Below are 124998 nucleotides of genomic sequence, written 5' to 3' on the forward strand. Positions count from 1 at the left end.
AATGCAGGCATAGAAGTCTGATCTGATTAAACCAGGCAGTTCTTAGAAACGATCATGATTACTGTTCATATCTTTGCTCATATCTAAGGAGAAGGGAGCAAGAGATGATCTGAGAAGTGAAGGATCATCATACTTTGTGTAGTTTTGCACCATCCAGCAAAGTTTATAGAGCTTTGCACCCACTGAAAATTGTTACTGTGCTTGAAATGGCATTAAGCTTGAGAAATGGTAGTAGAAATGGACCTCTGGAAGAGAATTTCTGATTTGCAGAAACAAAATTGACTCTGCATACTTTAAACTACAGTGAACAAAGTTGGAAATAATCAGAAACACATTTTTTGAGTATGTGGAAGGAAGTTAAACAGAATTCAGTTCTGTAATCAATTTGTGGACGCAAAATTCTTCTTTTTAAGTACATGTGTTCTGTACCCGGGTCTTGGGTATTTTGTTTAAAAATAAATAAAACAACCCAAAGTAAACTTTGTAAATCTGAAGTAATGTCCATTTTTCTTTAGCAAACCAGCAGTGCAATTTTTCTATGTTTGTGATTTTTCATCAGTGTGAAATGAATGCACTGTGTGAAGTCACTGAGTGAGGAGGTAAAGTGGTGAACGATGATATGTCCATCATTCAACTAAGTTCACCAGCAAGCCATTTTAATTAAGAGGCTCTCTCTCAGCTTCTCCTGTTTATGTACCATGGGAATAATAATTGAAAGGACTTTTTGTGAAGATTGTTGAGGTAATGCGTTTGAATATTCTAGGAACCACACTAAAGATGTATCTATCCCTCCCTCTTAATCTAGTAAAGGGGAAGTTGGTTGCAGTCCTTGACTTATGACCACAATTGGAAGAGGAACTACCATTGCTAAGCGAGGTGGTCGTTAAGTGAGTCACACCTGATTTTATGACCATTTTTTCCTTAGTTGTTAAGCAAATTCAGCTTTCTCCATTGACTTTGCTTTTAGAAACTGCCTGGGACGATCGCAAAGGCAATCACATGACCCAATGACAGTCATAACTATATGCTGATTGCCAAGTGCCTGAATTTTGATCACATGATCTTGAGAATTGAGTGATAACTTTAAGTACAGGGATTTGTCATTAGTCACTTCTTTCATCTTTCATCTTTCATCATAACTTCGAATGCAAACTAAGCAAATGTCTATACAGTAAGCTAAGAACCACCTGTATACAGAGACTTAGTAATAGTCCACTAGCAATTGGTAACTTTCATTGTTATGGGAAAGGTTAGCCCTGATGTCTCAGAATCATTGCTGGAGAAGGATAAAGTATTGGTTAACATTGGTTGGTTAACATTGACCGGCTCAAGGTTTTACGAGATTGGCAAAACGAGGACCCAGATTGTTGGGGGCAATATGCTGATTGTAAAGCACTGTGAAGTAGTATATAAGTCTAAATGCTATTGTTTTGGGGAACTAGTGGCTATCCAGAAGTTATTGAACAGTATCCTTCAATATTTATTACAGTAGATATGTTTTGGTGACACTTGGAAGGCAGCATATGTCATACAATTGTTAAGTGCTGTATGGTTAGCTGTAACCATGCCACTACCTTTTGCCAGTATAAGAGACATTGCATCATAGTGTCTAAGTTGGATTACAAATTAGAAAGTAGTTTAAAAACATGCTGCTTGGCTTTGGAGTATTTTGTGGCTGAGCTGTATAAATACAAAGCAACCATAGTTTAACCTAAAAGATTGTGCAATGACAATCTGTACGATTACTTTCCAGACAAGCATGTTATGGAAATCCGGTCCTTTGAATCAGTGAGCAAACCATGGATAAGTTCAGCATGAGTAAATATATTGTGCAAACTCAGCGATTGTTTTTCTCTTTGATAAAACTGCCTCCCAGGATGGCTATCAAAGAATGTCTGTAGGCTGAATGAGGAAAATATCTTTTTGTCCTTCATTTCAAACAGTAAAATATCTTTGAACAATCTCCAACAATTGGGAATCAAGCTTGCAAGTTAAACTATTACTTAAGATCAGTCCTCGTCTAGCAGATGAGTGTGGAGAAGCTAGTTTGATTTATATTAATAATCATACTGACAGAAATATGTATGCCTGTGTGTGGCCATGATTCCAGTATAATTATTCTAAAATAAGACAGTTGCTTTCGGCAAATGCTACTTTTTTTTCATCAAGCGTTCAGTTTTGTATTTTGTAGCTGCCCATTTTGTATTTTATAGCTGCCTTTCTTTTTTCCAGGAAGGCAGGCTGGAGGATCCTGTGTCATTCAAAAGCTAGCTGATATAATGACATGCCCTTCTAAAATAATAAACTGAGTCTGTGTGGTATAATGGGCTATGTCTTGAGCAACTTCAGAGAAAGCCAGGTTCTCTCATCCACCATCCTCAGGGATGGAAGTTCATCAGGTGACTTAGGATCAGAAACACTCTTAGCCCAAACGACCTCTTAGGCAGGGGTGAAATTCGACCAGTTGTATCTGGTTCAGGTGAACTGGTGGTGGCGGGAGGCTCCACCCAGCCACCGTACATCATCACATCCCATTTTTGACACTGCGCATGTGTGGAAGGTCCTGCGCATGTGCAGTGGTGGCGCTTATACTCACATTTGTGAAACTGTAGCGAAGAAAAGTTGATTTCACTCCTGCTGTTAGGGTTGTTACAAGGAAAAACAGTTGGTGCTTGAGCTGCATATATTGCCTTGAACTCCTGGAGGAAAGGCAGCATAGATACCTAATTAATCAATTAAATCTATTTAGTATGTATAGTGGCTCAGGTAAGAAAATCACCTGTAGGCTTCCCCCTCCAAAACTTTGTCCAGGATGTAGAAGGAAAACTCTTTGAGCACGGCTTTCTGATGAGATCTGCCATTTGACATATGGATTCCTCCTGCGCTCGACTATTTCGTTCTATTCTCCTTCTCCAACTTTCTGTCTATCAGTAATTTGCTAACATTTGAGGCTACTGAGCATATCTAGGCCTAATCTTTCTCTTCCCCATCTCTCCCCTCACCAAAAATTTGATCCTGTACATCTTGGGGTTTCACAGAACTTTTCTCCTCTGCAGGGGTAGTAACTTTTGCCTGCCAAGATATTCACTGTGGGGGGAACCACTGGTAATAGTATATGGAAATACAGAGAATCTGTTTCTCTCTGTGTGAGTGAGTGGGGGAGAATATTGGCAGTAATGCTTGGAGAAGATCTGTCTGTGTTTCCATCAGCCACGCTTCTCACGTGGATCTGTCTGCCTTGCACACCCTCCAGGACCCAGAGCCAAGAAGGGGCCTCCCCACTCTTCCTGCCAGTGTCTAGGTTTAAAGGGGAGGGGAATTGCCTCTTCCTGTCAGGGATATAAAACTCAAGCTTGGCTGACTGCAAGTCTGTATTTTCCTTCCCCTTTGCCAGAAAGTGGCAAAAGAGAGAGAGGTTTGCGTGTGCATTGGGCCTGGGGTAGTGGTGGAATTTGGGATCTTTGTGCCTCCACCTTTTTTTACAAAATAGTTTCTTTTGACTCATGTTTCAGTTAGGGGGGGAGGGAGAATCCCAGAAAGCAACCTGGTTCTTGACTTTGAACTTCTTTGTGGGAAGAGGACCACTTGCCTCTGTGTGTGTGTGTGTGTGTGTGTGTGTGTGTGTGTGTGTGTGGTGTGTGGTTTGGTGTGGTGGTGTGTATGTGGAGGGGAGGACTCTTGGGGAAAGGATATCCCTCCCCCCAGGGCACAACACCTGTTTTGCATGTAGAAGTGCTGGAGTATTGCCTTGCCTTCCAGTTAAACAATCTGAAATGGCGGACGGTTCCTTAACAGCTTTCTATATCAAGAACTGAGCTGCCTAATTGGGAACAGTAAAGTCTGCAACAGCCCAGTTCAGAGTTGACAAAATACATTCAGTCCCTGACTTAGCACCATTTGTTACTCATTGTTCGAAGTTTTTATAGCGGTACTGAAAAATGTATGACAGGTCCTAGCATTTACAACTATTGCAGCACTCCCACAGACATGTGATCAAAATTGGGGTCCTTGGCAATCGCCATTTATTTATGAAGGTTGCAGCATCCCTGGGTCTTGTGATTGCCATGTTGCATCTTTCCAGACAGCTTCTGGCAAGCAAAGTCAATACATTACAGTAGCAGAGTTGGAAGGGACCTTGGAGGTCTTCTAGTCCAACCCCCTGCCTAGGCAGGAAACCTTATACCGTTTCAGACAAATGACTATCCAACATCTTAAAGACTTCCAGTGTTGGGGCATTCACAACTTCTGGAGGCAAGCTGTTCCACTGATTACTGGTAATTGTTCTAACTGTCAGGAAATTCCTCCTCAGTTCTAAGTTGCTTCTCTCCTGGATGAGTTTCCACCCATTGCTTCCTGTACGGCTCTCAAGTGCTTTGGAGAATAGTTTGACTCCCTCTTTTTTGTGACAACCCCTGAGATATTGGAACACTGCTATCATACGCTGTCTCCCCTAGTCCTTCTTTTCATTAAACTAGACATACCCAATTCCTGCCACCGTTCTTCATATGTTTTAGTCTCCAGTCCCCTAATCATGTTTGTTGCTCTTCTCTGCACTCTTTCTAGAGTCTCCACAGCTTTTTACATCGTGATAACCAAAACTGAATGCGGTATTCCAAGTATGGCTTTACCAAGGCATTATAAAGTGGTATTAACACTTCACATAATCTTGATTCTATCCCTCTGTTTATGCAGCCTAGAACTGTATTGGCTTTTTTGACAGCTGCTGCACACTGCTGGCTCATATTTAAATGATTGTCCACTAGGATTCCAAGATCCCTCTCACAGTTGCTACTATTGAGCAAGATACCACCTATACAGTATCTGTGCATTTTGTTTTTCTTGCCTAAATGTAGAACCTTACCAGTGGTGGGTTTCAATTTTTTAAGAAACCCTATTCTGTGGGTGTGGCCTATTTTGTGGGCGTGGCTTGGCAGTCATATGACTGGGCAGGTATGGCCAACTTGACACTCATGCACACTCAGTCACATGACCACCACCCCCAAGCCATGTGGCAAAAAATTTTGGGACTCCTATGAAGGGGGGCGGGGAAGAGAGTGGAAAACCTCCCAAAAATAGACAACTGGAGGATTAAGGGCCGAAATTAGAGAGATTGGAGAAAGCAGGACAGAGAGGAATCCAGTAGAAAGCTATCACATGCTGGTGAAAAAACTTTGGGAGAACGGAGGAGGCAAGACAGAGGGGAATCCAGTATAAAACTTATCACACGTTGGGGAAATAACTTTGGGAGATTGGAGGAGGCAAGACAGAGGGGAATCCAGTATAAAACTTATCACACGTTGGGGAAATAACTTTGGGAGATTGGAGGAGGCAAGGCAGAGGGGAATCCAGGACAAAGTTATCACATGCTGGGGAAAGAACTTTGGGAGAACGGAGGAGTCATGTCGGAGAGGAATCCAGGAGAAAACTGCTGAGCTTGCCACTGCTGTCTGGTGGATTGTGCCGCTGGACCTCTCCATGCTTCTCCGTTCATCACCTCCACTCCCAGGTATGGGACTTGACATCGAATTGGGCTAGGATAGTACAGATGGGCGGGCGGGGGGGGGGGAGCGAGCGATGGAGCGGCTTCCAGAGAGGCAGGGGTGAGAGAGGAGCGACAGGGCCGGGGCAGGCGTTCCGGAAGTTACTTTCGGTCCACCGGTTGAACCTCCTCTCACTGGATCGGTAAATTTCACCATCCAGTTCTCCCAATCCAGTGCAAACCGGCAGAAACCCACCACTTAACCTGACTCTCTTCACCATTGAATTTCATTTTGTTAGATACTGCCCAATGCTCAAGTTTGTCAAGATCCTCCTGTATATTGAGCCTATCAATAGGATTCTCTTAATGACCTCACGTTCAGTAGCCGCATGATTCATGTAATAAATCCCAATTCTGGTTGTAAGTTGCAAATTCTCAGTTCCTTCATCAGAGGTTAAAACACAAGGACACCACTAAAACTGGAAGAAAACTTGTAACTGATGTTTAAGCCATGCCAAAAGTAGGTTATTCCTAGGCTGAATTAAAAACCTTTCTGTGCAGACATGGCTTAACCATTGGTCATACTGTTACCTACAATGTTTTTTAAGCACTGCCTGATGAAAAAGTTCTTGAAACTTGAAAGGTTGCTCATGCTTTCTGAACCTTGAGTTGGCTTAAGCACGCTAGTTAGTACAGATTCGATTGGTTTAATAATAAAATATTTCTTTATTACAGATTTTTTTCTCTTACGACCAGCATGACTACATTTGTTTCAGGAATATTACTGGGAATAGATTATTCACAAATAATCCAGTTACCTGAATTATTGGCTTGAATCCCCTAAATGCTGTTTTTATTTCTGTATATCCCTGATATGCTGCATATACCTGCCTGTAACTTCTGTAAGCCACAGTTAAGGAGTCTGTATTTATCTCTGATAGATTAAAGGACACTCAAACTGAATTTTAGTTCAACATTTCTTACTTTGAAAAGTGCTGGTATTGAAGAACTCCAGTCTCCTATGCAAGGGTGGACACCTGCATTTTGCAGCCTAAAACATAAAAATAATTGCACTTCCTTCTTTCACCAAATAGGGTGCTTAGTTACTCAAGAGTGATTCTATTATTTCTAAAAACATGGCAAAATAATAACAAGCGTTCCTTCCTCCCCTAAACAAAATAGTACATAACAAACATATTTAAATGAGCTGATTTTTTTTTAAAAAAATTCAAACCAGCTGCTTGAAGTTGCTCTCTTACTATTTCCTAATGGCAAAACTAGTTCTATTAGAGTAAAGGGTCCTTTAAATTTTTTGCAATTTCTTTAAACCCTTGCTGATGAATATTAGGTAAGGTTTTGAAATAATGGACATACAGAAAGGACTGCTGCTACATAATGACTCCATATGTACCCTTCCATTCACCACCAGGCAGTTTCACCAGATAGTGGTAAAATGTACAAAATAAGTCAAGATTAACAGTAGTTTTGCTTCCCTCTTTCAAAGGAGCTTTTGGAAGTGTGATTGCTACAGAAGACAACCACACATTTTCATGCCCTTAGTTTAATAAGATTTTCTTTGTCTAATTGTCATATCAAGGCCCAGCGTAATTTTGTAGATTTTGGAATGCTCAAGAACAAAGAAGCAACCAGGAATGACAATAAAATTATTTAATCTGGACACGGAAGCAAGGCAAGGATGCATAGTTCTTGTGATTTCCCTGCAGCGTCTTCCAGGATGAAATTTGAATTCAGGGTTATGCCTCTGAAAAAAATGATAGTGACTCTTTAGCAGGTACACTGGTAGGTTTAGGACACAATGGCTCTTGCTATTGCCCCCTCTACCCTCTCTCCCTCCCTCCTCCCTCCCTCCCTCCCTCTCTGTCTTCCCCCTCTCTCTCCTCCCCCCAATTTCCTTTGCTGGGTGGAGCTGCGGAAGGAATGAGCTCACAGCTGCTAATGTATTCCAGATGGAACCTCCGCTCTCCATACTCCTTGGCGCCTCTCCAACCGTTTTCATTCTTGCTGCCCCCTCATGCCCTCTGCTCTTTTTACACACTGCCGGTCTCTGTGCACATTGCCCTGAGCAATTTCCTGGCTGCCCCTTGTTCCTTTTGACACATCACTAGGGGGCAGTGGTCTTCCTCCAGGCATAAAATGTGATCAGTTGCTCATTGCTGCAGGTAACCATAACAACCTGGCTCTTCCCTTTAATTGGCTGAGCAAGGCAATGAAAGGACATCAAATAGAAAAGGTTGAAGGCAAGAGGTCCTAGTCCTAGGGCAGCATCACGAGGTATGAAGTATACAGAAAACCACAAAATTGCGAGGGACATTCCTTGCATTGGGGCAAGGAGGGGAACAGTTGCAATTCTTTGGGAGTAGATAAAGGAAACAGCATTTGTTTCATTGCATAGTTTCAGGGGGATTGGATGGGCTGGTTGGAAAGCTCTTAGAGGCTCATGCCCTTCCCTTGCATATTCTTTGTTTTTGCAGGAACCTGAGCCTGTGGAAGAATGTGTCCAGAGCACACTGGCTGCCTTGTACCCTCCTTTCGAAGCCACGGCCCCCACCCTCCTGAGTCAGGTCTTCGAAGTGCTGGAGAGGACGTACCAACACGATGCATTGCGCTACACCCTTGACTTCCTTGTTCCTGCCAAGCACATCTTGGCTCGCATCCAGAGTGAAGCCTGTGTGAGCTCCTGCTTTGGTTTGGCTCTCTGTTCGTCTGGAGTACTTCTGAACAGGAAATCTAGCTTGGCAGTGCTGGGCAATAGAGAAATAATCAATGCTGGTGCCAGAATCCCATAGTGGCTCTCTGTGTGAAAGTTAGCTAGGACATCGGTGGCCTTCCAAAGGGTGTTGAATTCCATCCCCCAACAATTCCCATAAGTGTTATCCAATAAATACCTGGAGGGCCACACCTTATCTAATCCAAATTTAAGTATAGGAAATTTTTCTTTAGTTCCTGGGTATTTTTTAAATTTTAATTCTGTGGATAATTGCTTGACTTATAGCCATAGTTGAGCCCAGAATTTTGTTTGTAAATTTTGGTCATAACTTGAGTCGCCATGAGACTAGACTTGATTTTATGATCATTTTTATGATGGTCAGTAAGTGAGCCATCATAGTTGTTCAGTGAATTGTGTGGTTGTAACTCCAAATCCAGCTGATCGAATGGGGGTGGGGATGTGATCCCATGCTGTAACTGGTTGTAAATGTGAGCCGGTTGCCAACTGCCCAAAATACAGTCACAAAACCAGGAGTAGTGTGGCAGTCATAACCTTCAGGAGTAACTTTTTTCGAATTTGTCATAGCTTGATAAATTACTGGTAGTAAGTCAAGGACTATTATATCACGTTCCCATATTTTCTTAACTCTTTCATAAATAAACTTATATGGCAAGCAAGCATTAGCAAAGTGGATTTGGGGTGGGATATATAGATGTAAAGGAGTGTCTTAAAAATGTTATTAGATTTCCCCCGCCCGCTACACACTCTTGCCCTCCTGTTATTTGGCAATTTTAGTTTTTGTGTAGAATTCTAAACAAGTTCTTTATCATGGTAAAATGCCAGAACTGAGTTAAGCTAGGAGATGCTTGTTGTTTCTACATGGTGGGAAGAAAAAAGAAGATATACTACCTATTAATGCAATATTGGTGTATTGCATACAGGAAGTCCTCGACTTACGACCACAATTGAGCCCAAAATTTCTGTTGCTAAGTGAGAAATTGTTTAAGTGAGTTTTGCCCCATTTTACAACTTTTCTTGCCACATTTGTTAAGTGAATCATCACTGCAGTTGTCAAATTAGTAACCCGGATGTTAAGTGAATCTGGCTTCCCCATTGACTTTGCTTATCAGAAGGTCCCAAAAGGTGATTCACATGACCCTGGGACACTGCAATTGTCATAAACATGAAGCAGTTGTCAACCATCCGAATGTAAAACACGTGACCCTGGGGATGCTGCAACGGTCATATAAGTGTGAAAAAAGATCATAAAAGTCACTTTTTTCAGTGCTGTTGTAGCTTTGAACAGTCACTAAATGAACTGTTCTAAGTCAAGGACTACCTGTATATAGTTTCCAGTATTCTGTATTTCTTGATATAACATTTAGCTGACTTCCCTTCTCTTCTCTCTTTCCTTCTTCCTCAGGCTCAGTATAGTGGCTTCGTCTTTTGTCATGAAGGTTGGCCCCTGTGCCTTCATGAAAAAGTCCTTGTCCAGCTTGGCTCTTTGCCGTGGCAACACTTGAGCCCCGGGGATTTCTACTTGCAAGTGGTGCCTCACCGGGAATGTGCTCCCCGCCTAGTCCTGAAATGCCTCTCGCTGGAGGGCCGTGGAGTGCAGGAATTGCCTGTGTCTCCTGACTCCTATCGATTTCTGTTCACTATTGAATGGCTTAATGGCATCAACAAAGAACGTAGAGTAGGGCGCCTGGAACGCTGCTTGCTGGCAGCTGGAGAAAAAGTGCTAAGCTTGCCCTGGGCTGAGCTGGTGTATCCTCAGTTTGTGCACAAAGATGGATTTATTGTGGGGCAGCACTGCCCTACGGATTTGACTCCCGAGATCCTGGGGGCAAGGAGTCCTGGTGACGGACGTCATTCTGGCGGAGAGAACCGGGAATCTGAGGGGGAGTACGTTCACCTCTTGGAGGTCAGTCCCACCTTGCATCAAGCACCCAGAATCCCACAACCTTGCACTGCCCAGATTCAGACAATGCCTGCTCGCAAGGGACATAGCAAAAATAGGAACCGGCGCCACCGAGCCTGGCTCCATCATAAGTCCGGCTGCGGGGAGAACTTTGCTTTGCGACAGGCTTGCAAAACTGAGGAGGCAGAGAAGTCTAGTCAAGAGAAGGGAAACCAGGATGAGAAGGTAGCTCAGCTGAGATCAAATCCTAGCCCAGCTTTAGACCCAGTCTTAGAAAGTCCCGGATCAGTTGGGAACTTGAACCCTAAACAACTGGAGGAAAACCTAGATCCCCTCGAAACAAAACCTTCACCCATTCTGAGCAGTAGTGATGCTGTTGCTGAAGACACAGTCCTGGGGAAAGAAGAATTTCTTGAGTCCGTTTACCAAGATCCAACTCCTCCTAAGGAAGAGAGCAAGGAAAGCCTGTCTCCAGCTTTAGCAACTCCAAAACGTACCACCAAGGGAAACCGGAGGAAAAAGAAAGGTGCTGGGAAAGGAGCTGGTGGTCGAGTTAAACAAGGGTCAGATTCTGCTAACCAAGAAACAGAAAGTTCTGATCTTAAAACAGGTGCTGAACAGGAGGAGGCCTTTACTGGTCCAGGAGAACAGGATTCTGGGACCGTTTATGTTAGTACCAGAGATCCAGACAGCATCAAAGTATCCTGTGTTGATATCACAGAATGCGATGATGCCCCAGAGTGCGATGACACCCAAGAGAAAGGTAGCATTGCAGGAAACCAAAGCTTTGAAACTGGAGTTGAAGGAGCCAACAATGCTGACTTGGCTGTCAGCACTGGAGACTGTATTGCTAGTGCTACAGAGCCAGAAGACAGCAAAGGAAAATGTACCATTGGTGACAATGAAGGCAGCTCTGGAGAAGGAAACACAGAAGACCCAAAACTTAATACTGAAGAGCCAAATGCTAAACCCAAGACTAGTGAACCAAGAATTGATACTGAGGAGGTGAGCGTCCAAGAAAAAGAAGTGGAGATTTATGAAGACCAGTGTATGGTGGAACAGCGTCTCGACAGCAAAGAACCAGGGCTTACTGACTTGCCTAGTAAGAATGAATTAGCAAGTGTTGATAGGAAAGAAGAGACCATAGACATAGCAGCTGATCAGGGTCCTGGGGAAATACAAAATTCTCTTTTACCCACAGTGGCTCGTCTTGGGGAATCTGTAAACTGGAATCTTCTTCAATCAGGAGTTTTTGCTCTGACAGGTAAGTCATCAAGTGATAATCATCTGGAGATGTTGAATTTGATTTGTTTTTCCCTTCTAATCTTCAAAAAGAAGTAGTAGAAAATTTAATCTCTAATGTGGCAATCCCTGATCTGGATGTCTCAATTGTTGGATTACTCTTCCAAAAGAGTATTCCCTAGCCAGTGATCTGATTGGGAATTCTGAAAATTTTAAATTCAATACATCTGGAGAGTTCCAGATTGATGAATGTTTCTCTAGTGCTTTAATGGTTATCCACAACTGTATGGCAGAATAAGTTAAACTGGAACCTGAGGCTTGTTTATCAGTTTCCCTTGACATTATGGCATTCAGATATTCAGGACTGCACCTAACATTCATCAAACCAACATTGTGTGTGTGACTAACTTAGGGAATGATAGGATCTGTGATTGACACATCCAAATTGGTGACTATTGAAAGGAGTTCCACTAGCAGCACCTGTAAGGGGATCCAAAGCAGCAAGATCGCAGGCAAAGAAAGCCGAGGTGGCGCAGTGGTTAGAGTGCAGTACTGCAGGCTACTTCAGCTGACTGCTAGTTCTGCAGTTCGGCTGTTCAAATCTCACCGGCTCAGGGTTGACTCAGCCTTCCATCCTTCTGAGGTGGGTAAAATGAGGACCCAGACTGGGGGCGATATGCTGACTCTGTAAACTGCTTAGAGAGGGCTGAAAGCCCTATGAAGCGGTATATAAGTCTAACTGCTATTGCTAAAGGATTGTTTGGCAAGCCCTGATCTCTCACGCAGATTCAGATATGTGGATTTTGCATCATGGCACTTTTCGTCTACTATCTTATGATTTTCACATCTCTCAGTTCCACAAGTTAGTTAGTTAACTAGCTAATTTGCCTAAAGCTAGTCAGTTTTAGGAAAATCAGTAGTGTATGCAGTGCTTTGGATTCAGAGGATAGATGCTTCAGAGTGTGTGGGACACTAAGCAGTTCCCTTCTAATGGATGATACTTTTTGATCAGGGCTGTCAAACTCAATTTCGCATCAGGGTTGTGTTTGACCCTGCGGGGACAACGACAATGACTGTGTGTGTGTGTGTGTGTGTGTGTGTGTGTGTGGCTGGTGTGAGTGTAGCCAGCTCAACATCACTCATGTCAGGGGCGCTTATGGTGGCCTGAGTGCTCTGCAAGTGAAAATGGGCTTACAAGCTCAGTTTTTGGCTGTGATGGTCTCCTGCAACTCTGCCAGTGAAAATGGAGCTCGGGAGAGCTATATAGTGTTTTCAGGGCAGCCCTGTGGGCCAGATCAAAACACCCTGCAGGTCAGATCTGGCCTGTGGGCCTTGGGTTTGACACCCCTGGTCTAGATCATCTCTACTCTAAATAGCACAGCATCATTCTGCATTTGCTGTTTAGAAAGTATTAATGCCTCTCCCTAACTAGTATCTGCACATTTTTCATTATTTTTTTGCCCGCTTTGATTTCAAAATACTGAAGTTGGAACAGTTTTTGTCCCCAACATGCTTATTTTCTAGGACTTTTCAAGGCAAAGCAGCCCTCTGCTGTCTCTGCTCCTCTGTTCCATTACATAGGGTTGAAGAAGATGTTACAATTAAGGAACATTGACCAACTGGAGTAAAGTTAATGGGATAACTTCATAAGATAATGGGTAAAGACAATGGAGAGATTTTAGATGCCATTAATCATAAATGGTTTGTTTTGGGGGACAGAGCACAAAATGGCACTGCAAGAAATATTTTTTGCTGATATTAATGAAGACTGATGTGTAAATGCATTATTCAGTTTTAGTTCCTATCAGTGGAGTTTGTGGAGGATATTGTGAGCTGTGACTCCAAACAGCATGACCAGAAGTGAAGTATACTGGAGTTATAGTTCAGGTGCATCATACGGAGGGTAACTACTTCTGTAATGGTGCAATCAACCATTTGCATTTTCCATTGTGAGCAGTAAAATAACTTGGGGCAATCCGGGTTGCAATTCCAGCAACATGACCTAACCAGAAAATTATATATATATATATAGTTTATGCAACTATATATTTTTATGTATAGTTTATATAAACTTTATGAATTGTGTACTTAGCTCAGCTAACCATGGCTTCAGATTGCAGCCCAAAACTTTCCTGTGAATATCAACATTGAGTCTCTGCAGGCTCTTCCAACAAGCTTGTCCTTTAACCAGCATTTATGCCATCTTACTAAGCATCACGAGGACTGAGTGAGGCAAGCCTGGGTCCTCGCCACATCACAACAGTCTGCGGAAACCACTCTCTTGCCTCAAGCCACCAAACACAACCCAGAATGACACCAGTGCTTGATCATGTTACTGAAGGCCTCTGGCTTTCAAAACAAGAGGCAGGCCTCCCCGAGGGGATACTACATGGAAAGTGTAAACAAAGAGAGATTTGGAAATAAAGGGAAAATAAATAAGAGAATGAAGAAAAGTTGAAAAGGAAGCAGCAGGGTGGTAAATCCATTTCCAAAAAAAAAAAAAAAAAAAAGCCAATTAATGTCACCTACTAGAATCCTTCAGTTTTATGAACATCACCCATAAAACCTGGATATACATGCAGTCCTCATGTAAACAAAAGGAATCAAGGTCAGAATTTCCATCACTAAGTGACAGAATCATAAATTGTAACAACATGACTAGCTGCTTGGCAGTGGAAATTCTAGCACTTCCGGTTTGTATCATTAAGCAAATGATTAAGTTGTTAAGTGACAGTGTTAAAAATTTTCTAAATTCTTGCTGGCATCCCCATTGACGCTGCTTGTAACACTTTGGCAAAGAATATTGCAAATGTGAGCAGGTAACCATGGGGACACTGCAGCTGGCATAAATATGAGGACTGGTTGCATCAACCACTCATTCAACACTGTTGTGAGTTCAGATGTGGTTGTTAAAAGAAGATAATCTGTAGTAACATCCAGTATGATGTTCCTAGAAGATCTACGAGCAGAGATGAGCAGATAAGTCATTCCTGTTCCTTGCTCTCTGGATCAACTTGCCAGAGAGGCCATGCTTTTTAAACAAGGAGATTCTGATAGCCATTATTTTCTGCAGAATTTTCCAGGTCTTTCCATCCTTTCCATTTTGGTCTGGGAGATGCCGTAGCAATACTAAAAACAGCCAAGTTGGAACAAACTATTGCTTGATTTGGTTCAGTGTTCTGTGCCAGTGTTCCAGTCATTTGGATGACTTGTTAGTGGAATGACACTCCTTCAAAAGTTGTGGATGCTCCATCATTGGAGATTTTTAAGAGACTAGACAGCCACTTGTCTGGAATGATATAAGCTCTACTGCTTCAGCAGATGGTTGGACTAGAAGACTTCCAAGGTCCCTTCCAACTCTGTCATTCTGTTAAGTGATTAGGTCAGGCCCTGCTTGAGTGACCACTTATGAATCAATGCAAAAGGGGAACTATTCAGTACTTGCATAGGTGGATATGTATAGCTATTTGTATAGAACCAGATTTAGAACAAGCTACAGTTTATATAGATATATCACATCTTAATGTACCACAATATAGACATTAAGTGATCTATGCTTTATATTTCTTATGTCTAGAAACCAGGGGTTAAATGCTACCGGTTTAGGCCGGTTCACCTGAACCAGTAGTAAAAAATGCTTAACAGCTCTACTGCACAATGGTAGGAACTGTTTTTAAAACTTTTTTTTTTAGCATTTGGGGTCCATTTTTACTCCCAAGAGACTTCCTGATGCCTGCTAGGCCAAAAATGGGGGAGGGGATGGGCGGTGCTGCAAAAGAAAGGAAGAGAAAAAAAGAAAAAGAAAGAAAGAGGGATGGGGAAAAAAGGAGGGAAGGGAGAAAGAAAGAAAAAAGAAAAAAGAAAAAAGAAAGGGAGGGAAAAAGAAGAGGGAGGAAGTACCACAAACCTGGCACTAGACACAGCTTCACAGGATACCTTGAAAGAGCACAGCAATCCGGAGCTGGAAAGCACCTGGAGGTCATCTAGTTCAACCCCCTCACAGGACATTGTGAGTTTCTGTCTTTTGATCCCCCAGTCACATGACTACATAGCCACACCCATCCAATCACATGACCTCCACCAAGCCACGCCCACAGAACCGGTAGGAAAATTTTTAGGTTTCACCACTGCTAGAAACCAACAATTGATACTAGCTAAATCTTAATCTCTTGTCTGCATGCTTTTTCACACAGATCTTTCTGATAGAACAGTGTTTTGGTGTCTTCTGGATGTATTTGGGATATCTCCCCTAGAATATCCTTTGCAATTGAAGGACACCTGTTTGGTAATGGTTCATTTAGATGATAGTGATGATTAGATAAATGGAAGATCTAAATTAGAAATCATAGTTAACAGTAATCCTCAGAATCTGCTATTCAAAAGAATAGCACATAATGGAGATGACATTTAGTTACAATGATTATAACCCCCGATTGACCTGTTTTCCATAATATCCTTTAAGAACCTTCTAAATTGGAGAGGGAAATGCCATTTCCTTTCAACTGAAGTGTTTGAGACATTTGGGATTAGATCCAAAGGTTGATTTCCTCTGACAAAAGGATCTTTTCTATCAGTGGAAGACTCTTTCCATTGGAGGAAGGAACCTTTGAATATAATCCTTGGATTCCCCTGTGAATGTATCTCTTTTTTTGCTCCCTATGAAATACTGCAGTCATTGAAAAGGGTTGATGCATACTGTTTATGCAGATTACGGGCAAACAATCTGTTGCTTTTCAGTTATTTTAGAATTTAGTTCCCATTTGTTGTAACTTATATGTTCATTTGCAAAAGGATTGTGTGTGGTTGCTTCTTCCAGCATAGGGTAATTTCAGCACAGACCAAAGGAAAAAAGATAGCATGGAACTCCAGTGGCACCTGAAACTACTGAGGCATTATTAAAAAGAAACCTGTAAAATTCATCACACAAGCCGAAAAGAGCTATCCTATTTCTAAATCACAGCTCTGATATCAAATTAGAAATGACATCTGTGAACATATCTCAAATGTGCTTTTTTAAAAGGCAACTAGACTGTATTTTTCTTTGAGGAAGATGTTTCACTTCTCATCCAAGAATCTTTTTTCATTCCGATTGAATGGTGGAGAATGGATTTATATTCCTTGCAATCATCTGGTCATTGACACTCTTTCTGAGAGTTGTTGAAACCTCTTGGAGGTTTTATCTGTGCCCCAAATGGCCTCAACAACTCTAAAATAATACTGACCAGATGACTGCAAGGAATATAAATCCTTCCATTCTCCACCATTTAGTCAGAACTGAAGAAGCTGATTGGATGAGATGTACCTTGAGGAAGAAAAAAACCCCAGTCCAGTTGCATTTTGAAAAAGCACCTTTGAGACAACGATGACCCGGATAACTGGGAATCTCCATATATATCTTTGTATATAGTGTAGATTTCTATGCTGTAGAGGTCATTGTATTTAGTAGCATATGTGCTGATTTGCTTGCAAGCCTGAAATTGTGCAATCAAAATTTAGGCTTAGGTAGTACCAAAGCACATACAGTGGGGCAAAAAAGTATTTAGTCAGCCACCAGTTGTGCAAGTTCTCCCACTTAAAAAGATGAGAGAAGCCTGTAATTGACATCATATGTAGACCTCAACTATGAGAGACAAAAGGAGAAAACAAATCCAGACAATCACATTGCCTGATTTGGAAAGAATTTATTTGCAAATTATGGTGGAAAATAAGTATTTGGTCAATATCAAAAGTTCATGTCAATATTTTGTTATATATCCTTTGTTGGCAATGACAGGTCAAACATTGTTTGTAAGTGCTCACAAGTTTGGCACACACTGTTGCTGGTATGTTGGCCCATTCCTCCATGCAGATCTCCTCTAGACAGTGATGTTTTGGGGCTGTCGCTGGGCAACACGGACTTTCAACTCCCTCCAAAGGTTTTCTATGGGGTTGAGATCTGGAGACTGGCTAGGTCACTCCAGGACCTTGAAATGCTTCTTACGAAGCCACTCCTTCATTTCCCGGGCGGTGTGTTTGGGATCATTGTCCTGCTGAAAGACCCAGCCATGTTTTATCTTCAATGCCCTTGCTGATGGAAAGAGGTTTGCAATCAAAATCTCACGATACATGGCCCCATTCATTCTTTCCTGAACAAGGATCAGTCGTCCTGGTCCCTTTGCAGAGAAACAGCCCCAAAGCATGATGTTGCTGCCCCCGTGCTTCACAGTAGGTATTCTTTGGATGCAACTCAGCATTCTCTCTCCTCCAAACACGACGAGTTGTGTTTCTACCAAACAGTTCTACTTTGGTTTCATCTGACCATATGACATTCTCCCAATCCTCTTCTGGATCATCCAAATGCTCTCTAGCAAACTTCAGACAGGCCCGGACATGTACTGGCTTAAGCAGGGGGACACATCTGGCACTGCAGGATCTGACTCCCTGGTGGCGTAGTGTGATACTGATGGTAGCCTTTGTTACGTTGGTCCCAGCTTTCTGCAGGTCATTCACTAGGTCACCCTGTGTGGTTCTGGGATTGTTGCTCACCATTCTTGTGAACATTTTGACTCTAAGGGGTGAGATCTTGTGTGGAGCCCCAGACGGAGGGAGATTATCAGTGGTCTTGTATGTCTTCCATTTTCTAATTATTGCTCCCACAGTTGATTTCTTCACACCAAGCTGCTTGCCTATTGCAGATTCAGTCTTCCCAGCCTGGTGCAGATCTACAATTTTGTTTCTGGTGTCCTTCCACAGCTTTTAGGTCTTCACCATAGTGCAGTTTGGAGTGTGACTGTTTGAGGTTGTGAACAGCTGTCTTTTATACTGCTAACAAATTCAAACAGGTGCCATTAATACAGGTAATGAGTGGAGGACAGAGGAGCCTCTTAAAGAAGAAGTTACAGGTCTGTGAGAGGCAGAAATCCTGCTTGTTTGTAGGTGACCAAATACTTATTTTCCACCATAATTTGCAAATAAATTCTTTCCAAATCAGACAATGTGATTGTCTGGATTTGTTTTTCCTTTTGTCTCTCATAGTTGAGGTCTACCCATGATGTCAATTTCAGGCATCTCTCATCTTTTTAAGTGGGAGAACTTGCACAATTGGTGGCTGACTAAATACTTTTTTTGCCCCACTGTATGCCTGTAAATGTGAAGATTTTTCACAGTGCAGGTATCTATCTTTAGTTGTCATCAGAATCCCAACCTGTGAGGAGGGTAGTGAACTTTTCTGCTACTTACATGGATAATTCCATATTTTAGACTGATCACAATATGCTTATCCTGAATGTCAGATTAACCCACAAAATCATGAATCATAAAACATGTAAACGTAATAGGCTGCACAACATGCCTAGCTATGACATTTTGTTCAGGTTAATACTAATTAAACTTTTTGAAAGATAGAGATGCCTTTGAGTTAAGCTTGATTTGTGGTGACTACATGAACATACAACATTTTCTTAGCAATAGTATAGAACTGCTTTTGCTTTCTTCCTGAATGTTTTCTATTTATCTTTGTCTTTGCCTACAGCCCTGCAATGCCCACCCATTTATAAATATATGAAAAGTGCATATCCAAGTCTTTATTTAACCTGGTTAAGAATTCATATTTAATCATGGCTAGCTGAACTGAGATTACATTTATCTAATTGGTTTCTGTTGAGATGAAGTCTATATGTCAACAGAAGGTGAAGTTGATGTCAACTGTGGTGGAATGTCAGTTTTCTGTCTTTTTTTGCAATGAAGAAAAGAATTGCTCTTGTTAAATCTGAATGCTTTTAGAAAGTTTATGAGATTAAAGGACGCATGCAGGCCTGAAGGGGGTAGAAAAGAAGAAGAAATGATGTGCCTTGTCAACAGCCTTAATTTTAATCAAATGATCATGATATCATCACAATCCAATTACAAATGACAAGAATAGCACATAAACAATACTTGCAAGTAATCTTTCCAGATAACCACTCTTTCCTGTTCCTCCCCCCCCCCCCAATCCTACACAAACATGTCTATAAACAGATTTGTGTTTTTAATCATTGAATCTGCTGACTTGGAATGATAGAAACTGATCCATCACAATGGGAAAATACCGTTTGGGATAAAACTGCAGTCTTACAGCAGTTAATGGGAAGATGTCCTTCATCTTATCCTCTCGCCTTTAACTCATCTTCCCACAAAAACTTGGTAACAAAAATTTCATCTTTATTGTTCAGCTATGTTAGCATAAAATGGGATTCTGATTCAGGCTATTTCTGCTTTCTAGCAAGTTTCTCTCTTGCCCACCCCTTCTTTATCCCTGATTGTTTCTCTCATTCTCCTGAAACTTTTGGATTTCACAATTTGCTATCGGTAGGAGGAGGAGATGGGGAATTTTTCCTCTGTAAATGACCTTATGTTAACTTCTCCCAGACTCCAAATGTATGTATTTTGTATTTGCTGCAACATGATATGTTGTAGGAAATGGAATACTGGATCTGTGGGGGAAGTTACAGCGTTTTTCCAGCAACATACAATTTGGAAGATGAAGCAGTTGTTTTTTTTAATGGAGAAAATGAGCTCAGATGTTCTTCCTGTAGAACACACACTTATAGACACACATGCAGACACAATCTATTTTGGTCTGATAGGTTGGTGTAGCTTATGAACTCCAGTGGTCTGTCCTCAGAACTGTCTTCCACATCTGCTTTGTATCTGCGTAAATAAAGATCCCAACTTCTGTTTCTTCTTGAAAGTAATTGCATTTCAACTTTCCATACGCTTATAAAATGCTGGTGCTGCAATTAGTATTGACTTCGTAAGGAAAACCAAGGGTTTTTATTATTCATGTAATATATCCTTAATACATAGTCTTAAGACAGATGTACAGTAGTCCTGAGGTTGGGAATTACAGCCCAATGTCAGTGTCATGGGTTATTTACATCGATCATATTCCATGTCACAAAGCTTGGAAGTCACTCTGTTTCACTTTTCCAGCCAAGGCAGGGGAAAACAAATCAAGATAAATTTTAAATTATGAAAATTGCATAAATGCTCAAGTGAAATTCATTTTTTTTTTACTTTGGAGAGTTCAGCCATGTTGTTAATGGAGTATGATAGATATGCACTTTTTATAATATGGTAACCCAAGTCATATAAATAAATGGTCATGTGGTGCTGTTCCATTTGGTGTGCAGTTCTTTTTGTGGTTTGCAGCAATCTGATGCACCCAGCAAAGACTATTTGTGGAGAATTGGAAAAAATCCTACAAGTGGTTTAAATCTTATAAAGCACTAGAGATCATAATTCATCCAGTGTGGTTGGTAGGAATGTGGTTCTTTCCATGCACTCCTTTGTTGAAATTCTGAATATCTGGGAGTGGTCATGTGAATGGCTGCTGAATTCAGACTGTTTTGGCCCTAACTATGAGGTTTAGTAACCGGGAAGCCAACTCATATTTTGTGTTTACTGCAGTGGATGCCAGAAGCATTGCAATTTGGGATAAAGTTATGACTTAAAGCTTATATTTTCCTTCTGTTTCTCTCCACACTAGGAGGAATAGACAAGGCTGGCCATTCCTTGCTAACCATAGTGCCCCAGCCTCTTCAGGATGAGTTGCCTCCAGGACAAGAGGATCTGGTTAATACCTTAAGATACATGCACTCACTTCTCAGGTAACAAAAATTTCCTGACAAGACAAAAGGAGATAACAGCATCAAGGAACCACTGCTGGGATGCTGCTGTCAGTCTTTCTCCAGAATTGTTCTTCCTGAGTCTCAGTGACAGTGACTGTATTGCAGTCTGGATTCATTACCTTCTCTTGTCATCATTACCAATGTCAGAGTTTAGAGACGAAAGTAGTTCAAGCCACACATATCACTGACAAGATGCTCACAATATACTTCGATCTGCTTCTGCTATGTTCTAGCATTTGTTAAGCCAGAGATGATAGCATGATAAATGAGGAATGCCCAGATATATAGAGTAAGAGGCTGCTGCCGTATGTTACCTTGTCTTAAGGCTTTTAGCTATAATTTGTAAATAAGTGATATACTTAGGCCCTTGCTTAGTCAGAATGCTGTTTCCCTTGTCACAGGCAACAAAGTTAACTAGTTTATTAAAGAAAGTTGTCTTGCCAAAATCAGCTAAAAATCCACTAGGTCAGTCCAACTGATGCAATGGCTGTACTATATATCAAATTGCCTTCAGATGAAGCAGTCAAGGCTCCCTTCCAAAAGATTGAAGTAATTCATTGAGGCAGGTGAAAAATTCAGGAAATTCTTCTCATAAAATCAGAACTGTCAGGAAACTGCCATGGGAAGCCATTAAGAATCCAATTAGCTTAAAAGCATTTTGTTTGCAAAGGATGGTTGTTTTGACCCCAAATACTAAAAATGCCTTTGAGCTTTCTTATTTGGAAGAGGTTATTCATAAGCTAGTAGAATATAGCAGTTATGAAAATGAGCTAAATCTTCTGTATAGGTTGCCACACAATCGTTGATTAAAATAAACTGGAGTTTTAATTTTGATTTATGTGTTTCTTAGCAGATTATGTTGCATAATATAATATAGTATAATAGGCAGTCATTTAATTTTTCAAATAAATAACAGAATTATTAATATCCACAGTATAGATACAGTAATACTCAAGATTATATAATAATAGTCAATAATATTCAAGGTTATTTTAAATTTAGGGAGTATATTGGCTACCATATTTGTTACTGGAGTGAAAATTCTGATTTGTTAAGATTTACCCATATTCGTTATATTTATTATCACTCTTACTATAATCTATATCCAATTGTTGATTTTGTACTTTGTAACAGGTTTGATAATTACACACTCCCTATTTAGCGACTACCTCAATTAGAAGCCATTTTCAAATAGAATGGTAAGGTAAAGGTTCCCCTCGCAACTGTGTGCTAGTCGTTCCTGACTCTAGGGAGCGGTGCTCATCTCTGTTTCAAAGCTGAAGAGTCAGCGCTGTCCGAAGACGTCTCCATGGTCATGTGGCTGGCATGACTAAATGCCAGAGGCTCATGGAACATTGTTACCTTCCCACAAAAGGTGGTCCCTATTTTTCTACTTGCATTTTTACATGCTTTTGAACTGCTAGGTTGGCAAAAGCTGGGACAAGTAACGGGAGTCACTCCATTACGTGGCACTAGGGATTCGAACCGTTGAACTGCTGACCTTTCTGATCGACAAGCTCAGCCTCTTAGCCACTGAGCCACCGTGTTCCACCATTCTGACCATTGCATGCATTTATGATAAAAATCTATACACCTGACAAAACTTTACCAAGCGAGAATCAATCTCAATCTCTTCTCCCTCCCTCTCCCCCCTCTCTCATACAAAAGCTCTTAGAAATGCCTCCAGACAAATCATTTTGCCCAATTTTCCTATGATTTGGCCTTTTTGATAAGTGTTATGTTAAGTCAAACTGGCAAACGTGATGCTGAAAAGAAAGCAACTCTACTTGTGTTTTTTTTCACCTGTGTTCCAGGCAAGAACTAAAGATTCTTGGGCTGACAGTGCTGTTGGACTTAAGCCATGTGGATGACTGGGCCTTCCAGGCCCCCGTATTGCTGCCAGCTTTAAGAGCATTCCAGGTATCATCCTGACTCAGCTGCCTTTCTCTTCTCCCTATAGTTCTAATTGGGGATGATGGGAAATGCAACCCAGTGCATATGAATGATACCAAAGTTGGGAAAGTGAACCTATAGTTTTTTCCTTTGGCCCTCAGTAAGCAGCCTGAGGGTCTATTTACCATTTTAATAAAATAGTACATTTGTTAAGTTCAAAATATGAACTTAAATAGCAGGTTTTTATGCTCCTGAATGTTATTTATGTCACTAAATAACACTCAGGCGGAATGGGATATAAATTGTATGCATTAATGTGATTTTGATATGATTTATACCATCAACAAAACGGTGGTAGCCGGAAAAAAAAACCCAAAACTTTCATTGTTTTATAATGGAAACCATGCTAAACCTTAGATCAGCAGTCCCCAACCTTTGCAGCTTGGCAGCCCGGCTGGGTGGGGAGAGGAGAACTGAACTTACACGAGTGTGGGCCAGAAAAATATATTGGAGAACAAGGTACCATCTCATGCCTCACTTTCTGGCTCTGTAGAACAGAATTCCCTCCCATTTGCTTCTGACTGTTGTATGCAACTTTTATGAGCCTGTGAAGCAAAACCTTTTATTATTTAGGAGACTACACCAACTCCCATCAGTCAGCTGCTGGTGATATTACCATCTGATGATCGTTTTGTACCGCATGAAGAAGAATTGACCCTAGAACCTGCTGTGGTAAGAACTCTGGGCTTCTACTGAAAACTATTTCCTGGAGGAATGTTTGCTGAAGAAGAAGGGAGAATATGGACAGGGGAAGATATCTAGGTCATGGTTAGAGGCATTTTGATCAGGGGTCCTGATCAAAATCAAGATGGCAGTCACAACTAAGTGACTGAAACTTTACTCCTTTTTGTACATGTATCAATGTCCTATGGGATGGTCATTTGATAACACTGGGTGGGGTTACACATTTTACATAACTGTGGTGTGGTTTGATTGGATTTTAGTTTAGAGTTTGGTAAAAACAGTGGCTAAAGGTTTACTACAGCAGTCCCCAACCTTTCTGGCTTTGCGGATTAGTGGTTGCGGCAGAAGGGAAAGAGGATGGTTCCGCCTGAGCGGTGGACAAGTGCGCGCGTGTATGTAGCTGCGTTTGCACAAGTGACAAGTGCCCACTGCTCACGCAAATGGAACTTTGTGCACTTCCCCCCCCCCCGCGCTTGTGTAAGTGGAACCACATGCAATTGTGCACTCGCCTGCCACTTGTATAACCTGGTTCCGAATGGGCCATGTCCTGGTACCGGATCATGGCCCAAGGGTTGGGTACCCCTGGTTTAACATGTTGTGCAATCCAGCTAACTGTAGCTTTTTCAATAATTCTGGTTAATGCATGCTTTGCCATGGTGAGAATCTACATGTTAACTGGAGGCAAGTCCACTATAGAAAAACTGGACTGCTAAAGAAACTTACAAACTCTTGGCCATCTGAAATGCAATTTACTGTTTATTTAACTCTACCTTTCTATCCAGTCGAGACATTTAGTCAATAATGCCTTTATCTGATAATGAAGAAAAAGCTGTACAATGTATTATTTTCTGCTTTAGGGCTGGTAAGTTTTGGGCTGAAATTGCACTGAAACCTAATGATACAGGAAGGAGGTAGCTTATGATTATGTGATTACATAAACCTCTGGGCATTCTCTAGACTGAAGTGTATGAGTTGGATCATTAACCAAATTTAGCTTATAGGGTCCCTGTGTATAATTTATTTAACATATTTCTAGATCAAATCAATGGATTGATAGAGCTGTGTATCTACTCCCTTAAATAATTTGGAGGATATAGCAAAAAATGTATGCATGCAAATAATATTAAGAGTTAATGGTGAGGAGGAAATAAGTATTGTTTCTATTATGCAAGTTGTTGCATGAAGAAAAAATACACTTTTCCCCGGACAAAATAAACATTTTATTGTGTATTTTTGTCCTTCAAATATTATGATGTTACTAACTATTTCTAACATCACTTTAGGTCTAGCCTTGACCTAGGGTTCATGGCTGAGGTAAGGAAGAGTGATGACAAGATATTGGATATTATTGAAAAGGAATTTGGGAACTCTCTGTATCTGATTCAGTCTCCTTATCCTGCAGGAAATCCGGCTTCTTTTGCTGCATGAACTTCCACATTATGTGGCCTTGGATCAGTTGACACCAGCGCTAGGTGGGACTCTGGGCTACTCACCACCCAAATGGGTTAGAGAACATCAGGTATGGGGAAAATAGTAATGAGTGGACCTTATATTGACGTAAAGAATTGTTCCAAGAACTAAAGCAGCCTCTCTCATTTCCTGCAAGAAGCTTTCCTGCCTTTTTCCTTCAAGAATATGTAGTTAATGTTTCCGTCTTCCATATATAGCTTTTATATATTATAGATGCTTTAAATTTCAGCACATATCTTACCATCCACTTCAGATGTAGTTCTAACTTGGACGTTCTTATGTTAGTTCTTTATTAAAATATATTGTAACTCTCTGCTTCCATAAAACAATTGGCCCTTCCCTCCTCCCATCTCTGTATCTAACCAGGCTCTTGAAGAACTACAAGATCTCTGTTGTGGTGTTCTCCAGACTGTGTGTGAAGCCAGTGACCACCTCAACGCAGTGGGAACAGCGTCAAGTCAGGAGGTAAACCCATGTGATATGTATACAGAAGCTATGAGGTTATGCAATTGAATTATGCAATGAGAAGTAGCCTCTCCTCTTGCTAGTACTTGGAATAGAGTTGCAGCAGTAGTCAACATAGGATGCCAGTTTTCACTCTTGCTTCTCTGAGTAATCTCCCAGTTGAGGGAGTTCATTAGATACCAAGAGTGAAAATAAGTGCTAGTGGACTGAGTCAGTTGCTCTAAACTAATATACATTTAAAAAGCAGACAAAAAGCACCTCCCAGGACCAAAATATTTACCAACACTCTAAATAGCTTATGGGATATTCAGAAATTCAAAGAAAACAATACTATTTTAAAATTTACTGAAATATCATTAAATCAATCCTGAGCAGTTTTCACATGAGACCACTAATATTTCCCAAAATGTTGCTCCAAATGGTATGAGATTTCTGACATTTTATGCGCATGGATATATTTAGAAGCAGCCTAAGGTAGATTCTTCTGTTTTCTTCTCCAATGTACAGTACGAAAATGTGTAATGGAAGGTTGTTTTAATTCTCTTTACAGCGACACAATAATTAAGTATCTGAATAGTTGGCTTTTAAACAAAGACACTTTAGCAGGAGTTTGGGTTATCATTTGAAATCAGCAATATGTGTAATTGTGGCTATGTTTTTCACTAAAAGTAGCAAAAGTAAAAAATGAAAAATGAGAAACCATACAAGTACTCATTTTAATGATACACAATAAGTTGTATGGATCTGCTTATGGCTTTATGATAAATACCAATAGAAGAGAATACAGGTAAATCAGGGTTGAATTGTCCGGGGCCTTGGGGCTTTCTGAGCTTGGATCTTTTCTTTTTCTGTTTTCATTACCAAACTAGGTAACATCAGTGCTAGTAGGGAGTAGGGTTTGCTCTTACAAAATCATAAATATACAGTATCATAAATTCTTGGTCTCGCAACTGGACTCATATTACTTTAAAGCAAATCATGCTGAAATAGTAAACCTTATTTCTGAATAAAATTGTGCTGTAGCCTATTATAAATCATCTACATTCAATTGTGCTGCCAGACATGAGATCGTAGGACAACTGCTCTTGGGTCTCACACATATACTCCTTAGAGGAGCGGTTCCCAACTTTTCTGGCACCAGGGACAAGTTTCATGGAAGACAATTTTTCCATAGATGGGAAGGGGGAATGGTTTCATCTGCAACCTAAATCCGGCACATGAGCAGATGAAGCTTTGCTTTCTCACTTGCTTCTTGCACGACCCGGTTCCTAACAGGCCATGGACTAGTACTGGTCTACTGCCTGGGGATTCCTGCATTAGAGAACACTTTTCTTTTGATCATTTTATCCTTCCTTTTTTCCCCCCTTCTTCCCATTTTATCTTATTATCCAATTCGTCTTCTTATCAGACTGGTGAATGATATACTGTCTGTGTTGCAGATAACTTACTTGTCACATCCTATCAGTCTGACTACTCACATGATAGTTTGCAGTGAGCATCCAAAACTGGACAGAGTAGATAATTGAATCATTCCTAATAATCTTGCACATACTTCATTTATTCTGCATTGAATCCCAATAAAAATCTGATGACTCTAAAGAAGCTCCATCTGCCCCACCAGGAAAAAAAATCTTTCTAAGATCTTCTGTAGCTACTCCCTGTAGAACAGAAGTCTTCATACTTGGCAACTTTAAGACTTATGGGCTCCAATTCCCAGAATTCTTCAGCCAGCAGCTGGCTGGAGAATTCTGGAAGTTGAGGTCCACAAGTCTTAAAGTTGCCAAGGTTGAAGACCTCTGCTGTAGAGCCTCACCAATATATTTCCACATTCATAAGTTCAAACCAGTTCTCACAGAAGTAGTAGGAGAGTTGCTGAGCTCTACCCCTTTAGACCGCAAGATTTATTTATTCCAGTGCTTATTTATTGTACCTCACCTTTATTATTTTTACAAATAACCTTTATTATTTTTACAAATGAGTTGGGTTGGGCTGAGAGAATGAGTGGCCTAAGGTCACCAGGCTGGCTTTTATGGTTAAGGATCATGCGGTACATTCCTTAAAGAAACAGAATAAAGATGTCTGGCATATAAAATTGTAGTCTTCCAGGTTTCTTAAAGAAAGGACTATTTTTATTAACAGTGAAGAGGCAGTCAGTACTAAGAACCACATTTTCAATTGGAAGTGGTACAAGCCAACTAATGTTTGCCATCTCAGTGAAAAATAAGTACTCATAAGAACTAGGTCATTCATTGGAAATATTTTTCCAAGTGGAATTTGTATTGATGTCCGCTGTTCCCTGTGACCAAAAGAAACAAGATAAATAATACAACTATGGCAAATTCATTAATTTTTAAAGCATAGAATGTACAAAACAGTGGGTTTCTTTTACGGAGGCTTGTTAATTTTCAGTCTTTGTGGGAGAACCCTTCTCATTTTGTTGGCCCTCTATATTACCCTTTGCTGTGTTATCATCTGTACCTTTTTATCTTTGTAGGAACTGTCAACTCAAATCGCCTTGCACCAGGACACTATGCAGAAATTGCTTTCAGAGCCTCGTTTACTGGAGCTCCAGCGCCGGGGAGGCTCCTTGCTGGCACGGCTACCTCCATCGGGACCTTGCAGGTGAGGACCAGTTTGAGAAAATAATACAGGTTGTTCTCGACGTACAACAGTTCATTTAGTGACCGTTTTAAGTTACAATGGCATTGAAAAAAGTGACTTATGATCATTTTTCACACTTAACGACTATTGCAGCACCCCCATGGTCATGTGATCAAAACTAGGATGCTTGGCAACTGGTTCATATTTATGACCATTGCAGTGGCCCAGGTTCATGTGATCAGCTTTTGTGACCTTCTGACAAGCAAAGTCAATGGCGAAGCCAGATTCACTTAACAACAATGTTCCTAAGTTAACAGTTGTTATAATTCACTTAACAACCATGGCAAGAAAAGTCACAAATGGGGCAAAACTCACTTTACAAATTTTTCACTTAGCAGCATAAATGTTGGGTTCAACTGTGGTTGTAAGTCAAGGACTACTTACTTGTACAATAATAGTGCAGATGCTCTTTGCTTCCTTTTCTAAAACATTCCACATTCCTTTTGGTTATCTAAGGTATATAAAATTACCTGTGGATGAAAAATCCCAAGAACTCTTTAAGTACTCTTCACTGTTCTACAGTGAGCTCTCCTGTGCAGTGAATTTGTAAAATAAAGTGACATCAAGAGGTGTTTGTATTTGCTACTTTATTTATGGGTTGGAATAGCAGTTTGACAACTTGCCATAATGAAAACAATTTTTGGTTACATGGGTATAGCCACCATAGTAAGTCAGCTGAAGTACTAATTATATTTTATTTGAATATTTTTCCATCTACGTCTCTGTTGTGGGATATACTTTGCCTTTTGTTTCTTATCTTAATAGGGCAGTTACAGAAATTCTTTTCCTATGAAAAACAAGAATTGTTTTTCAAAGTCCATTAAGAAGGTATTATAAACATTAGCAGATGACTGCAGTTTGTTCCTAAAGCATAAGAAGGGAGGTGGAGAGGCAACATTTGCCTTGTTTTAAGCCTTCAGAAAAAAACCCTACTACATAACACCCTTGTAAGCACCTCAGCACTCTAGCCTAGAAATATATTGAATTTCCAGCCAATTCCCTATTCTCGGCCTTTGTTCTTCATAGATAATGAAGAATTATTTAGATAACTCTTGCTGGATGTTTATCTGAATGCTTTTCTAAAAACATTCTTCTCACATTTGCCCTTTAAAACCCAAGCAGTGGGCAGTTGGCGTCCCTCCACCCAATTGTTTGTGACTTAGGATACATTGGAGAGTCTGGTGAGAACTGCTGGGAATTGTAATTCATCAGCATTTGGAAATTAATTCATTATGTCCAAGTGGGTCCTGTCTGGGATTAATTTGTTCCTTCTGAGCAAATGCTTTTTTAAAATGTGTTGCCCCAAAGTAATATTTTCCCCATCTTGTAGTAATCAAGCTGTGGATGCCACAAGGCTCTATCAAGAGGTAGATGAAGCCCTTCATGGACTTGTCCAACTCAGCAACCGGTGTCTTGAGTTATTGCAGCAGGAGAAAAAAAACCTACAGGTAATTAAGATTTGTTTCTCTGGGACGAGTTGGCTATACTGAATGTAATTGAACAAAGGAAATAATTAGGCCTAAAGTTTGTATCCACTATAGGAGCTTTAAAAAAAATGAACCTAGGCAGTTATTCTCCCCGAATGGAAAGGAAAAATTCTAGGATCAAAGCTTTCCTTTCCTTATTTTTTAAAAATCTTGCTAATACACTCATGAGCAGTCAAGGCTTATGACTTCTTCAAATCCTGAGACTTCTTGCTAGGGATTTTGAATGAGATGAATGGCTGTGGAGACTATCACCTCAAAAGCCTACCGTATGTTTCGGAGTATAAGATGCACATTTCCCCCCCTCTAAGAGGGTAAAAATTTGGGTGTGTCTTATACACTGAATGTAGCCCCACTCACTCACTGGCCTCAACTCTTTGGCCTCTGCCTCCCAGCAATTTGCCTCATTGCAGCAAATGAGAGCTTGCAAGGCTGCAATAAGCTATAGTAATCTCAGCAGCCTGAAAAAGCTGATGATCGGGAGAAATTGAAAGTGGAAATTGCTGGGAGGCAGAGGCAGACTTTTTTTCTTGTGCTAATCAGGCTGTTTGCTGCAAGGAGGTAAGTCTATAACTATAAATGCCTATAGAATCTTCAAATTATTAGACTTATTTTTTAAAGACTGCTTTATTATTGTTCTAGACAGCTTAACAAAATGAAGCTTTTTAAAACAAATGCTTGATCTGAAGAGGCCCAGTGCCATTGTATTTTCTTTTAAATAACAGAGAATAACTATACTTCCTGAAAACACTTCAATTTTAACAGCATCTGTACAAGTATAGTCTGATATGTAACACTACAAAGTGTATATTGTCTGTACTGTTTGCTGTTTGTTGCAAGGAGGCAAATTACTGAGAGGCAGAAGCAGATATTTTTCCCTTGTTTTCCTCCCCAAAAGCTAGGTGCGCCTTATACTTCGGAGTGTCTTGGAGCGTCTTATACTCTGAAAAATACGGTAATTTTCTTTAGACTTGAGATGAGTGAGAGGTTAAAGTGGCTCTAAGGAGTTGGGAGTTAGCTGACTGGGGAAAAATGTTATGAAGGAGTTAGTGAGTGAGGATAGGTTTTCCCAGTGATGGCAGAAATTCCACAGTGATAGAATGAATTCAGCCTTCCTCAAAAGCTGAAAAAAAGTTTAAATCAGCCTTTCGTAGTTCCAGCCATTGCTAACTATCCTGGAAGATCCAGACCATAAAGCTGGAAGGCTCCTGGTTCAAGGGAGGACATCTTACATATTTCAGTGGATTAGTAAATTAGCTAAAAGAAACAGTGAAGGCAATATCTGGGATTGACCATGGTTCTTTTTTCCTCTAATCTCTCTTTCTCCATAGGTTCAGCAGGAAGGCAAAACATGCCTTCTGTCTAGTGACAGCAGTGTAGAAAAGAAGAGAGGGGGTCAGAGACCAGCTGAGGGACTAGCTGAAGGAACATCCTTGGAGAAAAAACTGTTACAATACCCTAGATCTTCAGGGAAGTCACAGGTCACGCCCAAAGACAGTTCTGTTCCCCGAGCCCGTGCATGCAGCATCAGTGCTTCTTCTTCACCTAAGCATGGCTTGTTGCTTGGGGCCAAGTTTGGTTCCTCTTGCAGTTTAACTTCTCTCTTCCAGCCACTTACTAGCCCCAAGGGCTCCCCACGTTGTTCTCCTGGCCGAAGCAATGCCCTAGACAGCAGGAAGAAAAGCCAGGGTCCTCTCAGCACTTCTAAAACACCTGCATCTCCAGCTAATAACCTGGCATTACGAGCCTTGAGTGATCCAGGTCGCCCTAGCGTGCATATACGTGGTCTGGAAGTAAGCAGCCGGGAACTGGCAGACAGGAGCTGTTCTCCCCGTGAACATGTGTTGTTGGGACGCAGCAGAACTCATGTTGCTGAAGCACCATGGGGGGCCACACCTCGCATGGAAAGAAGGCGTTGCCTTGGGTGAGTAAGAATGCAACAGAATTTGTGAGTATCTTTTGCTTAGTTGTTCCACAACAGAATGGTAGGATTAAAAAGTTGCTGATTGCCTAGCGGCTTCATTTAAAAAAAAATTTTTTTTAGAAGGTTTGATTCAAGATATTCCGGTACCAGAACAGAAACTTTAAATGGCTTCTTCCCTTCAGGACCTCTTCTTTGTCACATCAGAGGGTAGTATAATAATGGCTTTTAAGCTTCAGGGAGCAAGACTTTGAATATTAGGGAATTCTCAGAAAATAAGAGCAATTCCACAGCAGAACCAATTACCTACAGAGCTTCCTTGTGCTGGATGTTCAGACATAAGCTTGATGAATATTTGTCGGGGTGGTTTTACTTGGATTCCTGCACTGAGCACTGGAGTTGTCCTTGGTGGGCTAAATGGTTCTTTCCATCTCAATATGAACATTGCTTAGATTTGTGTTAGTAAGGCTTCAGGTATTGTATTCAGCTCTGGGCACCACATTAAGAAACAGATATACTGGAACACATTCAGATAAGAGCAATGAGGTTGTTCGGGGAATTCAAATAAAGTGTTAAGAAAAGACATTGAAGGAATTGGAAATGTTTAGCCTTGAGAAGTATGAGGGGGAAGAATAGGATAGTATGAAAGAATAACTTGAAAGGATTATCATACCAAAGAAAATTTAAGACTTATTCTCCATCAGTCTTGAATGCAGGATACCAAATAATGAATTCAACTCATAAGGCAGATTCCAATTGAATGTTAAAAAAAAAAACACTACCTAATAGAGCAGAAACAATTGCCCAGAAAAAATGTGAATTCTCTTTCACTAAATATATTCAAGCAAAGGCTAGACAACTCTCTTTCAGAGAGGGTTAAAATTATATTCTAGCATTAAGTAGGGAGTTGGATTTCATGACCTAAGTGATTTCTTGCACTTTGGTTACTCTGTCATTTACATGGAACCTAGTCCTCTAAAAAATTATCCTCTAAAATGTTCATTGTCATAGATTCGGTTATTAATACATCTTTTTGTGGAAGCTTGCTCTGCAAAGTTGATACTGAGCTGTCCTTGAGAGAGAATATAAGCTATCCTTCATTCTGCCAACTCTGAGGTGACCAAAATCTATTGTCAATAGTTAATCAGCTACCACATTGGTCAGCCCCATCATAACGTAATAAACATTTTACAGTACTATCCTTTATACTATTTCCTGGTCTTCTTGTATGTTCCTATTCTGCATTATGATTGTACATGTTTAGAAAAGTATTGCTGAAAGCAGCACTTCTCTGCTATTCTTTTAAGCAAAATTGCATTTTAGATTTCTGCACAAACCTAAAAAAAAGTATGCTGCTATCTTAAGGAGCTAGCTAATTGCTAATCTGAAAACAGCTACATCTTTTCCCCATCCTGGCACAGATATTTAAAAAATGATGAGTTGCTTTAATGAATAGCAGTGAGATATTATACTCGTGCAAGATTTGAAGTCTCTTCTCTGCTTTATTATATATATGCTTTCATTACATCCCAGTGCAATCAAATGCATTTTAAATTTTGCGTAGTGCTTGGAGAAACACTGTACGGATTACCATGTGACAGGTGATACAGTACATAAGTATTTTAAATATATAAAACAACCTGGAGGCACTTTGAACCAGAATCACACCAATTAAAATGAAATTATATGTTTATAGATCTGCAGCATGGTTCAAAACATTGATTGCACAATGTTTTTTTTTGGGGGGGAGCAGTCTGTGACAGAAGCAGCTGATAATCCTTGCACTGATGTTCTGTTGCCAGATGTAGCATTCCTCGCTTAACAGATTTGGCTGTCACCAGATGGTTCAAGTATGGCTAAGTGACTTTGAATGTGACCATTCCTTCTTCTTTCTCCTCAGGGTCCAACAACAGCTTTTGGTTGAGCTTCTGGAGTGCGAGCGGGAATATGTGGGTGCCCTTACCCAGCCCTTCTCTCTGTCTCAGGAGCTTGGGGGACATGCTTGGACAGCTGAGTTAAGATGCCTGGGCAGTGCTCTCCGGGCCACACGGGACCGGCTGCTGGCCTTCCATTCCAGCTGCCTCCTGAGCGAGTTGGAGGGATGCATGAGCCACCCGTCACGCGCTGGCAGCTGCTTCCTGCGCCATGTGAGTGCTTCCTTTCCTCAGCTGCTACTCCACCTGCTGCATGCTGGGACCCATTTCCTGTGTCAGAATTCCACCCCCTTCTTTCCTTCCTTTCTCACCCATCTACTGGCAAAGCTTCCTTAACCACATGACCATCTCTTAGTTCTGAAATGCTTTTTAAAAAATGTTCTGGCATATGTGAAGTAGCAGTGAAGCAGAGATTTCCTCTGAGCATATAGAGTTGCCTTTTCTCACCATTAGAAACTAAGAGTCTTTCAGTGATGCCAAAGTTTAGGGAAGAGAGCATAGCTTCCCAATAGCTTTTGTGTATAGGGCCACATCTTTTAAAAAATCAACAATATTTATTTATATCCCCCTTTTGTATAGGAGCTGAAAATGGGGAATATAGCATTGCCGCCTCCTATTTTTCCCACAACAACTGGTGGTAGGTTGGATTGAGGAGAATGGTAGCTCAGGTGGATCTGGTGCCAGTGAATCATCCTGGCTTTTAAAATGTCCATACATAAATCTTTAATAACGGGTAAAATCTCCTTTGAGTAGAGCATGACTCCCAACAGTCCTTGACTTACAACCATTAATTTAGTGATCGTTTGAAGTTATAATAGCACTAAAAAAAAGTGGCTTATGACAGTTTTTCACATGACCATTGCAACATCCCCATGGTCATACGATAAAAATTTGGATGCTTGGCAACTGCTTCATATTTATAATGGTTGCACTATATCCAGAGGGAGCTGCTAGGATAAATTATCTCAAACTGATGAAAAGTAAACAATCTCAGTCTTCAATACAGCAGCAGGATAGCCAGCCACTGTTCCTGGAGATATATCAGTCTGGTTCCAAGTAAATGCAGGGCCGTCCATCTTTGAAAAGCTAAGTAAAAGCCCCCTCCCTTTTTTTTTTTTTTTTTTTTAAAGGGGTTTTATCTTCATTTTTTAAAGGATATTCAGAAAGCACAATAATGGCCAAACTGCCTTTCTTTCTAGTTAATTGTTTGGGAAAGTCTCTCTTGATTCAGAGTGTTGCCCTTCTGCTTTCTCAGAATTATACTTTGCCTTAGTTCTCGTGTTCTCCATGTTCTTTGTTTAATTGTTCTACTACAGGAAACCTTCACCTACATGCCTGTTATAAAGTTTTTGCTTCTCTCCATTAATAAAAAGACCTCTTTTTTTCAAAGAGCCTATCATTTTATTAAAATGTTTTCTCCTGTGCCTTTAAAAGTCTGATAATACAAATTATCAAGCCAAGCTTTAATTAGCATGGAAATAAATTTATAAGGAATGTTAATTTCATAATTAGTGCATGGAATTCAAAAGCAGCAAGGCTGAGAGAAAGATGGTAGTCCTTGTTTTGAGCTTTCTCAGGGATAACATTTGTCCTGTTATAAAGAATGGGAGGAAGAAAGGAAAAAATAAGCATATGTTGTCCCCCAAGCTAGAGAGATGATTTTGCTCTGTTCCAATAGCTAATTTTCCTGCAATTTGCCTAACTGTTGCTCCACTGATGAATGAGAGAGTCTCTGTCCCCCTGTCTCTCTCTCTTTCCTACCTTCAGAGAGAAGAGCTGCAACTGTATGCAATCTATGCCAAAGATCACCACAAGTTCCAGGCTGCCCTGGCTTTGCTTCGGAGCACTGGCAAGGTAAATGAGCTGCGGCCACGTGGCAGACAGATGGAATTTCCCTTTTTATTTTTTTAAGGCCGGATGAATCGCTCAACTGCTAAAGAAACTGCTTCTGTTCATAAGAGGCCCTTTTTACTCATTAGATCAGGTGTCCTTGAAGTTGGCATATTTATAGTTGCATTGAGAATTTGATGATGCACAGCCTGCTGGCCATCTCCCCCCCCCCCCCCAAAAGCTTGACTTTGAGACATTTGTATAGTTTCATTCACTGTAGAGATCTGGATGACGAGATTTCCAGGAAACGATGGTATAACAGGTAACACCCAAGTGGTTTGTTTCCAGTGTTTCATTCTAGCCTTCTGCTTTTATCCTCTCTTTCCTGCAGAAAGGTCTGATGGAGCCACGTGAGGATGGACAGATAGCACACACTTTGCAGGTGCCTCTGGAGCAACTGGAGCGGTACCGGCGCTTCCTAGGTGAACTTCTACATGAATGTGAGCTCGAGCAGGGGCCTGACCGCCAAACCCTACAGGAGGCCCAGCAACTGCTGGAGTCACAGGAGCAGCGAGGCAGAGACCTGCTGGCCATAGAGCAGATCCGAGGCTGCGAGGTGAGCACATGGGTGCTTCCATCACATAGTGCTGCATTTTTCCTGCTGCTTACTGTGCATGTGTCATTTCCTCCTATGCTACTTGTCTAAACCCACCAGTTTAATCTTTCCTGACACTTGCAAAGTTCTGTGCTGTTGCTAAACTCTTGATCTTGGATTTTGCAAAGCTCTAAATGCTTAATAGTAAACACAAAAATCCTGGTGGGCAAATTGGGGGAACTGACACTCTCCTCACTCTTCTGAGACGGAATGGCAACCGTAGTTTCACGTGTGTTCCTGCTCCTTTGCAGATGAGACTGTCAGAACAAGGGACATTGCTTCAGCGTGGTGAACTCATTCTGTTGTCTGGACGCCGTAAATGCCAGCGGCATGTTTTCCTATTTGAACAGTTGCTACTCTTTACCAAATGCAAAGGAGCTGAGGGTGGCTATGTCTGCAAACAGGCCTTGCAGGTAAGTAAAGTGATTATATTGAATAATATTTTCCCAGGCTTTAGGGATAGAAGTACAATTTGGGGCTATTTTGATCCACACTGATGAAATTGTTATCTGGAATGAAATGGCTTTAATTATCCTTTCCATAAATAAACATAATTGTCAGACTTGCTCATGACAAATAGCTGAAATCCACTGCAAATGCAGTGTGGGGAAAAAGGATTGGGGAGAAAAATAAAAAGCGGGGGGAAGAAAGGGTCTGATTAAGTCACCAATAGCTCAGCTGACAAGAGGGAATAAAATTACAATTCTTGATGAAAGATCTTTCCAACCAGAAAACTCCCTTTTTTCCAGGATCACCTGTCTCAGGTTTGTATGTAGACTTACTTCCTGTTTCAGATGCTGCCACAATGTTTACTCAGAGACCTGGTTCATTATATTGCAGTGAGCAATGTGTTTAATAATGATTTACTGAATAAGTTATAACTGATTGAAGCTGCAGAATAGTTAAATAAAAGTCAAACTACATTGCGTCCGACTATGAACTGTGTACACTGCCACATTTTCTATGGTTTCCTCTGTCTTCATATAGACTGCTTCCATGGGATTGACAGAGAGTGTTGGTTCTAGTGGGTTACGTTTTGAGCTTTGGTTCGGAAGGGGATCATCCCGACAGGCCTATACATTGCAAGCGGCCTCTGCTGAAGTCAAGCATCAGTGGACAAATATTATAGCCCAACTCCTCTGGAGACAAGGTATGAGCATGCCTAACTGAGGAGGGTCAGCTAAATAGGGGAATGTTTTGCTGGGAGGGAGGGTTCTGGTTCTTAAAATCTTTTTTCTTGAAAGAAAAGAAAGTGATAAAAAGTTGCATAAAATCTATGTCAAAGATTAACAATAATTTTATTTTGAAAGACAATCAATGCAGTTTTCTAGTATCATTACCCCCGTAAGTTTAAAGAACTAGATCTGTCAGACAAAACAAGTGCTACTTTGTGTGATCAAGTGAGTTTGAAACAAAGGTACACTTTTGATGATGTCATTTGATTTCCAGCATCATGATGACTGGGGTTTCTAGATAGGCCTAATCTTGATACATTCCCTTTGTTTTGTTTTTGAAGGAGTGGGAGTTGCATGTGTATGGATGGGGCCTTACATTCCAGGCAGTTGGCTGCTTCAGAACTGATAAGATAAAAAAGCAGTAACAAGCAAACTGGAACAGACAGTGCAGTGATGCATTAATTCTAAGTAAATGTAGCCATTGCCTTTACTATACACAAAAAAATTGCAGGGAAGAGAAGAGTGGAAATAGATCTGCAAACAGTGAAAACTGGTGGATCAATCTCAGAACATTTTTCTCTGTAACCAGAAAGCAAAGAATGGACCAAAAAAAATATATTCCCCCCCGCCTTATTTGGCCCACATGAGTTTAAAATGGAGAAAGGCCACAAAAATGTGGTTGAAATAACATTTTCTGTTAATGAGATGGGAACAAACACTAGAGGGAGAGGTCTTCTCAAGGACAGGGGTACTGAATCAAAATGCCTTGGATGTTTGTCTCTTTTTTTTTCTCCCTCCTCTCACTCTCTTCAGCTGCCCAGCCAAGTGTCTCAATGAGCTTGTCCTCCTGCCCTTCTCAGCGCTTAGCTCCTCTGGGCCTTGGCCCTGGTCCCCCTCCTGGTTTATCACTCCCTGGCCACTTTGAGGAAGAGGAATGGGACTTAGATGTCAAGCCCATCCCGAGAGGTAGCATCACTATTCTTCTATCAACCCTCTCAAGAGACTAGTAGTTGCTTCTACTGGTGCTTAACTATGTTCTGTGTTCCTCTCAGCTCACACCTCTGGGTCAGAGGGAACCTCCCCAAGCCACCATGAACCACTTAGGCAGGGGAGAAGTTCACTGCCTGGCAGCAGCTCTGCTTTAGGACAACATCAGTCGGTGAGTTTATTCAGTGTTGAAATGTTTTTTGGTGATAGGATTTGTAATTTGAGTTCTTTCATTAATTTGATACTTTTTCTTGACTGTATTATTTCAGGCTATATGTGGGGAAAGGGAAATTGTGCTAGACTGGCATTCTACTTGAATTAACTTTTGCTTTCAAAAACATACAGAGGGAGGGTCTCAACCTAGACATCTCATTATTATAATCAAGATCCCTTGGAAGTGACCCCACCTCATTCCCTGGGGAGAAGTGGTTACGGCCTGAAATACTGTGAATCAGAGAAATTATTAGCAGTTGAATCTGTTGATTATAGAAATCATTATTAAGAATGTGACTTGCCCCGAATGAAAGGGTGCCCCCAAGTCTTTTCACCTACCATTGCCATTTCTGTCCCATCACAAAGTTGTGAAAGACCATCTTTCAGCTATTGGTACCCTTCTGGCTATTTTAAGAGTTATGTGTTTTGTGTTCCAAATAGTATGATTCAGCTATCCCACCCCTTCCTCTCCAGGGTTCATTAGGTCATCCCTGAAGGCTTTTGTTTTTTTTCTTTATTTGCCAGAGCTTTGGCATTGCTGACGAACCAGTGACCCCACTCTGAGGTTGGGGCGGCCAGGTACAGCCACCTGCCAAACTTTTCTGCCTTTGTGCAACCTCCCACTCCGTTCCTGTATCTGCTCCCTGCCATCCCCATTTCCCTGAAGCTGCAACACATAATATTCCCAAGAGCCTTTCTTTCAGTCTATATTACAGGGATACTTCAGGATGTCTGCTTCATCCCTGTTAAATGAGTGATTCTGTGTCCAGGTGCTCTTCCTTTTGTGTTCCACCGTCCCATAGCTTCTCTGTCCTGTGTGCCACTGCCATGCAGTTGTCTTTATATCACTATTGCTGTTTAAAATTCCTCTAATATCTATGCAGCTGGCTAACATAATGGCTAACAGTGTGAGCTGAGTTTTCTAGCCCTCCGTCTGGATAATGAAATACCAACCAATCTTGCAGAGTTGTTGTAACATAGTGAACAACTTGATGCCTTCCAGTACTGCAAGTTTCATCATCTCTTGCTGATGCTGATTGGAGCTGATGAGAGTAGAAATGGAACACATTTGCAGGAGATCAAGTTAGAAAGCAACCAAGCTGAAATGCTATGGATACTAAAAAAAAAGTGCTACAAAGTGCTGCTTTCTAATTGCATGTTGGTTAGTGCTATGTATTATTTAATGCATAATGGTACTAAGAATTAAACTCATATTAAATTTCATAAGGTCAGAATGGATTTTAAAGATTCAAATATAAAGTAGAGATGTGCAGATTGAAAACTTGAAAGGGAAGAATAGGTGTTCAACAGACATATTTAAATTTTGTGATGAATTTCTAGAGTCTGATTTGCTTTTTCTTTTTAGCGTTGGGTGTGGAGCCTGCATCGGAAACTCTTCTCGCCAGGAAGTCATGGACGGCAAGATTCAGTTCCTAGGGATTCTGGGAACAGGACAGTTTGAGATCATTGCAGCAACTTGGGGATTGGGACACAAATGGATGGTCATATTCAACAATATTGTGACTTGCTCCTACGCATTTCCTGATGGCTCTTCAACCACTCCACAGAAGCATCTAGATCGGTCATATTCCACGGTGGGATTTCCATGTCCTGCCTGATTACTACTCATTGAGTGCCTTTTTTGCCATTTTCTTGGATTGTGAAGCTCAACTAGGAAACTTCCAGGTTCACCCAAATTAAAAGTTACTGGGAAAGAGGGAAGTTGGTGGGTTGAATCATCTTCTATTGAGGATCAAATATGGTAATACCCAGTGTATATGAATCTGTGCATTTATTGGTTACCCTATCTCCAGTCTTAACCTTTAGTCTTAAAATTGATTGGTATTTTCTCTCTTCACTGGGTGTTGAAAGAATCTAGGCTGCAGTTGTTAGGCAACTACAATATCAATTTCCTGAACTTTCTCCAAGATAATTCTAGAATAAAAGGAAGAACGAGGGCATCTGGGCTACATAGAAGGGTATGTGATTGCCGTATAAAAAACTACTCCCTTCTAAAATAGGATCAGTTATCTTTAGGTGAGTTACTCAAGATCAGAAGAGTAATAACAGTATAAGAATGATGTACAGTATGCACAATGCCATATATTCTCTCAAGATAACAATTTCTCTGGGATTGTGCCACTTTAGAATGCAAAGAAGATGCTTGTCAATTTGTATTGGGATGTTGAGTTTTTTGTTTTGCATCTTATTTTGTAGAGTAATCGGCATGGCAAGGAGAGTTAAAATATGTTAGATATCTATTTTATGTTTGTTAATATTTCTATGCAGGGAGTTTTGATGAAGAGCTCTTGGTTAAAACTATACCCCTACATTCTTGCAGTTTGAAGAAACATGAGAATCATTGTTTCATGATTACCCTGAGCATAAGGAAGAGATCCTTGAACTGCAAACATACATCTTCAATTTTCAAAATTATTTTTGAGATGATTAAATAATATAACCAACATGGCTTGTTTAAGGAACAAGATTTGTACAAAACCAATTTCCATGTGAAAATCTATTGCAGTGTGAGTGAAAATATCAAAGACTGGGGAAGAGGGATGGTTGCTTTTCCCTGTAGCATAAAGTTGACTTGTTTGGTTTTTTTATATGCAGTTTACTATAATTCTGATTGGGGGAAGTAATCTATAAAGAAGTACAAATGGTGCTATATTTAGAATTGAACAAGAGTTTCTAATTTTTGAACGGGGGGGGGGAAGCAATGTGACTGTACTACTGGATACAGATTTTTTTTAATTTGGTAAGTTGAGTTATTTGGCATCTGTCCCTTTTTTATATATCCTCTAGGAATTTAATATAGGACTTTATTTTTTTGCCCACATAGAAAAAGTGATAAAAATCACTGAGGTAAATCCATATTAAGATACTTGCACTTAATGATTTTCAGTGGGAACAAAGGGCAATTCAATATTGGTCATATCTATTGTGATATTATTCCTTCAAAAGCAAGCAAATTGTAAGAAGATGCAAGAAGTAATGTAGAATATAAAGTCATACCATTGGAATAATGCACTGAGACTGAGCAGTATTAGTAGACATTTGAATATTGCCATAAATGCCACTAAATATATTGTGCCATGACTTTTCTTCTATTTTTTTAAAATACTGAGATATCAGTTCCCACAACTGAAAGGATTACAATACTTTATAAGTACCTCTTTTGCTATTCATTTCTATTAACGAGGTGGTCCTACAATCCTTTTTGGAGCAGAATTATTTCTTTTGTTTATCACCAGTTTTGGATGAGCCTGGTGCTCATTTATGTTTGACCAGCATAAATTAATAGTGCTGAATTTAAATCTTATTAAAGAGGCATCAATGAAGTTTAATTTTTCACCATGCTGTCCATAAAGTTGTAAGATGTATCAGTATTATGCAACTTGAAGAGCAACTAGATGGGACACTTAAAATTCTGCTAACTGATGGGTGAGACACACAAACTGTTTCTTGCAAACTGTTTATATTTGCTTGTATATTTTTTAGTGTGCAGTTTCTTCTTAAAAGGGCCACACTAGGATTATCCCAGTTGCATTCATAACTTTTATTTTTGTTTTAAATGCACATCTAGCTGACCATAGTTAAACTAAGCTAATTCAGATCTAGTTAGGAAACCTGGAAGGGACTACCACAAATATCAGTGTTATAGGTAAGCCTGGGAAGTCAAAAGACATTCTGGAAGACAGTAGCAAATCACTTCTGGGTTGTTGCCCTGCTCAAAGCCCTAAACAGACAGGTCTATGAAGTAAATAAAAAACAAGGACATCTTTTTATTGTGTACACACTCACTTAGTCAATAGGACCAACATGAAGGATGTTTAATCTTTTCATGAGCTATAGTCTCAATGAAAACCATCTATTTCTCCAATTAACTATAGAGAAAAAAAAACTTTATCCAGGTAGCAACTGGAACTGTTTCCCTTCAGGGTGTTTGTCTTTCCCTGTGTAATCTAGTCCCAGTGACACTCTTCCTCTATGCCACCCTGCTAGTATTAAAATATAAACAGTATTGGGGTTATTAACATACAATTAAGAATGGCTAATTTGACTTTTTGAGTAATTCCAGTGGTGATTGATAGTGAATTAGGGGCATGATTCAGTATTCTTATCCTAGCTTTGCTTTTGCTGCTAAAATCAGATGACATTCTTTTCCTCTTTCATATTCGGGCCACACTTCATGCTTAAATGGAAGGAACTGCAGCATATACTTGAGAATATAGTCTCGCTCCCTCCCCTCTAAATAATTCCTCCCTAAACAAAATGGGAAAGTAAGAAATAAGGTTTTGTCGAGAGTAAAAAAACTTTTTAACATCCAGTCATTAGTGTGTATTTAGCCCAGATTTTTGTGGCATCCACAACTTTACACATATACTAGCTTCAAATTTTACGTTGTATTTCAGTGCTACATACTGAGCAACGAATGAGAGAAGATGGGAACTCATTTGATGGAGATTGCGATTGCTTTGTGGGCTGTAAAGATAGGGAATATTCTTAATTCTACTGGTTTAGAAAAATCAGAATGGATAAATCAATATTGGAATTGAATGTTCAGCATTTTCAGGCCCAATTTTCATGGGGAAGGTAAAATATGGGGATATCATGCACATTTTAATCTATTTGAAGTGATTTAGTTATTAACTACAATAAATGCAAGGCATTGTAAGTACTAAACAGAGCTGATATTCCATCAGAGTTGCCTAACAAGATTATATTTCTTAGAAAAGCCTGCTGAAACAATAATCATTTTTGTTCTTCATGTCTAAAAGCTACAGTACTGTATTTTTTCCACACAAGTAGCTTCCAATCTTATTTACTTCAGTTATAACTATAAATTTCCCTTTTATGCTACATAACTCTCTTCTTTCTATATCTATCCTGTCTAATCAAAATCATAAATCATAAGTTCATTTTTTCTATTTCATGTAAAAGTCTGATTTTTTTAGTAAACAAGAAACAGATAGTATCTTTTCTCTGATCAAAGTTAATTTAGCATTTTCTTCACATTATTTTGATTGGAATATAAGCTTAGATTTGGGTAGTTTTGTTTCTATAAGTGGCTTTTGTTATTACATCAACTGTATCATCCTTTAGACTTTTCTTTCACTTGGAGGGATCTCTAATGGAGAAAAAGCTATTTTCAGCAAGGCTTTATTTATAAATAGTTTTACAAGGCTGCAATTAGGTACATATTTGGACAGAAATCCCATTGAAATCAGTGGGACTTCTGAGTCACAAATACAGTATATAGCTGTAAAGTATAGTATAAAGCAGTGTATATAGCTGTACCTACGCAGTTTTATTAAACCTGCTTTTATCTACCCCTCCCTCAGCAAATCAGGGTTTTTCAGCTCACACTGTCATTTATCCATTTATTTGCCCTGGTTTCTGAATAGTCCCCCTCCCCCTTTAGGGAGAACACAATGCCAAGTTGATTTGGCCTCTTTCCCATCTGTTTTCCTGACTTAGATATTTGGCTGGTGTGCTCACTTTCTCATTCTTTAGAAAGCTACATGAGAGGTAGATAAAAACCTGACGTGGTTGCTTGGCAACCAGAATGTTCCTTTTCCTCGACTGACCTGAGTGGCTGAGCAGCAGCACTGAGAGGCCCTTCCATCAGACCACATGCCTGGAAGAACCACTTAGGTCTGCTTGTCAGCAGTGTGGTGTAACAAAGCACAGACAGGGCTTGACTCTTACTCAGTGGTAGCACAACCTACCTGTTGCTGCTGCTGCTGCTCACAAACTTGGCTGCAGCCCATGGCAGAGTAAAATGTTGGAGTGGAATTTTGCCTTCCCGTTCCTCCTTGTGCTTTTTAGAAGCCATCCAGCATCTCACCCTTTGTCCCAGCAATGCTCAGTTTCAGCTCTACCACATTCAGTTTTGGTCGCCACGATGTAGAAAAGATGTGGAGACTCTAGAAAGAGTGCAGAGAAGAGTAACAAAGATGATTAGGGGACTGGAGGCTAAAACATGAAGAACGGTTGCAGGAACTGGGTAGGTCCAGTTTAATGAAAAGAAGGACTAGGAGACACGATAGCAGTGTTGCAATATCTCAAGGGTTGCCACAAAGAAGAGGGAGTCAAACTATTCTCCAAGGCACCTGAGGGTAGAACAAGAAGCAATGGGTGGAAACTAATCAAGGAGAGAAGCAACTTAGAACTGAGGAGAAACTTCCTGAGTTAGAACAATTAATCAGTGAAACAGCTTGCCTCCAGAAGTTGTGAATGCCCCAACACTGGAAGTCTTTAAGATAGCCATTTGTCTGAAACTGTATAGGGTTTCCTGCCTAGGCAGGGGGTTGGACTAGAAGACCTCCAAGGTCCCGCCAACTCTGCTATTGTATTGTATTAGCCTTAAAAGATGAGACGCTTTGGGATATGAAAATGACCTATCAGTTAGTGATGCCAATCCCGGCCTGTGCCTTCAGTCTGGACACAGCAAAACAAAGCCAGTCTGTGCCTAACTATGCTGGGCTAACATTCTGCTCCCCTCCCTCCTGCCAGGGACACTCCGTCATCCCAAAAAATTGTATTGATTTCTTCCACTAATCTACAACAAAGCAGACAATGCTTGCTTGTGCCAAGTTACCAGCACTTCTGCCCACCCCCTTTCGTGGCCCAACTGAGCAGGCTGAGACAGGCTGATCCTGCCTCTCCAATCCTCTTCTCTGTAATCTTCAATTGCACTACTGTTTGCTTGACTCTAACAGCAGCAGGGAGTTCTTGGCTTACGACAGTGCTATTTTTTTTTCTCCTGTATGAAATACCATCCCAGAACTGGATGTGTGTCCCTCCGCGGGCCCCCATCAGAGTGCAGACAATAACTTGTGCCAGAGTAATGCCACCCATCCTGCCATTTTCTCTCGGGGGAGGGGGAAGCAAATGAAGTAAGTGGCAATCTACTATTCTCTGGCTCTAATCGTTCTGATCGCTCCTAGGGCTGCCCTGGCAAAACTGGGCAGAAAGGTTTTGGATGCACCGGAGTAAAGTGTCTACTTTCGTGGGACGAATATTTTGTCTCCCGCGCCCGGTGCCCGAGCAAAGCTGGCCGTGTTTCGATGTTTCTCTCCTTCTTTCACCCTCCTTTCCAACCCGGGCTGCCCCCCACCCTCGAGGCAGGGCTGCCCCGGCCGAGCCGGAGCGCACAATGGAGCCGGGTGATCCCTCGCCGCGCAAGGCTCAGAAATGCAAATCGCCGCCGCTGCCTGCGGCTCCGTACAATGGAAGGGAGGGAGGAAGGGAGCGAGAGAGGGAGAGGGAGGGAGGGAGGAAGGAAGGAAGGGAGAGCGAGCGAGCGAGCGAGCGAGAGACGGCGAGGAGGAGAGGAGAGGGGGGAGCCCCATTGGCGGGGAGGCTGCTCGCCCCGGCCCAGCCCCGACGACGCGGCGGGTCCCCGGAGCGCCCCCTCCTCCGCGCCGCCTCGCCGTGCGCCTTGGTGAGTAGCTGCGCTGCGCCGTGTCGTCCGCCCGCCCACCGTGCGCCCCCCTCCCCAGAAAACCCGCCAGCCCGGCCGCTCGTCTCTTCTCCCCCCACCCTTCGCCCGGCACCCACAGCAGGTGCATGGCAGGGGGGGGGGAACGCGGCCCGGGCTTCACTTTTCCTCTTACGGGGGCGGGAGGCAGCCGGCCGCACGACCGCACCGGGCTACGCTCTGGGCGCGCACCGCTTTGGCGCACGGAAATCGCCTGGCTTCGGCCTCGGGCTTCCTTATCCCCGAATGACCCGGGCGATTTCCTTCATCTCTCTTTTTTTTTCTTTCTATATCCCTTTCCCGCTCCCCCCCCCCCGTTCCTCGTCTCGCCCCCCATCCACGTGATTATGATTAAAATTGCCGGTGGGGGGGTGATCCCTTCTGCGGAAATCAGAAGGAGGAAATAGGGGGATACGGAGGATTTTTGGGGTGAAAGCATTCCGGAGAAGGGATGGAAGAGCAGGTGGCTTGTAGCCATGGGCGCGGGGGGGGGGGGTGGCGGAAAGTAATACAGGACGGCCGATGCTGTACTTAAAGACTGTTCTCTTCCCCTTCGGCTCTGCTTCCCCCCCCCCCCCCAAAAAAAACCCCTCCCCCCCACCAGGCACACTTTGGAGGTGGTGGTTTCTGTTCCCCAGTCCCACAGTTTTTTGAACATTTTAGGGCACTGGCAAGGAAAGGGAGAGAGGTGGGAAGGTCGGTGGTCTAATGACCCAGTGCTAAGTTGAGGCTCTCAAAGATTGAAAACTATGGGTGGGGTCGAAGGGTGGGTGGGAGGAAGATCAGTAGCTCTTAGTCACTGGGAACAGCTCCCTTGGCTCATCCTCCAATTCCCCCCCCCCTCCAATGTGCACTGGAGCATTTGCTGAGGCAGCTGCTCCCTTTGTTTGGGGCGTGTGGGTGGGAAGTGGGGGGGGGGAATATCTGTGTCTTGCTGGGACAGTCACTCTCTTGTCTTTCACAGGCCATGGCATGGTTGCGATGTGTGGAGACTGGTTGCTCCCATTCATATATCCTCCTCCCCCTACTCCTTCATGGCTTGGAAGTTGGCGGGAGTTGGCTTAAGGCCTGCCTGCCAGCCACCCTCCCAGTTTGGGAGTGGGGATCGTTGAAAATTGCCACTGTTTCCCCCCCCCCCCTCTCTCTTAAGTTGCCTTTTTCTAAGAAGTAGCCATTTTGTTTATTCAGGAGGAAAAAAAATAATTGGCATTTTCTACCCTCAGCACCCCTTGGTACAGTTAGATTGCATTAAGAAAATAGCTCCCTCCCTGTGTTTTGTACAAACAAAACAGGACAATCTGCCCTCTTTGCACTGAGTGGGCCCAAAGGACCTTGTTTGTGTGTGTGTGTTTGTGTGTGTGTGTGTGTGTTTAACACATTCGTCATTAGGATACTGTCATAGGCCTAGCATGGCATGATGCCAAAATGAATCAGCTATCTTTTCTCCAGGCCTGTGAATACCACCAGCATTGCTGCTTGATTTGAGCAATTGTGCAGCAAGCTATGCCACCATTTTAGGCAGCCAGATATTCCTTAATAAGGGTGGCAGTATAATATCTGAAGTATAGTGCCTAAATCAGGGCTTAGCTTTAATGCATAATCCTTGAATTTTTCAATAAATAAAATTAAAATGATTTGAAGGACAAGGAGGTTTCCCCCCCCTTCTCTGCTAACAAAAACTAGCCGCTCCCACTCTGATTTTGGGACAGATCTTCCAAAACGGGCTGTTTTTCAATCAGATTTTAGCCCTGCTCCCTATTTTATTAAAAACTAATCTTTGGATAGGAGCGTCCTCTTTCTGAGACAGTAACTTTTCCTAACGGTGCCTTTTGTTAAACAAGTTATAAGTTTTCAAATTGCACTTATTTCAAGATTGTAAGCTTTCAAATGACACAGAGCTATTCTTCAGACAATAATGAAAAGAAAATTAGGCAGTGCCCCTACTGCCTATGGAATGCTTCTGTGCATCCTGGAAGCATGATGCGTTGTTTAGCCTGTTTCTTCAGGGGCTAGTTTGTACAAGTTTGTGATGTCAATGTAAGATTACTATATTGAAAAAAAAGCTTTGTCTCTACAAGTAAAAAAAATATGAATAAGATTCTGCCACATTCTTATTTACTGTCTTGGTTCATTCAAAGATGTTCCATATGAACTCTACAAGTGGTCACAGATCTATCTGAGTTTTACAGCCTCTATTCTTCTATTATAGTCTACTTGGTTAGACTATAATGCTCATCTTATCAAATTGCAATGGTCATGCAGGCTAGGATAATGGAAGCTATAGTAATTTAATATTTTGAAGGGCACCAGCTCTGAAGAAGTATGATTTACTCCAAAGAATATGCTATTAAATTATCCGGAGCCGCTAGGATAATTTGGATAGCATGTAGACAGCATGTCAAACCCACCCATGCACCCACTCCCCATTTTTGTCTTTGGTTGTCAACAATTTTTCTGCTCTTTTAATCTATCCAGAGTTGGATAGATTGAACACTCAAGTCTTGCTTTCCTAGAATTAGGGCAAATTAATAGATATGTACAACATGATTGTAAATAATTTTAAGTGACAATTTCCATGATCTTCTTGGGGAAAGAGAAGTCCTGTTAGTTATTTTGCTATGAGAGGTGAAAAAATGTAGTGTGGAGTTTGCTTAACAAGTTCCTCACAATACTATTTATATCCTGTAAAAGTGTCCTTTGAAACATGTAAAATTGTGCTGATTTTACATGTTTCAAAGGGCATTGTAAGTATGCAGTGCACATCAGGGGGTAAATGTATGTCCAGAGGAATATGTAGATCGTTATTTCAGATTATAATTCTAAAGGCACAGATAAGGTCTGTACATAAGAAAAACAGCAAGAAATGACATCTAGGAGGAAGATTTGTTTTTGTGTTAATGATAGGCTGAATTCATATAATATAGTTAAAACATAATGTGGTTTGGTTTTGGTTTACTGTGTACTGCAATCCATCCCTTCTGATTTCAAAACCAGGGTTTATGATAGTGTGTTTATTATAGTTTATTCAATAAACCACAACCAAGTGAATCTGATTTAATGCAGTGTATGAGTCAAGTCATCATAAATAAACAGGCCATTTTCTATAATTCTAAAAGCAGTGGTTAATAGTTATGACATTTCTCTTTAGTTGTGAATTATTTTGTTAAAATTGATACATATGTTGCTCAAACATTACCTAAAATGTATGTCACTTGAATTGAATCCTGGGGATTGGCATGACAGTTCTGCTCCTGAAAAATATATGCTTTGCCCAGATGTAAGGCTGAGACAATTAAGATTAAGTCTAGCCTCTCGGATCCTATGGTTCTATAAGCACAGGAAGTTGAAAAACAGCAAAATGAAACATGAGGCATTCAGCCATGTACATAAAATGTCAGTTCTGTGGAAGTATTGTCTTACTGTAGTGAATATAACCTCTAGATAGATAATTTCTCATAATTTTTCTCAGTTCTTCTGTGAGGTCTGTTGCTATCAGGGGGCAGGGCAACCATGTCATATGATAACAGCATGAGTTCACAGCTCTGATTCATTCATACTCAACCCTGCTATGAATGTAAGTTTAGATTTCTGCCCACCAACTGTTTCTCCTTTTGCTAAATCCTCTGAATGCAGAGAAGACTACCTCATTTCACCTTGCTGCTTACATTCTCATTGTTAGCTCTCACATACTATACAGACCCTTTCTTTTCTAAGACAAGATTTATAAGGAGTAAAATGTTACACAGAAGATTCCTTCCATGTGCAAGATTGTACAGGCATACATTCAAAATATGAACTTTCATTCAGATCTACCAGTTCAGCTAGCTCTTTATATTCATTTATTTGATTGATTGATTTATTTTATTTGTATGCCGCCCTTCTCCGGGAGGGACTCAGGGCGGCGAACAACTCGAAGGGGAAAAGGGAACATAGAACACAATACAAGTAATTAAAATAGCCAAGAATCACACAGCCACACAGATCGAGAGGTCATAACTCACGGTGCTTAATGCTCCAAGTAATTTTTATTTCAGGTTAATTAAACTGGGGCTGAAAAAAAGAATAATTCATGTTGGCTCAGAGGCCTACAAATGGACCCCATTAAATATAGTGAACATTCTCTCCTGAATTCTTAGAAAAGGTGAATTAAATTGGGCTTATTCGATTTGTATGACAATTCACATATTGTATTAAACCTTAATGTAGTTTGCTTGGTATTGGCATAGTATGTAGATCTAGACTCTTCAGTTTATACATTATATTTTAAGATATGCAAAAAATAGTAGCTTGGGAGTAGAATGTAGCACACCATGATCCCTTTTGCATTGCCCAAAATAACCAGGGACACACATCTTCATGGACAATGGGAGAACTCACCACAGCCATCTAGCCATGGTCTACTCGCCACAGCCAATTTGCCACGGACAACTCGCTGTAGGACAATTCAATTCAATTATTTCAAATAAAAAATATTTTCATATTTGTCATTACATTTGAATTCACATTCAAAGGAATGCCTCCTTTGGCATTCTTTAGTGAATTCTATTTGGCTACTTCTCTGATATTAGTGTAACTCTTGTTCTGCAGTGAGTTGTCCCACAGTGAGTTGGCTGTGGTGAATTGGCCATGGAGAGTTGACCATGGTGAATTGACTCCAGCAAGTTGGCCGTAGACCTTTTTGCATGGGTTGGCAAATAATGCTAAACCATACATCAGGAGTCTCTGTTGTGTCAAGGACTTAATTTTGTCTGTTTAACTTCTGAAATCTTTGCAAAAAACAGTCTCGGCCCACCCATTTTTATTGTACAGCTCTCAGAAAGTTCTGGAAAACCTAAAGTCCTTGACACAACAGAGGTTTTATTAGACTCCTGATGTATGGTTTAGCATTATTTGCGAATCCAGCTACTATATTTGATCATCAGGGGCAGGTTAAGACAAATCATGGCTTAGCATGATAAATGATCTCAGAATTCAGACTGCTTTGAAAATTGGCTCCATAGCTATAGCCATTTTAAGATGGAACTGTTTACAGGATCTATTGCTTAAAATAATGTATTGCTTTTAATACTATAACAAAAAATTAAAAAAACAAAAGCAAGAAACCACAAAGAAATACTACAAAAACACTGTGCTTAAAAATAAGTAGAAAAAATGCAAGAGAAAAAAAGATATGGAGTATAATATATTGTATCAATAAATAGTTACCATTCCATATGTAATTTTTTTGAATGCTTCTTGATCTTTTGGTTAACAGCAAATATAGTAGGATTTATAACTTTTTAATAATTTTGGCTTTCTTAAAGGATCCTCAAGAATTGGAGCTGTTGTTAAAATTCATTCTTAGAGATTCCCTCCATTTATTTCTCTTTTTTAAAAAAGCCAAATGTACTAATATGCATACATTAGTGTGTGGAGGAGATTTGCTATGATCTTAATGAAAATTCACTCACATTTGTGTAAAATTCATTGGGCAACTCTGGGCTAGAAAGTATTTCTGAATCCAATATGCTTATGTGAATTAAAAAGTGTCTTTTTGTAAAACAAATGATGACATGGTGTAACATTGTGTTGTTCACTTGAGGCTTATTTACTTACTTTTAAGAACTGCTAAGGATCAGATGATTTTTACTATGTCCTGATATGTAAAACCACAAAACTAAAATAGGATGTACTTTCTTTTTGACATGACTATACGCCTTCTTCAGCTTACTGGAAGAAGATAACAAAGTTATACATAAAGAAATCTGTCCTCAATACCCATTTTGCTCAATATCTTAATTTTCTTGTATAGCTCCTGCCTCACTCCAGTTGTGATTTCAAACTGGAAATGCATAGTGCATTTTTGCTGGATCATGGCTAGCTAACACTTTTATCCACATGGTATTGGTCACAAAAGTAGAGGCCACAAGTATTCAGAAATCTTTTACCAACATCTGGAGATTGAGATCCAGATGAATATAATTGTAAAGATGACAGCTTTCCCTGAGGTGAAATGGGGTGAAATGGAGCACCCCATGTCAATCAGAGCGAACCTGCATATGATGCATATTCGGGCGTATCATATATATGTAACTTTGCCCAGAATTTCCTGGCATTTATTTTCATATGATTAAACTTTGATTAATGGAAAGCAGTTAGCACGAGACCCACATGTCAGCAGGACTGGTTCAGTTTCTTCTCTCCTTTGAACAATCCTTCATCTTCTACTATATCTGCTGCTGCCTTAGATTTATCTCTAGTTCTACCCTGCTTCCCCAAAAATAAGACCTCCCCGGATAATAAGCCCAATCAGACTTTTGAGTGCATGCGCTAAAATAAGCCCTCCCTGAAAATATTGCAACACAGTAGCATCCAGGAGGTGACCACACTCGCCATCTTCTGCACCTCAAAAATAATAAGATCCCCCAAAATAATGCCAAGCACTTATTTCGGGGGTCAAAAGAAAATAAAACCCTGTCTTATTTTCAGGGAAACATGGGAGATGTCCTATTTTTTCTTCCATAGACCCATGCTTGCCAGCTCACTGTTTCCTTCAGCTGCCTTATTTCCTTCTTGCTCATAACTTTGTATACATTTTTTTTACAGCCAAAACAATATTTTTATAAAAGCTACTGTTTATTATTTCATTCTGCTGTTAATGGTTTTGCTTGTGACCATTGCCTGGTATTGTTGAGGTAAGCTAACATTAAGAGGAGGAGGAAGGGCCTGTAAACCACACCTACATATAATATTTTAGAATATTTGTGGAAGAAGAACAAATAATATTCAGACGAGATATTACTTCAGTGAAAGGCTCTCAAGTAACATGTTATCAATACAGTTTATATCCCCCTTTTTGAGTTCCCAATTTGTAGGCTTCCCCTTATTTTATTGGTATTAATACAGGAAACTTGGGTGTTCTGTTACTCAAAAATAGTGGGATGTTTGTGTGCTCTATTGAATTGTGCAAAGCAATGGGATATTACACATGCAAAAGCTTGCATTGTGAGATTCTTTGAAGAACTGGAAAATATTTGGTAACATCAAAACTCTTAACATTGAGTCCTGAGTGGTATTCCAGTTTTTCCACAACAGGCTTACCTCATGCAAATAGTGACTTGCCCAATGTAGTCACTTGAGTTTCATGATCATAAACTGAAATGTTGATCTTTTTTTCCAAGTCAAAGGACAAATCCAACTAAAATGTTTATCTGCATCTCACAAATTTTTCTTTGAAAGATTCAGTGGGATCAGTTTTGGTGGATCTGATTAAAATTTATCACAAATTATCTCAGCAACTAAGACTGAACTGGAGCTGCTGTCTTTTCCTAAATATCTTAATATTGGCATGAGATGGAGAATAATGAAAGGCAATACATCTTGGCTTCTCTTGCATTGTTATTCACATCAGCTTCCTACTTCCGTCTGGTTCTGATTTGCCTGCAGCAAATATAAAATTGTTATGGAAAGTGGAAATCAAAAGCTAGAATACTTTCTTGCAAATGGACAAACATTTCCCAATTGCAATCTGAAAATATTTTATTTGGATGTCTCTCTCCCAGTTTTCTTACTGCTGAATTCCTCTTGCTTTGACAACTCAGGAAATATTGGTCAAAGATCCAATGCAGAGATAAAATTCTTGCCAGCTTTCTACAAAGCAATTATTTGGCGACAAAGAAGTAAACATTGTCAGGCTGTGTCACATCAGTATTTAAAATGTTTTCATTTTTCTCTGCAGTCTCTAGAGAACATCAGGGCAAAATGTTGTTTATTTAATGAAAGAACAGACCCTGATTGCAAATTTACAATTTTAAAAAAAGGAAAATGTTGAGGAAAGTGAAAAAAAGCAGGGCAGGCATCCATTACGCAAAATAATATTGTAATACTGAAATCATATGGTTTAGGGAAGAGACTGAAAGCTGATACCCCCTCCATTTATGCCTTTGTCGCTTGAGAAAGGAGTCCAGTGGAGCTGGTTTCTAAGAGATATGTTCCAAGAGCCATGCTTCTGTTTTTAAATTCTTGCTGGACCACAGTTCTACCTGGAAACAATCCTTGTACTCTATTGGAAGACTTATGCCTGATAGGTAAAAGCTCCCTCAATTATGTACCAGTAGCAAATAAATTACACTTTTTGTAAGCCGCCCGGAGTCCTTCGGGATTGGGTGGCATATAAATTTTAACAATAAATAAATAAATAATTTCATGGGTATTTAGTTCTATTCCAAACACACCAAATTAAGTTATGGGGGAGCATGTCTGGATAAAAATTCCATACAGGCCTAGGGCTCATCATTCTAAGCCACACTTTTATAATTACAGTTTACAGAACATATCACTATTGGTTGGGTTGAGCAATACCGTGGCACGACATAACCGCGAACGTCAAAAGCGTGCCAACAACACCGCGGCGCTAAAACCGCGATGTCAAAAGCGCGCCGACAACAGCGCGCCGACAGAAGCGCGATTTAACTTAAGGTAAGATTTAGGGTTAGGTTTAGGGTTAGGTTTAGTTAGGTTTAGGGTTAGGTTTAGGGTTATTTTTAGGGTTATGTTACAGCGCGCTGTTGTCGGCGTGCTGTTGTTGCGTGGTTTTGACGGCACAGTTTTGTCACCGCGCTTTAGTCACACACGCTTTAGTCGACCGTGGTTTTGTGGTGGAACCGAGCAATACAGAGGCAAAATGTGATCTAATCACAATGTGGTATAAGCATAGTCATTATTAATTTCAAAGTAGCCTTTGTTGATAAAACATTTACCGTTCATTTATATGACTTTCACCACCCTCTTTGTTGCAGCAAATGCGTCTACTTAACAAGAGTGACATGTCAACTTGACTCTCACTGACTGTTCCATCATCAGTCAAGGATTAAAGAATGTGATCAGGAGCACCATGGAGGTGAGTGGCTTGAGTCATAAAACCAGAGGGGGGGGGGGAGAATATAACAGGATGGGGAGCTCCTGAAATGATTTTTTTTCTCCTCCCTACAGTATTATCAAAGTAAGTTACTCTAAGACCACTTTAAATTTTCTGAAAACATGCCGAAAAAACAATTGATACCAATCTGCCTTCCATTGAAGACCTGTATACTGCATGAGCCAAAAAAAGGGCTGTGGAAGTATCTACAGACCCCTCACTTCCTGGACATAAATTGCTTCAACTTATATCCTCAAAACAAAGTTTTAGGGCACTGTACACCAGAACAACTAGACACAAAGATAGTTTTCCTCCGAATGCCATCACTCTGCTTAACAAGTAATTCCCACAACATTGTCAATAATTTACTAAGAATGTATTACTATTATTCTTCTCTTCCTTCCTAGTATCTGTCTCTCCCCACTTATGACTATAACCATGTGGCTTGTATCTTTCAATTTATATTGTTTTTATTTGTTTCCTAGTACAATTTGATAGCTTATTAGTAACCTTGACTGTCAGTAAGTGTTGTATCCTTTTATTCTTGATGAATATATTTTATTCTCCTTATGTATACTGAGTGCACATGCACCAAAGGCTAATTCCTTGTGTGTCCAATCACACTTGGCCAATAAAGAATTCTATTCTATTCTATTCTATTCCAGTTTAGTCTATTCAACTTGGCAATCGTCCAAGTTCTCTTAACTGAATTTTAAAATCCATTGAAACTGGAAAAAGAAACACTTTTAATAAGGACAAGATGAAGAAGTATTTATATATTACTCATTTTAATTATTATAACTTACTTTATGGATACTCTCCTTTTCAGAGTGATTAACAATTAGATTGCCATTAAATATTCAAAGAAAAATCAGACAACGTAACAGAATACTGCCATTGCAATTCATAGCCAGCAAGTACAGAAGCTTTTTTCAGCTAGCCTGCCACAAGCTTCTTATGTCAGAGAGAGACTGGCAAGGAATTTTTTTTTTTCATTTTATTGAGATTTATAGGCCGCCCTTCTCCCTGAGGGGACTCAGGGCGGCTTACAATCACAAGGGGAGGGGGTGCAGTACCATGAGACAAACAATAGTGAACAAAATAAAATGGTAAACCACAACATGCATTCAACAGTCAACACTCGGGCGGGTAAATTGGAAACCTATCCCCAGGCCTGCTGGGAGAGCCAGGTCTTGAGGGCTGTGCGGAAGGTCTGGATGGTGATGAGGGTACGAATCTCAACGGGGAGCTCGTTCCACAGGGTCGGAGCTGCAACAGAAAAGGCTCTCCTCCGTGTAGTCGCCAGTCGACATTGACTGGCGGATGGAATTCGGAGGAGGCCCAGTCTGTGCGATCTAATCGGTCGGAGGGAGGTGATCGGCAGAAGGCGGTCTCTCAAATATCCAGATCCACTACCGTGGAGTGCTTTAAAGGTGGTCATCAATACCCTGAAGCGCACCCGGAGGCCGACAGGTAGCCAGTGCAGCTCGCGGAGGATGGGTGTAATGTGGGCGAACCGCGGTGCGCCCACTATCACTCGCGCGGCTGCATTCTGGACTAACTGCAGTCGCCGGATGCTCTTCAAGGGCAACCCCATGTAGAGCCCATTCTAGAATTAGTCTAGAATCCCTATATAGGCAGAAGAAGGCAAGGTCTGACTCTTGAATGCCATTGAAACTTATGTAGCTTGGCTTAAATGCAAACCACCAGTTTGAGAAGATTCCTGTGTTATAGGCATGAGCAATAAAATAGCTAATTGAGCTCCATGTGTAGATTTGTTCGTTCGTGCCTGACACATAGGCCTCTTAGCATTAGTTGGGGTCAGAATGGGATATAGTATGGTAGAAATAGTAGTTTTCATAGGTAATAAGCAAGATAACAGAAGTCCCATCTCAGTAGTGGATTTCAAATTTTTTTAGAAAAAAATTCTGTAGGTGTGGCCTGTTTGGTGGGAGTGGCTTGGTGGTAATGTGACCGGATGAGAGTGGCTTCGTGATCATGTGAAAGGGTGGGAGTAGCTTGGCAATCATGTGACTGAGTGGAAGTGGCTTGGCAGTTAGGTAACCGGGTGGGAGTAGCTTAGCAGTTATGTGACTGGGAGGGAGTGGCCAAGTCGATGTCACTGAATTCTTTGCCCCAAAGAATGACCTACAAAAATAAGATATAAAAAAAGGAAATTTATTATTTTCTGCACTTACTACTTAAATAAGAATAAAATAAGTACACAAAACAATAAAACAGCTACTTACAGAGGAAATATGGCTGTCCTTGCTGGACTTCAACATTACTGACCACCTCACACACACACACTTCCAGCCCCTCTGTCGCTTCCATCTTCCTGGATTTACTCAGGCATTTTTAAAACTTACAGCCTGTGCACACACAAGATGTTTTTAAAACCCACAGCACAGCCTGTGCACAGCACACACTCTTCTAGCCCCTCTGCCTCATCCCTCTTCCTGGATTCACTCAGACATTTTTAACTCACGGTCTGTGCACAGCACACACACTTCTAGCCCCTCTGCCTCGTCCCTCTTCCTTGATTCACTCAGACGTTTTTAAAACTCACAGCCTGTGCACACGCACACACTTCCAGCCCCTCTGCCTCTTCCCTCTTCCTGGATTTACTTAGACGTTTTTCAAAGAGTGGAAGAGTGTATGCATGTGCACCGGTTGTGAGTTTTAAAAATGTCTTGTGTTTGCACAGGCTGTGGGTTTTAAAAACGTCTGAGTGAATCCAGGAAGAAGGAAGAGGCAAAGGGGCGGGAAGTGTGTATCTTCCAGCCCCTCTGCCTTTTCCCTCTTCCTGGATTCACTCAGACATTTTTAAAACCCACAGCCCATGCACACCCACACATGCTTCCAGCAGCCCCTCTGCCTCTTTCCTAACATCTTCTCTCCCCCCCCCCCCCCTCCACCCCAGCCACACAGTTCTTTCTTCTTCTGGTTCTTCTTCTGAGAACTTTTCGGCAGCATGGTGCGGATGGGCAGGGTGAGTAAAAGAGTGAATGAAGGGAGGGAACATTCCGGTACGGGGCTTCCTGACCAACGGGTACGGGAAGGCACACTAAATTTCACCATCTGGTACGGCCGTATCAGTCCATATCAGTTGATACCCACCCTTGTCCCATCGCCACTAGAGAACCCTTGAACATAATGGGACAATTCCAATCTATTATTTCAGTAAAATTAAAAGGGAGGGGCAAAAAATCCTAACAATATTTCTCTTAATTAATTTTACTATAAACCTAAAATGATTACCAAGATTTGCCTTTGAGGCAGATTTTACAATCCCATTAAATTTGTTTTGCACTTCAGTTTTGTTTCTCTCTCTCCCTCCCTCCCTCCCTCCCTCTCTTTCTCCTACTTACTGGTCTGAAGTTCTTACCTATTCTTTGGTTCACAACCATGTTTTACTGTTTTATCACAGGATATAATTCCCCAAATTCAATCATGTTTTTGTGGACACACAGATGTATTTGTAAGTGCTGATTGATTTTCCAAAATGCTGTTAGTGAAGGAAATTGGGACACCTGCTCTTGGGAGTCTCCATTTTCCTATTTCCTCTAATAATAAAGCAAAGCTTCTGCTTTCCAGTCATAGGAAAGAAAGTAATTTGGCTGCTTTTATCTCAGCCTCTGCTTTGCAAAATGCTGAGTGGAAAGGTTGCTGGCTGAGGACAGAAGGGTTTCTGTATGTTTTGTACAAAGACAACATGCCAGCCACCAGTTTGCAAACTGCACTGAAGGAAATCCAGAGCCCTGTCTCATTCTGCAAGGATGTTAAAGTTATTCTTCTTTTCCTGTACCATCAAGCTGTTAGGCAACATTATTGATTGAAAAAACTTAGGAAAGGAAAGGATTCAGTATAAAGGCTTTAACTTTCTTCTTTTCCTCTTCCTTCCTACAGGGTGCAGATTACCAATTGCCTTCTGCCAACTCAGCCAGTGTTGCCCTTCCTTCTCCTTCCTCGTCTTCCAGTGATGAAGCTGACATTATGGCTTTCAATGGGGAGCTGGACTTACAACATTACTCTAATGGGCCAGGGGGGGCAGGAGGGGAGGATCGCCCTTATCCATGTCCTATCTGTGGCAAGCGTTTCCGCTTCAACAGCATTCTGGCATTGCACACCCGTATCCACACCAGCTCCTATCCACTCACTTGTCCCTACTGTGGCCACCAGGCAGGGCAGCGTGCCAGTTTACGTCTCCATTTGCGCTCCCATTGTCCTGAGGCCCAAACCCGGCTCAGTCACCAGAGCCGCCTACTGCTTGAATTGGAAGAGCGGGCACTTCTGCGGGGTCAAGAAGAGGAAAAGGAAGAGGAGGAGGAGGAGGAAGAAGAAATGGCTGCTCCTATTCTTCCCCAACCTCTACCCACATTCCGCTGCTCTTTCTGCAAGGGCAAGTTTCGCACTGCAGGGGAACGCGAGCGCCACCTTCGCATCCTCCATCAGCCGTACAAGTGTGGGCAATGTTCTTTTGCTGCCACACAGGAGTCAGAACTTCAGTGGCACAACCAACAGGCTCATAACACACCAGCAGCTTGGACACCCACCCCTCCTGCCCCTGTGCCCACCACTACAGCTCCACCCACCCCTCCTGCTTCCACACCCACCCCTTCTTCCTCTGCCTCCACCCCTACGGAGTTCCGCTGCCAGGTCTGTGGTCAAGCCTTCACCCAGTCCTGGTTCCTTAAGGGTCACATGCGGAAGCACAAAGACTCCTTTGACCATAAGTGCCAGGTGTGTGGGCGTGGCTTCAAGGAACCATGGTTCCTGAAAAACCACATGAAGGTTCATCTCAGTAAGCTGGGCCTCCAGAGTGAACAAAGAGGACCAGGACCGGGACGGTCAGCACAGAGTTTACTCGTGGGTTGTGAGGCCCTGTATCCATCTCTCCTCTCTCCTCGGCCAACAGATAAAGCCAGTACAGGCACTTTCCTGGGTTATAGTGATGCAAGCTGTGCTGAACGACTGCAGGCCACAGCTCGCGCCGTGGAGAGTAGTCAGCAGTGGCGGGAACGTTCTTATGTAGTAGGGTCCAAGCTTGTGAGAGAAGATTCGGGAGGGAACCATCGCTGCCCAGACTGTAACCGGACATTTGGTACATTCCAGCAGATGGCCTTGCACCGGCAAAGCCACCTCTCCCGTGAGAGAGAATGGAACAAGGGACAATCACTGGGTTCTCACCTTCTCAGTGGACACTGGCTTCCAACAAATGTGAGAGCTTCTACTGCAGCCAACATCAGCTCAGCTCTGCTGACCCAGAAGGAAAAAGGCAAGTACAGACAGAGTCCATATCCTACTTAGCAGTTTTATGGGAACGATTGAGCTGGGTGGAGGTGACTGACTCTGGTCACGGAGAATAAGAAGCAAGACTTTCATTTAGTTTGAGGCAATGGCCCTGGGCTTCATGGCCAGAATTGAAGATTCAATTAATAGAATTAAGTCTGCTTTGAATTTTGGAAGACAATTTGTGGTGTTTTTTCTTCAAAAAAACCCACAGCTCTATAGTTGCATGCATGAATGTAGGCATCTCTAGTGAAATTATATGCTTTAGTGAATCCCCAAGCAAACAGAAGCTGACACAAGCTCTACACGGTATAAACCAAAACAGGCCATCTTGCTGCAAATTTGAATGCATAATTACTGTTTACATGCAGCTGTTTACAGATTCAGAATAAGAAAACTAATACAAAAGTCTGGATACCCTTCAGCCTGTTCTTTGTAATTCTTTGACAAAAATAACAAATCTTTTGTGAAGCCAGGGAAGGTTCATTGTCTCCTCCTTTTCTCCTTCTCCCCTCTACCATCACCTCCTCCTATTCCTGGAACTGTTTAACCTCCTTTGTAGGGGCTGATTAGAGTGTGATATGTTTGGGATCTTTTCCCTCAGATTTTCAAAAATATTCTTCTTTGGGAACTGTGACATCCACCCCAAACCTTTTATCTTTATTGCCTGTAAATATTTTATAGATGATATAGAAGTTTCTTTCACATCATAATTATTGTGAAATATATGAACATTTTTCAACTTCAGTTTTCTCAGTTTTGGAACATGAGGTTGGACAACAAGTGGATATTTAGTTATTTCCACCCATAAGCTGCTGTCATACAACCCCAAATATAATAGAGCCAGATCCATTCTTACTGGATTGTTTTTCTTCAAAAATGATTCACCTTCTTACTTCCAAATGTATCTTGTGAATATGGTCATTATTCCAAAGCACTTTCTATCAAAATATTTCAATGTTTTCTCCTTCTGATAATATTCACATGCACATAATTATTGCATAAGCAACACTATGATGTGGATAACTAATCCAGTGTCAACTAAACTTTTCAGCAGGCTCTTTTGAAGATCTAACCAGCTTTCATGCAACTGTAACAGATTTTTTGGGGGTCTTCCAGATCTTGTTGACTTTAGTAATCCATGCAACTTTCACTACTTAATAGTGTTTCTCAAAATTAAAGTTGTTAGCTGAAAATGTTCACAAATATTATTTATAACTTTCTCTGCTTTAAAAATAAATAATGTTCATTTTCAAATATTCCAAGCCTGCAGCTGCTTAGAAGAACTGTTGGTTGTTGAAAATAAACAGAACAATCACAATTTGAGAAGTTAGAAGGTTTAGAATATTTGCTTACCTGTGGAGTTGTCTTCACTTGAGTAACTGTAAGCCTAACAAATAAATCTCCTTTTGGAACTTTAACAATTTGATGATAATAACAATGAATTTCGTTTGAAATTAAAATGTTGCTGGTTATTCTTAAACAACTGCTCATAACTAATAAGCATCAGTTCAAATTTGCAGAACCCTTGTTCCTTGTAGAAGTTGTATCATCTTCTTTCTGTTCACTAAAGAAATTATTGAAATAAGCAGTTTGACCAGGCATGCATAAACTTTCGCATGCAACTTATATTACTAAAAGCTGAATGAACATTATTTGTGTGTTTCCAGTCTCAAAGTGACAGAAAATCACATTGGAAATGTTTATCAAAAATGATCACAATGGCAAAACCCCCTGCTTTGTAAGGCACATGTGCTCATAGATCTAAACTGATTTGTGTTTTACATGCTAAAAAGTCTTTGTCCCAGAACACTTCCTTCCCAAACAATACAGCAAGAAATAAAGATATTAGACATGTTTGCATAATGTGGCTGACCCAGCCAGCTGCTCTCCTGATTACTCATCCCATATACTGCATGATTAAGAGTCAGCTGGGAAGCAGCCATTTTCTATGCCTCCCAAATTACTCCAAAGGAAAATAGAACGTGTGTTTTGACATAGGATATTTTTGGGGGGAGCAAAATCTCCCACCCCTAGTTTAAAAATCCTCGGTGTTTCAGTTGAGAGCAACACTGAGCAGAATCTTTACTCCTTTGAAGTCTGAATAAGATGATGTCATTTGTTCCTGACAATACCAACTTGTAAACATCTCTGGGCAAGCAAAATTTGGATTCCCAAGCTCCATGATTGCCAAACTGGTTTGATGGGATGTACCAGATAATACATGTGCCATATAAATAAAATATCCCTCTTCCACACAGGTAGAAGATATATTTCAGTTGCCCTGATACACTTCCCAAATTGCCTCTTCCAATGCTTTTCCCTGCCCTTCAACACACTACTGCTTTGACATTATTACCTTTGCTTCCTAGTTATAAGAAGTTTGATTAAACAGTTCTGAGCCTCCTTGGTGAGAAATAATTTGTTATTAAATGAGATTAAATCTGTGATGTGAAAATGGACTACTTTTCATACTATTTGCCTCTTTGAAAAAAAAAACCTATGAGGTTGGAATCACATCAGGTTACACAAGAGAATTTGGCCATGTCATTTTGTATGGTGGATATGTTATGCCCTCAGGTGGCAAGAGCTGGAATTTATCACACTAGACATAATAATTAGGAATTAGGCTTTGAGATGATATAGTTGGGTAAACTGTATTCTTTCCACTAGGGGCTGTCTTTAACAAAACATTAATGCAATAATGGAGGGCAATACCTTCCCCCTCATCTGTCTCTATTATATGTGCATTTCAACTTTAATTCAAGACCAGAATAAAGCACATTAAAAACATTTTGCCAGATTTTTTTGAATTTTTAAAATTTTGCTGCTGGATGAAGCTGCTGAAGGAGATTTGCTCATTCACAAGCTGGTTGTCATGGGTGAAAATGTAATTGCTCTGTTTGGCTTTTCTGAATATTTGCATATCTTTACTGCAGAACTTTAAACAGAACTCCTATAGTAAAACATAAAGGAACTTAGAGAAAATGGATAAACACTGAAATTTGGTGTTGTTTCATTTACTCTATAAATAAAAACATCTAAGGTGGGGTCTGCCAGTATGGAAAATAATGTCCATTTCCATGTTTTATGAACTATGATATGTACGGCCAGCACTTCTTTGAACATTTGGAGCTGTCAGCCTCGTCCCATAACAATTGCACAAACTTTGGCTCCCCTCATTATATTGAAGTTGCCACTACACAGATTTAGAGTCATGTTAGGTTCCTTCAAAATAAATAAATGAATTATTAATATTCCTTATTCTGGAAAAGTTGTAGACCCATTTCAAAAAGCTCTACAATCCTCAAAATGTCTTGAAAGGGAAAAAGTAGTGAATAGTGAGGTTTTCTTAGAATTACCGTCCTGTCAAATCACTCCCAAATTCAACATAACATTGTCAATGAAGTTACATACAACCCCAGGGCAATATCTAAGTATCTACTGGCCTAACTTACATTGGTTAAATAAATAAATAATTCATGACTCCATGATCAGAAAAGCACTGAGTAAAAACAGGATTCCTATGTTCGCCCCTAAATTGCATAGAAATGTTCTGGCAGGATCAGAAATGAGCATTTGTTGCTAGAAAACCACAAAATATTACTGAGTTGAAGCAGTTTGCTATTTTTGGAATGGCCAGAAATCCTACATAACTATATGATTACATTAAATTAAATTAAGTCAGGTAGTGGAGCTGCAACTAGTTACTGAATCTGAGGGAGTGATTACACTTTCAATATTCTTTCAACAAGAATTAGGCCCAGTGCATTTTGTGAAATTGCTTAGCAATGTTTTCAATTTTTGTGGGGTTTTTGTGTGTGTGTTTTAAAGTTTACAACGCAAGTGTTTATTTGATTGCTTCTCTTGTAGAGGCTTTTTTGACAGCATATTTTATAATGCATTTCATTTTTATATGTCATTTTTTGCCCTCCAATATGGTAGCTAAATAAAATAAAATAAAAAGATGTCTATCTTAGTTTGGAAACTAAAAGGAAGGGAAACTCAGCATTTTGTTAAATTAGATTTCCTTTCTACATCTGTCTGACCCATATGAAACTCCTATAATATTCACAAGATATATAAAGATTCAGAAAGCCCCAATGAGATCAATTACTTTTGCAAAACTCTGGAATGACTTGGGACATTATGATCTCTACGTTCACAAACTCCTTTAGGATTATTTCCTCTATCTATCTTTCATTCTATAGAGAAGAGAGAAGGAAACATCTTTACAATACTTAAGAATAGTGATTGGAATGACTAGGAAGGACCACTTCATCCTCCCTTCCAACTTTGTGAGGAAGGAAAACAACAAAAAGAGCTTTAAGATAGTCAAATGATTCCATCTTGCAACAAGAATTTACTTTCTCTGCTCTCACCATTCCTTTTTCTTGCTCTGATTTATACAGAGATGAACACCTCCACCCCAAATCTTTTAAAAAAATTGTTGCCTCTGAAATAAGTACTACCCAGAAAGTTGTATGGGAATATAAATTCCTACAGTTAGGGTTAGGGTTAGACATTTTTTTTTTATTTTAATGTTTGTTCATATAACAATAAAAAAAATAGAGAAAAATACTTAAAATACAATAAAATGTGACTTTGACAAATTCAAGCAACCTCAGATGTCCTCAACATTGCCAACATCTCTCATTTGTACATTTTTCCTTCCTGCATTTCTTCTTCTAGAAAGTGTTCCCATTTTATTGCATCCTGTTTTCTTTTCCTAAATAACAGTCATCTTGCTGAAGGCAGATCCTTGCTAATAGTGCATTTTATTTCAGTTTCAATTTTATTTCAATTGTTTCTTTATTGGAAACTTAGAACAACATAAGTTGTTATTAAATACACTCAGTATAATTCTTTATACAAATTATAGTTCAATCATCTTAGATAAATCTAATAAATCTATAAATCTAAATCTATAGTGATCTAAAATAGAGATCCCCAATCCCTGGGCCACAGCCCACTATTGGACCATAAGCTGTTTGTAACCAGGCCGCAGAAGTGGCAGGTAAGTGCCCGCATCTCCCACTTGTGCGAACAGCGGGAACTTGCCTACCAGTCTCATGGAACCATTCCCCCCCTGGCTTTGCTAGAGAAGTAAAATGAGACATTGGTAGCATTTGTGCTTCTAAGCCTTTTTGAAAAAGAAACTGGTTCTAGCAAGCAAATAATATAAAACAATATTAAAAATATGAAAATATTGAAAAGAAATAAGAACCACCAACCAATCTTCAGCTCATATTAAAAAAAATCTTTTTGTCTTCACTTTGCCTTTTGCAGAAATACAGAGTCAGTCACGCTTGGATGGATCCCGACGAGGCACCGGGAAAGATTGTCCATTCTGTGGAAAGTCCTTCAGATCTTCCCACCATCTCAAAGTTCACCTCCGTGTCCACACAGGTAAGAGTCAGGAGCGGAAACATGGGGTAAGTAAAATACGGAAATAGGTGATAAGATTCATTTGTCTATAACTTAACCTTTCACATTAAACCATTTCTTGCAATCTAAATGATGCTGTATTGGAACTGATCCTCTTGAAGGTATATTACAGGAAGACCATTTGGTTTAGACAACAAATTTCAGTGTCCAAGTTGGGTTAACAACACTCTTCCTTCCATTAGCATGGTACATAACCAGAAGTGTTTTCAAGAACTGGAATTGCTGAGTTCCTGCTCTGAGATTCTTCACAGTTGTTGCAAGTTTATTTGCATTCTCTTGCAGTGTTTTTTTAAGTACTTTCCTTCTCAATTTGTATTTGCAGGGCCCAGAGGCAGTGGCAAGTGAATGAAAAATGCTGACAGCAAGTTAACCTGCCTTGTTCATGGGCCTCTTCACACTGAGCATCACCCAAATCAAGTCAATATGGATTAGCCAACTGAAATATTGGCTAATTAAAATATTCTATACTATTAAAATATTCTTGTTCATTCTAGTAAAGGTTTTGCAAGAGAACTTCTGTAAAGATGTTTAGGTCTTTCTGCAGTCCTCACTTGTGTTATGTCGGGGTCTCTCTTAATCTCTTTAGATACTTTTAAGGCAGTATTTCATGCTCCCCCTTTCCTACCTCACAGACTTTATAAAGAGAAAAGACAATTCCCAAGTACGATGCTCTACTTTGAATAACAGACACACACACAACATCATATGAGAGCATATGCACCAAAACAAATTCCTTGTGTGTCCAATCACACTTGGCCAATAAAGAATTATATTCTATTCTATTAACACCAATACATATATACAAACATACATATACACACATCATATTATGGATTGTTTTTCTTTCCTTTGCTCATTAATTGCACAGAGCGGGTTTATGGCAAGACCTCTTCCTAAAATATTACAGAGAAGATATTCCCTCTCTGAAAGCTGTAATACAGAAAGCTGATTTTGTTCATGGTCAAAAATGTGATATTTTTATTCTGTTTCATGGATTGGGAAAACTGAATCAGTCAGACACCTAAATGGAGTCTCTTGTCATATGTTGCAACCAACCAGGGAAAATCACACCAAAGAAAAATAATCATTGCTGCGCCAATTAATTTCTCCCCTTTTTTTCCCTATAGGTGAGCGCCCATACAAGTGCCCTCACTGTGACTATGCTGGCACTCAGTCTGGCTCGCTCAAATATCACCTGCAGCGCCACCACCGGGAGCAAAAGAATGCTGCTGCAGCTGCTGCAGCAGCTGTAGCAACAATGGAGCAGTGCCACATGCCCCTGGCCCCTACTGCAGTCCCTGCCTTTCCCCCTACGCCACTCACCAAGAGTCATGGGTCCTTCCTTCCTCTAGGTGGCATGGGGGCAGCTCGGTCCCGCCAATCCCGTCGCAAGTCACTGCTAAACGGGAAGGCTGATTTCCAGCCATTGGATCTTTCTCTACGTCCAGCCCTGGCAGGAGGAGCCCTCCACCGTTGCCAGTTTTGCCCCTTTGCCACCTCAGCTCCTGAGCTTATGGAGTTACACCTTCAAGTCCATCACAGCAGGAAAGCTCGTACCCGCCGCTGCTCTCACACAGCTCCTAAAGCCCAGGTGATGTTGGAGGAAGAAATGGTTGAGCTGAAAGAACCAGAATCCCCAAGCCCAAAGGGGGAGATTTCCAAGACCCAGAGTTTCTGGTCCTCTGAAGATCAGGAAGACTCTCGCCGTCTCAAGGTGCCTCAGGGGAAACCGAGTTCTGAGGGAGCAATAATTGGCAGCCTTTCTTCTGAAGCTGCACTGAATCAGCAAGAATGGGAGAAACTATCACAAGACTCCGAGGAGCCAAAGCCAGAGAAGGAATTGTCTGGTGCACTGTCCCCAAAAGCACCACGTCAGGAGGCTTCAGAGACAGGCCAAGATCTCATGGAATTACAGTTGGAGCCGGTACAGGCCTGAGTCTACTCTGCATATATAAACCAGTCCCGAATCTGTTTAGCTATCATGATTACTCTCGACCAAGGGACCTGGGAATTGTGGCTCTGTTCTATCTATTGGATAATAATAATTCCAGGTCTTTGAGAAATGCAGATAAAAATGCCAAATCCAGTCTAAATAGCTGGCTGACTGTGTGACAAAACTAATAATAATAATAATAATAATAATAATAATAATAATAATAATAATAATAATAATAATAATGCATATAGAGCTACATTTCCCAAAGTTCATAGGCAGGTGCTTTGCAGAGCTCATAGCATAGTGGCAGAACACATGCTTTGCATGCAATCGAGCTCCTTATTCCTTTCTATCTTCAGAATAAAAAAGTATCAGGGCCGAGAAAAGTCCCTGCCTGTGATCTTGACTGGAGGCTGCCTCCGAGAATAGGCAGTAAGAGGCTAGATGGACCAATGTCTGCCTCAAGAAAAAGCTCTTTAAGGCAGTGAAAGCAGTTTCAGACCTGTTTTCATATGTAGTGTAGATTTGCAGAGACAGCTTGTGAGTGGTCACCTCACATACAACAGGGTCATGCAGCCATCTGCAAGAGGTTTTGGAGTAAGACGTAGTAAGAGTTACCGACTATTTTTTGAAATAATTCTTTCTATTTTTAACAGCAGCAAGACAAACATAGCAAGATACAGGGATTACCTGCCAAGCAGCTAAATAACAGCACAAGAGCTCCAGGAGGGAAAAAAAAGACAAAACTACAACATAACCAAGTACTGACCCTGGAAGGCAAAAGCTGTAGCTGCAGTGGAGCACTGGTTAAAGGCCAGAGAAAACATGGCAAGGAGATTCAATTCATGCCTTGAGTTGATGGGGGAAATTGCAGTTCATCTGAATGGGATTATAATCCTCTGCTTGATCAAGAAAGCTGTTTGCTGGGGGCTCCCAGTTGCAAAAACAAAATATCCCAATGGACACCCTGCAGAAACTCCCCGTCAACATGAAGAAGACGTGTTTAAAGGATATGCTGCTGGTACTGGTTTCCCTGTCTCCTCTCCATGCACTGGATATTTGAAAGGGCTGCTGTAGCAGTTCTATTTAGTCAAACAGGGTTTGGAGGTGATTATCATTGGGGTGTATTAGAGTTCAACCCCTTGTTTTCTCCTCAGTTCTGAGCTTGATGCTGCTTCTTTTAGGTTCCACTATCTGAGGACCTGTCCCCTTGGGGATCCTACTGTTAGGACGTGGAGGGTTGCTGGGCTTCATGGGGACAAGACTCCTGTAGTAGTTCTTGGAAGTTTTCTTTCTTTCTTTTTAAGGGGAGCATTTCTGCACTTGTAGCTTTTCTCACCATAGTGTTCATGTGGTGGGAGAAGCAGAGCTTGTCCAAATTATCTATCCTCCAATTATTCATAACCCAGGAGCCCTGTCCCCATTACCCTGCCATATCTCCTAGAGCCAGGGCAGTCTTCACCGACCATTCTTGGCCCAAGGGGATTTCAAGCACCTGGGATGTGGCTGTCTCATCAGATCCAGGAGCTTAAGCCTCTCATGTTCCCGTAGCAAGCTACCTGATGCCAGTATCTTTATCTCCGTAGCTACCCAGCAACAGAGCTGTGTTTCTGTAGTGACCTGGCACATCAGGGTGCTTGACAACTTCTAGAGTTTTCTATTTTTTTATTGTTTTCTTGTAGAAAATTTGAAACTGGAAATAAAAATTACATTGAAAAATTATATATAGCTTGTACGAGTCTGCATTTTAAAACAATGTCAGGCAGCCATAGCTTGTGTTATGAGAGTCTAATTGCAATTTTGTCAAATCTTCATTTCTTAAAAAAGCCTTTCCCTTCCCTTGAAGGATTAAATCGAATTTCCTGAGAACCATAAACATAAGAAGCTAGCACAACTGAGTTTCCACTTCCACTTATTTTAGCTGCCTCTTCTTTCTATTTGAGTTGCTGATCCTTTCTTTTTCCATTTTTTTAATCCTCCCTCTTTTAAACCCTTTTCTTGTAAATCACACAAACAAGCACAAAATTTGCAAAGGCATTCATGATGGAGGTGAGTGGCTGGGACAAATGAGGAAACAAGCATTTAGTATTGGAAAAGCAATGATAGGGAATGATATATTGCTTGCTTCTATTGCCCAAAAAAGCTGCATGAGGCCAGCTGAAGCTTGACTCAAAGGGAATATTATTTTCTAATGCTGAATTACTAAATTCTAATAATCTTTATGATAAACTTGATAAAAAGTAGATGGGCATTAATGTCCACATTTAAAAAAAAATATCTGAAACAGCAAAAATCATTTTCCAATTCTGGTTCTTTAAGCACAGAATGCATTTCTTTAAATAGCAAATGCTGCTCTTTGTGTGGGCTTATAGGCAATGTTTTCAATTATATTCTTAAAATCTGATTAAAAACAGATGGAAAATCTGGCCATAGAAACTCACTTAATACATTAAATCATATTTTACTGAGAAAATCACAGTTATTTCAATGATCTCATTGAGCTCAGTCATAAACAGGGTTGCCACATGTGGCCAGCAAAAATCCAGGCAACAACTAGATGGAGCAAAGGGATATACAGCAATACCTCGATGATTGTTGTTAATTGGTTCTGGAAAGTGCGATGAGTATCAAAAATGACGAGTACCAAACAGTTTTAAAGAATGGGAATAAATGTAACACATTCCCAAACCAAAGACAATGCACATTTTTAAGGCAATATGTAAATAGATAGGGTTGTTTATTATTACTTTGCATGAGAAATAAACCTAAAAATAAATAGATGCTTAGATTAAATTAAATAAAAACTTTATTTTACCTGTACTGATGAAGGATAAAAACACAAAAATACCCAAAATGACCACACAAGACTGCAAGGTGATCTACACAGGGCAAGACCTACCAGGTGATTAATGTGTAACTTCATTTTGGCTGGAAAGGATAGCGTTGAGTACCAAACAAACAAGTATTGGGACAAAATATTCTTGTGAAAATGTGCTGAGTACCAAATTTGATGAGTTTCAAAGCAGTTGAGTACTAAGACTAGAACTAGCCGAAAAGCTCAAAGCAGTTGAGTACTAAGACTAGAACTAGCCACAAAGCACATTTTCTAAGCCACAAAGATTATATACAAATGTCATTCATGTCTCAAGCTACCCCAACTATATGAAATCGTAGCATAATAGATCTGCAAACCTTTATTTGGAGTGAAACTTAATGGGATTTACATTGGAGCCAACATCTCTAGAAAAGCTATGCTCAAACTGCAATTAAGCTGTATCTTAAAACGGTGGTAGCACTGTAATTCCCTTTCTGGGTGCCAAATGTGAAGCTATAAATGTTAGGGTTCCACCCTTATAACAATTATGAACCAGTTGCCAAGGATGTGAATTTTGATTACATGACCATGGAAATCAGTGGTGTGATTCAAAAATTTTTACTACCGGTTTTGTGGGCATGGCTTGATGGGTGTGGCATGGCTTGGCGGGCGTGGCAGGGGATACTGTAAAATCTCCAATACCACCTCTGTTGGAGATGATGCTAAGATTGTATGTGTGAAAAACAGTCATTTCAGTGTTGTTGTAAACTAAAACTGTATTAAGTCAATGACTACCTATACCACTGATGGCAAACCTTTTCGGCACCAACTGCTTAAACCGGAATGTGTGTGTGTGTGTGTGTGTGTGTGTGTGTATATACACACCGGAGCACCAGAAACCCAAAGACCAGTTTGCTGGTGCAAGTTTCTGGCGTTCCAGCGCGCATGAAGATCAGCTGGCCAGTGCACATGTGCATGCCAGAAAACCAAAGACCAGGGGGCCAGCGCGTACATGTGCATCTGCCAGGTGGTCTTTGGGTCTCCAGTGCTACGGCACATCCGAAGACCAGCTGGCTGGCATGTGTGCCCACAGAGAGGGCTCTGCTTGCCACCTCTGGCACATGTGCCATAGGTTAGCCATCACGGGTTTAGGGTTTCCTGCCTAACCAGAGGGCTGGACTAGAAGACTTCCAAGGTGCCTTCCAACTCTGTTATTCTGTTCTATTTTAGATCACAGCAAGCTTTAAGACTTTGTTCCACATTGTTGAGAGAATGAAAATTTAAGTGGGCAGAGGTATAGTATCTCTGAGCTCCTTAGAAAATTGTTGGGATATATGTCGATTTGCAATGACATAAAAGCAGTATAGGTCCGTGATGACGAACCTATGGCAAACGTGCCAGAGGTGGCATGCGGTGCCCTCTCTGATGGCACGTGAGCCATCACCCCAGTTCACCTCTGCCGCACATGCGCATGTGTCTCCCACTGGCCAGCTGGCCTTCAGGTCTCTGACATGCATGCGGGGATGTGGGGGTCCATGTGTGGGGGTACATGGGGGGTCAAGTGCCCCTGCTTGGGGGTAGGGCATGCATGTATGGGAGGGGCATGCACATGCGTGGGGATGGGGCGTATGTGGCAGTTGTGCATGCATGCGGGAAGGCATGTGGGGGGGTCACATGTGCATGCACAGGGGGCACTTTGGGCACTCGGTCTGGAAAAGGTTAGCCATCACTGTTCAAGAAACTCTAATTCAGTCAACTAGGTTAGCTACTGTTAACTATGTCCCAACTATTTTAAACAAGGAAATGCTGTTATCTGCTCATTTCATCAGGAGAAGTTGTAAGGACAATACCAATAATTCACTAATAACACACTAATTGTTTATCATCTGGGATAGAAATAGGTAACAGGAGTCAAATTCCACCTGATCTGAGATGCTATTTTCCAAAACAGCATAGCCTATGCTACTCTGCCAATCTGCTTTTTTTTCTTGCCTTGAAGACAAAAATGACAGAATAAATGGGATACAGATAAGAAGTAATGCACAGTAATGTTAGCATTAATAAATATGAACGTGGGATAGAAATTTATATAAATACCAATAAATCCCAGAAAGTTCTGAGAGTTCATTTATCCGATACCTGGGGGAGGATGTATAGTTTTTGTAAGTAGCAAAGCTTGTATTATCTAAGCCCTTTGTATCCCCGATGAGTTAAATTTCCTTAACAATATAAGCCAGGAAGATCTGGATAGACGGTAGCGATCCAATTGGCCAACGACTGTTGCACTTGGTGCAAAGGAAACAAACGCAAAGCACTGGGGCATCTTCCCTGGAAGCATCCAATCACATGTAATTATCAGAAAACAATCGGTTTGCAGAAAGTGGAGTAAGACGGAAGGGGTGGTCTTAACGCCTTTTCTGGTTTCTAGGTGAAATTAGGATACTTCACGTGGCCGGAGGAGAACTCGGGAGCCAAGATCCCGGGAGAATTAGGTAAGCCTAGGGAAATGTTTTTTGGCTGGATCCTGATATATCTTAGCTTGCATTTTGGATTTTGTGGTGGGAACGACAGAATTTCTGCAGGATAAAGATGAAACAACTACTCGGATCCAGCGCGCAAGAGGTTCTTAGATTTGAGCGTGGGATTATTCTTAGTCTCCAAAATTGCCGCGCCGCTACCAGTCTTGGGCTGGCAAGCGCCGGAAAAGGCAGGGGCACATTTAAGGAGGCGGAGGGGTCCTTATTACTTCTTTTCCGCTTCTGATCCAATACAGCCTACAGTATCGAGTTTTAGAATGAACCAGAGACCAAAAGAACTTAGCACAAATTAGTCCAAAAATAGTTGGCGGGCGTTTTCTCGAACTTACATGTAAAGGTTTAATACATGTAAAGGTGGCTTATCCATAATTATTAAATATTTTATAGCAACTTCCCAGTCGCACCAAGGCTGCTGACAAGAAACATTCTTAAGGTGGAACTGAAAATGCAAAACGACGAAGAACAAAATGCAAAACCTCAGCACAAGATTTCGCAAATAGTAGTAACACGTGTAAATTATAAACGAACATCCATTACTTTTAAAAGATTGATATGATTATAATGGCAGGTAGTTACAAAGGATAAAACTAACTTTAGAATAATTAGAAATATGTTTGGCTTGCTTTTGTTGAAGACCTTTGGGTTCTATCTCTTAAGTATGGTGTGCCTTTAACTTTATTTAAAACTTATTTTAACAGTGTCTTGATAAAAGACTATTTTCTTGTGTTTACATTAATGAAGCATCTCTTCCCCCGCAGATTATTCTAGAAGCTTATATAATTATTTCTCAAATAATATTAAGGTAAAACTAGGGAGATACTTCTGTTCCCAACTCATATTTTTCCCCTATTTGTAGAAAAGGATAGTAGATAATAAATATTTACACATTTAAATATTTATTCAAACATTTAAATTCAAACATTTCAAATTTAAGAATGGTTTATATTATGGTATCAGCAAGGCAGCAAAACAAATGTTAAAAGATACATTATGTTATTCATCTGCTAAGGACTTCTGTCTTGCAAAGTTGACCCACTTTGGTTCACTCTCTAGAAAAGGAATCACATCAAGTCAGTGTTGGGTTTTCTCCATGATGATCTATGATCTATCCCTTACTTGATTCTTCAGGTCTTCCAATATGGCATCCATTTCTGCTGTAACTTAGTCCATCCACTTAGCTGTTGGATCATTCTTTTTCCTTCTACTTTTCCTACCATTAGACCCTTCTCCAGATAGCTAGCTCTTCACTTAGTCTATCCAAAGTCTGATGATCTGAGACTGGTTATTCATGCTCCAAGTAAGAATTTTGGATTGATTTGTTTGATACATTTGTTGAGGTTTTTTTTTTCTGTCCACAGTACTCTGAGGAGTTTTCTCCAACAAAGTGTTCATTCTCCAATTTGTCCCAAAGGAGCTTTTTCAAGAGACAATTGGATTTCCTTTGTTTTTTCTTGAATACTTTCGCTTGTCACCCAAGAAGTTTCTTCAGTTCTCTTGAATGAGAAGCGGAATGTCTTCAAGGAAAGTATAGTTGTCTCTTTAAAAAGCACCTTAGAGACAACAATGACCTGGATGATTGAGAAGCTCCGTAGACATGGCCCAATCTAGTTTCTAAGTCCTAACTTTTGCTTCCATAGAGTGTCATGAAAAATACCATTGCTTACCCTATTTTGATCTCTGCAGGTATAGTATAGATCATGGTATTTGAATATCTTTTTCCAAGGCCTTCATGGCTTATTCTATCAAGTGCTATCAGAAATTTATTTTATTTTCTTATGTATCACATTTTAAAACCACCCATCTCATCAAGGAATTGCTTGTTTTTATCGATGTTTGACCCTGAAAAGTAGAAATTATTTACCATTTCAATATCTTCATTGTTAATTAACTGGACCAACTTGAAGCAGAACGGGGAAAGTCTAGAGCTGCAGTTAAGGGCACATTTATTTGACTATTCTCTTCTTTGTTTTCAAGTTCATTTTCATTCTAATGTGTTAAGAGAGGGGAAATTAAAATTAATATGACTTCAGTAACAGAAAGAAAGTGAAAACTTCAAAATGCAGTCTGTAATTTATAGCCCAACTGCAACTCACAGCAGAGCCTGTGTAGTGGCTAAGGTAAGTGGCACTGCAAGATCTAGGTTGAAGTACATCCTCATCTAAGGAAATTCACAGGGTGAATCTGGGTCATCTCTCATCCCAATTTACTACACAGGATTATTGTAAAGAAAAATGTGAGTGTGGGTGTGGGAGGCAACATCCCTGAGCTCTTGAATGACAGGTGGGATATAAATTGGCCCAGGTATCATGCCCAGAAAAGAGCAATCCCGGGAATGGTAGTTTAGCAACATTTGGAAGACTGCAAACTCTATACCCCCATGATACCTCATATCAAGCTCTTATCATTTTTTTCTCTGTTCAGTCTTGCTCGATTCTCAGAAACTGCTTGGACAAGTCCCTGCAATTTTTCTTGACAATGATTTTCAGAAGTGGTTTGCCACTGCCTCTTTCCTAGGTTGATAGAAAGTGACTGACTCAAAGTCACCCAGGTGGCTTTGTGCTGAAGGCAGGACTCAAACTCATGTCTCCCCATCTCTTCCCTAATTCCTAACCATTACACAAACTGACTCTCTTTTTAAATGTATTTAAAGTTTATTTCATATAACCATATATAAGACTTTGCTGCTGTATAAGGTGCCAGTAAACAAAGGTGATTAATTACATCATTTTTCCATTTAAAATCTATGGTGGAAAACCAGTATCAGCCAACAGTTTCAATTGCAACCAGTATTGTCCAGTTTGCTAATCCCTCGCCTGCTTTGCTTGTTTGTGATTTAGCACATTGCCTACACTTAAGCAACTGTGAACTATTCTGTAAACTGTGGCTAAACAAACCATGTGATCTGACAGCACAGCTGCAGAAGAGATGCATCTGTTATAGATAAATAAACTAGAAGCAGATATTTAATACCATTATAGAGGATGGGGACCCCCTAACTCCTTGATCAAGCAAGATGGCATTCTAGTCACTTTTGTCACTAAGGACTCTCTCTCTCTTTCTGGTTACAAACACTGTATTTAGAGCAGATTAGTGGAGTTTTTCTACACTGCTATAGTTGTCTGATTGTTGTAGAATCAGTAGCAAGTATTTTCAATTCTATCCTTACAAGCAAATGATAACAAAACCAAGTTTTAAAAGGCAATCTGGCTTTGATGACCTTATGGAATATTTAATTATGGTCAGATAATGGGATTTTGTTGAAAGAATGAGATCAATGTGCCTATAGTTAAATATTCCCCCCTAAACCTTTTCTGAAATTTCTCAAGCAGGCAACTGAACATCCTTACCTTATGGAGTGAATATCCAGTGTGCACCTAAAATTGCTTGGCGTGTACTTGGCTTTGGGAAAGAAATGGCTGCTCTTGAATCAGCATTCAGTGAAGAAGCTATGGCTGACATTAATCCTGCCTTGGATAGAGAGAACTTGGCAGCAACAGGTGAGGAAGAGGAATCTACCAAAAGACCTTAAATGTAGCTTGATTGGAATTTTGAGTTAAAGGAACTGTGTGAAAGGGTTGGACTAGGACTGAGTGTCAAGGTCTTGTCTGCCCTTGGCCCAGCCTACCTTACAGGGTTGTGATGAGAAAAAGTGGGAGGAGGGAACACTTTGTACACTCCTTGAGTACCTGAACAAAAGACAGGATGTAAAATTAACAGAAATGCTGTTCTTTCAAGACTCAGGTTGGACCAGAAATGTTGATATTATTTATATAAAAAGCAAACACACAGAGACATATACATCCTGTTATCTCAGAATATATTGCAGTGCCTGACCTAATACTAGAACATTCATATTTCTTTAAGAAATGACTGAATGTATAATAGAAACATACAAATCAACTAATATTAAACACAATGTAAAAATTAATAGCCTGAAAAAGCCTGTGAAAATAACGTACATTTTGAACCCAATGTTTAACTGCACTAAGGATGTCTATGGCTGTCTATTATCTATCCATTTTGGGTCCTGCCGTGAAAAAAACTAAACTGGGATTAAACATTCCTCTGAAAGAATCCATAAAACTGGTTTGGGAATGTCATTTCAATGTGAAACGGGCTGTACACAATCAGCTTGGGTAATCCTTAAGGCCATGATAGTGAACCTATGGCACGCGTGCCACAGGTGGCACACGGAGCCATTTCTGAGGGCATGCAAGGCATTGTTCTGTCAGATCCAGTGTGCATGCGCGTGCTGGCTAGCTGATTTTTGGCCTTGATTTTCGGCCATTTTTCACCCTCCAGAGGCTTCCCGGAAGCCTCCGGATGGCGAAAAACACACAAACCAGAAGTTCGGAAATGGAACTCAGTGATTGACACCCAAGAGAACTACATACATCCCTGTGGTATCTAATTTTACCCCTCTGACTTAAAAATAAGCCGAGGTGGCGCAGTGGTTAAATGCAGCACTGCAGGCTACTGCTAGATCAGCAGTTCAGCGGTTCAAATCTCACTGGCTCAGGGTTGACTCAGCCTTCCATCCTTCCGAGGTGGGTAAAGTGAGGACCCAGATTGTTGGGGGCAATATGCTGACTCTCTGTAAACCGCTTAGAGAGGGCTGAAAGCCCTATGAAGCGGTATATAAGTCTACTGCTATTGCTATAAATAACAATGGCCGCGTTCAGATACCATTTTGAGACAAAACTTCACAATTACATAATGGCTTGATAAAGTTTATAAATTCAGTCAACATGTTCCATAAGCCAAGGAACTAAACATGATTTATGATCTTGAGGAATTCTACCATTTGGCAGCTCTCTTTTTAGGCAGGCCATAATAACATCTACCTGTTTGTCCTTTGCAGAATGTCCGGAATTCCAGTTTAATGCCAACTCTTTAACAGGACAAGTCAATTATGCATCCCAACTACACTGGGAGCATGTGTCTTACATGGTTAGGACGTTGGCTTGATGAGCAGCAAACTCATGTTCGAGACCCAAGTAATGCCTTAGGGTGGGGTGAGCTCCCGTCCTTTACTCCAGCTACTGAATGAGATATAAAAGAAGTCCCCAATTGGGCATCCCTCGGGCAACAGTGATATCACTGGCTAATACTTTCCATTTGGAATCGCCTTGGGGCCTCCAACACAAGTATGATGCAATCAGCTGCACTTTCTTAGGACTAGTTTGTTCCTCTTAATCCTTATACCCATAGCCTGAAATGTTAAAAAACCTAGGTATATATTTGGAGAGTTCTTTATTACAATACAGTTTTATTATATTCAGTCTATTAAAAATGGAGTTTGTCTAACAATTCAACTTGCAGGTTTAGACTAAGGGAAACTATAATGTCAAAAGAAGAAAAAAAAACAGGCTATCTCTCTGGTTTTTACATACAGGATAATTTTGAAGAAACATTTAGAGAAGCACATTGGAATTATTCTGGCCAGGGAGCTATACTATATGCTTGCTTGATTGTATAATTTAAGGCTTGAAATTGATGATACCCTAATTTCCTTGTTAAATGCCAGCGGTCTCAACATTTCCATTACCAAAATAACTCTATTTTCTTCAAATCATATGATGAGTGTTTTAACATATCAAGCTTTTATAGCTGCACATAAACAAGAACAAAATTTGGCAAGCTTACTTTCCAGAGCAAATTCCCCAAATGCAAGGAATGAAGTACCATATTTTTCGAATTATAAGACGCACCTTTTTCCCTCAAAAAAGAGGCTGAAAATCTGGGTGCGTCTTATACATCGAATACAGCATTATTTGCCTCCTGAAGCCCCGCCCACTTCACCAAAATGGCCATGCAAACCCTTATGGAGGCTTTCAGAGAGCTCCTGGGGCTGGGGAAATGAGAAAAAAATGGGTCATTTCCCCAGCCCCCAGCAGCACTTTATAAGCCTCTATAAGGCTATGCATGCAATTCTTTTGACAAAAAATGGGCCTGTTTCCCCCACCCCCCCAGGAGCACTCTGCAAGGCCCCCCCCCAAGGCTATTCATGCCTTTTTTTAAAAAATGGGCCTATTTCTGTGAAAAATGGGCCGTTTTGGGAGGTTTGCGGAGTGCAAAAACTTTTTTTTCCCTTTTGGAAAGCTCTTTAACTGATTGATGAGAATTACATTGATTAAGTACTGTGCCAGCAGAAACAAAGTCTTAGGTGCTGCAGATTGTCAGCGATTTCCTTCTGCAGCACATGGATAAATAAACCTGGAAACATCTACCTATCTACCTACCTACCTACTCTCTCTCTCTCTCCCTACCTACCTACTGTATATCTCTATCTATTTCTCTAACTACCTACCAACTTTTTTAAAAATTTGCCTCTTCAAAACCTTGGTGCGTCTTATACTCTGAGGCATCTTATACTCCGAAAAATACAGTAGATGTTTGTTTCTCCTACAATTAAAGTACATTTTTAAAAGGTAAGGTCAGTTTTATGCCTAATGTGCTCTCAAAGGCTCCAGGTTTTATTTTCAGTGTTTTTAATTTTTGCAGATAATGAAGGTTTGGCGACTGATCAGCTGACAACTACAGAGAAAGTAGCATTGAAGAATTCAGTAAATGCAGAAGCAGTTTGGGAATATCCATGGCAGTCAGACAAAGTTGTGACCAATCTTTCAGTACCCCACCAGGATGGAAACATTTCTGTAAAAAATGAAGAAGCAAATAGCCAAAGTTCAAAGCAAATTAATAACCACGACAACCAAAACAAAAATCTGTACTTTTGTGATGTAAGGCTTAAGAAGGACTTTCAGCAACCATCTCTATTTGCCCAACATAAAAATGTGTTCTGTCCAAGTAAAGTGCTCATGCAGAACAAGCAACTTAATTGGGATCAATTGGAAATTGGCAGCCCATTGGTGCCAGACCAGAACAGACAAACTAAAAATTGTTCAATAGGTGATCAATGTGGAGAAAATAACCAAAGTCTATCCTACCTTTCCCAATATTGTAAAAATATTCTTCTAAAGGAAAACTCGGCTTGGCAGCATCAAAACTCCCAATCAGAAGCAAGCAGTCTGATATCAGAAGCATGCAATCAAAGCACTTTAGTACCTGTTCCTCTTCGGGCAGAGAATATAATAGAATATATTGATGAAGCAGTTGGTCCAAATCCAATACAAGTGACAGACCAGAAAACTGAGACTAAACATCTTCATATTTGTGACCAGTGTGGAAAAGAATACGAGTGGCTTTCGGAGCTTATCCAGCATCAGCTATTTTTTGGAGGAGAAGCAGATAGACAGTGCCAGCTTCATATGGAAGGTAGAAATCCAAGTCATTTAGCACCTGTCCCTATTCTCTTCCAGGGAAACAATATGTGTGCAACCTTTTGGGAAACTTTACAACAAAAGTCAAGGGATCATAATACTCATGCCAAGATTGGAAAGGATTTCTGCAGGTTCTCTCTACCCAAGAGGCATACACTACCTAGGGAGGAACTGACTAGACAGAATGAGTCAAAAATAAATAAATCTAGTACCTTATCATTTGTCCCCCTTGTGAGAAGAAATACATTTGCAGACTCTTGTGAAATGTCTAACGTAAATTCAATGCTTACATGTTCTTACACAGGGAAACAACACAGTGACCAATGTGGAAGATGCTATCACTGTCTTTGTGCTCAACAGCATCTTGATAATTTTGAATTGAAATCAGATACAGATGAACTGTTCAATTTGGGAGCATACTGTCCAAAAAGTTTAGTGCCCATTCCTTCGTTAGCAGAGAAAATATTCAGTGAAAACTCAAAAATCCCCATAGAACAAAAGAACTATGCTAAGAATCTGAACACATTTAACTGTGATAAGAACGATTTCCAGCGTCATTTGTTGACCAAACATCATCTACATGTTCCCTTGGGAGGGGAAGCAGACATACTGGACCAACTTAAAATACAAGCAGGCAGTTTAAGTCGATTTCAAATAGAAAGAAAAATTATAGAATCTTCTGAATCAGTTAAACCTCAATCAAATCTCACAACAAACCAAGGTTTCCAAATTAAGACGGAATGTGAGAAGGATTTCCAATGGTCCTCTGCCCTGACTCAACATCAAGTTGTGAACTCTGGGAAAGTTAATTGGAAACAATGCCCATCAAAGGTAGATGATCAAAATGATTCATCACCTGATCTCATGGATCTTGACCAACCTGCCCATCTGAAGACAAACCAATTGACTGAGAAACACAAACCCTATGCGTGTGGTCACTGTGGTAAAAGCTTCAAGTGGCCTTCTGGCCTTGTTCGACATGAACAGACTCATTATAGAACAAAACTAATAAAAGGCAAGTGCACTAAGCTCAACAAATCATATATTTGTGGACACTGTGGGAAAACTTTCCAGTGGCCTGAGCTTGTCCAACATAAATACATGCATTCTAGAAAAAAATTACTGCGAGCCAAGGACACCAAACCCAACAAATACTACACACGTAGCCAATGTGGAAGGAGCTTCCAGTCGCTTTCTCAACTTGCCCAACATGAACACACTCATTCCAGAAGTAAATTAGTGAGCAGAAAGCTCAAGCCCAAACCCCATATCTGTAATCAGTGTGGAAAAGGCTTCACGTGGCCTTCTGACCTTGCCCGACATCAACAGACTCATTCTAAAAAAATAATATTGAAAGGCAAGGGCATCAAACTCAAGAAATACTACACCTGCAGTCAATGTACAAAGAGTTTCCAGAGGCCTTCTCAACTTGCCCAACATGAACACACTCATTCCAGAAGTAAATTAGTGAGGAGCAAGCTTAAGCTCAAATCCCATATCTGTAATCACTGTGGAAAAGGCTTCACATGGCCTTCTGACCTTGCCCGACATCAACAGACTCATTCTAAAACAATAATATTGAAAGGCAAGGGCATCAAACCCAAGAAATATTACACACGTAGTCAATGTACAAAGAGTTTCCAGAGGCCTTTTCAATTTACCCAACATGAACACACTCATTCCAGAAATAAATTAGTGAGCAGCAAGCTCAAGCTCAATAAATCCTGCATCTGTGATCAGTGTGGAAAAAGCTTCAAGTGGCCTTCTGACCTTGCCCGTCATCAACAGACTCACTCTAAAAAAATAATATTGAAAGGCAAGGATATCAAACTCAAGAAATACCACACATGTAGTCAATGTACAAAGAGTTTCCAGAGGCCTTCTCAACTTGCCCAACATGAACACACTCATTCCAGAAGTAAATTAGCAGAAAGCTCAAGCCCAAACCCTATATCTGTAATCAGTGTGGAAAAGGCTTCATGTGGCCTTCTGACCTTTCTCGACATCAACAGACTCATTCTAAAACAATATTGAAAGGCAAAGGCATCAAACTCAAGAAATACTACACCTGTAGTCAATGTACAAAGAGTTTCCAGAGGCCTTTTCAACTTGCCCAACATGAACACACTCATTCCGGAAGTAAATTAGTGAGTAGAAAGCTCAAGCTCAATAAATCCTGCATCTGTGAACAGACTCACTCTAAAAAAATAATATTGAAAGGCAAGGACACCAAACCCAACAAATACTACACATGTAGTCAATGTACAAAGAGTTTCCAGAGGCCTTCTCAACTTGCCCAACATGAACACATTCATTCCAGAAGTAAATTAGTGAGCAGCAAGCTCAAGCGCAAACCCCATATCTGTAATCAGTGTGGAAAAGGCTTCATGTGGCCTTCTGACTTTGCCCGACATCAACAGACTCATTCTAAAACAATATTGAAAGGCAAGGGAAAGAAACTCAAGAAATACTACAACTGTAGTCAATGTACAAAGAGTTTCCAGAGGCCTTCTCTACTTGCCCAACATGAACACACTCCTTCCAGAAGAAAATTAGCAACAAGCTCAAGCTCAACAAATGCCATATCTGTAATCAGTGTGGAAAAGGCTTCACATGGCCTTGAGACCTTGCCCGACATCAACAGACTCATTTTAGAAAAATAATTTTGAGAGGCAAGGGCATCAAACTCAACAAATACTACACATGCAGTCAATGTAGAAAGAGTTTCCAGAAGCCTTCTCAACTTGCCCGACATGAACAAATTCATTCAAGAAGTAAATTAGTGAGAGGCAAGTATACCAAGCTCAACAAATCCTATATATGATCAGTGTGGAAAAGGCTTCACATGGCCTTCTGACCTTGCCAGACATGAATGCACTCATTTTAGAGTAATGTCACACAGAAATAAACTCATGAAGCTTCAAAAGCTTTTTGCGTGGTGTGGAAAGAACTTCCAGGGGTTTGTCTCCCATTGTTCAACTTAAATGCTCTTATTCATGGAAAATAATGACTAGAAGCAAACGCACCAAGCTCAGGAAGCTGCACACCTGTTATGGAAGTGGAAAAAGCATCCAGTGGCCTAAACCTGTTGAATATCAGTGTGTTCATTCCAGAAAAAAAATTAAGGCAGAAATGTATCAAACTCAAGAAATTACACAGTAAAGTTACAATTACATTGGGAAACTCAAGAGGTAGCATTACCTTGTCCAGCATATCCATGTTTATTCCAAAATAAAATTAATAAAAGGCAAATGTACCAAAGCTTCTGGTGTCCTGTTTTTTCCAGACATGAAAAGATTCACTCCTAAAGAAATGTTAGCCAGTGACAAATATATTAAGCTCGAGAAATTCTCTTTGTCTTCTGTATGAAAAAAGTCTCCAGTAACTGCCTGAAGCTTTCTAACAATAAATCTGTCAAGATTCATTCCAGGAAAAAGTAATAATGGGTTTAGCCTGCCCATTTGTCCCAGCAGAAGGACTTACTGCAGACCCTGTCAAGGAAATTTGGCTGGTAGAGTTGAGGAGAGCCTTTTCTATTGTGGTTCCCACCCTGTGAAATAATCTATTGCCAGTGAGATCTACCCCTATACTCTGGCCTTCCAGAAAGGCCTTAAAACCTGGTTTTGCCAGCTACAGTATTGGGGATTCTCTTTGGTGGAGAAGATTGACCCAGTAAGAAGAATACCTCATATCCTTGGTTTTAGTTCTTATATAAGTCATTTAATTTTTAAATTTTATTTTTTAAAGAAATATTTTTCAGAAAATATATTAATTTTTAAATCTTAATTTTAAAGAGCCATGGTGGCATAGTACTGCAGGCTAATTCAGCTCACTGTCAGGAGTTATGTCCTCCGTGACTCAAGGTTGACTCAGCCTTCCATCCTTCCGAGCTTGGTAAAATGAGGACCCAAATTGATGGAGGCAGTATGCTGACTCTGTTAACCACTTAGAGAGGGCTGTAAAGCACTATGAAGCGGTTTATAAGTTTTAAGTGCTATTGCTTTTGCTAATTTTAACTCTTTTATGTCTTATCTTTGTTGTTTTATAAGCTGCCCTCTCATACTTTTGTTGAGATGGGCAGCATATACATTTATTAAACAAGGCACAAATACCTCAAACTCAAGAAAAAACCACATAGTTGCTATGGAAAAAGCATTCTATTGGCATCCTGGCCTTGTCTAATAGAAGTGCAGTCCTTAAGTACGTCTTTTGACTGCTATTTGGTTAAACATATTCATGGGGTGCAGATTTAAATTATGCCATTTGTTGGTATTCATTCATGTTTTGTTCAGCTACTGAAGCACCAAAAAGCTGATAAGAAAAGCGATGAAGTAGAAGAGAAAGAAGGTAGCCGAATAACAAAAATGCATATGGGAAATGATCTCTGTCTCCTGTCTTTCCATAACAACTTCTGGACAGCACTGCAAAGCTTATGCTCATATAACAATTTGTGAATGAGGAGGATGTCGTACTTACAAAGCTGAGCTTTGTAATCTTCCTCTTCCAAATAGGATTTATAAAATTAAATTCACAGAAATTGCTTCTGATTTCTCTCTGATAGGAAAGCAGGTACTGTATTATCTACTTTTTGTGTTAACTTCATAACCAGGATCAAGTTTGAAATCTATACTGAATTCTTTTGAACAAGTCAAAATTAAATCTGATCCTAAGTGTCACAAGTGGAAGGATCCAACAAATGTTAAGAAGGATGATGCTTCAGTCATCACTACCTGGTTAAGCCTAATTTTTGGCCAAAGAATTCGAAATGGCCTCATTGCTCAAGTTGATAGGTTCACCTAGCATTCCAATTTGTGGGAAGAGCAAGCTTCCTGCTTAACCCAGATGATCCAATGCTCCTTCAGTGATTGAGTATCTGTGCAACCACTGGATAGAGAACCATAATTCCAGGTATAAAAAACAGGTGATCTAGCATTTCTACTATCCAGGCATCATTAGCTTTATAAACTCTTAGCATTTTTCCATGCAGTTTTCATATCTGCACATGCATTCATGGTTCATATACCACACTTTTCCTGTTAATTCTTCACAAGAGTCAAGATCAGTAAAAAAGATATACAAATACTTGTATTTGCAGATCCTGTACTCTAGATGGGGAGTATCAAAACTGTGTTTCAGAAACCAACCCATAAACTTGGAGAATGAACCTTCACTTAATTTTCACCCTCAGATTATCAAAATTCCCAGCACATTTAGAGAGCATCAGATTGAGCAGACTATTGTAGTAGCAGATTGCATCTATTACTTTAGAAATAAATTGATTTCTAGTAAGAATAATGACATTTGGTTGTATCTCGGTATGGTATGTTTCAAAATGGATTGCAGGTAAATCAGGCTTTTTCAGAAAAAGTAGGATAGTTCAGAAATACAACTTACTATTCAGCATTAGAAGGAAGTATGTTTTGGAATGCCTTTGTAAAATCCCAGTTTTGAATGGAAGTTCTCCACTAAATAGTCTTGCCAGAACTTAAAACTCACTTTTAAAAAGGTCAACACTCTATGATATGGTGATCATGAAGAATTTTACTGACATAGGCATCACATCGTGCATTGCATCACTGAGCTGCCTGTTACTCCCACTTCAAAAAGAAATATCTTCTTTCCACAAAGTTTCATTTCTTGATAGGGAATTGAAAGTTTACATTAATAATGACATCATAGGCAAACTACAAGGTCATAATCAAGATTCAAATTATATGTGTAGGTGCCTTCAGGCAATGTATAAAGAGGACTTAATGGGGGCTTTCTGCAACATAAGAAAAACTCTGCTAATGGCTACAGTAACAGGAAAATAGGTCAAAGGCGGTGAGAATTAAGCTTTGGTATTTGATTAAACTAGCTATTCAAATTTAGCGACATTAAAATGTGTGGACTTCAACTCCCAGAATTTTCTAGCCAGCCATGGTTGGAGCCAAATTGCCAGGTTCGAAAAAACATTGGGTTAGATGATCTCTGAAGTCATTCTAACCTTAAGATATAGATACCAGGATATATCATCCCTAAACTTAAAATGTGCATACTTTTGAAATGCAATATATTTTAAAAATTGTAATAAAATATTACTTTAAGAATGAGATTTCAAATGAGCTGTTTAGTTCACTGTGCAGTGGTTAGAATGCAGTACTGCGGGCTACTTCTACTGCCTGCCTGCAATTTGTCAATTCAAATCTCATAAGGCTCAAGGTTAACTCAGCTTTCCATCCTTCCCAGATGGGTAAGATAAAGAACCAAATTGTTAGAGGTAATATGCTTGCCCTGTAAACCCCTTAGAGAGGGCTGTAAAGCACTGTAAAGCAATATATAAGTCTAAGTGCTATTGCTATTGTTAGTTGTGTCCTTCCTAGGCAATACAGTGGAAGCTGGATAATTGCCAGTTTATCAAAGATTGCAGCAGCCAGTAAAGGTGCACCTTTCATGATAAGTATAAATCTCATCACTGTTGTGAAATATCATTTATGTTTTCCCTTATAAAGCTATGCAGCTATAATAGAAATGTCCTCAGATAGTGGAACACATCTTACCAATTTAGAACATAATGGGTATTGACTTCAGGCCCAGAATTATATACATTGAGAAAAATTGTGGCCTTTTCAGCAAGAAGTGACAATTGCTGCTATAGCCATTATCCATTGGTGAGAGATTGTCTTCAACTTCCATTACTGCCTTCCAGCAAGGAATCCTGGGTTATCTTTTCAAAGGTGTTGCCCTCTTCTCCTTATGACATAGTTTTGGGCCTTTTCTAAAGACATCATGTCCCCTTCACTCTTGCAGAAGGAATGTCGGAACTGGAAAAAACTTTTCTTAGATTTTCTGCATATGGAGAAACAGCTACGCACCGGAACACTATGTCTCAGAAGAACTTCCTCAAGATGTTGAAGGAATGTGGTGTGATGGATGGAAAAGTCGTGACCAGCACTGATGTGCTCATTGCCTTCAATGAAGTCAAGTAAGCTTGGAAGGATAGTGTCAGGAATATGGCAAACAAGCTTGCAGGGACTATTGAAAACACTAAGATTACTAATTGTTCACAGCAGACTCTGTTTAGCTCCCAAATGCTGTTTTCTGCACTCACAAACAGAGGTGGGTTGCTAATTTTTTTACTACTGTTTCGGGCATGTTCTCATGCGCACTTGCGCATGTGCGTAACACTTTTGTGCATGCACAGAAGCATCCAGGTGGGTGGACGGAGTCTCCTGCTGCCGCTACTGAACCAGCAGCAGCCCACCACTGCCCACAAACCATACTAAGATGATGTCCTGCCTGCATTTGCCAAAATCTTTTTGTGTCACGAACCTCTCTGGAAATCTTATGGAAAATACAGAGTCCTCAGAAAGATGTATTCAAATGTGTAAAATAAAATGCATGGATAGAAATTATAAGGAAACAAATTGTATTCCAAATAGTTAATCAAAGTATTTTTTTAATTAACATCAGTAATATAATAGTAACATGTTTCTTCAATACAAGACAATACCACTTTGTAGAGTCTAAACTGTGAGATTTATTGAAGCCAAATATTTTTGGAGTCTAGAGACCGTACTTTACTGTGTTGCTTACTTGAAAAACTAAATTTCAGTTATGGATAGTGAAAATATAGTTGAAACCCTTTTCCCATCCAGGTTCACAGACCTCTAGAAACTGTATTTATCCATGAGATTAAAGCCTTAATCTTAGAGGCTTATGTGATTTCAGCCATCTGTGATTTACAGCATTGGTGCACAATGTTTGAAGGGGCATAAGTATAATTCAGTTCTTAAGTTTCCAAGAAGGAACAAAGATAAATTTTTCATTCTCTTTTTACTTTGTTTTTAGGGATTTAGGTAGCAAAAGGAACGAGACTTGTAGAGTGCTAATCACCCCCATTTTCAGTCTTGAAATGCCCCAATCCCAGAATGCGTTGCATTTTAGACTGACTTCAGCCATTTTTCAAAGTTTTGGCAGCTTTAAGGATGGGTATGAGAGTTGCAGGCAAGAATAGGTTGCTTACCGTTGCATCACAGCTTAGGGGAAAATGAAAATCCACTAACATATGGTTAATTGATTTCCCCCTCTGTCTCCTGCAGGTTTAAGGGGGCCAATCACATTAACTATATTGAGTTTTTGCAAGCTATTAAATTGCTGAGCAGAAAGTACTTTGAGGAACGATCTCCTGAGGAAGCTCTGCAGGCCATATTGAAGCTAATCGAGGGGAAAAAGCCATCCAACCTGGAAGAATGAGCAAGTAAAGGTTTCTTTGCATCGAGAAAGACAGCCTGATTTCAAAACTCTATACATTTGAATTACTTGAGTAAAAAGATGTAGTTTTTTTTTCCAATGAGTATATCGGAAATAAGTAAGGAATGGGGTGCAAGGAACAGAATTCAGTATCTTGCGAATCTAAGTTTTCTTTTCAAAGAAAGAAATGTTTTTAGTCTCTTCGTTTGCAAAGATATATTTGAAAACAGGAATGTAGTAAAATGTCAGAAACCATATAAATGAAGATTTCCAGTGAGGGAATCGTGTCCTTCGTTGTAGGCAAAATAAATTGTGAAAACAAAATACAAATAAACATTTTCTTTGTATAAAGTACACAAATTGGTGTGCTACCAAATTTACCTATTAATAGAAAATTGGGAGAGCTGCAATCCGAAATTACAGCAGATTGGCCTGGAATGAATCTGGATTTGATTTTGAATTAAGTTTTAGGTCTAACCCATATGTAAAATTTTCAAGTGCATTTGTTGTAATTCTATGGTAAACTGAGGAACACAGGCAATAGCAATAGCAATAGCAGTTCGACTTATATACCGCTTCATAGGGCTTTCAGCCCTCTCTAAGCGGTTTACAGAGTCAGCATATTGCCCCCAACAACAATCTGGGTCCTCATTTCACCCACCTCGGAAGGATGGAAGGCTGAGTCAACCTTGAGCCGGTGAGATTTGAACCGCTGAACTGCAGATAACAGTCAGCTGAAGTGGCCTGTAGTACTGCACTCTAACCACTGCGCCACCTCGGCTCAAATACGTTCCCATGAGAAAAATTTGCACACGTGGCAGTGAGACTGGAGAAGATAGTTGAACATATAGGCATCTAGCATAAAGTGACAGCTACTCTACATTGCAACACCCAACAATGCCAAAAACTGTACAAATCCCCAGATGTTAGGTAGAACTTGTAGCATCTTTGGAGAACCGCCCTTTATCCTTGGATGGGGAAGCCTATGAAACACTTTTCCTCTGGTATTCTGTGTTCAGTGTAGGTGGTGTTTAGGATCACCCATCCAGGTCACTGAACTGGGCCACCTTGGCCCAACCAAGCTAACTGTACTCTGAAGAGCTGCTTTAAGCCAGAACAAACCAATAGAGAAATTCATGCTGGGAGATCATTGCAATTAATCTTGGAATGATCCATAACCAAACAGAGCATGCTATTTTTGCATGATTAGCATTCTTACAGCAGATTTCGGTACCCACAAACACAATATCACAACAGCCTTCAACACTGACCAAAAAATAGCCAACATCTTAAGAAACCCCAAAGACAAAATCTAGCTAGAAAACCAAGGAGTCTACGAAATATCATGCAAAATCTGCCCTGCAACATACATAGGACAAACAAACGGGGGAAATAAATGCACGCATCACAGAACACAAGAACGCAGTAAGAAAAAAAAAGGAAAAAACTTCCTCCCTTTTCCAGCACCTTAAAGCTACAGGAGGAGCCGCATCGCTATATTACAACGTGCTGTCTCGGAGTATCAATACTCCGAGACCGCCATTGACACTTTTGCCGCTGGAGGGTCCCGTAGTGATGGTGATCAGGAAGACAAACCATTGCTGGTCTCAGGGATATCGCAAAATCCCTGATAGACCCAAGGGAAGTGCTTCAAGCCAGCAGTAAACAGGCAGCCCCTAGGCTGATGAAATCGGGACGCTCCGGAAGGAAGGAAGGAAGTGAAAAGAGAAAGTGAGTCCATCTAGTGAGGTATTTTTTCTATTTTGCTAAAGACTGCCCAAAGAAATGTTTCTTTAAAGCCAAATTAGATCCTTAAACAAAAGAACTGAGTGGTGAAAATAATCCTAATTGGATCGCTGTGGAAAGGTTTTTTTTGTAACTATTTTTTGTGAATTGACGTGCTCGTAATGTTTTTCATCTCTCCTTTTAATGTGAACGGATTAATTTTTTTTCTTCTGCTTCTTGCTTTATTTTTTGACTTCTGGATTAAAACCTTCCTTTTTATTTTAACAATTCTTCCTACTACTTGTTATTAAACCACACTAAAAGAAATCTAAAGAACTTTGTTCCCTATAGGTGAAAATTAACTGCCACTCGAGGTCAGAGGCTGGAGTTTTTGAAACAACGTATCTCTTTTCTTTCCTTATTTGACTTCACTAACTTTGTAGCTGAAGGATTTGCAACTTGCAGAACTTTACAGAAACTGATAAAGAACCAAAGGCACGAATTGTTTTCACAGGTGCCTCTGAGAATTATTTTGGCAGGGAAAGAAAGAAGAAGGGGGAAAAACAGAACTCTTCCCCTTTGAAAAGCATAAAAGAACTTGTGTTCAAGTCAATTTAAAATAAAAAATAAGAGAGGCCTGGAAGGCTAGAGTGGCAGTCACTATTAGTTTTTTTTTTTCTTTCTTTCTTTCTTTCTTTCTTTCTTTCTTTCTTTCTTTCTTTCTTTCTTCTTTCTTTCTTTCTTTCTTTCTCTCTCTCTCTGTGTGTGTGTGTGTGTGTGTGTGTGTGTGTGTGTGTGTGTGTGTGTGTGTGTCTTTTCTTTCTTTCTTCTGTTTTGGAAACATGGATCAATACTTAGATGAGGAAACCGTAAAATTCCAAAATATCTTGGCTGGAATTCAAAATATTGGAAGGATATGGGAGAATTGAAAAGAAGTTGGAAAGACTAGTCTTCCTCACAGCAAAAGAGGATGAGGAATTAAAGGGGATTATGTGGTTGTGTCTTTAAATATGATTTGAGGTAAAAGCATGTTCAAATAATCGTAGTCAAATGAGAATTGTGGTACATTGATAGTAAGTGTCAGCTTCTGCTTTGCTGCTGCTTCAGCTGCCATGAAACGGGAGGGGGGGCGTGTATGTGGGAGGGTTTTAATTGATGTGCTGGAGGTCTGCTGCAGGAATGTTCTAGGATGTTCCAGTCGTTGGGGTTTACGCATGCGTACGTGTTTCCCGCCTGCATCAACGGCCTTCACATTCCATCTTGGCCTGTCTTTTTGAAGTTATCTCACACCTGACATTTGAAGGACTTATGATTGGACTGGAGCTTTGATCCTAAGGGGGGGAACGGGCTTTGCCATATATCAATTGCTTTCGCGCCATATTATTCAGATCTTGCTTCACTACTGCTCGCTTACCATTTATAATTAGTAAAAGTACTTTGGATTTCCAACCCATGGAGTCTCTTGGTCTTCTTTCCTAATTATGGAATGGAGTGGGGCGTGACAAGAAGCAAGATCTGAATAATATCCCTTTCCAGGAGATTTACGTCTACCGAGAAGGGACATAATGTCTTCTCCGACCAGAGAAGAGGAAGGCGCCATGGGAGGGACGGATTCCAGTGAACTGGGACCTACCGACCTTTCTTTACACCAGCCCAGCCCGTCTGACCGACCTCTGCACGAAGATTTATTTCAACTACAAATTTCCAATCAGCCTGAGCCTTCCCCCCTACCCCGTTGGTCAACTTCAGTGGGGCAAAGAGAAATAGAGACAAGCTGGAATGCTGGACTCACCCAGAGACCACCTCAACAAACTTCGCTGGAGCCAGGGGCCGTGAGGAAACCTCAGGCGGGTGATTTCCCTGACTATTGGAGCCAAAGAGGCGATGAAGCTGAATGGAGAAATTATCAACACCAGGGCCCCGTGAGAAAACCACAGTGGAGTGAGTTACCTGATTATTGGGGTCAAACATTTTTGGAGGACAGGAGGGGGGAGGAGGAAAGAGACTGGAGAAGTTGGCAACGTCACCCACGCCAAGATTCTCCCCCACCCCCCCCTCGGCCTGTATCACCCCCTGCGGCTAGAGGTTTTGCTGATCAAAGGGGACCTCCCCCCCAGGCCCCCCCTCGACGACATCGGATGGCTAAAATTCCTCCCTTGCCTGTGCGTTTTAATGGTGCTTCAGCCACCCTTCCCTCCTTTCTTATGCAAGTCTTTAACTACATGGAAATATATGGGCGGGACTTTGAATCTGACACTTTAAGGGTCAGAATGGTCCTTTTATCTTTGGATGGTGAAGCGGCTACGTGGTCAACGGCTTTGCATATGTCTGGTTCTCCCCTCTTGGGGAATTTCAACCGTTTTATGGCGGCTTTCCGCCAGCGTTTTGATGACCCGTTAACTGAGAAGCGGAACAAATTAAAGTTTTTAACCTTTGACCAAGACGATAGACCAGTCGCCCAATACATCCAGGAATTTCAATGTCTGTCTCAGTACATGAGAGGCTGGGGGGAGGACGCACTTCTGGACAGATTTGCTGAAGGCTTAAACGCTGACATTTATCAACAATGTGTCAATCGTAACCTGCCGAGGCGTTTAATCACTTGGTTTGAACATGCTGCTGACGCTGAGCTTGACTTAATTCGTCTGCGTTATGCCACTGAAGAAAAAAGGAAGCGAAAAGAAAGGGCTGCCAAGTCCCTCCCCCCTCCTACTACTCAAGCGCTTTCCAAACGCCGAGGCGACGCGAGGGAGCCCCCTTCTGGCTCCTCCCGACCTTTAACATGTTTTCGCTGTGGGAAGCTTGGGCACACCGCCCCCCTCTGTCGGGCGAAATCACCCCTCTCTGCCCAACCCCCTCCCAGACGTGAGGAGAAACCTGCCAGAGGCTCTGAAAAGAAAAAGAGGGAAACGGCTTTCGCTGGGGAAACCAACCCCCCTCCTCTTCCCCAACCTTTGAAGGATGACGCGGATGCTAACTCCTCTTCTTCTGATGACTCAGATGACGACACTTCACCTCACTGGGTGAGTTCAAACAAGGGGCCCCTTCTACTCCCTATTGAATTAAAAGTTCCTCCTGAGGGGACACCTGCCACCCTCCTAGCATTACTGGATTCCGGCTGTTCCCGGTCCATGATCAACCCAGCCATGGTTGAGAAATTAGGCCTCAAATTGCGCACTTTGAAAACCCCTATTGTTTTTTGCCAGATAGACGGATCGGTTGCGGGGGGGGGGCCCGCCCATTTTTTTACTGAGCCTTTGGAAATGAAAATGGGTACCCACACTGAATTAATCTCTTTTGTGGTCGCACCTGGCATGGACAGACCACTTATTTTGGGCATCCCGTGGCTCCGGAAGTGGAACCCTCACATAAATTGGCGGACAGGCCGCTTGCGTATTCGCTCCAAAGTGCCTCCAGTGGGGGAGGGCTCTCCAAACCAACCTGACGTCACTAACGTTCCTGAAGTAGCCGCTAGGGGGCAGGAGAGGATTGCAGGAGAGGAGAAAATTCCGAAAGAATATTTGGATCTTAAGGAAGTCTTCAGCGAGCAATCTTCGGACATTCTGCCCCCCCACAGGCCTACTGACTGCTCCATTGACATTTTGCCCGGGGTCAAACTCCCAAAACCCCGCATTTACTCCATGTCACCCAGGGAAATGGAGGAGATGCGTTCTTTCATTGACAATAATTTGAAACGTGGTTTCATTGAACCGGCCCGACCCAAGGTGGCGGCCCCTGTGCTGTTTCGTGAGAAGAAAGATGGGTCTCTTCGTTTATGTTGTGACTTTAGGAACCTTAACGCCATATGTTCTCAAAACCTCTACCCACTCCCATTGATGAAGGACTTATTGGCGCAACTGGGGAAGGGCCGCATCTTCACAAAATTGGACCTGCGTGAAGCGTACTATAGGGTTCGCATTAAGGAGGGGGACGAATGGAAGACCGCCTTTAACTGCCCTCTTGGTTGTTTCCAGTTCCGGGTCATGCCTTTTGGCCTACAGGGGGCTCCTGCTGTATTCATGCAGTTTATTAATGAGATCCTGCACGATCATCTCTATAAGGGCGTTATCGTATATCTGGACGATATCCTCATTTATACCCGCTCTCACGACCACCACGTCAATCTGGTGCGCACTGTTTTGAAAAAACTCCGTGCAGCCAACTTGTATGCCAAATTGTCTAAGTGTGAGTTTCACCAAACTACTATTGACTATCTGGGCTACCGTATCTCCCCTCATGGAGTTGAAATGGACCCTGAGAAGGTAAAGGCCGTCACTGAATGGGACGCTCCCAAAACTCGTAAACAACTGCAACAATTTTTGGGTTTCGCTAATTTCTACCGTCAATTTATTCCCTCTTTTGCCGACATTGCTCTCCCTATTACTAATTTGCTCAAAACTAAAGGCGACCCAAAACCTAAACCCAGTAAGCCTTTGGACTGGACCATGGAATGCCAGGGGGCGTTCGAAAAGCTTAAACGCCTTTTTGCCGCTGAACCAGTTCTTAAACATCCTGACCTCAACCAACCCTTCGTTGTCCAAGCTGATGCCAGTGATGTCGCAGTTGGGGCTGTTCTGCTACAAGCCAATGACCAGGGTACCTTACAGCCTTGCGCGTACACCTCACGTAAACTCACTGACACGGAACGACGCTGGGCGGTCTGGGAGAAAGAGGCGTTTGCAGTTCGTTGGGCCCTCGCTACTTGGCGCCACTTCCTTGAAGGCTCTAAACACCCTTTTGAGGTGTGGACTGACCACAAAAATTTGGAGGCGTTGCGCACGCCTCGCCGTCTCTCCCCAAAGCAGATGCGTTGGGCCCAATATTTTAACCGTTTCAATTTCACTCTGAAGTATATCCCGGGTGGAAAGAATTTCATGGCCGATGCTTTGTCCCGGTTACCTCAGTATAATTGTTCCAAGCTTAGTATCGTCCAACCGCTCTTGGCGGCTCCGGTGCTCACACGTCACCAGACCAAGGCCCAGAAGGACGTGCCTCACGACCTGCTTTCTGACCTCAAAGCAGCTCTCCCTCAAGACGACTGGTTCCTGAACCATCGGGACGAATGCACCATGAGAGACGATCTTCCGTGGATTGGAGCTAAATTATACATCCCCGCTTCCTTACGTCTTGTGGTCCTTCGTCGCGCTCATGACTCCAGGATGGCGGGTCATTTTGGATTCGTGAAAACTTTGCACCTCGTGAAGAGACAATTCTGGTGGCCCTCTTTAAAAAAGGACATTGAACTTTATGTCTCCAGTTGCCCGGTTTGCGCTACCACCAAAAAACCTCCGGGGAAACCACACGGACTTCTACAGTCCGTCGCCCGCCCCATTGCCCCGTGGAAGGAGATTTCTATGGACTTTATTGTGGACCTTCCCGAGAGCCAGGGGCACACGGTTATCTGGGTGGTTACTGATTTGTTCTCCAAGCAAGTTCACTTCGTGCCTTGCCACAAGATTCCTTCCGCCAAGGCCTTGGCTAAGCTCTTCCTTTCCCACATATACCGCTTGCATGGCGTTCCCGACCGTATTATCTCCGATCGTGGAGTCCAATTCACCTCCAAGTTTTGGAAGGAGTTCCTCACGCGTATTGGCTCCGCCCAGGGCCTTAGCTCCGCCTACCATCCTCAGACTAATGGCGGCTGTGAACGTACTAATTCCGTCCTTGAACAATATTTACGTTGTTTCATCAATTATCAACAGGACGATTGGGTGGACTTGTTACCACACGCTGAAGTGGCCTATAACAATTCGGTTCACTCCAGCACTGGGTTCACCCCTTTCAGGGTCGTTTATGGCCATGATTTTGTTCCTATCCCCGAACTACCTACGGCCCGGCCTCAGGTTCCTTCCGTGGCGGACTGGTGTGAACGTCTCAGTCGCCTTTGGCCCCTCACTCGTTCCACCTTGGACGCAGCCCACAAGGCTCATAAGAAGCAGGCTGATAGGAAACGCTCTCAGCCTTATGAGTACCACGTTGGTGATTTAGTGTATTTGTCTACGAAATTCTTGCATACCACACAGAAGTCTAAGAAATTGGGTCCCAAGTATGTTGGCCCTTTCCCGATTTTGAAAGTTATCAATCCTGTTTCGGTTCGTTTGCAATTGCCCAAACATCTTAATCGGATCCATCCGGTATTCCATATCAACCTCATCAAGCCAGTATCAAGCCTCATCTGCGGCCCGCAGATGACCCTCCACCTGCTCCGTTGCTTGTTGATGGGGAACGTCATTTTGAAGTCCGGGACATTCTGGATTCCCGCAGGCACCGCAATCGCATCCAATACCTTGTGGCTTGGAAACATTTTCCCCCCTCCCACACGGAATGGGTTGATAAGTCCCACGTTCGTGCTCCCCGCTTGCTTCGGAAATTTTATGCTGCTTATCCCGACAAGCCTTGACTTTTCTCCTTTCCCTCTCTTGTTTCTTTGTTGTTTGTCTGTTTTCTTCTGTGTTGTCTGTTTTGTTTAATTTTTCTTCCAGGCCTGACAGCCTTTTTCCGGGGGACGGCCGGATGTCAGCTTCTGCTTTGCTGCTGCTTCAGCTGCCATGAAACGGGAGGGGGGGGGCGTGTATGTGGGAGGGTTTTAATTGATGTGCTGGAGGTCTGCTGCAGGAATGTTCTAGGATGTTCCAGTCGTTGGGGTTTACGCATGCGTACGTGTTTCCCGCCTGCATCAACGGCCTTCACATTCCATCTTGGCCTGTCTTTTTGAAGTTATCTCACACCTGACATTTGAAGGACTTATGATTGGACTGGAGCTTTGATCCTAAGGGGGGGGAACGGGCTTTGCCATATATCAATTGCTTTCGCGCCATATTATTCAGATCTTGCTTCACTACTGCTCGCTTACCATTTATAATTAGTAAAAGTACTTTGGATTTCCAACCCATGGAGTCTCTTGGTCTTCTTTCCTAATTATGGAATGGAGTGGGGCGTGACAGTAAGATATAGAAAGATTTTTGACTTAAATTGTATAATCTAATATGAACTATAAGTAATGACTGTGTTGGATGTTGGATGTTTATTCAATTTGTATGCCGCCCTATTCCTGAGAGAAGAAATGGAAGAAATGCACGAAAGTTATCTGTAACCAATTGGCATGCTTTCTACAAGATGTAATGAAGGATGATTCTTTTTTTGTGTTTTTGTTCAATTAAAATAAAAAAATAAAAAAAAGCTACAGGACATGAAATTAATTTTGAAGGAACCAGGTTAATCTCCAAAACTGAACACTTCAACAAGAGAATAATTATGGAAGCTATCAAAATAGAGAAACACCCCCACAACATGAATAAATGTGATGATACCTCCCGTCTACCAGACATCTGGAAACCATCCCTGGTAAACAAATGAGCCCCACCCACCACCCATGCCGTTACAACACAAAACAACAACGGACCCACAGCCAGAACCAATCTACCAATCATGATACAGCCACACATCCAATCAATCCACTTGCTGAAATGGGGCCAGCACTCCCCCCCCCCAAGATTTGTAGAGAGATGGCAGCTCCGATCACGCTTTAAGCCCAAAACACCAGCCTGAAGATGGCGAGTGGGACCTCGCTGAAATGTTGCCAAGACAATCTCAATCTTACATATGTGTGTGTGTGTGTGTGTTGCATTTGTGCTGATAAATAAATAAAGGGAGACTAGTATAGATCTATTTCAAGCTATTTAGCTCTCATCAGCTAGCCATACCCTTATTGGGAATCAAACCTTGGCTGTATTATATATCAGGCCGTTGTATTAGCCACTAAGCCACAGGCTCTCCTCCTTTATCAGCTAAGCCAGAGAAATAGGTATGTATTGTGTCACAACCCCTGGTATGCCCAAATATGGGATTTAGCTCACATCAGCTAGCCTGTGACACAATACATACCTATTTCTCCTGGATACAGGTATGCAGATCCGAATACACCAAAACCTGCATATATATATAATGTATGTATGTATATACATATACTATATATATACTGTATACACACACACATACACACACGTAATACAGAGAAATTACCAAGCCCCTTAACTTTAGGAACCAGTGGCTCTCCAGATATTGGTGTGTTAAAATGCCAGCAGCCTCAGTCAGTTGCTTGGGTCATAGATTGCCTGTTCTTAACCCGATTCCCTATCTTACAGTAGTTGTAGCCTTAGAAACGAGCACACTTGTGGGAGTGAATGGGTTATTTTATTAACATGAGGTTTTGCAAATTTTAAATAGGGCATGAAGCTATGGGCTGCAAAAATCTGGATAACCTATGGAGGGAAGCAAAGAATTAATATTTTTTAAAAATATTTCTGGCATCTAGATATTGTAGGCAAGAATGGTAACAGCAGTTTAAGCCTTTTGTAGCAGTAGGGCTGAGCAGATAAGAATTGCAAGATGCAGATTTTCAGGCTCCTCTCCCACAGGCTGTCTATTTTCCTGCTCCCAGTTAAAACTGCCACCACTTATCCTGGGAATAGTTTTGTCTGGTGTCCACTGACTTAACTCTGGGCAACATGAGTGAAACAACCACTGACATAAACTGGGCTCCTTACTGGCAAGCAAGGAAAGAAGACAAGGGAAATGAAATAAATTATGTTTGCATCCCCTATTTATTTTTCCCCTATTTTTCAGGTTAACTGTCCCAAGCCTCTTATTATAGGCATTAATAAAATAAAATAAACCTGTCAGTGTTCCCGAAGAACCCAACTCCAATTAAAAACTCTGAGATAGGCATTTTCTCAAAGTTCCCTTTTATTAGAGTGCTTATACTGGCACATCTGGGACAACCCAAATCGGAGAATTCTGGGCTTTCCCTCAGTAGACCAAAAGCCCAAACCCAGCTCCTGCACCCATCAGTCCATAACATGGTCCAAACACAATCCATCCCAACTCGAGACATCACTTCAACCACTCCTCCTCCAGGTGCAGGAATATCATGACCTTGACCGAAAAGAAGAATGTTATTATGCCTAATTACATTCCCTCTACTAAGTCCCCTCCTAATTTCCCAAGCACAAGAGTGTGGCAGCGTGGATGCTTCCGGTGTTAATATGGCTTCCAAAGCTGACAAAACCTTTGTAAATAATTATATACACTTATAATTAAAACCCTTCCTTCCATGTTGTATAAATGCAGTCAGTCTTTGTATTTGTGTGTTTAAAATAAAAATTAAAAAAAACTTCCTTCCTTTCCCCCTTCCTCCCTTTGAAAGCACTACACTAAAAGGAATAAGGGTTTATTTTGCATCACTACTAATATTCAAAGAGTTTTACAACTAACATACAGATCTCTCTATAATCTGTCAAAATGCTAAACTAATGGTCATGCAACAATTATGGATGAGATACCTTATTTCCTCATAATGACTTTTCCCCAGCTTCTTCCTAGAAAATGATATGTAGCTTGGATCTGAAATGCCAAGAACATTTGAAGCTAACCAACCTTCTTACCACAGGCCATCTGTAGTTGAAAGGAAATCAGATTACCAAAGTGAGACCAGCCATGATGTCATAGATAACTTGATAAAGTCACAGTTCCCACTGTAAAGTAAACTCCTAAGCCCCTGGTGGTTCAAACTCAAAGCAGGCCTTGTCCTTCCTAGGAGGAACATATTCAAGAAAGAGTAAGGCAGGGGGCCCCAAGGCCATTTAGGTAAGTCCATTTTTGAACCAATCATTGGAAGAAAGTCCTCTATACCTCATTTCACAGCCTTGCTGGCAGGAAGGGATAGATTTAATCTAGCATGTTTAAGGGTCTTGAAGGCATTTTATCTTGGTTACATTTAGACATTCCCTTGAATAGAAAAAGAGTAACACCCATGGATACCAGTCATGAATCCTTAAAGAAAGTCAAGATGTACAAATAATAATAATAATAAAATCAGTCAGTTATGCAAAGGTTTTTGAGAGGATGAAGGAAGTGGGAAAGGGATGGCTATTTTATATGTAAGAGAAAAATGATTTTAGTTATAAATTGTGTTGCTCTGTTTTTTTGAGGAAGGATTTTTTTTGCTTGGTTACATTGGACAATTTTAATGTAAGACTGATGAGATCCAGAATCCAATTGCCATTCCCAAAGTAAGCTCAGAAGGTTTGCTCTATCTTACGGTGTTTTTAAAAGTTTATATATATATATATATATATATATATATATATATATATATATATATATATATATATATATATATATATATATATATATATATATATATATATATATATATATATACCTTTCTTTTATCAGTTCTAAATCTTGCATTTAGATTTAAAAGATGACCCCATATTATCATTGTGAGGAAGGAGAAAAAGTTATATCTGCATTTTCCATATTGTGCATAATTTTTCTATACTGTATAGCTCTGTAAGGTGTCTCCTTTCATGCCAAGCTAAAAAGCTTCAGGCATTGTTGTCTTTCTTCCTATGGAAGTTGTGGTAGACCCTAAATAATTTAGCTGCATTTCTTTCCGCTTTTTTATCACTACACTTTTTTTTTAAGATGTGGCAACCAGAATTGCACACGATGAGACAAATATAGCCCCATCATAAATGATAAAAGGGCTTTATTATATTGCTGATTTATTTTTAGTCTTTCTGCTACCAAACATGGAATTTTGACCCCCTACTTTTTAAAAATGTATCCTCTCCAACTGCATCCCAAATGGCTCAACTTTGCCTAAGTCCCAATACTCTGATCCAGTGTTCCTCAACCTGGCCTGGGGAATACTGGAAGTTGAAGTCCTTGCCAAGTTGAGAAATACTGCTCTGGTTAATGTCATGAGATCCAAATTATTGAAAATAATTGCAAGTCAGACATGACTTTAAGAATCTGGCAGTACTTTTCACTCATGACCAGACCAGAATTCATTTATAAATGGGCAAAACGGAAAAACAAAATTTTGAGTCCTATTTTATATACCAGCACTACTCAGGTGACCCCGAGGACACAGATAAACCTCCAAGTGCTTAAACAACCCCCTAAAAGGATGCAAATGACCAGCTGTCTTCTAGGAATATAAAGACGCTTCTTAGATGAGAAGCAAAACATCTTCAAAGAAAAAACAAAGTCCAATTACTTCTGTATTTGCTCCATTAAAGAGAATCGCTTCTCAAAACCCACTTGCTTCCCTCACATTTCTTTGAAAGCTGTTCCTTAATCAATGGAATGTATTCAATTCCCTCTAGATTCTTCATTGTTGAAGATTTTTGTGTAACGCTAACGCTAACTACTGAATTCCAAATGATAGTTCATGTCATTGTATGTCATAAGCCTAAAATATTCTACATTGAATTGATAATTTTATTTTTGGCTAATAGAACACCTGAATGATTAATGTGCTAACCATTCATGATTAATGATTCAAGATCCCAATGGAACTGGAACCATAAGGGTCTCTAGTTTGGAGCACTTACTTGGCTGTATTTTGTGATATTTTTTCAAGTGTGGAAATCAGGAGTCCAGGCAGTTCAAATGAATATATAGGTTATGCAAATTTAAACTCTCTACTAGAATCTGAACTACTAACAATAAAACCAAATTGGCAGTAGGTAAGAGTCAACAGAATTCAAGGTGAACTAGATTTAGATCTCTTGTGGGCATGCAGAAACTCAAGACTGAAAATGGGTTTGACCCTTCCATGAGGTTCAGTCTGGTCATCTCCTACACACTTTCTATCATTTCAGAACCAGTAATTTATATGTATTTACAGCTATATATGAGCATAATGCATATGGGATCAAATCCTGTAGAATTTTTTGGCTGGGGCTCTCAGAATTTTTCAGAACAGCTGAAAGGCACCAAGTTACCTATCTCAATTACTTTCCTCCTATCCAGGAGATCTATCTTATGAAATCCTGATAGTGCCATTTAGCAACTAACTCACCTTCTGGCCTTGCTTTGGCCATGATGGGGTGAACATATGAGCAAGTCCTGCAAGTTCTCTTGCTTCCTCCTTTTGTTTCCTTTTCCCAAGTGTAGAGGATGTCAGAACTGGAAAAAGCCTTCCGCAAATTTGCGGTGTATGGAGACACAGCTGCCACAGGCAATGACATGACAGGCAAGAACTTCTCCAAGATGTTGAAGGAATGTGGTGTAATGGATGGCAAAGCAGTGACCAGCACTGATGTGGACATTGTCTTCAATAAAGTCAAGTGAGCTGAAGGGTTGATGTGTGTATATATTTGTGGACAGGCATCCAACCACGACGCTAATGTGTAAATAATGATTACTGCCACATTGCTCTTGTTTTTAAATTGTGAGCCAGATAATTTTGTTTCAGTCAAGGCATATTTTCATGTCTCTTCACTGTCAGAGATGCCTTGGTAGCCATTTCTTAAGGACATGTCCACAATGCAGGGTCTGTTCCTCACCCCCAGCCTATAGTTGAGGCCACGTAAATTCATTTATTTGATCCAATATTAAAGTGATACGTACCTCTTTTCCCCATATAAACCTTCATAAATATACAATCTAGGTGGCTTTAAAATGACCAGGGTGTGTGTGTGACATGAAGGTAACTAGGATCTTGCCAATATGAATTGGGAGAAGCCATGTTTGTAATCATAAAAAGCTGAAGGCAGATCTACTCAGGAAGCAAAATAATGCAAGATAATGTGGTATCCCGATTCAATAGAATTGTGTAGAAGTATAATGGTATGTGGGAATGACCTTGGGATACAAGAGGAAGGCCCACAACCTAGGCAAAAGGGTAATAAGGCAGGTGAGCGGTTTGTAGGTGGGGGGGAAATGCATGAGAAGCATTTTGAATGGGAATGTCCCTTGTTTTCTGGAGACTAAAAAAAGAAGGGAGAATAGAATAGAATAACAGAGTTGAAAGGGATCTTTGAGGTCTTCTAGTCCAGCCCCCTGCTTAGGCAGGAAACCCTATACCATTTCAGACAAATGGTTATCCAATATCTTCTTAAAAACTTCCAATGTTGGAGCATTTACAACTTCTGGAGGCAGGTTGTTCCATTGATTAATTGTTCTAACTATCAGAAAATTTCTCCTTAGTTCTAGATTGCTTCTCTCCTTGATTAGTTCCCATCCATTGCTTCTTGTCCTGTCCTCAGGTGCTTTAGCTTGACTCCCTCTTCTTTGTGGCACCCCCTGAGATATTGGAACACTGCTATCATGTCATCAAACTAGTCATACCCAATTTCAGCAATGTTCTTTATATGTTTTATCCTCCAGTCCCCTAATTATCTTTGTTGCTCTTCTCTGCACTTTCTAGAGTCTCAACATCTTTTTTTACATCGTGGTGTCCAAAATTAGATGCAGTAATCCAAGTGTGGCCTTACCAAGGCCTTATAAAGTGGTATTAACACTTCACCTGATCTTGATTCTATCCCTCTGTTTATGCAGCCTAGAACTGTGTTGGCTTGTTTGGCTGTTGCTGCACACTGCTGGCTCATATTTAAATGATTGTCCACTAGGACTCCAAGATCCCTCTCACAGTTACTACTATTGAGCCAGGTACCATATACCTGTGGATTTTGTTTTTCTTGCCTAAATGGAGAACCTTACTTTTTTCAAATGATTTCATTTTTGCAAGATTGTGTTAATGTAACCTTACAATAATTTAGGATCAGTTCATCCCTGTACATCTTGTCTGGATTACATCACAAATCTGACACCAATTTTCCAAGACTAAGTATTTCATCGTCCTTTCTTTGTTTAGTCTCTTTTATTTAGGTTGCAGATCTTCCTCCTGTCTTCCAAGGTCATTTTAACCATTACAGGAAGGTATCACTGTCCTCCTTTAACTGGCTGCTTAAAAAGAACATGCAAATAGAAACCTACTGTAAAGAATGTTACAGAAAAGTAACATCAGAACTAGAAATTACTTTCCTGGCATGCCATCTTCTGTTTGTAAATAATTCTGCCCCCCCACTATGTTTTATTAATTGGACAATTATCCTCCCCCATTATGTTTGATTAATAGCATAATTGTCTTGAAATGATTGTTTATAATACTATCTTCTTTGTAAATTCTTGGATGCCTTGTTCACGGTTTGTCTTGTACTGAGGGTCAGAGTTGATGTGTTGGTGTATTCCCAGGGCTAAGACTGCTCGCAACATCACATATTCAGAGTTCCAAGAAGCAATAAGAGAGCTGAGTGTTAAACGCTTCAAAGGAAAGTCCGCAGAGGAGGCTTTGCAGGCCACTCACCAGTTGATGGAGGGCAAAGAACCAGGCAATGTAGGAGCGACGGTGAGTGAAGAGCTCCCCATACGTGAGGGATGCAGCCAATCAATGATGGTGCCAGGGATACCTGAGCAAGACATATTCAGATACATTACATTCTTTAACTGTAATCCCTCTACCCAATTTGTTTTTGTTTATTATTTAATTTAATTTATATGGCTGCCCATCATGCCCTGCTGATTTCTCCCCGTATTTCTTGCTCTTCCTTTCTTCCCACTGTAATCACTTTCCTGACCAACTTGCTTTCAAAGGTTGTGGTGCTCCATCATTTATTGAAGGCTTTTAAGAAGAGACTGGTCAGCCACTTGTCTGGAATGGTATAGGGTCTCCTGCTTGAGTAGAGGGTTGATCTAGAAGAAGTCCAAAGTCTCTTCCAACTCTGTTATTCTCTTATTTCTTCTTCTAATTCTTTTTGATGACTAAGCTACTGATCATATCATATAGCTGCAGGGAAGGCCTCTTATAGATTGCAAGCTTGTGATCATCGTTAGTAACATTGCTATAGCCAATTATTTGTGGCTCACCAAACAGCATTGAAACAAAACCAGTGAATTCTTTTTTGGAAAAATTTCACATGATACTCAGAAGAAACCACATTACCTCTCATCCAGGACATGTCACTGATTTTACTCTGCACCTTCAGCTATTACTGAAGTGACAAGAAACCACATTCTATCCTCTCTCCCTCCCCTTTCCCTCCTATGTCCCCCCCCTCCAGAAAAGCACAGTGTTAGGAACAGTTAACATGCTGGCAGAACCCCTAAAAAAGCCCATAATCTAGAATGATTCACCCAATATGGGTCTTCTTGGCGTGAATAAAGCCCACACATCCCATTTGTTGCTTCTCCCTCTAGTTCGTTTGTACTGGCCTGTGAATTTCCCATGTGTTAGAATCAGCTTAACTTCAGCTCATCTTCCCTTCCCCAAACCCCATCAACAGTCGGCAGCTGACACTTTGCAAAATTGTCTTGCAGAAAACTGTTGCAGCTGGTGCAGTAGACAGACTGACGGACACCAGCAAATACACGGGTTCTCACAAGGAACGCTTTGATGAAAGTGGCAAAGGCAAAGGGATTGCTGGGCGTGCAGACTTGACTGACAACAGCGGCTATGTTGGGGCTTATAAGGGAGGTGGAACTTATGATAAGACCCACTAAATGAGGAATGGGACCTCCTGCCTGTCCTCCTTGGCCTTGGAAGGAGATGTCAATAAACACCTGCTCTTAAATTATTGTGTTTAGTGTTTGTGAGACTATAAGTGATTGGTATCTAAATGAGGAAAAGGTTAGAATTGTTCCCTTGTTTTGGAAGATCCTTCATTATCTACCACGTCTTACTCAACAAGGCATAGAAAAAAATATGTCATCATTTTAATACTTGTGCCCCATTTCCTTTCATTGCCGTAATCAAAGACACAAATGTTTCTTCATACTGACTTTGAATGTTCTTTTGTTACAGATTCTCATTTAGATCTCTACTAAAAAGCTTAATGATAAAAAATTAACTTGCATCTTTCACTTGCAAAACTTATGTCTGAGCTGTCAAATTGACCTACGGGTTATCAAAAGATGCTTATTCTAGGTATGAAGATGTTAGGCCCTTAAACTTCAATCATATTTGCTTCTCTATATGTATGCATAAGGTTCAAACCTTTGGGCTACGAATCCTTCACTTAATGCCATCATCTATATTAGCCAAAATCTGGAAGACAAAAACATATGGTTATTTTGAATTTCTTCATCGAAATTCTGGGGCCTGGACTTGAATTGGCTTGTACAGATAATGAAGCTTCATTTTTTAGACATCCTACTCCTTCTTCCATTGTGCTGATTGGATGCTCCAAATAGTGTAGGCTTGAGCCAGATCTATGACTAGGTCAGTTGCATCTTTGAGTCTTTTTCCTGTTCTTAGCCAGGAAATAGTAAAACGGTTAGCCCCAAACGGGAAAAATAGTATGGGATGTAAACATATGTATAATCTTTAGGGAATGCACAGAAGGCATAGCAGTGTCCCACGTGTAAACCTTTTTGAGTTCATGGAGGAGACTGGTTCTTGCTGCCAATGAACCGAAACTGCCAATATTACTGGATGATATCCTAATTTAATTTTAGCTTGCAATTTATTGTAGATTATGTTTTTGCAAGGCAAGACATGAAGTGTAGAAGATAAATGATCTGGGCTCATTTAGTATCCTTAAAAACATTCTGCCAATGCTTTTAAGTAGAGGCATGAATTTGTTTTATAACATGTTTATGTGATGCACATTATGCAACACATTAGTGCCCAAACTCCTAACTTCTCATACAAACTAATGGGAGCAGGAAGTGACAGATGTTGGAGCAGAAGTAGTCATTATCTTACAACTAAAATGGAGCCTACCCTTTATGGTCAGAAGTCTTGATGGCCGTTATGTGAAACGCTCAAGTGATTGTTCAGGACTGCCAAAAGGATGGCCATTCTGGAATCACATTGCATGACCCATTGACAAAGTATCTTGTTTTGCTTTCTTAATGTGAGTTTTACAATGTTGGAAGAAAAATCCAGTTCCAAGCCGGGAGAAAGACACAGGAATTAATCAATTTGGAGACAGGCTGCAGGAAAGGTCTCCATTTATTTAGGAATCAAAAGCAAAGTGACTCAGCATCGGGTTCTGTGTCAGCTGTTCCAGAACCGATGCTGAGTCACTTTGCTTCTGATTCCTAAATAAATGGACACCTCCTTTCCTGCAGGTTGCCTCCAAACTCATGCAGGCTCCTGCATATTTCTCCCTGCTTGGAACCTGACTGGATTTTTCTTCCAACAACAGCATTCCATTGCAGAATGCTGCAGAGTTTGTGTTAAGAAAGCAAAGCTGCTTTTTTGCTGGCCATTTCTGAGGTCATCGCGATAGGGTGGGGGAAAAGACTTGAAGGGAATCTGTGTGTGTGTGTGTGTGTGTGTGTGTGTGTGTCTGTCTGTCTGTCTCTCTCTCTCTCTGTGCGTCTAATGGAGGATAGATAGGCAGAGGGTGGGGAGAGGGCACTGCAGCATCTCTGCAATTGATCCAGAGGTGATTTTAAGGCCACTTCTTTCCGGTTTGGGTGAACCAGTAGCGGCTTCTGTGGGAGCCTCTGTCCACCCGCCCCGAAGTAATGCGCAAGCATTGCTCATGTGCCGATCAGAGGTGGGTTGCTGCTGATTTGGCCCGGTTCAGCCAAACCGGTAATGGAATTCAGGCCTGGGTTGCAGAACCGGCAGCAACTCAGGCCTGCCATGTCCCCAAACCGGTTCCCTCGCCGCCGCTCAGCCACTGCCATTTTGGATTTTAGTGACTGCGCATGCGCACTTCACTGTAAATTGTTCAGTGCATGCATGAAGAACAATTTACATTGAACAGTGCACTCGTGGGTTGCGAACCGGTAGTAAAACCAGCAGCAACCACCCCTGGTGCAGATGTGACGAGTGTGAGCGCTCACATTTGCGAACCAGTAGGGAAGTTAAGCTGAATTGATCGTAAGGGTGAATGACTACAGGAACTTTGCTGCAATTGTAACTTTCAAGAAGGAACCACAGACCTACAAACTTTATTTATTTATTTATATGGCTGCCCATCTCAAGTGATTCTGGGAGAGTTTGGGAAAGGAGCCATGAAGTCTTGAAAAAGATACAGGTAATCCTCCAGATAAGAATGTCTAACTTAAGGGACAACCTTTGGATATGAATATGCTGCCTGTTAACTGAAAGAAGTGGTTGACATTGTCCTTAAGCAAATGAACTGTTGAAGCCATGCAATGTTTTATGAATCACTGAAGTCATATGTTCTTTTAATAAAAAGCCTATTGTTAGTGGTTTTCAGTAATTTATGAAAACACTGCATGGCTTCAGCGATTTGTCAACTTGGGGAAAGGCAATGCTGTCTGCCATTTTTAATAGCCCATTCTTATATATAAATTCTGACTTGCATACAGGTGGTCCTCAACTTACAACAGTTCATTTAGTGCATGTTCAAAGTTACAACATCACTGAAAAAAGTGACTTACGACTGTTTTTCACACTTATAACCATTGCTGCAACCCTATGATCACATGATCAAGATTTGGATGCTTGGCAACAGGTTCATATTTATGAAGGTTGTAGTGTCCCAGGATCATGCGATCTTCTGACAAGCAAAGTCAACGGGGAAGCCATTACTAATTTAACTACTGCGGGGCTTCACTTAACAATTGTGGCAAGAAAGATCATAAAATGGGACACAAAATTAACAACTATCTCACTTAGCAACATAATTTTTTGGCTTAATTGTGGTCTTACTTTGAGGACTACCTATGCAAATTCAAATTAAAGACAGAATTAAGAATGGAACTTGTTCAAAACCCAAAAACTTCCTGTATTGAGATGCTGGGAAGTGTTTATATCTATCAAGTTCAGAATTGTGTGGGCAATGGTATTCCCCATGATGTTGATTCTTAAACTTTGGAGAAGACTTCTGAGTATATCATTAATATTTAAGGAAACAAATGGATTATCAAACAAATCCAGAATTCCCACTCAAAGCCTAAATAACCAGGCTTGATCTGGAAAATAACTAGCTCTCTGGAGGAATCTCTAATGCTGGGAAAGGTGGAAGGAAAAAGAAGAAATTGACAACCAGGTCAAGCTGGCACTTACTCAATAAGCATTCATACTACACAATTCCTTTAATGGCCAGCAGAGGGCAGTAGCCCATTACAAACTTCCATAGTTTATGTCCATCCTAAATTGCCTCCTCACTCCATAAGGAAGAGCTAGTACAGTTAGTATCCATCTAGTCCCGGGATGGCGAACCTATGGCACGCGTGCCACAGGTGGCAGGTGGAGCCATTTGTCAGGGCACACAAGGCGTTGCTCTGTCAGCTGGCCAGTGTGCATGCGCGTGCTGGCAAGCTGAGTTCAACCTTTTTTTAAGCCATTTTTTAAAGCCAAGTGACTTTTGGTTTGCTTGTAGAGCCGTTTTTAGTCCCCCGGAGTCCTCAGGGAAGATCCTGAAGCTTCCGGGGGGCCTCCAGGCGGGGCGGGGGAGGCTGTTTTCACCTTCCCCAGGCTCCTATAAAGCCTCTGAGCCTGGGGAGGGTGAAAAAAGCATGCAAAAATGGGGGGGTTGTGCCTGTCATGCACGCTGTGGGATTGCACATTGCATTATGGGTGCAGCACACCCACCCAGGACCCCCCTGCGCTCCCCCATGCGCTCATGCCTGATTATGGCATGTGAGCCAAAAAAGGTTCTCCATCGCTGATCTAGTCAACATCCTTCATTACAGTGAGACTGCTAAGACACTTTTAATGTATTATTTTAGCATTGTAGTACATTAGCTCTTTACTACTGAAATAAAATGTTTTAGCAATAGCAGTAACGCTTAGACTTATATATTGTTCGATAGTGTTTTGCAGCAATCTCTGAGCAGTTTAAAATACCAGTGTATTATCCCCAACAATCTGGGTTCTCATTTTACTGACCTCGGAAGGATGGAAGGCTGAATCAACCTTAAGCACCATCAGGATTAAATTTCTGGCAGTAGGCAGAGTTAGCATGCAATAAGATAGTCCTTGACTTATAAAAGTTCATTTGGTGACCGTTTGAAATTACAAAGGTACTGAAAGAAGTGAGTTAGGATTATTTTTCACATTTATGACCATTTCAGCATCCCTGTAGTTAGGTGATTTACACTCAGACAATTGAGTCACATTCAGACAACTGACTCACATTTATGACGGCTGCACTCTCCCGGGATCACGTGATCCCCTTTTACGATCCCCCGACAAGCAAAGTCAATGGGGAAGTCAGATTCACTTAACAACCGTGTTACTAATTTAACAATTGCAGTGATTCATTTAACAAAGGCAGCAGTAAAAGTTGTAAAATGTGGCAAAATTCACTTAACAAATTTTCTCACTTAGCAACATAAATTTTGGGCTCAATTGTGGTCATATGTTGAGGACTGTACTGCATTCTAACCATTGTGCCACCAGGCCTCTTTTTCTTGCATGTCCATAGGAATATACTTCAAGAAATTCTTAGGCGGGATTGGTTTTGTTTTTTGTAATAAATATCCTTCACAGGTTTGATTGATGAGTGTATTCAATCTGTCGTGATTCAGTCTATCCAGTCTTGTCTTAGTAGACATAAAGCAATTATTTTTCAGAAATAAATTCTTTATTTTCTTGGCTAGTACTTCCAAACTGCCAGCTCCTTCCCCAAGCTCGTCACTTAAGAACTTCTTGTTCCTTTCTTGAATCCTTCCATTCTGATGCTCATAAGACCCCGTGCCAACATTCTGAAGATTAATCAAGGATCCGTCTCTCATTGCAAAAAATATAGACATTAGATGCAATCCTGTCATTATTTTCCCAGTTCCTGCTCAGACTTATGGGTACATTTCTTCAAAAGTATAGTACAGTGTTTCTCAACCTTGGCGACTTTCAGTCCTTTGGACTTCTGGGAGTTGAAGTCCAAAGGACTGAAAGTCGCCAAGGTTGAGAAACACTGGGTACATTCCACAAATAAGCTTTAAGGGCATTACTGTGCACAGACCATTCAAATTTATAATGAAAAAAGTAACTTGACCATTTTAAGCATCTTCATAGTTAACATGACCAAAATCCAGATACTTGGCAACTATATTTATGATGGTTGCACTGTCCCAGGGTCATATGATTCTCCTTTTGCAACATCTGACAAGCAAAGTCAATAGGGAAGCCAGATTCACTTAACAATTGTGTTATTAACTTAGTAACTGCAGTGATTCACTTAACATCGGTGGCTAGAAAGGTTGTGAAATGGGATAAAACTCTCTTGATAATGATCTTGCCTAGCAATGGAAAGTTTGGGCTCAACTATGGTTGTAAGTCGAGGACTATCAGTAGTTAGTTTCACCAACTCAACCAACCAATCGGGCTACGACTAAAAGGTAGATTCTTATGGACTCTGCCCTGGATATACTTAGCCTTGAAAAGACCGAAACGAAGAGAGATATGATAGCATCGTTGAAAAACATAATGGGAGGATGTCATTTAAAACAGAAGGCTGTGAATTGCTTCCATCTATTCCAGATAAAATTCAAGGGTATAGAATCAGTTCAGGATTGCCTTAATTTTGATTCCAGCCATGAGAATGGGATCGGATTCAGGAACTCTAGGAGTTTATATTTGGATTTTGCTACTTTGCTAGAACTATCAGAATGGGAAATACCGTAGAAAAATCTATCATTTTGCTTCTTAATAATGATATTGTTTATTCAATTGCCAGAAATCTCGTAAATGCTAGTAATAGGTTCAAGTGCATCTGTATAGAAGTCTGAGTAACGATATATCTCTTAAAACATTCCTATGATTTGCAGTGTGCATTTAATTTCAAGGAATTAGTTCCGATATGTGTTCAATAGTGACATCAAGCACTCATATTATTTTCACTTTGTAGTTTGTAACTTTCCATTTAAGAACACAGATAATAAAAATGAGTGGGGTAAAGAACCTATATTGTTTAGACCTGTGATGGCGAACCTATGGCATGTGTGCCACAGGTGGCATGTGGAGCCATATCTGCTGGCATGTGAGCCGTCAGCTCCACTGTGCATGCGCGTGTCGACTGTTAAATATTCATTAGTTACTTAAATACAGTTTCCTTGCAAAAGGGCCAGCAACATCTCTGCTGCGCCCTGATTGGCTAGGACGCAGCAGAGGCTGTTGCTAGCCGCAAATCCTTCCTGATTGGCCGAGGTACTGCGTCAGCGGTTGCTGCCCAGTACTCGGCCACTGATTGGTTAATAATAGATACATTACTATATAAATACCTTGGCGCGTGTTTGCCTCATTTGAATCGCTGTCAGTTCGTTCTTCTGTTAAATAAACCTGTTGTTGTTTGGAAACCTGGCTTCTGCGTCGTTCCTACTTCGAACCACGAAACTGGCGACGAGGATGGGATCCAGCGATTCCCGCAGAGCCTAGGTGAAGCAAGAGAAGACTCTTAGCCAGCCGCACAAGCCGCTACCTCCTGCCGGCACACGAACGCTGGCGGAAAGAATTTTTTCTCTCTGCTCCGTGCTATTTTTTTTTCCTGCACTCTACGAGCCACCATGGCATCAGCACTCCCTCCATTTGCTCCCTTCGGTTCCGCCAGAGAAACCTGGGAAGGGTTTATGGAGCGCTTCGAGTGCTACCTCATTGCGTCCAAGAACCATGGCCAGGCAGAAGAGGAAAAGTGTAGTTTCTTTCTCTCCTGTTGTGGCCCTGCGATGTTCGCGTCGGCCAGAGCCGTGGCCGCCCCGCGGCCCGCTTACAAACTGGGGTGGGACAATTTAATGGGTAAACTTAAAAGCCATTACGCCCCTACACCATCAAAAATTGCACGCCGTTTTGCCTTCCGCCGCCGTGTACAGAAACCCTACGAGTCCATAAGCCAGTTCCTGGAATCGCTTCGCACAACAGCAGCGCAGTGCGATTTCCAAAACCTGGAGGAGAACTTAGTAGAACAATTTGTATGCGGCGTGCGAGACGTGAACTTGCGGAGCTGGATGTTTAGACATCAAGACATCACTTTGCTGCAGGCCGTGGAGACTGCCAGAGCAGCCGAGCTCTCTGAGCAGTCCACGGCCGATATCGAGCGCCTACAGCTGGCTTCGCCAACGCCTGCCCAGATGTCTGCCGGTCCACCTTCCCAGACGTGCCTGGTTGAGGAGCTGCCACCCCCGGAAGACCCTTCCACCGAAGTCGTGGGGCAGCTACGAGCACAGCCGAGGCAGAAACCTCCACCACCAGCAGCGGCACCTCCTGCCACTGTGTCGGCCTGCCTCAGCTGCAGGCCTGCCCTTTCCGTAATACAATCTGCCGCAGGTGCAATAAGGTGGGGCACATTGCTCAAGCGTGCCGGGCATCTCTACCTGCCCCTTCCTTTTTCCAAGCCACCGCTCAGCCTCAAGCGCAGCCGCGCCACCAACCGCCGCGGCCCGCTAGGCGGGCTGAAGACTGCCACACCATCTACCAGCCGGCCACCGCTGAGGGCGCCGTGAGTCAAGCCTCCGCCGGGGCCCGAAAGGTCGCTGCCTCCGTCCAGCTGGAAGGTCAGCCTTGCAGGATGGAGGTGGACTCTGGCTCTTCCCGCTCCCTACTGTCCTGGGCTGTCTTCTCCCGCCTCTGCCCTAAGGTCTCCCAAAGCCAGCTCCTGCCGGCAGATACGACCCTGCAGGACTATCAGGGGAACCTCATCCCCACCCTGGGGTCTTTTCCCATTTCTGTGGTTTACGGGTCCTTCCGGGGCAAATTGCCTATCCTGGTTGTCAAAAAGTCCCTGCCAGCCCTCCTGGGTCTGGACTGGTTCCCTGCCCTGGGTCTGTCTATAGGGGGGGTGCACCGGGTGGTCTCCCCCTCCCTGGAGGACGTCCTGTCTGAGTTCAAGGATGTTTTTGATGGCCAATTGGGTTGCTACAAAGGCACCCCCATCTCACTTAGCCTAGATCCCCAGGTTGCTCCTATCCGGCTCAAGGCCCGCAGGGTGCCCTTTGCCTTAAGGGCCAAGGTTGACGCCGAGCTTGACAAGCTCTTGGCGCAGGGCGTCATCGAACCCGTGGATCACTCTCGCTGAGAGACTCCCATTGTCCTCCCAGTCAAGCCGGACGGGTCAGTGCGGATCTGCGCCGACTACAATTCGACGATCAACCTGGCCCTTCAGGCAAACCCCTATCCAGTCCCTGTAGTGCAACACCTGCTCCATTCCCTGGGGCAGGGTTGCACATTTGCCAAACTGGATATGGCGCAGGCCTACCAACAGCTCCCGGTGGATGACGATGCGGTGGCTGCCCAAACCATCGTCACCCATCGTGGGGCTTTTCGTTGCCGCTGCCTTCAATTCGGCGTTTCCGTGGCCCCGGGGATCTTCCAAAGCCTTATGGAGCGTTTGCTCCATGGGCTTCCTGGCATGGTTCCGTATTTCGATGATGTTCTGATCGCTGCATCCAGCCGCTCAGAACTCATCGAGATACTACGGAAGGTCCTCCTGCGTTTCAGGGGCGCGGGTCTAAAACTTAAGCGCAGCAAATGCTCGTTTGCTGTTCCTAGAGTGGAGTTCTTGGGCTTCTTGATTGACGCCCAAGGCATCCACCCTACACCTTCTAAGGTCGCTGCCATTAGGAACGCCCCTGCACCCACCTCCAAGGCGGAGCTGCAGGCGATCCTAGGGCTGCTCAATTTCTACGCGCCATTCATACCTCATAAGGCGTCACTAGTCGAGCCGCTGCATCGGTTGCTCGACCGATCTGCGGCCTGGCGCTGGGAGAGCCGCGAAGCGCATGCGTTCGCGGCTGTCAAAGAGACGCTGACGTCAGCGGCTGTCCTGATTCAATATAATGACAGGATGCCACTGACGTTAGCGTGTGACGCCTCCCCTTACGGTCTAGGGGCGGTCCTGAGCCATGTCCTCCCAAATGGCTCGGAGGCCCCTGTGGCCTTTTACTCTCGGACACTCTCCTCGGCGGAGCGCAACTACAGCCAGATCGACAAGGAGACTCTGGCTGCAGTGTCCGGGATTAAGAGGTTCCATGACTACCTCTACGGTCGGCATTTTACCCTTGTCACTGACCATAAGCCTCTCCTTGGGCTTTTGGCAGGCGACAAGCCGACCCCCCCCCCCCATTCTCTCCCCCCGCATGACACGTTGGACGGAGTTCCTCGCAGCGTATTCCTATACGCTGCAATACCATCCGAGCAAGCAGCTAGGGCACGCAGATGCCCTCAGCCGCTGCCCCCTGCCGGAGACTGACCCCACCCCCGTGCCAGCCCTCTCAGTTCTGTCCATAGCGTCTTCCGGCCTACCCATCTCGGCTGCGGATGTCGCGGCCTACACTAAGGCCGATCCAATTCTCGCCCAGGTCTGCTCCTGGGTTCTGAGAGGATGGCCCACGGACAAGGTGGCGGAGGGCTTTCGGCCCTTCAAAGCTCGGCAAGCGGAGCTCTCCCTTCACGGGGGGTGTCTCGTTTGGGGGGATCGGGTCGTGATCTCTGCTGCACTTCGGCCCCAAGTCCTGCCTCTGCTCCACAAGGATCATCCAGGCATAGCGCGAATGAAGGCACTGGCCCGCAGCTATGTCTGGGGGCCATTGCTGGACACAGAGATAGCGGCCTACGTAGGCCGCTGCACTACGTGTCAACTCTCTAGGCCAAACCCCCCAGCCGGGCCTGCTCGCGAGTGGGAGGCTCCGAGAGGCCCGTGGTCATGACTCCACGTAGACTTCGCTGGTCCCTTCCACGGCCAGAATTTCTTGATCGTGGTGGACGCCTACTCTCGGTGGGTGGAACTGGTGCTAATGACCTCCACCACGGCCGAGAGTACCCTACGCCGGTTGTTCGCAACCCAGGGGTTGCCAGACATACTTGTTTCTGACAACGGGCCGCAGTTTACAGCCGCCACGTTTCAGGAGTTTCTGGCCGAGCAAGGGATCCGACATGCGCCCACAGCCAGTAATGGCCAGGCGGAGCGGGCGGTCCGCTCAGCTAAGGAGGCCCTGGGCCGCATGGACCGGGGCGACTGGCAGTCGAGGGTGGCGGCTTACTTGCTAAGCCAACATTCCACCCCCTGCCCAACGACCAACAAAAGCCCCGCGGAGCTCTTGATGGGCCGGCGCCTGCGGACCCCCCTGGATAGACTCCATCCGCTCTATTCGGGGGACCAGCCGTGCAACCTGGGGGTCTTCCCTTCCCGTTCCTTCAGACAGGGGGATTTGGTGTGGGCCCGGTCCTTCTCCGGGGAGCCTAGGTGGGTCCCAGCCTTAGTAAACGCCCCGACTGGCCCCTGTTCTTTCAGGGTCAGATTGGCCAACGGATCTGAGTGGAGGTGCCACTTGGATCAATTGAGGAGGCGCCTCCCAACAGAGCTCGGCGAACCAAACAACTCAGGACCGGACAACTCGGCCGCTTCACATACAGAGTTGCATTCACAGGCCTTCACAAATCCAGGCCTGGCCTATCAAACACCACCAGACATTGACACTTCTGTCGAGTTTCCTCAATCCGACAAAATTCGACAATGGGCCTTCTCCAACCCAGGCCGACCTACCCGAGCGCCCCCTGTCGGGTAGCGCCACAGACTTCTCAAGCCTCCACAGAGGGTTTGCCGTCCTGCGCTCCTACCCCCGCAGACACTCCTCCCTTTCCCTACGCTACAGCTGAGGACGCGCCACCCCGGCCCAGCCTACCTTCGTTGATGAGCCCGCCTTCTGGGCCATTCCAAGATGGCGTCACTCGGAGCTACACTCCCTTCGGGGAGGAGCTACTACGAGCAGGTCCTCCTCCTCCTCCGACTGCTGGTGAAATGAGGAGGTCTGGGCGGGTCTGGCGCCGCCCCGCCTATTTAAGCGACTATGCATGCTCCACCCGAGGAGCATGCGCAGATCTGGGGGGAAGGGGTGTTAAATATTCATTAGTTACTTAAATACAGTTTCCTTGCAAAAGGGCCAGCAACATCTCTGCTGCGCCCTGATTGGCTAGGACGCAGCAGAGGCTGTTGCTAGCCGCAAATCCTTCCTGATTGGCCGAGGTACTGCGTCAGCGGTTGCTGCCCAGTACTCGGCCACTGATTGGTTAATAATAGATACATTACTATATAAATACCTTGGCGCGTGTTTGCCTCGTTTGAATCGCTGTCAGTTCGTTCTTCTGTTAAATAAACCTGTTGTTGTTTGGAAACCTGGCTTCTGCGTCGTTCCTACTTCGAACCACAAAATCGACCAGCTGATTTTTGGCCTTCCGGAGGGCCTGGGGAGGCAGTTTTCGCCCTCCCCAGGCTTCAGGAAAGCCTCCGGAAGCTGGGGATAGCAAAAAACGGGCCCAACGGGCCTACCAGAAATTTCCTAACTTCTGGTAGGCCTGTTGGGCCCATTTTTCACCATCTCCAGGCTCCGGAGTCTTTCTTGGATCATGGAGAGGGTGAAAATGGCCTCCCCCGCCCCCTGGAGGCCCTCTGGAAGCTGGAAATGGATCGTTTCAAAACTTCCAATCAGCCTATAGGGCCTGTTTTTTGCCCTCCCCAGGCTTTGGAGTCTTTCCTGGATCATGGAGAGGGCGAAAACGGCCTCCACTGCCCGCTGGAGGCCCTCTGGAAGCTGGAAATGGATCGTTTCAAAGCTTCCAGTCAGCCTATAGGGCCCGTTTTTTGCCAATGTCCTGAATTTTGACTAAATGCTTAGTTAAAAGTGTAAATGCCAGTTGTATGTCACTTTTTTCAAATTGATTGTAACTTTGAATGGTCAGTAAATGAAGTGGTTGAAGATCAAGGATTATCTGTAAAGTTAGATAATACTCTCTTCTGTCTGCAGGCTCGCTAATCTGGAGCAAGAGAATTAATGGGAAAACCGAGAGGGCATAAGCATTCTCTAAAAAGAACAATTCAGTGGTCAAGTTTATTTATATATATTTGTTAATGACTTTTATATAGTCACCCATCTTATATCAAACTCCGGGCAGCTTCCAACCAAATTCCTATTTAAAAATTGAAAAATATTAATAGGAGCTGCAATATTTCTGTGGTTGAGGAGCTAAAAGTCTTCATGATATAATAGTTAAGGGGTCGCACTAAGATTGGGAAGATCTTAGCCAAAATCTCTACCCAGCCATGGAAACTCACTTCAAGCCAATTTATTAGCCTAATTTATCTTGAAACATTACTATGGGGATGGGGGGATTGGGAAAGGGAGTACAATATTTTTCAATCTCCTGACAAAAACAAAAACAAACAACAACAAAAAAAAAAAACAGAAAACCAATCCAAACAAATAATTTAAAAAATCCAGAGAAGACATAAGAATCCCCTTTGATGCCCAGCATTTTGTACAAAATAAATAAAATTAAGAACAACTTGTTTGCTTCTTTCACATCTATTAGTAGTCCCTTAGGTAAGATGGGCAGTGTAGATATTTGACAGATAAATAAATAGGAGGAGGAGAGGAGAGAGAGAGAGAGAGAGACCCATTTGGAATGGTGTAACCATCTCCTGGATTGTCAAGACCAAGTTTCAAAATGCTTCTTTGTTCAGAGAAACTTGGAAATGCCTAAAACAAGATCAAAAGGTGAAGCAGAGGAAAACTTTTTATGCCAGTTACTCTTTCAATGTCCTATATAGAACTGACCACCAGGTGGTGCTACGTGAATGGTCAGAGGGCTATTCTTGCTTTTTATTCTTTGCAGCCCAAGGGAACATTGGAAGGAAATTATGTAAAGGAATTAGGACACTCTTTGTCAGCAGAGAAACTCTTAAAAAAAAAAAACAACTGGACCAAATTTGAGATGGTGAGAAAGCCCAAGCAAACAAAACTTGAATGTGAAAATAAACCTGGCTTAGCCAAGGGAGAAGCAATTAGGCACCAATTCCTTCATCTTACAGTTCACTTGTCCGTCCCCCACCCCACCCCAACTATGTGATTTAGAACTCAGTGATCCTCAATCCATGCTTTGCATGCTTTCCTGTAAACAAAATAATGGGTGAACTCTAGCAGCATGGGTTGGAGGCTTCGTTGTAGCCTTCCTGAGAGCTAATGCCCCAGTTCTGGAGATCATTTTTAGTTCTACAATTTCTTGTATTGACTCGAAGGACCATGAGTAAAACAGGACCCCTCAGTTATGGTGAGGGAAATTGGCAGCCTGCTTGGACTGATTCCAGTCATATTCCACAGAAGGCACCTTGGATACCATGATTGGGCTGAGAGAGATCTTGCTCTCCAGAGCTGTCGTTGATCTAAGATGTGATTATCCTTCAGAGTGGGGGGCTTTTGGTGAAAGTGGGGGGCTTTTGATAACTTCCCAGGTTTTATGTAAAGCCAGAGTGAATTAAGAGAAAAAAATGGAAAGTTGGCCTTACTTCCCCAGCCTGGAATAAAAAAAAAAAGATTTGGGTTGTATTGGAGTAATTAAGAGGAGCAGTTCAGTGGTAGGTTGCTAACTGGTTTACTACTGGTTTGATCGTGCTCGCGCAATGCTTCTGAGCATTCCTGAAAGTGTGCCTCCCGCCACCGCGACTACCAGTTTAGTCAAACTGGGCCAAACTGGCAGCAACCCACCCCTGGAGCACTTTATTGTGAGATGCCCTCTTTCGCTGTAGGAAAAATACTTGATAGGCTATGAAAACCTTGATATAATTTGATAGGTTAAGATAACCTGGTCTACTCAGGTCTAGTCATACCCTATGGTTAAATGTGTCAGGGTGTAGCACTAAGTTTGCATCTTGCTTAACGGACTAAACTAATTAGTGAATAATTCTGCCAGTTTTCTTAAAAGACATAATGGCAAACCTAAGTTTTTGCATCAGAAGAATATGTGGGGAGAAGCTGATGCCCAGTTGCAGTTGCAAACAGTTACATGTAACAAATTGTGACAAGACACATATATTTGAATGGAGATACCAACAGAAACAATGCAGATTATAGGACAACACTTTGATACACAGCACCAAATCTGAATGAATGACACAACAGGATGTGCGCACCAAATTGGATGCCCTTTGGCCGCATGCTTCATCTGTATACTACTAAACTCTAAATATTTTTCACGAGGCAATTGGACTTCCTTGTTTTTCTTTGAAGACGTTTCACTTCTCCTCCAAGAAGCTTCTTCAGCTCTGACTGTATGGTCGGGAATAGAAAGATTTATACTCCTTGCAGACAGCTGGCCATTTGCATTCTTTTAGAGTCATTGAGGCCACTAGGAGATTTATCTGTGTCCTCAGGATCACCTGAGCAGTGCAAATGGGTGTGGCCCCTTCTTGGAGGTGGTGAAAGAACTGTGTTGTAGACTGGAGATAGATGATGTCAAATCCCTACCCTGTGTTGAGAAAGGGCTGTTTAATTTTGACATGCTGTAGATGGCCTCTATGGGATATGACATCATCTGCATTGTTTCTATTGGTATCTCCATTCAAATGTGTGTCTTCTCCCAATTCTTTACATGTAACTGTCTACAACTGCAATTGGGCATCAGCTTCTCCCCATATACTCTTCTGATGCAAAAACCAATCCAGCCTAAATCTTTTTTTTAAAAATTCCAGGCTGGGGAAGTAAGGCCAACTTTTCATTTCTTCTCTTAATTCACTCTGTCTTTACACAAATGACTCTCTAAAAGAATGCAAATGATTAGCTGTCTGCAAGGAGTATAAATCCTTCCATTCCTCACCATCCAGTCAGAGTTGAAGAAGCTTCTTACATGAGAAGCAAAACATCTTCAAAGAGAGGTGGAGCTCTCACCTCACAATCAGGAGGTTGTGAGTTTGATCCTAAGTAGAGGCAGATGTAGGGTCTCCTGCTAGGGCAGGGGGTTGGACTAGATGATCTGCAAGGTCCCTTCCAACTCTGTTAATCTGCGTGAAAAGCAAGAAAATCCAGCTGCCTTGTGGAAAAGCACTTTTGGGACATACTAAACCTCTAATCCCTGTAACTGGAAGAAATGTTACATCATATGACAGAATCTTTCCAACCGATGTACCTCAAATGGTACCTAATTTACAGAGTGCATCAAAAACCTAGGACCCAGACTTCTGTGAAATTGAAATTTGGCAAATTTAGAAAACATTTTATGACATAAAATTATCATAAAAGTTTATGACATAATATAAAATGTCATAAAACATTTGCTGTGCTAATGTTTAACTCTATATTTCAACATGAGCTATTTTTAAGACAGATACATATCTGAATGTATCCCAGCCTTTCCAATGAAGGTAGTACATTAGAAGCTCAGCCACTGTTAAAAGCATTGAGGAATCCTGCAAGGAAATAGCTCAAAAAGGAGAGGTTTGTTTAATTGGAATTTAATGGGGATCATATTCTGTATATTATATAGCTATTAGATAATGTAACATTATGTGAAGTGCATAACTTTGTTCCATCAAGCCAATGTGGCATTTAGCCCAGCATTTTGTGTCACATCAGGTGCATCCAGGAAGTCCACAAGGATGGGCAGGAAAATAAATTAATACATCTTCTGTGTATTTAAGGCACAGCTTCTATAAATCAGAAACCAGCTGTCAGAACTACAGGTAGTCCTCGACTTACGACCTCAATTAAGCCCAGAATTTATGTTGCTAAGTGAGAAATTTGTCCCATTTTATGGTTTTTCTTGCCACATTTCTTAAGTGAATCACTCAAGTGGCTAAATTAGTAACATGATTGTTACGTGAATCTGGCTTTCCTATTGACTTTGCTAGCAAAAAGTTGGTTACATGATCCCGGGACACTACAACCGTCACAAATGTGAACCAGTTGTCAAGCATCCGAATATAAAATTACATGGTTCTGTGGACGTGGCTTGGTGAGTGTGGCTTGGTGGGCATGGCAGGGGAAGTATATACTGTTAAATCTCCATTCCCTTCCTTCCCACTCCAGGGGAAGATTACTACAAAATCCCCATTCCCTCCCCATCAGCTGGGACTCAGGAGGCATAGATGGGGGCAGGGCCAGTCAGAGGTGGTATTTGCCAGTTCTCTGAACTACTCAAAATTTCCACTACTGGTTCTCCAGAACTGATCAGAACTTGCTGGATACCACCTCTGCTGGGGATGCTGCAATGGTCGTAACTGTGAAAAATGGTTCATTTTCCTTCAATGCCATTGTAACGTCAAATGGTCACCAAACAAGTTGTTGTAAGCTGAGGACTACCTATAGTCGCATAATGGTCCTTAGTCTCCTTCTGAATGTATCCGGTTCCCCTTTTAAGTCTCTCAAAATGGGTGCCACGAAATGGCAAAACCCAGAGTTGAAGTAGCTCGGATCCGGCATATGTACCGGAGATGCAATGATGTTTTCCTAATGCGCGCGCGCGCGCCTCCAAGGGGACCCTCTGACCACTCACCCCCCCTCCCTCTCCCCCTTCCCCCCTCCCAGCGAACTGCAGGGTTTCTGCCTGAGGTGCTGCTGTTGCATAGCAATCTCCGCTCTCCACGCCGCTGCCTTTTTAAACAAAAGAGCCTTCCAGCCCTCTTGAGGAATTGGGAGACCGGACCCAAATTCAGTTTGGAGTGAAAACATCGGGCGCGGTCACGTGGTCTGGAGCCCGGCCGAGACCTTTTGCGGGCTGAGAACTCCGCGGTTCCGCAAAGATTGATATTCTTTTTGTTCTCCGAGAATTGACAATAAAGAGGCTTTGGTCTTCCTTGGCGGGAAAGGAGGGAGAGAACTTGGCAACGGGCGAGCTGTTTTGATCTTGGGGCTATTTGCTGGCAGAAACGGGGGGGAGGGAAGGAAGATTTACACTTTTGGCGTTGGAGAAAAGGTCAACTTTTACTGGACAGAAAGTTCGGGTGGAAAACAGCCTTGTCTTTACAGGCGTGAAAAAAACAAACCCTTCCCTGGGTGCTTGGGCGAGAGATTTTCGGCCGGAAGATTATGCTACAAGTTAGCAAGAGATGGTTTGACGCATTGCACAGTGGCACCATTTCATTCCCCCCTTTTATTTATTTCTTTTTTTAAAAAAAAAATCTAATGAAATCAGTAATAAATAAAAAAATATGTTAACAACATCTGTAATAAATTAATCCATTTCTCCATGTCCATGTTTTGTCATTTTAAGGAAACTTTTCTTTTTTTTAATGTGGGAGAAGATTGGGTTGTTTTGTTGTTGAGCGTTTTCTTTGCCTTTTTTTTTGTCTTTTCAGTTCTTTTAAAAATGAAAACCAGGGCTGGCCCCATTTTGCACAGAGCATTGATTCTGGCTCAACATGGGATGGAAGGGAGAAGGGGAATAGCAGCAATGTGTGTGCGTATATGGCAACAACAGCTGTGTTTGTGCCTGTGGAGAGAACATTGCCTTTGCTGCATCCCTTAAATTAAGCTGTTTTTTTCCAGGGGCATGAGCAGACACATTGTTGTTCACAACTGCTTATTCAGTCAACTTCAAAATGCAGAATCAATTATTTTTACCTGGATTTTGTATTTTGCAGCAAAAAATGCCTCCGGTAATGCTGAGCCTTCTTTTGCAGGTTGAAATGGTATAGTCCAGGGTGTTGCTTGGGTCTAATCTGATCAGACCCCTCACATTTCCAGTTTCTTGCGGTTTTCTATCCTCAGCCAGCTATTTATCAAGACTGATGTGAAAATCAGACAACTGGTCATTTTTATCCCTCTCATAATACAGGTAGTCCTCAACTTACTATCATTTGTTTAGTGACTGTTGGAAGTTACAATGGCACTGAAATGATTTACGAGGCCACACCAGGAAGCTGAAGCAGACCCCATCAGAATTTCTGCCCCTCTCCGACCCACACAAAAAGACCCTGATGAGGGAGACTCTCTGCACCAACACAAACATTCATTGCATATATCCATTCCAGGGGCCGTAGTTTGAGGAGCCCTGATTTAGTGCAATATAAAAAATGCAAATAATTTTTCTGCGGACGACCAAAATTTTCTCGCAGACCACCAGTTGGTGACCGCTGATTTAGATGGTTGCAGTGTCCTCAGGGTCACAACCACCATTTTCACCATTCCAGCTGGCTTCCAATGAGCAAAGTAATGGGGGAAGCTTGAATCACTTAATGATTCCGTTAACAACTGCAGTGATTCACTTAATAACCATGGGGAAAAAGTCATAAACTGGGTGCGATTCATTTAACAATTGCCTTGCTTAGCAATGGAAATTCTGATCCCAGTTGTGATTATGAGTCAAGGACTACCTGTATCTTTTTCTTGTCCTAGAACCAAATGTGCTTCACCTGAAGCTGCTATTAAATTTATTTTGGGGTAAAAAAGTGAAAGTAGCTTCTGTACTGTTCTTTCTTCCATTTCATTGTTAATAACAACTTGAGGAAGGTGGAGGGAACAGTAAAGAAAAGACCAGAAGCCATTAAATATTATCTCTCAGAGCATTATGCCGTAGGCTATAAAACAAAATAAATATGCATAAGGCAAGTGTTCTGTAGCCTCCCCTGATACATTTGGATAATCATTCAGAGAGGAACAAGTTGGTAGCTTCATATCGTTGGCCTTCTCCTGAGTCAGCAGGGCTAGTGGCAAATTGTTACCTAAGAAAGGAAGTAGTTTTGATACAGATAGTAAATACAGATCTCTCCATGAGAACAGCCTCTTCGAACATGTTTTGCAAATCTTTCAGAGTAGGTTGTGAAGTGAAGTGGAAATTCTAAATGGTAGCAAGCAGCTATTAATTTTAGATTTGGCCCACAACCAAAGGATTTATTATTTTTATTGCAGAATCTTGGAGCCAAGATTGCTGGAGCAAAAAGTTAGGGAAGCTGCATCTGTTAGAATGTCATGATTAGGGCAGTTCAACACTCATCTTTGCTGCCAATTTCCTGGGCATCTATAGGCATGAGAACATTTTTCAGCCTCAGCTCATCAGCAGTAAGAAGATAGCATGTACTACCTACTTTCCATACCTTATTAAACTCGTATGTGAATATCCTGTAACTATAATATACATTACTAATGGGACCTGCAAGAAAAGGTTAGCCAATTTTTCCTAACATCTCCATGGCCATATTAGATTCACATAGGTTATGTGATGTGTCTGGTTTTGACTTGGGATGATGGGTGACTGTGATCAATGTGATTTGTAAATCTTTATTTATAGTTTAATGCAGTGGTAGCCAACCTGGTCCCTACCACCCACTAGTGGGCGTTCCAGTTTTCATGGTGGGCTGTAAAGGTTTTTTCCGATACTGAAGCACTTTCCTTTTTAAAAATTTAATTGACTTTAAAAAAAAA

General features: G+C 41.6%; 5 protein-coding genes and 1 long non-coding RNA gene across 8 annotated transcripts; 5 read left to right on the forward strand and 1 right to left on the reverse strand.

The window, feature by feature from the left end:
• The first annotated feature begins 10101 nt into the window (after positions 1-10101).
• ARHGEF40 (Rho guanine nucleotide exchange factor 40) lies at positions 10102-39896 on the forward strand. The gene is made up of 18 exons (XM_032235259.1): positions 10102-11392; positions 20876-20996; positions 22832-22937; positions 23544-23642; positions 25057-25173; positions 25491-25589; positions 28084-28211; positions 29581-29698; positions 31066-31658; positions 33556-33802; positions 35357-35443; positions 35811-36035; positions 36326-36487; positions 37062-37224; positions 38063-38215; positions 38302-38408; positions 38975-39028; positions 39816-39896. The coding sequence occupies exons 1-17, from the start codon at positions 10195-10197 to the stop codon at positions 39011-39013; spliced, it is 3762 nt and encodes a 1253-aa protein (XP_032091150.1). The 5' UTR covers positions 10102-10194; the 3' UTR covers positions 39014-39028; positions 39816-39896.
• Positions 38493-49819, reverse strand: LOC116520870. Its single transcript, XR_004256853.1, has 3 exons — positions 46075-49819; positions 44185-44382; positions 38493-39492 (listed from the first exon to the last, which is right to left on the reverse strand). It is a non-coding gene; the product is annotated as an uncharacterized LOC116520870 (long non-coding RNA).
• ZNF219 (zinc finger protein 219) lies at positions 44841-74327 on the forward strand. Of its 3 annotated transcripts, XR_004256851.1 has the most exons (7): positions 45750-45902; positions 54716-54816; positions 58744-60112; positions 65416-65535; positions 66702-67498; positions 68167-68617; positions 72754-74327. XR_004256851.1 is itself a non-coding variant. In XM_032235275.1 (6 exons), the coding sequence occupies exons 2-6, from the start codon at positions 54811-54813 to the stop codon at positions 68362-68364; spliced, it is 2490 nt and encodes an 829-aa protein (XP_032091166.1). In that variant the 5' UTR covers positions 44841-45354; positions 54716-54810; the 3' UTR covers positions 68365-69232. The 3 variants fall into 3 exon arrangements, 2 of the variants coding, with proteins under 2 accessions (XP_032091166.1, XP_032091165.1); XM_032235275.1 differs by lacking the exons at positions 45750-45902; positions 72754-74327 and adding an exon at positions 44841-45354 and having other exon boundaries at positions 68167-69232; XM_032235274.1 differs by lacking the exon at positions 72754-74327 and having other exon boundaries at positions 68167-69232.
• A 61-nt stretch (positions 74328-74388) lies between these two features.
• On the forward strand, positions 74389-83403 carry LOC116520851 (zinc finger protein 615-like). The gene is made up of 2 exons (XM_032235264.1): positions 74389-76359; positions 79367-83403. Exons 1-2 carry the CDS (start codon positions 76275-76277, stop codon positions 82174-82176), a joined length of 2895 nt encoding a protein of 964 aa, XP_032091155.1. The 5' UTR covers positions 74389-76274; the 3' UTR covers positions 82177-83403.
• A 3462-nt stretch (positions 83404-86865) lies between these two features.
• On the forward strand, positions 86866-88599 carry LOC116520867 (tubulin polymerization-promoting protein family member 2-like). Its single transcript, XM_032235293.1, has 2 exons — positions 86866-87106; positions 88224-88599. Exons 1-2 carry the CDS (start codon positions 86937-86939, stop codon positions 88375-88377), a joined length of 324 nt encoding a protein of 107 aa, XP_032091184.1. The 5' UTR covers positions 86866-86936; the 3' UTR covers positions 88378-88599.
• A 13470-nt stretch (positions 88600-102069) lies between these two features.
• On the forward strand, positions 102070-105453 carry LOC116520865 (tubulin polymerization-promoting protein family member 2-like). Its single transcript, XM_032235291.1, has 3 exons — positions 102070-102239; positions 104149-104302; positions 105271-105453. The coding sequence occupies exons 1-3, from the start codon at positions 102070-102072 to the stop codon at positions 105451-105453; spliced, it is 507 nt and encodes a 168-aa protein (XP_032091182.1).
• The last annotated feature ends 19545 nt before the right edge of the window (positions 105454-124998 follow it).

Source organism: Thamnophis elegans, chromosome Z (genome assembly GCF_009769535.1).
Source record: "Thamnophis elegans isolate rThaEle1 chromosome Z, rThaEle1.pri, whole genome shotgun sequence".
Classification (NCBI taxonomy): Eukaryota; Metazoa; Chordata; class Lepidosauria; order Squamata; family Colubridae; genus Thamnophis; species Thamnophis elegans.

Excerpts from the sequence above, each read along its gene's own strand:
- LOC116520865 (XM_032235291.1), top strand. The coding sequence starts at position 102,070 with ATGTCAGAACTGGAAAAAGCCTTCCGCAAATTTGCGGTGTATGGAGAC. Across the intron at positions 102,240-104,148 it reads ATTGTCTTCAATAAAGTCAA|GGCTAAGACTGCTCGCAACA; the intron begins GTGAGCTGAAGG and ends GTGTATTCCCAG. Across the intron at positions 104,303-105,270 it reads CAGGCAATGTAGGAGCGACG|AAAACTGTTGCAGCTGGTGC; the intron begins GTGAGTGAAGAG and ends ATTGTCTTGCAG.
- ZNF219 (XM_032235275.1), top strand. Across the intron at positions 65,536-66,701 it reads TCACCTCCGTGTCCACACAG|GTGAGCGCCCATACAAGTGC; the intron begins GTAAGAGTCAGG and ends TTTTCCCTATAG. Across the intron at positions 67,499-68,166 it reads TGGAATTACAGTTGGAGCCG|CAGCAAGACAAACATAGCAA; the intron begins GTACAGGCCTGA and ends TATTTTTAACAG.
- LOC116520851 (XM_032235264.1), top strand. The coding sequence starts at position 76,275 with ATGGCTGCTCTTGAATCAGCATTCAGTGAAGAAGCTATGGCTGACATT. Across the intron at positions 76,360-79,366 it reads AGAGAACTTGGCAGCAACAG|ATAATGAAGGTTTGGCGACT; the intron begins GTGAGGAAGAGG and ends TAATTTTTGCAG.
- ARHGEF40 (XM_032235259.1), top strand. The coding sequence starts at position 10,195 with ATGCCTGCTCGCAAGGGACATAGCAAAAATAGGAACCGGCGCCACCGA. Across the intron at positions 29,699-31,065 it reads AGGAGAAAAAAAACCTACAG|GTTCAGCAGGAAGGCAAAAC; the intron begins GTAATTAAGATT and ends CTTTCTCCATAG. Across the intron at positions 33,803-35,356 it reads GCAGCTGCTTCCTGCGCCAT|AGAGAAGAGCTGCAACTGTA; the intron begins GTGAGTGCTTCC and ends TCCTACCTTCAG.
- LOC116520867 (XM_032235293.1), top strand. The coding sequence starts at position 86,937 with ATGTCGGAACTGGAAAAAACTTTTCTTAGATTTTCTGCATATGGAGAA. Across the intron at positions 87,107-88,223 it reads ATTGCCTTCAATGAAGTCAA|GTTTAAGGGGGCCAATCACA; the intron begins GTAAGCTTGGAA and ends TGTCTCCTGCAG.